The sequence below is a fragment of the Pinus tabuliformis genome, chromosome 3_2, assembly GCF_031772625.1.
Source record: "Pinus tabuliformis cultivar Carrire ecotype Pingquan chromosome 3_2, CPIR1, whole genome shotgun sequence".
In the NCBI taxonomy this organism is placed as follows: domain Eukaryota; kingdom Viridiplantae; phylum Streptophyta; class Pinopsida; order Pinales; family Pinaceae; genus Pinus; species Pinus tabuliformis.
In genome coordinates, this window is record NC_142302.1 from 471,169,358 (window position 1) to 471,313,536 (window position 144,179).

A 144,179-nucleotide genomic window follows, 5' to 3' on the forward strand; every position below is an offset into this window, starting at 1 on the left:
AAATGATAAAGTACTTCACTCTTCATACATGAAAGACTCCATCTTCATCTATTACAGACTTCGCACCACTCATACTTTCCTCCTTTACAAGTATAAAGCCTCAGTTCTTCATATCAAGCCTTGAAAGTAAGAAAAAAGTCCTAAAAGTATTTAAAATTCTGGTTCCACACTTTCTCTTTGCATTACCTGCGGTCCCGCACCTAATGGTCCTATCCTCTGCGCACCTGACCGCTTTGTATCTGTGTTATGGGTGCGGACCCTTGTAAAAGTTAAAAAGGTGCGAGTACATTCTAAAAAACTCACTTTCAGTCATTTCTAGAAGCTTCTGGAAGGAATCTTGAGGTGGCAAGTTCACTCTCTTAAGGTTCATGCACTCCATACCTTAAGGAGCTAACCCCTTGATGTGAGGAGCTTATTCCTTTGAAGGAAGATTCTATCCCTTCATAAATGGACCTATAACCTCCTCCTCTGCACTATAAAATGAAGCATTGGGCTGGTTATTTGAGAGGTTGGACGCTGAATATTTTTGAGGTGAAATGCTGCTGGAACTTAGTCTTCTTTAGTTGAGCTTTTACGAGGAGAGATTACATACCTCTAAAATCTCATTTGGAAGAGTGCAAGGCTTGTCAGAGTAAAGGAAATTCCTGTTTCGGACCGCAGGAAGAGCTTGTTCAACATCAAGGCTGAAAAGGTTGTAAGGTTCTTCTACTTCAAAGTTAATACAAATAAGTTTGTTTTTCTCAATAAGTTGTTCATTTATGGTTTATTTTATGGGTTCCTTGATCACCATAATAGACATGATTTATGATATTTGCTATGCAGGTGCTATTTGATGTTTGCTTGTTTGTGATTGCAGGTCCTTAAAGATAACTCTTTTGAAAGATCGAGGGATGACTACAACGAACAAGTGTTGGATCTAAAGTAGGGTCTTAACACCTTTATAGCATTTATTTGTAAATCGCATGTCTAGAGAAAGATAGGTTTGTTGTTAGATTATCTTGTGATATTAGGGAGATCGGTCTTGTCCGCAAGATTGATTTATCCGGCCAACAAGACTGTGATTTTGTACAGAAGGAACAATTGATATGTCGTTGAATAGATACTTATCAAAGATACTTATTTGATTAGGTTCTCATTATTTTTATTTGTTGCATTATAGTTATAAAAATTGTGCTAGTTTTATAAACTAAATAGTGTAGAACCAGTAACTAAATAGTGTAGAACCAATGAACGGTAAGTATACATTAAATAGTGTAGAACCAATGAATGGTAAGTATACATTGTAATAGTTGATAAGTATACATTGTAATAGTGTAGTTTAAATAATATTGTAATACCATCAATATTCAAACTTGGGAAAATCATTCAAACTCAAAATATATATATATTTCAAACACCTACACCTACAATAGTATAAACCTACACAATTTGTAAGTATTTAGATTCAAAAATACGAAGTGAAGGAAAATAAGTACTTACATTCAAAAATACGAAGTGAAGGAAAATAAGGTACCGTTGTGTTACATAAACAAACCTAAGAAATTTATTATGACAATATATATATATATATATATATATATAAATGTTTGTAAATTTATTATGAAAATATATATATATATATATGAAAGTTTGTAAGTATTTAGATTCAAAAGTACATTTACTACTAAAAATGGCAAAGTGAAGGTAGGATTGTGTTACATAAAGCAAACCTAAGTGTTACATAAGCAAACCTAAGAAATTTATTATGAAACAAAAATTGATTTATTATGAAACAAAAATTGGGAATAATAAGACATGTACCTTTTTCTGGAAAGGTAATTATTAGATGTAAAAATTTAAATGCTTCTATACTATCAAAATTTAACTAAGAAATTTATTATGAAACAAAAATTGGAAATAATAAGACATGTACCTTTTTCTGGAAAGGTAATTACTAGATGTAAAACTTTAACTACTTCTATACTATCAAAATTTAACTACTTCTATACTATCAAATGAAAAATAATTTACCAACACATAGACAAAAGTATATAAATATATAAAATAAAAATATAATCATGTAACTGAAAATCTAAACACAAAATAATTTTATATTATAGGAAATATTTTGTTATAATTGCAGTAAGGTCAAAAAGAACCATAATATATACAGATAACAATTGTTTTGGGTAAAATATACTTATTTTTAAAGTGACAGAAGACCCTAGTATTTTTCCTCGGACACAGAAACAAACACGCACATGTAGAGAAAACAATCCAGGGTTTGGGATCATCCGACGTGGAAGAAGGAATTCGAAAACTCCATGAGGTATGAGAAGGCCTCAAATTACACCATCGAAGGAAAACTTTCAAAATTGACCAGAAAATGTAAATTCCAACGAGCACACACCACACCACGAATGTAGATTATAAATTATATATATAGAGGAAAGTATAAATAAGTTATAAAATATAATACAAAATGTAGAAATATTAAATGGTTTTTAGCTGGAAAAGAGCCCAATATTCAGAACACTCAACCATAACCCTACATTTGCAACAAATTTTATGAGTAGGGTTACCAAAAAAAAATTATAACTATGTTTTAAAACCAAGAAAAAAAACATAGAACTTGTGGATAATCAAACTAAGGATTGGATAAGAATATAAATCTTGTATAAACCTTATCTCGAAACTGAGAAAGAACGAGTATAAATGATACATAAAGCTTTATGTATACATATTCCCATAGGGTTAAAACCCTAAGCGAAAATAGCAGTCTTATACCACATGGAGTCGATGAATAAAGTTGATCAACCTTATAATAAGGACTTCCGTGGAATAATTACAAAGAACTCTAGCAATAAATAAAACAATATGTAATAATATGCTTTGGCGTAAGTTGTTTAAACTGTATGAATCACCCTGGTGTTTATAATAGAAGTGAACCTTCGTGAGCTTATAACTTAGATACACCTAATTCGATAGTGCTAGATCTTGAATTGATATAAGGGGCATCAACCTTTTCAATAAATGAAGAGACATGAGGACCCTGCTAAACCTTTATGATAAGTTTAGAAATATAAAGATTTATAAAAGTAATACATGTTGGAATAATTTGCCACCTTTGTATCGTTCTACTTTGGGTGTAAATTTTTTAGGGTTGTTATAGAATATTTGGACTAAGTAGATCCACCAAAATGGATCACTTCATGTTGGCTCAATCACGGAACCTGACCACTAGAGTGTCAAGATAATTGAACGCGTAACCTCCCAATAGAAAAGGTGCGGGCATCAACCTTTTCAATAAATGAAGAGACATGAGGATCATGCTAAACCTTAATAATAAGTTTAGAAATATAAAGATTTATAAAAGTAATACATGTTGGAATAATTTTCCACCTTTGTATTGTTCTATTTTGGGTGTAAATTTTTTAGGGTTGTTATAGAATATTTGGACCAAGTAGATCCACCAAAAGGGATCACTTCATATTGGCTCAATCATGGAACCTGACCACTAGGGTGTCAAGATAATTGAACGCGTAACCTCCCAATAGAAAAGGTGCTTTAACAATGGGGACTCGACCAATTACGCTAACCTTTAAGACTACTTTTTTCTAATTTCATTAATAACTCATGAACATAAATAAGTATTCATTAATTTTCTTATTACAATCTAATTAAATAGACATTTTTATATTTCCACACTCAAAAGTAAATCCTTGTTAATATTATTATTGACCTTTCTTGAAATTAAAATTCCTTTTTATTTTTAGTTCTAACTCAAAAATCAATTTAAAATTGCTTTAAATTTGGCCTCTATTTTTTTCAATCTTGTATTTTTTTAAGCAAATCTTTGTTACAGTATTAATGACATGATAAAATTATAATATTTCATATTTCTAATTTTAATTTAGAAACATAAATTTAAATTTATTTAAAAATATATTTGTATTTTTTTACTTTAAAGTCTAATTTGTTTTTTTGGTGTAATTATTGTTTGATTATTTTTTAATTTCACATTAAATCTAAGTAAAAATCAATTTATTTATTATTACTTTAAAGTCTAATTTTGTTTTTTGTTTTTAATATAAGTATTATTTGATTCCCTGGATGGTGTGACTATCGAGACAGGCAATGTGGGTCATCATCGTCCCACATGGCCAAAGGACTAGGGGATGTGGCAGCGTGCCTTGTTATAAAATTAATGTTTTGTTCATCCAGCATGTGAAATCACTCCAATTAGCCACATCCTAGAATCTTTGTATTTGAATATGAGTTGTATATCATACATAATGTTTTTTAGTTGGGTTCCCACACATGTGATTCTATTGTGGGGAAGGATTTCACCCATGGATCCAATCTCACAACCTCATTATGAGTTCGATCTTGATGAAATTAGAGAGCAGGGAAACCTAATAATTGAACCTACAAAGGCTATAAATAGTTTCGCATGTTGTTATACACAGCCTTTCTTGTCATCTGTAGGACGAATAAAAAGCTACATTCTAAATTGGGTACTTGCATTCAAGTGATCCGCTCCACTCTCTGGTCTACGACATCGAAACAAAATTGGTAATCTTTGTATCCTTTATAGAATCTTTCTCATTCAGCACTCATTATCCTCCTGCATGTTGGTCAACTCTTCAAATTTTCTTATGCTCAGGCCTTCTCTTATTCAGTTTCTCCCTTCTCACTCTTGGATGCATTCTCCATGTGTAGTCTCTTTGATCTCTGTGTGGGTTATTCTCCCTTTCTTAACCCCCCCCTCCTTTCTCTTCCATTCTCAAACCTCTCAGTGTCCCCTTTATGCTTCCATGCCTTGAATCCTCTATCTGCACCATCACGTTGCATGCCCCTTCACTTGGGGATTGTTAACATGGGCTCTTGCTTTGGGTTCTTCTCTTCTATCGTTTGATATCACTCACCTTCAATTCTCCCTCACTATTCTCATTGATAAATTTGCTTTGACTTTATTAACCATCTTGTTTCATTGCTCAGAAAAGTGATGCTTTCCTTATTTAATCAAAGCATTTGGATCAAAGAGTCACATGTTTCCCTAAGATTATAGAGAGTGTTATGAAAAAATAATTCATAAAAAAATATAATAATTAATTAATTAGCATTAAAAGAAATTAGTTATGTAACAAAAGGTCAAAAGGCATGACCGATCAACCCTCGTGACCAGTAAAGGCCTATTTAGGCACACCACCTGAGGAAATGTAACTCACCATTCAGATTTATCAATAATAAAATTTATGTATTACACATGCTTACAACATTTACATAGAGATACGCTTTCATATTGGCATTATGTTTTCCCTATAGTGGTATTAGAGCCTATGATTTTCTGATCTGGAGATTACGTCCATTTTCTGTAACCTATCCATTGTTGCTTCAATCCTCTTTTTTGTTTCCTTTTACAAATTCCTACACTTTTTTCACTCTCCCCGTCACTAAAATTTTCTTGGTCATGTCTACTTCCCACCGTTTACCCCCACAGTCAACCGACACCTGACTGATGTCCCGATGTTCCCCTACACCTCTCAGCCTCATCCCATTCCTCGTTGTTCGACTTAGTTTTGTCCCTGGATGTCGACCACCTGAACTCACAACTCCTTCAACCTGTCACCGAACCATGTATCCCCATCCATCCCCGTTGCCATAACATGCGTTCATTGTTCCTCCTTGCATTGGTCGCACATCTTCCGACCAAACTCCCGACCACGCCTATGTACGTCGAGAATAAATAATTGTACTCGGCCCGACCGAGCCCTGTCCACTGCCATCAAATTGATCCGCTACCGATAGAGCTCCTTGACCACTACCTTTCCCGACCATCATGAATGTGTCAGTCGTCCTGTCCCCATCGCCCCTCCCTAACCACGTCCATTTTTCGTGGTCAACTGTGCTCCGAGCATCTAGTTATGGCTTATTCCATTACCCTGAAACGCTACCATCAATTAAAGGTGACATACTCATCTTTTCGGCCATTACATAGTTGTGTGCTTTAATATATATATATATATATATATACACACACACACACACATTAAGGTTATTATAAGATTAATTATTATATAACCTTATAATTATATATTTATATTATATAATTTTATAATTTATTATATTATTTTATAATTGTGTAATTAATTTTATTATATATTAAAAAATTAATTAAAAAAAATGGTTCCAACAAGAAAAAAAGGAACAAAATGGTGAGTAATAATGATGGCACAAAAAATTATCAAGAATAAATCAATAACGTACGAAGTCATCTCGATAATGTTGAGAAGAAGTAGGAAGAGTTAGGAGAAGTTCAAAATGGGATAATTGTAACTCAAGAGAAAATGGCAAGCGATATTAGAAAAATAAATAACATTGAGAGAATGTTGTTGGGAATGCAAAACCAATTAATGGGAGTTAACCTAGTTTTTAATCCCTTAATTACTTAAGAACCAACACAAAGTCCCAAGACTCCAAAAGGCGGAGATTTTCAAAATCATGAAATTTCATAAATGTCGCAAATACACTTCTCGGGATGTCAGTACTATACAAAATTTCCAAAAAAAGACTACCAACAAATTAAAAGAGAATTAACTAAGTATGATAGTAAGGATTATAGAGGCACTATTGTTTGGGTCAATAAAATGGACATCATTTTTTAGTCAAACCCACCAATAGGTGAACGAGAAAAAATCATGACCGCATCCAACAATTTGGAAGTTTAAGAATAAGATTGGTTCCTATGGTGGTCCAACAAATGTGAAGCTCATGTATTCCTTTGGAAAGAAAAATGGATTCCTTGCTAAAAAGGTTCCACGACAAAGAAGAAGATGATATCTACGAAAAAATCATTCATCTCAAGCAAAAAGGGTTTGTAAGCGAATACACCCACGAATGGGAAGTATTAGCTACAAGACAAAGAGGATTTATTGATGAAGAATTGTTAAAAATGTATAGATGTGGACTTAAGGAGTATATCCTAGCAGAATTGAAGTTGTATAATCCTAAAAATATTAAAGAAGCCAGACATGCAACAAAAATTATTGAACAAAAATAGAAGTTCAAAATGTCATCGTTTAAGGAAGATGAAGACCAACAACAAAACTCGGGTAAAAAGGAGTTTAACAAATGTATGTATTATGGAGACAAATGTACATCAGGACACAGATGCCTTAACATGAAATTATATACTTATGAAGTTGAGAAAGATTTAGACACTTCAAGTAAAGAGTCAGAAAAAAAACAAGGATAAAAAATAAAAATAACTGCCACGTGTGTGGAGAAAACTAGATGCCAAGACATGAAGATACGTCCTTACGCGACTATAAAATAATAGATGGGAAGCAAGTTGAAGTACAGGAACCTACTAAAGAAATTATTGTCATACACAATGAAGATTCAAATCCTGAGGAACCATCATTAGTTGCAATCTCATGTGTACAAAAAAATTAGGATGAAGAAAGAAAGTCTTCAAAAAGTTAAAAACAACAAGTCACTACAAAATACATTCCACCACACCTTAGGAAGTAGAGAAACCAATGTCCAAGTTGAAATAACATTAATACTACTACTCTACCAACAAACATGACAAGGAGAGTACATCCTACAACCCTGAAGCTTAAAGGGCTCATAAGAGGCAGAAATGTCAAAATACTTGTCGATTCTCGCAATACTCACAATTATATAAACATCGATCTCGCTAAATAACTTGATCTTTGTATATTCCCAATCAAGGACTTGAGCACGACCGTCGCCACTGGGCAAAAGTTCAAAGAGGTAGGAGAATGCCTTAATTCTTCAATTCAGATACAATAACTAGAGTTACAGACATATTTATATGTCTTACCACTCAAGGAAATGGATATAGTGCTAGGTGTCGAATGGTTAATGCAATTATGAATTTATACTACAAACCTTGAAGAATAGTTCATGGAGTTTAACTGGTAAGGACAACATTATAAATTATTTGGTATTAACGCTTCCAACTTCAAGGAAGGTACAAATACACATGATGACTTCACCCGGCACAGACAAGGTCAAAGTAAATATGCCACTCCTTAGCTACGTGTTCAAATAGAGAAATCCCTTCTTGTTATGCTTTGAGGAAAAAGCGTCTCTAAAGGTAGTGGCAATGTTATGAATAAATAATTCATAAATATATATATATATATATAACATTAATAGAAATTAGTTATGTAAAGAAAGGTCAAAAGGCATAACCAATGAACCCTCGTGACCAATCAAGGCCTATTTAGGCAGACCGTTTGAGGAAATGTAACTCACCATTCAGAGTTATCAATAATACAATTTACTTATTACACATACTTACAACATCTACATACAATTACACTTGCATATTGGCGTTATGTTTTCCCTACAGAGAGAATCGTGGTTTAGGTTGTTTCCATTTATTTTGGATGATCTCCATCAACTTTCTAAAGAGTTTCCTTAATTATTTACACATTGCATAGAAATGAATAAAATGAGACTTTTCCTCCACATAATAGACAACTTAGATGGATTTCATTGTATGGAAAGAAAGAATTATATCTTCTTATAAATTTACACAACTCATATGTTTAATTATAGTGATGTATGTTGGAAATAATACTGAGAGCGGGGGGTGAATCAGTATTATCAAATCAATATAACTTTTTCATTTCCATAGTCTGAGTCATATATGTTGCTTCAGTTAAGAATACCCACATATATTCAGATTCAGTTAATTGATCTTCAATGAGTGCATTAGAACATTATCAACCATATTAAGAGTAAACAGGTGCAGTAAAATAGAACATATCATCACACATAAGCCACACACATGAACACCATGATATAAGGTGGAAACCCAATGTGGGAGAAAACCACCTGCTGCAATTCATCTCAAACTTCTTCTTAATAAGAAAATCCTTTTACAATATTTATGTACTGGTGCAGTCTTGTACCAGTACGCAGGCTTCTACCTGCAGAGAGCTACGACCCTCTCTCATTTTCCAGTCTCTCCTGGAAGGGAGCTACAACCCCCATAGTTCTTGTACTAGCCGATCCATTTACTAGTACGCAGGTTGCTACCTGCTACAATGCTCCAATGTTTTCCATTGCTACTGAAAGGGAGCTGCCACCCCCTTAGCTCTTGTACTAGCTAAGATACTAGTACGTAGGCACCGGCCTACAATCTTCTCTCCTCCGGGTACCACGTTTCATACATTTTCAGATTGGATACACCTGAAGCACAACACATAATCTGAAAGGCCACGTTTCATCCAATTTTTATACTGGACCCACAAATATCATTAAAGCACATAATCAATCAATCTTCTGAATCACCCAATCACCAGATCAATACATATACAAGGATAATATGTGTGTTAGCAATCAGATCTAGTCCATCAGATCATATAAGGATAAGTCATTATGAACATAATCAATCAATCAATCACTTCTCAGAATGTTGTTATCAGAACATAGTACCAGTACCCAGACATCACTTCAGATCCCAGAATACTGCAATAATAAATAGGAGCAGCTAAATAGATTTCATGAAAAATCCACAACTTCACCAATAGAAAACCTGTGTACATCCGCACCTTCTCCTGCTGCTTGCCTGCGCACCTCCGCACCTGCAGCACTTCTGGGCCTGCGAACCTCCACACCTGTGGTGCTTCTGGGCCTGCGAACCTCTGCATCTGCTGCTGCAAACCGCCTGCGGTCCTCCGCACTTGATCTGTGCCTGGACTACGGTTCTCCGCACCTGCAGCCGTGTCGCACCTGTGGTCCTGCAGGTATAGATCAATTTTTCAGACTTTACTCATACCCCAGACTATCAGATCTATAGATCTGATCATGCGCCAAGGATATCTCGACCCATCAGTGGATCCGCCTTATAAAGCTCAGGTTCCTTCTTTATTCAGATCTAGATCTGTACCATAACCCAATCACCGTATTCCAGATCTAGCACTTTATCAGATATTCAATTAATCAGAAGATGCCTTCCTAAATGATCTCCTTCCTCTTTTATAGCCTTAGGCCTTTCACAATGCCACAGACCAAAAACCATAACAATTCAATACCATGGACCCAATACTTGGGATCAACACTTTTGGATGCAATACCGCGGACCAAAAACCATAACAATTCAATACCATGGACCCAATACTTGGGATCAACACTTTTGGATGCAATACCACGGACCAAAACCATAGGATCAAAAACTGTCGGACTAATACCATGAACCAACCATGAAAGTGCGTGAACTTTTCTCTGCATGAAAGTGCGTGAACTTTTCTCTTCATGAAAGGAACTTTTCTCTGCATGAAAGTGCGTGAACTTTTCTCTACATGAAAGAAACTTTTCTCTGCATGAAAGTGCGTGAACTTTTCTCTACATGAAAGAAACTTTTCTCTGCATGAAAGTGTGTGAACTTTTCTCTACATGAAAGAAACTTTTCTCTGCATGAAAGTGCGTGAACTTGAAAATAACTTTGCTGCACTATAATTTATCATCTGTGTGATTTGCCATCAAGGACAACACTTGTCTCATAATGCCAATAATCTCCCCCTTTCGACTTGATGGCAAAGCTAACTTGTCATACTGAGAACTATCATCTGATTCCTTTGAGTTGTCCGGCATCCCATGCATTCTGTCACATCTGATATCTCTTCCGTAGATTCATCTAGATATATATAAGTGAGTTGATCTTCTACGAGTTGGTTGCCATCAAGTATAACACATGCATCACAATGCCAACAATCTCCCCCTTTGGACTTGATGGCAACAATACCAAATCACTCTCCCCCTTTGACATCAAGCGCAAAGGGCGGACCAAGATATTCTCTTCTTTTGCTGTCCATACTCCCCCTAAGTGCCTGCTAAAATTTCTGAATGAGCTCCCCCTTTGTATATGCCAAGGTGTACCAATCTGTCCATGCTCCCCCTGAGTACATGCTGAGTCTCTGCACTACTGAAGTGTGATGTTCATGCTTCCCCTGTCTGTAAGCAAGGTCTGAAAAAAGATGTTATACAAGAACATGACTCTATACATCATAAGTGACCTTCCTAGCACCAAAAACTCATACATACATCCATCTCCCAACCTAGTGGGGATCATCCACCCAACCAAGTGGGGATACAAGAGTATAACATCATTCATCCCAGGCATAGTGGGGAAACCAACATAGGCCGTTACATGACCTTGATAGGACTGAAATATTTCATCATCCTTCTTATGCATAGAGGAGTTACAAATTACATCATGTGACCAGAAGAGATTTCATCAAATGACTACAATAGATAGAGACACACTATTACATCATGAGTCTTGATATGACCTTTACATGAGACCAAACATCTACATAAGACCATGATAGACATCATACACAATGTATGATCTGCTCTATAAGCATCTATCAACAACATCTAGACCATCAATCATGTTCTCCCTCTGCCTTTGTTCCACCTGAAACCAACAATAGTTGTGAACTAGAACCAAAAAGCTTCTAAGATAATGCCAACAATGCATCATTAGAAGTTTATCTACTCCCCCTAAACCAGTGTCGGATGGTCTCTGTCAGACCCATATCAGAATATCTTCAACCAGAGCCTGTCCCTACTGATATCCATCAAACCTCCATATACGCGACTGTCTCTGCACAAACCTGCGTATATACGCGGATCCTCCTCAGGAAACACGCGTACAACCATTTCCAGATCAGCAACCTGTAAATGTCCTATGACAAGATATGTCTGCATATAGATATCAACTCATCATCATAAAAACATTCACATTATATCATATGTGTAAAACACCATATCCATCTTATCAACACGATCATCCATGTATCATCACTTGGGAATATCTGCATCAATCAACATATGTAAGTATCAACCTATCAACATATAGGTAAGAACTCATCATCATCATGTCTCCAACAATGCAACTTTGAGTAATCATTCATGTATCCAGCACTATGTATCTTGAGCTCAAGATCATTTGTCAAGACTTCTTGATATCATCAACAGCAACAATCCTCATCCATATGAGCGCCAAGAACTATAGGAATCCTGCATCATAACTGTATTATATGATCTTTATGCATATGATGACAGCAGCATATGAGTAACTCATCATCAAGTAAAGAAGATGTGTATTCAAGCTTTGTACTTCTCCTTATCCTTATGAAGATCACCATGTAAACACCATATATGCATCATCAGAGAATCAATCCACAAATATGATCTGAACATCAACTTTGTAACCCCAAGAATCATTTAGCCATATAAGCATCATCACCAAGGACTATTAACCATAATGCCAACAATGCATTATTAAAGGCATATGCTCCCCCTCAACCTGTGCCATCTGTTTACTGTTAGATCTGATCATGCATATATCAGCAATAAGCATCAAGACATCAAGTTAGGATCAAAACACTTCTAAACATCTTACAAGTATCAAGACATTTTCACACATCCTCAGCAGACTGTAACTATTAACCAATAGAGAAAATAATGGACTGAATCATATCAAACCCCTTTTCTGAGCCTGTCCCCACTGCTTTTCCTCATACTGACATATACACGACTGTGCAGTGTCTAACTCGCGTATATACGCGACTTCCCTTTATGAAACTTGCGTATGAGATTTAGGACACTAAAGTTTTACACTTTAAGCTCCCCCTAAGTCTATTATGTCTGTGCTATGCTGTGTCTGAGTATATTGTGTTGTGCCACATCTTTCTGACTATACTTCCTTCTTCTTCCATATCTTCAAGTGTGATGATGTTTTCTCCTTTTGGTGTGGTGCCCGAACCTTCTTCCTGCATTCCTTTGCTATATGTCCAAGCTTGTTACATGCATAACATCTCATATGTTTCATATTTCTCCTGTAGCAATCAACAGCTTTGTGACCAAACAAATTGCAAGAAAAACAATATCCCTGAAAGTACCTGGAATGTGATGATCTTTCTGTGTGATGATCTTGAACCATTCTTCTTCTACATCTAGCTGCAACATGTCCAAGATTATGACATACATAACATTCAACATTATGCATTGGAGGAGTAAAAGATTTCCTTTGAAGAATTTCTTTCCTTGGCTATTGATGGGGTTTTCTTCTCATATCTTCGTTTTGCATTTCATATTTCTCATTAGATTTTCTTGCCTTTCCATGTGAGCTAGATTCACTTTCAGTGGATTCATAAAAACCAAGACCAGTTTTGATAGCAGGAGACCTTTGACTACTAAGAATATCATCCAAGATCTTAGTACTATCTTGAAATCGTAAAAGCTTATCCTTATCTTCTAATTTACCTTTCAAGATATTTACCTCAACCTGAAGTTGTTCTTCCTTTTCTAGACATTGCTTCTTCAAAATTTCTTCAGACTTTCTTCCTTCTTCTACTAGTTGTCTTAGTTTGAGAATCTCCTTTTCTTGTTCTTCATTCTGATCCTGCAGCATTTGACGAATTCTGAAGACACATTCCAGCTGAGCTTTTAAACTGATAACTTCGTTTTCCTGTTTTTCAATAGCTTGGAGTAGATCTTTATTCTGCTTCTTTGTTTCTTCAAGTTCTTCCTTTAGCGAGAGGGTCGTAGCTTCAAGACTTTCATAATAACTGGATCTATCTCTGAGTTTCTTGATTGTTGTGTTCTTTTCATTGACTTCATTTCTTAGAGATGTTACTTCATCATGCAACTTTTGATATTTGTCCTTGAATAACTTCCTTACCTTGCTTCCTTCCTCTTGTTGAGCCTTTAGTCTGGTAGCAACTTCTTTGAAGGCACCATCCTTTATGTTCAATAGATCTTCTTGATCTCTAATTTTGTTTGTCAGCCTTTTAAATTCTGCCTCTATTTGATATCCTTCTTGCTCACCCATAAGAGCACATTCAGTTGTTTCGTTATCACTTACATCACCTTCAAATGGATAGATAGTTGGAACATCAAAGGATAACAAATTCATACCTGATAGTTCATCTTCATTCTGAAATGATTCTGAATCTGATTCTGAATCTAAAGTGCTTCTGCATAATCCCCAATTGATTCTCCCACTGTCATAGTTCTTCTGAGATGTCTTCTTCTGCTTAGGCGCTTTCTTCTTAAGCTTCTTTCCCATTGTTCCACGGATCTCCTTCAAGCGATCAAGCTTCTACCAAAGGACCTGCTCTGATACCAATTGTTGGAAATAATACTGAGGGGGGGGTGAATCAGTATTATCAAATCAATATAACTTTTTCATTTCCATAGTCTGAGTCATATATGCTGCTTCAGTTAAGAATACCCACGTATATTCAGATTCAGTTAATTGATCTTCAATGAGTGCATTAGAACATTATCAACCATATTAACAGTAAACAGGTGCGGTAAAATAGAACAGATCATCACACATAAGCCACACACATGAACACCATGATATAAGGTGGAAACACAATGTGGGAGAAAACCACCTGCTGCAAGTCATCTCAATCTTCTTCTTAATAAGAAAATCCTTTTACAATATTTCTGTACTGGTGCAGTCTTGTACCAGTACGCAGGCTTCTACCTGCAGAGAGATACGACCCTCTCTCATTTTCCAGTCTCTCCTGGAAGGGAGCTACAACCCCCATATTTCTTGTACTAGCCGATCCATTTACTAGTACGCAGGCTGCTACCTGCTACAATGCTCCAATGTTTTCCACTGCTACTGAAAGGGAGCTTCCACCCCCTTAGCTCTTGTACTAGCTAAGATACTAGTACGTAGGCGCCGGCCTACAATATTCTCTCCTCCGGGTACCACATTTCATACATTTTCAGACTGGATACACCTGAAGCACAACACATAATCTGAAAGGCCACGTTTCATCCAATTTTCATACTGGACCCACAAATATCATTGAAGCACATAATCAATCAATCTTCTGAATCACCCAATCATCAGATCAATACATATACAAGGATAATATGTGTGTTAGCAATCAGATCTAGTCCATTAGATCATATAAGGATAAGTCATTATGAACATAATTAATCAATCAATCACTTCTCAGAATGCTGTTATCAGAACATAGTACCAGTACCCAGACATCACTTCAAATCCCAGAATAATGCAATAATAAACAGGAGCAGCTAAATAGATTTCATGAAAAATCCGCAACTTCACCAATAGAAAACCTGCGTACATCTGCACCTTCTCCTGCTGCTTGCCTGCGCACCACCGCACCTGAGTCTACGGCTTGCCTGCGCACCTGCAGCACTTCTGGGCCTACGAACCTCCGCACCTGTGGTGCTTCTGGCCCTGCGAACCTCCGCACCTGCTGCTGCAAACCGCCTGCGGTCCTCCGCACCTGATCTGTGCCTGGACTGCGGTTCTCCACACCTGCAGTCGTGTCGCACCTGCGGTCCTGCAGGTATAGATCAATTTTCAAACTTTACTCATAGCCCAGACTATCAGATCTACAGATTTGATCATGCGCCAAGGAGATCTCATCTCATCAGTAGATCCGCCTTATAAAGCTCAGGTTCCTTCTTTATTCAGATCTAGATCTGCACCATAACCCAATCACCGTATGCCAGATCTAGCACTTTATCAGATATTCAATTAATCAGAAGATGCATTGCCAAATGATCTCCTTCCTCTTTTATAGCCTTAGGCCTTTCACAATACCACGGACCAAAAACCATAACAATTCAATACCATGGACCCAATACTTGGGATCAACACTTTTGGATGCAATACCATGGACCAAAACCATAGGATCAAAAACTGTCGGACTAATACCATGAACCAACCATGAAAGTGCGTGAACTTTTCTCTGCATGAAAGTGCGTGAACTTTTCTCTTCATGAAAGGAACTTTTCTATGCATGAAAGTGCGTGAACTTGTCTCTACATCAAAGAAACTTTTCTCTGCATGAAAGTGCGTGAACTTTTCTCTACATGAAAGAAACTTTTCTCTGCATGAAAGTGTGTGAACTTTTCTCTACATGAAAGAAACTTTTCTTTGCATGAAAGTGCGTGAATTTGAAAATAACTTTGCTGCACTATAATTTATCATCTGTGTGATTTTCCATCAAGGACAACACTTGTCTCATAATGCCAACAATGTAAAGGTCAATTTTTTTATTTAAGATAAAGCATCTAGTATATGTAGAGATGTAAATGTCATTATGTCATTTACTGAGATAAAACATCTAATGCATAGAGTTAATTTTATTAAATAAATCATTATATCAATTAAATTTATCGTGATGATATTAGATTAAAAATAATAAAACAATATTTTCGAATAATAAATAATAACAAATTATTTACCTTATAACATGGATCAAAGTTAACTAGAATCAACTAAATTCTAGTACAACAAACAGCAATTAATCATAGATATCTATGATAAATAATAGCTACAATTAACCTATATTTCTTTTAATCATAATTCAAAAAATGAAACGCTGTAAATTTAAACATAATTCATAATGTATCATTTCATATTTTTATTATGTATAAATTTTAGGAATATTTATTATAACACTTGAGAAATTTCATAATGTAACATACTCTTTAATGAAATTCATAATGGGACATACTTCTCAATGAATGTCATAATGCAACATAACCATTGAAGAATATAGAAATTCAACATAAGTCAACAATATGAATGTCATAATGAGATAAAGCAATTGAGGAAAAATGAAATTAAACATAATTCATCTAGAATGATAGTCAATGGCACCAACTGGTTGTTCCTTTTGTTGTGTTTCCCATCCTCCCTATGCTCAAGATATGTAGCATTCTTCCTCATTACGAGCATCGAGGGAATATTCTTCATTCCCTTGAACATCTACATTGGCACATGAAGGACTTATATCTATATATGGAGAGCTTCATCAACATCTCGACATCCCCCCTTCAGTGGGAGGCACTTGCAAAGATAATAAGGAGCCCATCCATGTCGTTTCCATGCACTCTAACCCTTTTTCCTTGTTATATCATGTTTATTCTCTATTGGTCTTGTGTTCCTCTTGATTTTCTACATAGCCACTTGGGCCAAACTCTCATTTTTTGTATGGTATATTTTGTTTCTTCAAGCACTCGATTACCTCTCACCTCTCTACAGAGAGTCAATTTTTGGATTTGGTCTAGTCTCCCCCAATTAGAGATTGTCTTAGACTTTTCAGTTTTATCTTGTAATTTCCATATTTGAAGGCAACATAATTTACCCCACAAAAATAAATTAAGTATTGTTTGATTATTTTTTAATTTAACATTATTTAACACTATGCAACAACTTATCTCCCACACTAGGTTGTAGAGTACCTTTGGAAACAATAAAGGGGAACCTTGAAATGAAAACACTAAGTTGAAAAAAACAAATAAATACACAATTTGCAATCGAAAATAATATATCAATACACCTATAAAAGAACAAGGTATAATCATATATATATACCAAGAAATTAGATGACATTGTGCCATATCTTTAACATTGTTACACTAAAATTGTGCATGGATCAACACAAATATCACCATCTAAAATTTGTTTGAGATATCTTCTTCAATGCCCTCAACTTCTCAGTTAATGTTGATTCATAAGCACGAGGAATATGTAAACTATTGAATTTATTAAGAATATATAAACGATTAATGATTTTCTCAAGGAAGTATTGTTTTTGGGTTGTGTTAAACTTGGTAAAATTGCAAAGGTAAAATTTGATGTTCTTGGGAATAATATTTGATAATGGTGTTGTCTAAAGAGTAGATAAGCCTTACTGAATGCAATTGTTTAAATGTTAATTTTTCCTTTGCAAACCTTATTGAATACACTTATTGAAATGTCATCCTTTCCCTTTGCTTCAAAGAGGTGATTGAACTATCTTTGCTCTTGAAGAATAAAGGAAGAATTACAAGCACCGTCACATTTCATTATTTATTGAGAATTAGGGATATTGTAAATTTATCCCATTTCAATGATGTTGCCTAAAGAGTAGATAAGCCTTATTGAATACACTTGTTTAAATGTCAATTTTCTCTTTGTAAGCCTTATTGAATACAATTTTTGAAATGTCATTTTCCCCTTTGCTTCAATGAAGTGATTGAACTATGTTTACCTTGAAGAATAAAGGAATGTTTACAAGCACTATCACATTTCATTATTTATTGAAAATTAGGGATATTGTAGATTTATCCCATTTAAATTGTGGTGGAACACTTTAAAAATATTGATGATACTACCATAAATTATGTCAAGGATTCTAAGGAAGATTTGCATGTCCTTATTTTGATAAAATCCATGAGTAGCTTGATGGCACTAAATATACATCCACCATAGCTTGGAGTGTGGTGGGATGGTCCTATTTGGATTCTAAGATTCTCATATCCTTAATGTGAGAAATTCCATGAGTAGCTTGATGGCACTTATTCTAAATCTACCATAGCTTGGGGTGTTGTGGGATGGTCCCATTTCCCTTTGGGAAGCTTTTGAGAGCCCTACTAGAGTCAAATTTTAGGACCACTTAGAGGATGACACCTAGTGACAAATGGGGCCCACAATGGACCATACACTTCGAAGATGACTCAACTAACATTAGGCATGGAGAAGGTGACCTAAAAAGTATGATATTGCAGTGGTAAAATAGCGTGGATATAAAATATGTGCATTGCATATGAGATACAAGGGTGACATAGCATGGGCTTTTCACCCAATACAAAGAAAAGTAATTTTGAATATAAATACTAAAAGTTACATTTTCATGGTGGTATAAATAGATAAATATCCAAATACAACAATCAAGAAAAAAAATTGCAGCAATAATCACAGTGGTAGCATGGCATTGTAAAGGCATAACTTTGCCTATGAGCATCCAAATTAGAGGAATTTGGAAGCTCATTAAACATTACAAGGGAAAAGCATCGAATGAAAAGGTCTTTTTCTATTTCAAATGGAATCCAAAGTCCTTATACTATTTGTCAATAAGAATACATGAAAAGGAGGACAATGTTTGAATGATGAATGAAAAATTAGGTTTGATTATGATTTCTCATTGCTTGTTTTGTACTTTATTCAAAATGCACATCCAAAGAGCATAAGTGTTAAATATAGATTGTTGAGCACCCTAATAAACATGTAACAACAAGAATTAAGAACAACAAAGGGGGGATTTTTGAAGCGTGGCCAACAATAATGAAAAGGTGTTAGTTTTAAGGTAGAATTGGACTTCCTCAATAGTTCACCCCCATAATTGCTGGAAAATCAAAAAGGCAGAAAATTTTTCTTTGTGTTGATAATTACTTGTGATATTCTTATGTTCTTATTAACTTTCTTGTGTTCTTCTTTTATCTTAGTTCATCAAGAAATTACCAAAACCATAACAAGAAGATCAAAGACACTATATGTAGGTGGACAGTCAGGGAAAAACCCCTATCTAGGGGAAAAGCCAGTTGACAACACTTCCTTCAATAGTTTCATGAGATGATCCAAGACTCTTTGACCTAGACACAGAATTCCTCCAATAACCAATTCAGCCATTCCCTTCTTCTGTAGATGAAAACCTTCCAGCAACAACTTCAACCTAGATGCAGCAACAGATTTTCGACCTTGATGCAGTAAAAATTTGATCTTGAAGTAGAAACACTTCAACCTAGAAGCAGCAATAGAACTTAGACCTAGAGACACCAGGAATTTTGACCTAGTAGCAGCAGCAAAAACTTTGACTTATCCAATAGCAGAAATTCGACCTCTCCAGTAGTGGATCTTCAACCCCAGTTGTAGCCCAGTAACTTTGTATGAATGAGAAAGAGGGATATCCCAAAACTTCGATTTTTTCCTTCTCCTGTGATTCTCCTCCTCCTCTTGGAACTTCGCACGTTCCTGTTTATTTTGCTTGTATATCGAACTTGTATGATTTTTCTTCAAATGAATCGAAATGCTCTTTATTTATAGCCTCTTTTGTGGATCGAATTACCCTAATGTACGTTGACTTGATCAGGTAAAGGTCGACTTGGTGTGGAGGTGACAAATGACTTATTTGACTCAATAAAAAGTATTTTTACATGTTTCAAAATCCCAAGAAGGTCTCATAAAAAGGACAGTGACTCTAATGACTCAATATAAAACCTATAAGTCCTCAATGGGGACTTTGACCTATAAAATAATGACCCGGGCATGAAACCCATGCTCTAATAAGTCATAATAATAATAATAATAATAATAATAATAATAATTTCTTTTTATTTCTGTTGATAAATACATTTCATTATGACTCAAATACAATTTCTGAAGACCGAACCTAGTTACATTCTTCAACACTCCCTCTTAACTAGGGAGGTATTCATAATTACACATATATATACAAGTAGATGGAAGATCTCAAAACACATGAATCATGAAGAGTTTAGGCACTATGGACTAGATTCATGAACAGGGCAATCTATCCGGGTGGGACTAAGATGGACTAAAGCTTTCAGTCACTCTAGGTACCATCGAGCTTACTTGCTAACCATTAACTCAAGGAATTAGGTGTGTAATGCAAGGTCAAATATCTATGACCAATGCCACACTCCCTTATTTTGGATCTAGACATCAACACACAGGTCAGTCAGATGTCCTCCCATGCATACACAATGCCTCAACACATCAAATCTCTCTTGATCAAACAAATTGGTAACATTAAGCTTGCTTCCAAAACTTCGAGAGAATTATCTGTACAAACACAACCCCAATCAGTAACAACCTTTCAAATATACATAAGTAAACACAAACCTTTAGGGCCTTCAATCATCCTGATGTTGCTTCACAATTTATCACAGTAGGACTTAGAGGCCTCCCAAACAAATATTGATAGAATTTTCCTCAACCATATAGTTTCCTTCCTACTTCACATGTAGCAACATATTCTACAATCGGATCCTTCTTTCCTTATTTCAGCAACACCCCAATATACATTCTCCAATTTCTTCTTCAAGGTATCTAGCATGACTATAATATTCTCTCCCTATTAACTTAGGGGATCTCTTCTATCCAATCTCCCTCTTAACTTAGGGAGATCAAATTATTTCCATGACATCGAAAAATATTTGCTTCAGTCCTTCTTGTCAGAGTCATCTTGATTCATATAACTTCCTTTATCATGCTTATCAATCAAATCAACTTTACTTACAAATATATTCAACATCTTGAAGATTATGTACCTTCACAACTTAAACAAAAAGTACGACCAAATACATATATAGAATCATCAAATTAACTATATCTAAATCATACATTAGACTTTAGACATCAAATACCTAAACTTAGTTAGGTTCATAATCAGCGAGAGACTATACTTTTATACTTCAACTTCTTGCTCAGGTTTTTGTTACAAACCCTAGATCACATCATCAAGATATCAGCCTTATTATATCTAGGGCCTCAATATTTCCTTCAGAGATATGATAGACTCTTTTATGACATATTGCAAACCCTAGAAGCAATTCAAACAAGTGCAGTTCTACAATGCATCTAACAACTTTAGAATTTGTATGTTAGACTTCTACTAGGATTTAATGCAAACCCTCGATTCCATTTTGAGACACTAAGCCTTGGATGTCAACGAATAAAATAAATCATAACACAATCTAATATGATCAACTTCTACTAGGGTTTGTTGTAAACCTTAGATTTTATCATCATAATGGAAACAATATCACTATATCCTAGAATATCAAACTTCTACTAGGGCTTAGTTACAAACCCTACACACTATGAGCGTCAACAATTAGGTTAACACATACATATCTAGGATTTCATAATCATTCACAAGCATATAAATATCCATTAGGTAAGCTTAAGACACGAATATCAATACATTTAAGGTCAGATATATAACAATCTTGATTAAGCTAGGGTTTTGATCAGACGGACAAACATACACCTAGGGTTTCATTCCTATGAGCTTACTTGATATTCTAAGGGTTTTGTTCATAAACCCTAATTTACCAAAGCCTCAAGGTCTAGGAATATATTACCATTCAACCCTAAATGACTATGGTTTCCATAATAATACTAAAACTCCAAACATGACATTACCATCAAAACCCCAAACATCAGTAACCCTAAGTACACTAGGGTTTTCACATTGACATACCCTTAGGTTATGATTTTATAGAGAACCTTTTATGAGTCCACAACCATGATGTTTTTAATGAGGGTAGATTTAATCTAATGATTAACCACCCGAATAATAATATTTTATGATTCAAAGGTCCTAGACATAACTATGTTAGTAAAGTAAGGCAGATTTATTGAAATGAATGAATATACCTTTATCACGAAGAGAACAAATCTTATGTTCTAAGACATACCTTTGAGTTGTTTTATAGACAAACCTTATAGGACATCAATTCCAATAGAACTTCTATTGTGATTTGTCTTGTGAGGTCTTCTCCATAGCCCTTGAGTATTTAGCAAGCCTTTCCTAAACAAGAAAAATATGAAAATAAATGTTATTAGCATCTAGTACAAACTCATCTAGATAAGAGAAGGAATATGAAAGGATAATACAAGGAATAAGATACTTATATTTGAAAAATGGTGAGGGTTCCCTCTCAATCCAATCTCAAGGGATACCTATAACTTTATCAAAACAATTCAAAAATATTTTTCCAAAGCATGTTAAACATACAAGTACTAGAAATCAAAGCATAAAGAAAAATAATTAGAAACTTTAAAGTAGAGGACTTAGTAGTGTAAGTCCCTTATTTCCAATTCTTTGGTCTTGTTCTTCTTTGGAGATCCTTCTTCAGCAACATTTGCTTGATCCCTGTTTCTCATTTTATTCCTTGGATTTTCAGGACAATCATTTCTATAGTGACCCATCTTGTGACAATTGTAGCATTCTATCTTGGATAGGTCTACCTTCCTTCTTGGTCCTTTAGACTTCTTGAAGGTTCCTTTGTTCTTGTAATGGGCGGAACAGGCATTTGAAATATTCTTCTCTTCATTCTCTTTGTTGCTTACTAATGAAATTTTGACTTTTTCTTAACTACATGCATTCCATAGTTGTTCAAATGTAGGATTTTCCTTCCAACTGTTGATACCTGATGGAAAGGCACTCCAAGATGTTGGTAATCCTAAGTGTGCAATGATTACAAGCTCCTTTTCAAGTACTATCTCATCTATTCCCTGGAGTTCATCTATGATTCTAGTTATTCTTACAAAGAAGGATGCCATAGTGTCATCCTTTGTCATCTTCATAGTTCTTAGTTCATTCTTAAGACTTGCAATTTGACCAAGATTCTTGATTGTGAATAATTTGGATAAGGCCTCATACATCTCTTGAACGGAATCTATGTTGTATATATAAGGGATGAGGTTGTCTTTTATTCCATCCACCATTAAGGTCATGGAAAATATCTCTATCTCTTTGAACTTTGCCTTTTCTTCATCACTTGATTCATTTGTGGGTTTCTTTACTTTTCCTTTGACTAGATCCAAGACCTTATTCTTCTCAAGGATGAGATCTATCCTCTTTTTCCATGCCCTGTAATTGGATGCTACTTCTAAGTTATTTGTTTTCTCCCTTCAATGAGTTAGACATGGTTCTTGAAGATAGTATGCTTGACTCCTTAAATGATCCTTTTCCTTAATGACCCTTATTCAAACTTCTTAAAATTCCTTATTATCCTTTCAATAGATCTTCAGGCTACATTTTTCCTTCTTCTTCACAGCTCTGATACCCTGTTGGAAAATCAGAAAGGCAGAAATATTTTCTTTATGTTGATAATTACTTGTGATATTCTTATGTTCTTATTAACTTTCTTGTGTTCTTCTTTTATCTTAGTTCATCAAGCATGATCCAGGAGGATCTCATTAGATCAATTGCACAGGTGTTCAAGTGTCGTTGTCAGTGTTCAGTATCGTCGTCAAGTCAATTTGGTCTCGTTAGTTTCGATAGTATTGGTTATGGATCAGGTTGTGCAGGTAATGTTATGGTTTCATGGCGTTCAGTTGATATGGGTTTGTACCTGGTTGTCGACTTATGTTCATCGACAGTTCCGCTAGGATTGGTCGACGACATGTGTTTTGGCATTATCTCACAAGATGATCATCGACATGGGTGTCATCTGTGGCAGAGGTTCGATATGTCATCACGGTTGTCTTCGCAACTGTAGATTGCGTCAATAATATGTATTTGGTTCACATTATGACAATATGTTGTACATGGGTTTTTACAAACAAAATGTAAACCCTAATCCTAATCTACCAAATGCACTATCAAATCTATCACCTAAGTTACAACCCTAACCATCTACAGTACATTACAATATGTATTAAAAAAAACCTATGCTAAAAACCTAATCTAATTCGAAATCAAAATACATTGCATATGTAATAGACGTAACTCCTAAAGCTAAACCTATCGCAATGATATATTATAAAACATTACAAATATAACCCTCGGCCTAAATGTATTACATTGCAAACATTGTAAAACAATTAAAAACACGGCTAACCGTGTCGGAGACCCACGTGACCGGGGTTGATAAACTGTCGGAGTTCACCGCAACACTGAATTCGCATCGGAAATCCTAAACCGCCAGTCAGATGACCATCGGCGAACGGAAGACATGTGAACAGTCATAATCAAAGGTTACGCTAACCACAACGTCCTAACCGCAGGTGTGTGAACACACGACAAAAGACCGCGCAGTCACTGGCAGTTACCCAAACCGACGAAGCCCTAAATGTGAGGTTAACCCACCTGTGCACATGCGCTATCAGCGCCTCCGCCCGGCTAGCTGCCAGCTAGCGGTTTCGAGTAGTCCAAAGTCGAAAGTGGGTTTTATTTTGGTATTAATTAATTATTTACAAACAACTTTTGTAAAGTCACTATGTGACACACCTAAAACTCATCCTAAAACCCTAAATTGTACCTTCAAGTCAGCTGATGCATCACAAATTCAGCAACAGTGGTTATGATGAATCTAACCACTGTATAAATGAGAATTTGCAGACTTGTGAAGGGTGAGTGAGGATTTTGAGTGTTTTTGGAACTTGTCATTCAGAGGATGAGACGGAGAGGCGGTCGGTGTTTTGATCATATCTTGGGCATCCGGAGTCGAATTTGGAATCCGTAAGCGGCATTGGAAAGTTGGTTCAGAGAGCTTCTTCGTTACAGAGGTCAAAATTACCTGTGTGCAAGTTTAGTCTAACAGAATCATTGTGTAATAAACTCCTTTTTATTCCTAATAAAAACGGTCGCCCATCTTGAAAGCGAACCCAGAGACGTAGTCCATCAGGGACGAGCTCCGTCATCAATCTCCCTGTCTGGTATAACTGTGTTTTTACATTATATTGCTTCATTTCTTATGCATCCTAATTGTGTTTAATCAATTGTCGTAAAGTCTTTCTTTCAAGCATTTTTCCTCAATTTTCGTGCTTTGATCTAACATTCAATTCATTAATGGTTAATCGATTCTACATCAGTTTAAATCTATGATCACATTCAGATCATATAATTTGGTATCAGAGCAGGTTGCGTTTGTAGAATTTTCCATTAAATGTTAACGAGGTCAAAGTTGCAACAAGGAGAAGGAATCCTTGAGCAGATCGATCCAGAGATTGGAAAGCGACAATTCATTCATAAATAGACCATGTCAGGACCTGATGTAGGTGAAAATAATGAAACTAAGATGAGTGAAGAACAGTTTCAGCAAGCATTTTTTACTATGCAGCAGATGTTGGGAGAATTGTACGAAGACAAGAAGGTGAGAGATGCAACTTCTTCTTCAAAGGCATCGAAGAAGGAAAAAGGTAAAGGCAAGGCTGATAAACCACCTTCACCTCCATCATCTCCATCATCTTCTTCTTTTTATTCTTCTTCCAATGCAGAATCTAAAACAGAAAAGAAACCTAAGAAAACAACCCTTTTGAAACTTGATGTGAAATTTGAGTTATCTATATATGATGGCGAAATGAATCCTGAAAAGTTAGATAACTGGATTAAGCAGTTAGAAGTGTATTGTCGCATTCAGAACATTTCTAGCGATAAAACTAAAATTCAGTTAGCTACACTTAGAATGGGGGGAACAACTTTAATCTGGTGGGAAAGTAAAACTCAGATAGATGTAAAGCGTAAAGGAAAAGTCATCTCTTCATGGTCTAAGTTTTTAAAATCTCTTAGGAAACAGTTCTATCCTTTAGGATACATGCAGCAAGTTGTTATTGATTGGCAACATCTGAGGCAAGGTAAAGGGCAGAGTGTTCAGGAGTTTACTCAGGAGTTCAGAAAGAAAGCATTGGCACTTGGTATTTCATTGGATACACGTGAAACTTTGTTAAAATACATCGGCAGTTTACATTCATATTTGCAGCATACATTATTGATGTTTAATCCTGATGATTTTGATGAGGTGTGTGTTCAGGCCATACATATTGAATTAGGTGGCAGACCATTCAAGTTTTCATCGCAGTCATCCAAAGAGTTGGAAACCAAAGATTCCAGTGACAGTAAGGGGAAGAACATTTCGAAGAGAAAGAAATCAGCAATAGCTCAGAAGGAAAGACCTACTTTTTCTCATTGCCAGAGAATCGGTCATGATGAATCAAAGTGCTGGAAACTTCATCCATAACTTAAGCCCAAAAATTTCCTTAAGGAGAAGGATGAAAAGAAGGCCATTGCAGCAGTCCAACAAGATCTAGGTTCAGATTCAGGTGATGAAAGGAGGATAACCACCATGGTTACAACAGGTAAAACTTCTGGCACTGATTCAAGTTCAAAAACTATTGCATCTTCTTCAAACATAAATCCTTCACATGAGGATAAAAGAGTTGAATTGTTTAACATAAGGATAACCTCTAAGCATACAAAGATAGATACAATGTTTGACAGTGGATCACAGGCGAATTTAATCTCTGAATATTTAGTTAAAAGTTTGGGTTTGGAAACATGGAATCATCCAAGACCTTACCCATTAGGATGGCTAAATAAATCAACTCAAATAGAAGTCACCAAACAATGTCGATTAAGATTTTCCATTACAGCGAATTACATTGATGAAGTGGAATTAGATGTGGTTCCAATAGACATATGTGGAGTTGTCTTAGGAAGTCCTTATCTTTATGATCGTGATGCAGTATTTTACAGGAGAGAACATAAATATCACCTTAAGAAAGATGGGGTTGAATTTATTGTCAGAGCACATCAAAGTAAAAATCACTTGAATCCAGTTAATGTTAATCAGATGAAGCGATTAATAAGTTCAAACAAGAGATTTATAATCATGTGTATGAAAAGACAACATAATAATCGACATGATGGTTGTTTAAGTTATGAGACTCAGCTTAAAGATGGTTTGATTAAAGAGATAGAAACTATTCCAGTTCTATGTAAAACCAAACATCTTATTCATAAGTAGGGATTACAACATGAATTACAATGTGTGCCTAAAACTCCTCTTCCTAATGTCAGAATGAATCAATTCAGTTTAAGTTTGGAACTTAACAGTTGCAGGGATACAGGTCAGTATTGGGGAAAGTCAGTGTTCAATTTCTCTTGTATTGTGTTGCCATGTCATGTTTCAAACAGTTTGGAAACCTCTTTTCAAGTGGAGAGGAAATCTATTTGTTTTCATATCAAAGCCTTTTCTAAAGCAGTGTCAAAGTGTCTAATGGGAACTTATGCATCAGAGGAAAGTGTTAATCAATGGAAACATCATTTAAATGAAGGAAAAGTGATTCAAACAAATCAACAACTAAATCAATACTTTCAAATACAAACTAAGTTGCAACAGACTTCACCTTACAACTTGATGGGTTCATTATAGCAAGTTCACTTAGTAATCAGGAAGCAGGAAAGTATGTTAAATCAAGTAGCTGGTTTGATGTCCAAAGTATCTTTGATTGTCTCTCTCATTCTGCAAAATAGATTGTTTATACATGTTGATGGTATTAAACAACATCTAGTAGAGACTGTTTTCAAAGATTATGAATCACTAACTCATGGTTCTTCATGGAAAGAAATCAATTGCCATGTTCATAACAGGTTGTTTTCCCATCGTCGCAAGTTGTTCATACTGCAGATGGATGAAACAGGTCACCGACTCAAAAAGTGCCATGGTCAGCATCATCAGGGTCATCACTTGCAGGTGATTGATCGAATGTATTGGTACATCATCAGGTCAAGGTGGAAAGAGAGGGAGTTCTACCCTCATTGACTATTTGTTTAGTCAAAATTTTGTGGTCCAAAAGCTTTCAAGTGGAGAGGAATGATCCAGGAGGATTTCATCGGATCAATTGCACAGGTGTTCAAGTGTCATCGTCAGTGTTCAGTATCGTCGTCAATTCAGTTCGGTGTCGTCAGTTTCGACAGTATTGGTTATGGATCAGGTTGTTTAGGTAATGTTATGGTTTCATGGTGTTCAGTTGATATGGGTTTGTACCTGGCTGTCGACTTATGTTCATCGATAGTTCCGCCAGGATTGGTCAACGACATGTGTTTTGGCATTATCTCGCAAGATGATCATCGACATGGGTGTTGTCCATGGCAGAGGTTCGATATGTCGTCAGGGTTGTTTTCGCAACTGTAGATTGTGTCAATAATATGTATTTGGTTTCATCACATTATGACAATATGTTGTACATGGGTTTTTACAAACAAAATGTAAACCCTAATCCTAATCTACCAAATGCACTACCAAATCTATCACCTAAGTTGCAACCCTAACCATCTATAATACATTGCAATATGTATTAAAAAACAACCTATGCTAAAAACCTAATCTAAGTCGACATCAAAATACATTGCATATGTAATAGACCTAACACCTAAACCTAAACCTATCACAATGATATATTATAAAACATTACAAATATAACCTTCGGCCTAAATGTATTACATTGCAAACATTGTGAAACAATTAAAAACATAGCTGACCGCGCGGGCAACCTAACCACGTCGGAGAGCCATGTGACTGGGGTTGATAAACTGTCAGATTTCACCGCAACACTGAATTCGCATCGGAAATCCTAAACCACTAGTCAGCTAACCGTCGGAGAATGGCGGACATGTGAACAGTCATAGTCGGAGGTTACGCTAACTGCAGCGTCCTAACCGTGGGCGTGTGAACACACGACAGAAGACCGCGCAGTCACCAGCAGTTACCCGAACCGACGGAGCCCTAACCGCGAGGTTAACCCACCTGTGCACATGCGCTGTCAGTGCCTCCGCCCGGCGAACTGCCAGCGAGCGGTTTCAGGTAGACCAAAGTCGAAAGTGGGTTTTATTTTGGTTTTAATTAATTATTTACAAACAACTTTTGTAAAGTTACTGTGTGACACACCTAAAACTCATCCTAAAACCCTAAATTGTACCTTCAAGTCAGCTGATGCATCCCAAACTGAGCAACAGTGGTTATGAATCATCTAACCACTGTATAAATGATCATTTGCAGACTTGTGAAGAGTGAGTGAGGGTTTTGAGTGTTTTTGGAACTTGTCATTCAGAGGCTGAGACAGAGAGGCGGTCGGTGTTTTGATCATATCTTGGGCATCCGGAGTCGGATTTGGAATCCGTAAGCAGCGTTGGAAAGCTGGTTCAGAGAGATTCATGGTTACAGAGGTCAGAATTGCCTGTGTGCAAGTTCAGTCTGAAAAAATCACTGTGTAATCAACTCCTTCTTTTCATTCCTAATAAAAACAGTCGCCCATCTTGAAAGCAGACCCGGAGACGTAGTCCATCAGGGACGAACTCCATCATCAATCTCGTTGTTTGGTATAACTGTGTTTTTACAATATATTGCTTCATTTCTTATGCATCCTAATTGTGTTTAATCAGTTGTTGTAACGTCTTCCTTTCAAGCAATTTTCCTCGATTTTCGTGCTTTGAGCTAACATTCAATTCATTAATGGTTAATCAATTCTACATCAGTTTAAATCTATGATCACATTCAGATCAAAGAAATTACCAAAACCATAAAAATAAGATAAAAGACACCAGATGTAGGCGGACAGCCAGGGAAAAACCCCTATCTAGGGGAAAACCCAGTCAACAACTCTTCCTTCAATAGTTTCACGAGATGATCCAAGACTCCTTGACCTAGACACAAATTTCCTCCAACCACCAAGTCAACCCTTCCCTTCTTCTGTAGATGACAACCTTCCAACAACAACTTTGACCTGGATGCAGCAGCATATTTTCGACCTAGATGCAGCAACATATTTTTGACCTTGATACAATAAAACTTCAATCTTGAAGCAGCAACACTTCGACCTAGAAGCAGGGACAGAGCTTTGACCTAAAGAAAGAAGGAATTTTGACCTAGTAGTAGTAGCAAAAGCTCCAACTTCTCCAGTAGCAAAACTTCGACCTCTCCAGCCGCAGATCTTCGACCCTAGTAGTAGCCCAGTAACTTGGACTTTTTCCTTCTCCTGCAATTCTCCTCCTCCTCTTGGAACTTCACATTTTTCTGCTTCTTCTGCTTGTATATCAAACTTGTATGATTTTTCTTCAAATGAATCGAACTAATCTTTATTTATAGACTCTTATTTGAGTCGAATTACCCTAATGTAGGCCGACTTGACCAAGTAAGGGTTGACTTGGTCTGGAGGTAACAAATAACTTATTTGACTCAATAAAAATTCTTTTTACATGTTTCAAAAGCCCAAGAAGGGTCTCATAAAAAAAAACAATGACTCTAATGACTCAATATAAAACCTAGAAGTCCTCAATGGGGACCTTGACATATTAAATGATGACCCAAGCATGAAACCCATGCTTTAATAAGTCATAATAATAATTTGTTTTTCTTTCTTTTGATAAATACATTTCATTATGACTCATACAAGTTATGAAGACCGAACCTAGTTACATTCTTAAAAAATAATGAAGAACTTTTGGGTTAATGTGTTTTGTTGTGGCCGATGGAAAATTAATGTTAGTATTTGTAATAAAAATTACCCTCTTTGATATAGTAAAAAACAATCAATATTTCTCTTGTCTATTTAAACAAGGAAGATGGCCAAAGGGTTTGTTCATAATAATTTGAACCCCAAGTGTCAATGTACATGATTGTTGGTTAACAATGGTGATAATGTAATAGAGACCTCATGTATCCTTATTCCATAAACCATATGTGTATCTTCCTTGTAAGCTCTAAATGATTAATGAGCATTATTAGTGTTGCTACCTCTTTCTTAATGATAGCTTATTGTACTTATATGATTCATTGATTATTTGCGATTGTTTGAATATTTACTTGTGTGCATCTCTTCATTATGTTTTAGTTTAACATTTCAATCATTTAAATAGAAATATATATTCTTTAGATTACCTTGATATGTTCTCCAGCATTTCACTCAAGCCTTGATTCACAAGACTCAACCCCATAGCACAAGTTCATTGTTAGAAATTAAATAACTGAGCAATGGAACACATAAAATATTGCAGAAACACAGACACAGAAAATCATAAAACAAGAGAGACAGATATACGTGGTTCACCCAATTTGGGCCACATCCACGGAGAAACAATCAGTCCTTCATTTTATATTATCCAACAAATTGAAGGGATACAACCTACAGAAAATCCATTGTAACTTCATCTTCGCTCTAACACAATCTCCTTTTTTTGTCTCACACAGAATAATACACAATTGCAATACAATTTCCTCATATAAACCGAATGTTGCCTTCTAGGGCAAAAATCCCTAAATTAACATAACTTCTACCGTCAAATCTTCCGCCTAATGACAGATATACGTGGTTCACCCAATTTGGGCCACGTCCACAGAGAAACAATCAGTCCTTCATTTTATATTATCCAGCGAACTGAATGGATACAACCTACAGCAAATCCATTGTAACTTCATCTTCGCTCTCACACAATCTCCTTTTTTCCTCTCACACAGAATAATACACAATTGCAATACAATTTCCTCATATAAATCGAATATTGTCTTCTAGGGAAAAAAACCCTAAATTAACATAACTTCTACCGTCAAATCTTCCGCCTAATGAACAGCGCAAATTCACTACGAAATTACAATGATTTATAAGGCAATTTTCTCTCTAAATTTTGCTTTCGAGGGCGCTGCCACCGAACCCCTACCAATGTGGTCACCCCCCCCCCCCTCCCGACCTCCCCCCACTTGGCGGCACTAATGGGGGGACAAGCCCCCATCAAGGATTGGGATCCAAATATGGTTGAAACAATATCTCCAAATCAAGAAGATAATCAAGCTCCATACCCAACATTCACCATGTTGAAACTGTGAGTTTTACAAATTTGTTACACCTATAGATTTTTTTGAAATAGTCAATCAATGGTGTAACAATCCACTATGAGATCAAAAAAGTGGTCGACTAGGTAGTCCACTTAGTAGTCAATTAGGAGACCAACTAAATGGTTCACTGAGCATTCAATTAGCTAAGAAATTAGAATAAAACAATGAACTACTTCACAAAACAAAGAAAAAATTGAGGCATTCATTATGCATCCTCACCAATCTCTGTGGACCTCATCTTCCTCACTTCAAGAGAGTTGGTTATATTTTGTGTTATATATGATGGCTTTACAAGTTGATCAAAAAATAGCATGAATGTGTTGTATATGAAAATATGTTCATTTCTTTGTATATGCTCAATCGTGTTTAAATTTTGTAATAATGTCTTTAAACATTACCTCTCTTGAAATACTAGTGTTTTCATTTATCTAAAGCCCTTGATTCTCCAACACAACATTGTCGAATCTACCTTTATATTTCGAAGAAAAGAATCACAAACAACCATTGCATTCTAACATGACATTTCCTATCATCTTAGTTTACTAATCAAATAGTCGCAACAAGGATTATCTCTATGGTGAAAATTACACCCACTATGAAGATAGAGACTAGTGTTGTGGTGACATTGGTTACCATCTCTAAGAGTGGCATCAACCATGCCCTAATTTACTCCATGGTGAACATAAACCAATGAAGTTTAAACCAGTGTAGATCCATCTTAACCACAGAACTAACAAGAGCTAGGAGAGATCAAATCTCTGAATTGCACCACCAAAGATTGATTGTTAAGATGGCTCTCTCTCTCTCTCTCTCTCTCTCTCTATATATATATATATATATATATATATTGCACTATTGAATGCATAAATGGATTCAACCCCTTGAAAATCACTTGAATATATGGAGCAAAATAACTTAAACATGCATTTCAACAAATATTTGCTCCATTCAAAATTACCCTTTAATAAAATATATAATATATTTTTATAAAGTACATATATATTTATAAATTACATTGTCTACATTAAAAAATATTAATATATTTTTAAATACATTTCAATATTATTTAATTAGATATCATTTTTGGGATTCAACTGCGTTAAGTAAGTCATTCAAACGTATGACCATTTCCATGAGAGGTAGTCGTAACTGACTAATTTCTCATGATTTTTGAATAGTTCACTTAGCACTCATTGCATCGGGTGATGCTCACAGGGGTGAAGAAGTGGGATTGAAACTAGTGAAATGTGGAGAACGAATCACATAGCATCAATCATCACTTCCGGGGCTTGCACCCGGTAACCAGGACTTCCTAGGAGGTCACCCATCCCAGAACTCCTCTGGCTCAAGCGCGCTTAACTGTGGAGGTTTTCCCCACAATCAAGCCCACTTAGCTTGCTACCCCATTTGCAAAACCTTAGCAAGTATTGTGCCTCATGAACCATTCAAGTAGAGATCCCTTGACCCTTTTTGAATTTAAGTATGGGGGATTTACGCAGTGCATTATATTAGATATCATTTTTGGGATTCAACTGCGTTAAGTAAGTCATTCAAACGTATGACCATTTCCATGAGAGGTAGTCGTAACTGACTAATTTCTCATGATTTTTGAATAGTTCACTTAGCACTCATTGCATCGGGTGATGCTCACAGGGGTGAAGAAGTGGGATTGAAACTAGTGAAATGTGGAGAACGAATCACATAGCATCAATCAAGCCCCGGAAGTGATGATTGATGCTATGTGATTCGTTCTCCACATTTCACTAGTTTCAATCCCACTTCTTCACCCCTGTGAGCATCCCCCGATGCAATGAGTGCTAAGTGAACTATTCAAAAATCATGAGAAATTAGTTAGTTACGACTACCTCTCATGGAAATGGTCATACGTTTGAATGACTTACTTAACGCAGTTGAATCCCAAAAATGATATCTAATATAATGCACTGCGTAAATCCCCCATACTAAAATATTATTTAATTTTATATATAGAAATATTTTATTTATCAATTACTATTAATATTTTTTAAATGTCACATAATAATAACCATGTTGAAATTTGGTACCAGAGGACAGGTGGTTCCATAAGGCTTTGACCTTTGGCCTAGGGAAAAGTGTCCAAAATAATTTAATTTTTCTGCTAAAGTGACTTTGTAATTTTTTTATAAAGTTAAATCTAATTTAAAAGTGACTTTAAGTGATAAAGTTACTAAGTCTAATTTTAAAGTGACTTTTATAAAGTCAATGAAAAATTAGAAAGGAAAAGTGACTTTGGAAATAAATGACTAAGTGGGTCTTTATTCAAGTGGGGTGAATTAAAAAATAAAAAGTGAGATTTAAATGAGCATTTAATCTCAGCCTTAGATCTCAATCTATTTCAGCCATTGGATTTAGGGATCACCCAAAAGTCACTTGGGGTTAGATTAAAAGAGGAAAAGGTCACTCATTCTTTCATGAGCAAATTGGGAGAAAAAGAGCAAGAGAGATTTCTGAGCAGGGAGGAGAAGGAGACAGCAGCTTGGCACACATTCCAAGGCAGCGGTTGAACAGATTTGTACAGCTGGTTCAGCACACAGTGAAAGGCAGATTTTGGCACGATTTTCGAGGAGTGGTTTGCACAAAAATCGAGGAGCAGTTTGCTAATTTTTCTGCACGCAAAACGAAGGCCGTACAGCGCATTTAATGTTGAAAGTGGGCACGAAAATCGAGGAGGTCGTACAGCATTTATTGATGTCATGTTTGCTGTAATTTCCAGTTTGCTGTGAGGCATGGGAAAAGATATAAGTTGTAAATTTGCTTGCTGATTTTTTTGCTGAATATTTCTCACTGTGAAAAAGACATTTTCAGAAATAAAGAAGAGCTCTCGAACTGGTTTTCCCCAAGAATTGTAGGGGGTTTTTCCAGGGTCACATTGACCAAAAATCTCAGTGTTTAAATGTGTTTTAATGGCTGTTTATTACTGCTGATTTTTATTTCTGCAATTTCCAGCATTCTATAAAATTTCCAGAATTTGTGTTTTCAGCAAATTTATTTTTTCCAGCTTGTTAAATGTATGGTTATGGGAAAGGGAATTTAACTATATGGGAGAAATAAGGAGAAACTGAAAACCAGAGTGGGAAAACAGAAATTTCTACATGGTATCGGAGCTTGAGTGCTGAAGGACAATTTGGAACAGCAAAAGGAAAAATTACAGCTGTTGATTTTTCACTCAGAAAATTCCAGCAAGCTGATTTTTTTCATAAACAGCGATTTTATCTTTACTACAGCAGTGCTATTTTTCAGTTTTAGGACAGCAGGATGTCATTGGGATTGAGGGTGGAGGATAGGCTGGATGGGCTTACAAATTACAGCGTTTGGAAGGAGAGAATGCAGAGTATCTTTGAGGACGCAGAACTCTGGGATATCATGGTGCATACCACACAAAACCCTGTTGTTGTGCCTACTGATGCTACTCGGTTGACAGCTTATAATAAAAAGAACAACAAGGGTAAGAGGCTGATTTTAGACGGAATCAAAGACCATTGCATTCCTCATGTGAGAGGAAAGAGCAATGCCCACGAGATGTGGACAGCATTGTCCAATCTCTACCAGAGTACCAATGAGAACCGGAAGATGGTCCTGAAGGAGAAGCTGAAGAACATTAAGATGGGTAATGATAGTGCAGCTGGATATCTCACAAAGATTACTAATGTGAGAGATGATTTGGCAGCGATTGGAGAGGCCATTCCACCCACTGAGTTGGTGCGGATTGCAGTGAATGGCCTCCCCCGTTCATGGTTGAACTTTGCTGATGGGGTTTGTGCACGTGAGACCCTTCCCACATGGGAGAGGTTTTGGGATGATTGCATTCAGACAGAGATCAAGAAAGGTCAGCTTGGGGCAGCCAAGCCAGTGAAGCAGGATGAGGATGTAGCACTGGTGGCAGGAGGTAAGAAAGGCAAAGGGAAGAAGCAGGCTTCCACAAGCAGTGGTGGGGGAAAAGGCAAAGGTAAAGGTAAACAAGGTAACACACAGGACTATTCCAAGGTGAAGTGTTGGAATTGTCAAAAGATGGGACACTATGCAGTTGTGTGTCCGGAGAAGAAGAAGAAGGAGGGGAAGAACCAAGACGTGGCAGCTTCAGCAGAGATTGAGGACTTTGCAGGTCGTTTTGACCGGGAGTTTGCGTTCACTACATGTGAGTCCTCTAGTGCAGGATCATCTGCCACACAGGTTCAGAGGGAGCATGCTTTTCCCTCGGTTAGTGGAGCATCTTCAGGTATCTGGTATGTGGACAGTGGGGCTTCACGTCACATGACAGGAGTCCATGAGTACTTCTCAGAGCTTTCAGAGAGTGGCACTGATATAGAGGTAGTACTCGGTGATGACAGAGTTGTTAGAGCAGTCGGGGTGGGGAGACTGACATTTCAGAGGGAGTCCAAACCTCCCTTGAAAGTGTCAGAGGTTCTTTATGTGCCAGGGATGAGGAAGAACCTCATATCCGTCTCAGCTTTGGAGGACAGAGGATATGAGGTACTGTTCAGGGGAGGACAGGTGTTGATGTATCACAGGGGCACTCCAGCTGATTCAGCTAAAGTGATAGGTGTACGCCATGCAAAGGTGTACAAGTTTACATTCCAGCCCCTTTTGGCATTGAGCAGTAGTACCGACAGCAGAGCTAGCAGTTCTGAGCTGTGTGAGATTTGGCACCGCAGGATGGGACATATGTATCATGGAGCCTTGAGGACATTGCGGGAGATCACTACAGGTGTGCCAGATTTCAGTACTGATCACTTTGATACTTGCAGAGGTTGTGCGATGAGAAAGTTTGCCAAATCCCCTTTTCCCAGCAATGACAGCAGAGCGACTACGATACTTGATTTGATTCATTCTGATGTGAGCGGTCGGATGTCTCATGTTTCCTTGAGTGGATATGAGTACTATGTTTTATTCATTGATGATCACTCCAGGAGGACCTGGATTTATTTCTTGAAGACCAAGAGTGAGGTCTTCAAGCGGTTTCAGGAGTTCAGAGCTCTTGTGGAGACACAGACAGGTCGCAAGATCAAGTCCCTGAGGTCGGACAATGGAGGAGAGTACACCCTTGGAGATTTTGTTGACTATTGTGCGGAGGCAAGCATTAGGAGGGAGTTCACTGTTCCTTGCAACTCCCAGCAGAACGGGGTTGCAAAGAGGAAGAACAGATCCATCATAGGGGCTGCCAAAGCCATGTTACATGATCAGGGGTTGCCATTGTTCTTGTGGGCAGAGGCCTGCAACACAGCTGTTTACTTGCAGAACAGGAGTCCGCATCGTGCCTTGGGGCACATGACTCCGGAGGAGGCTTTCTCTGGGAAGAAGCCTGATATTGATCATTTTCATATCTTTGGATGCATTACATACTCCTATATACCCAAGGAGAAGAGGACCAAACTAGAGCCCACCGCAGAGAAGGGTATCTTTGTGGGCTACAGTGAGACCTCAAAGGCCTTTCGGATTTACATTCCTGCACAAAGGAGAGTTGTTGTCAGATGGGATGTGAAGTTCGAGGAGGACAGGGCCTTCAGGAGGTCACGGGAGTTAGAGTATCTGGATCAGCCAGACCCTCAGCAACAATGGAGTCAGTCGCAGGGATCCAGTGGGCAGGGATCAGGAGGATCATGAGGTACATCTATGAGGATGTCAAGTCCGTCAGTGAGCAGTGGCTCATCGAGCCAGAACGGTGGTGCTCCGGGCAGCATGCAGCGCAGTTCACAGAGCAATTCACTAGGGAGTCCACTGATGGACAGTTCACACGGTACCTCAACTTCTACAGGTTCAGGTGCAGGCAGGAGGACAGCGGACAGACAATCAGGAGTTCAGGCTCCTGATGATGATGAGAAGGAGTTTCATTATCCGGTGGGAGAAGTGTGCTCAGGGAAGAGGAAGCCCAAGTGGCTTCAGGACACCTTGAGAGATGCCACATCTGTTGCTGAGCCGAAGAGGTCGGTCAGAGAGAGTAGACCACCTGAGAGGTTTTGTAGCTATATGGCGATGGTTACCAGCGTCCTTGACTCTGAGCCTTCTAGCTATGAGGAGGCAGCTAGCCAGCAAGTCTGGAGAGAGGCCATGTAGGAGGAGTATTCTTCTATCATGAAGAATGATGTTTGGGAGGTGGCGATGAGGCCTGAGGGCAAATCCGTGGTTACTTCCAGATGGCTTTACAAGGTAAAGCATGCTGCAGATGGCAGCGTTGAGAAATTCAAAGCAAGGTTTGTGGCTAGAAGGTTCTCCCAGGTAGAGGGAGTTGATTATGAGGAGACCTTCGCTCCCGTGACTCGATATACTTTGATCCGCTCCATTATATCGATAGCAGCAGAGATGGGTTGGAAGATCCACCAGATGGATGTGAAGACTGCATTTCTCAATGACTTCATACAGGAGGAGGTGTACATTGAGCAGCCACAGGGCTTTGAGGTGCATGGGAAGGAGTCCCATGTGTGCAGACTGAAGAAGACCCTTTATGGCCTGAAGCAAGCTCCCAGAGCTTGGTACTCCAGGATAGATACATATTTGCAAGGGATGGGTTTCACAAAGAGTGAGGCAGATCCGAACCTTTACTTTATTGTGATTGGTGATGAGCCTCTCATTCTGGTGTTGTATGTGGATGACTTGGTCATTACAGGTGCAGAGAGACTCAGAGCACTGCAAGAGAGATCTTGCGACGGAGTTTGAGATGAAGGACATCGGCTTGATGCATTACTTTTTGGGCTTGGAGGTGTGGCAGGAGGAGGGGCATTTCTTCCTGGGGCAGGGGAAGTATATTGTAGACATCCTTAGCAGATTCCACATGGAAGATTGTAGACCCATGTCGACACCGATGATCACCAACTGGGAGAAGCTTCATGCTTCGGATTCCGAGTTGGTGGATCCCACATTGTACAGGGAGCTGATTGGTTCCTTGATGTATTTGGTCAACACTACACTAGATATCTGTTTTGCAGTCAACACGATGAGTCAGTTTATGTGTGAGCCTAGGAAGGTTCACTAGGGGGCTGCAAAACACATTTTGCAGTACTTGCAGGGGACAGTGGATTATGGTCTAGACTATAGGCAGGGAGATGGAGTGAGATTGGCACGATACACTGATTTTGATTGGGCAAGTTGTGCTTCTGATAGGAAGAGCACTTCAGGGTGTTGTTTTGGGTTGGGTTCAGTAGTAGTGTCATGGTTCAGCCGGAAGTAGCAGTCAGTAGCACTGAGTTCAGCGGAAGCAGAGTATATGGCAGTCAGTCTAGCTAGTTGTGAAGCCATCTGGCTTCGCAAGATGATGTTTGGCTTATTTGGTCAGCCGTTGAGACCTTCAGTGATTTACTGTGATAATCAGAGTTGCATTAAACTCACGAAGAATCTCATATTTCATGACAGGTCAAAGCATATCGGGATCAGATATCATTTCATCAGAGACTATGTCCAGAAGGGAGCTGTGAAGCTTGAGTATATTTCCACTGATGAGCAGGTTGCAGATATTCTTACCAAAGCCTTACCACGGGGCAAGCATGTCTACTTCATAGACAAGATGGGTGTGGTGAGGAACACCTTCCTCGGTAAAAGGGAGTGTTGAAATTTGGTACCAGAGTACAGGTGGTTCCCTAAGGCTTTGATCTTTGGCCTAGGGAAAAGTGTTCAAAAGAATTTAATTTTTCTCCTAAAGTGACTTTGTAATTTTTTTTATAAAGTTAAATCTAATTTAAAAATGACTTTAAGTGATAAAGTTACTAAGTCTAATTTTAAAGTGACTTTTATAAAGTCAATGAAAAATTAGAAAGGAAAAGTGACTTTGGAAATAAATGACTAAGTGGATCTTTATTAAAGTGGGGTGAATTAAAAAATAAAAAAGTGAGATTTAAATGAGCGTTTAATTTCAGCCTCAGATCTCAATCTATTTCAGCCATTGGATTTAGGGATCACACAAAAGTCACTTGGATCACCCAAAAGTCATTTGGAGTTAGATTAAAGGAGGAAAAGGTCATTCGTTCTTTCATGAGCAGATTGGGAGAAGGAGAGCAAGAGAGATTTCTGAGCAGAGAGGAGAAGGAGACAGCAGCTTGGCACACATTCCAAGGCAGCAGTTGAACAGATTAGTACAGCTAGTTCAGCACACAGTGAAAGGCAGATTTTGGCACGATTTTCGAGGAGTGGTTTGCACAAAAATTGAGGAGCAGTTTGCTGATTTTTCTGCATGCAAAACTAGGGACGTACAGCGCATTTATTGCAGTCTGTACAGCGTATTTAATGATGGCCGTACAGCAGCATTTAATGCTGAAAGTGGACACGAAAATCGAAAAGGCCGTACAACATTTATTGTTGTCTTGTTCGCTGTAATTTCCATGTAAGGCATGGGAAAAGAGATAAGTTGTAAATTTGCTTGCTGATTTTTTTGTTGAATATTTCTCATTGTGAAAAAGGTATTTTCAGAAATAAAAAAGAGCTCTCAAACTGGTTTTCCCCAAAAGTTGTAGAGGGTTTTTCCAGGGTCATATTGACCAAAAATCTCAGTGTTTAAATGTATTTTAATGGCTGTTTATTACTGCTGATTTTTATTTCTGCAATTTCCAGCATTCCGTAAAATTTCCAGAATGTGTTTTCAGCAAATTTATTTTTTACAGCTTGTTAAATGTATGGTTATGAGAAAGGGCATTTAACTATATGGGAGAAATAAGGAGAAACTAAAAACCGAGATGGGAAAACAGAAATTTCTACGAACGAAGTGAAAGTGAAATATTTTTCTCATATATCCTTTGTATTGGGTTTTAATATCAACGACCAATAAAACAAACACAACTAGAGTGGGACTACATTTTATAATACTTTTAAGTAAAATTAACCAAAAATGTATATTTGTTTTTTATTTCTATTATAGCCAAGATTATTTTTTAATTTAAAAAATATTTTATTTTTATTTTAAAAAAGACACATGTCGACTCCGGGTTGAGCACAAATGGAATCACATATCGCCTTCCTACTAGAATGAGTCTCTCAACTCAATCAAGTTGTCTTTATGTATTCAATCAAGTTGTCTTTATTACATAAAGAGCCTAATGAGAAAGCCTCCTTCCAAAAACACATATATATTAAATCAATATGTTGTTTGCAAAATATGATCCATGTCACAAAGGAAGGCCAAATTTATCCATGAAGTTGACACAAAATTGGTTCGGAAAAAATAACTTTGACAAACAATTAGGTGGAATATCCAATATTTCCTTCACACGCTTGGAAGTTCATCGGGGTCATCAACCTCAAAGACGAGAGTTCTAATCTAAGTCAAATTTTCAGGTTGATTCCAAGGACATGAAACATGTAATGAAGAGGGGTAATCATAAACAAAAAGAGGTATAAGTATGATGTCAATACAAGTCGAAAAAACTGACACAGGTATAACACTAAGTATGATGTCAATACAGGTTGAAAAAACAGAGTTTGTGATAACTTGAAAGGATGGTAATGACATTGTTGTAATGTTCCAAACGACGTTTAATCACACAACAACACAATTAGTAACTCTCTATTACGAAGCTAGCCGATCCGTATTGTACAGGCTCGATTTATAGCACAAGGGAAGAAAAGGCAACACATAATTGGGTGACGCAAGTTGAAACGAAGCAGAATATCTTAACAACGGTCATATTTCAACAAAGATCAGTGATTGAAAATGAATTCAATAGCCTCCCCATATAGGATTTCTAAAACAAAAAACAAAAAACATTATGAAAGTGAGCACAGCCCCACACTTCAAGAGACATTGTTAATGCAATCTTCTTTACTGGAAGGAATGGTATTTAATTACAATGGAAGAATTTATCTAATACAATGTGGAAATATGTTTGATGTATAACATCATGTATATGTGTTGAAATTACTTCACACAAGTTAAGATAAATCATCATCAATTGGGTCAATTGGGTTTATTCTGGGTGTTAGAAGGAATGATTAGGATTCCCACCCAGGTTCAATTCTCAGAAGTGACATATTAAACTTTGATGTAATGGAACAAAATCATATGGAATATATAGATATTACCAGCCACTAAATTTTAAAAAATTAGGCTAAATCATCATGTAGCCATTGAACTTGCAGGCATACCTTTTGTAAAATACGCATACAAATGCCCACTGACTTTATTTTGAAAATATGTTGTCTTTGATTCTAAACAGATAGCAAAATCAAAACTTTCAGTTGTGAAGCACATTGCCACAAACTGAACCACCCGAATGCAATTGTGGTGATTGTTGGACCTCCTGATGCAATCAACTCAATTTGGTAATTAAAGCAAACATCGAATATAACCCTTCAAAATTAAGGACACTCCCACCTAAACTTGGTATTAAAGCAATTAAGACTCTAAATACTTAGCAGTAATAATATCCAACTTGATCCTTTGCCGGCATTACCATAAAGATACAAGCCTATAGATCACTAATCACTCTTGTATCTGGTTCTAGATACTCTACCCTTCCTGATCCAATTATTTGTCTTAAGCTCAAACAAATTGTGTATACGATCCAAACATTAAAATCAATCATTTGTATCAGTTCATTTGATACTTAAAATTCTTAACAAGACACTAAGATACAATCCCTACAAAATCAGTCCTTTGTATAGGATCATTTAATACTTAAAATTCTTAACAAGACACTAAGATACAATCCCTACTATTACTAGTCCCTTGTTTGATTCTAGATAATCTGCCACCTTTTATGATCCCATTATTGGCTTGGCTCAAATAACTGGTCTACTACATATCCTATACACCTAAATCTTCTGCTTCTGATTACCCTTCTTCTGCTTCTGATGTATGATAAACTTTCGATATTAACTGTATGATAAAAATAACAGACTGACAATAAGACAAATTTTGGTGACCTTCGTATATTGGACAATTTAGGTATACAAGATTATTACAACTACGAGATTTTTATTATAGTTGACAAGGGTAGGGACATTGTTTGAATGATATTTTAACCACCTTCTAACTTCCAGAGATTATAGTTGATAAGGAAAGGGGCATCATTTGAATGATATTTTAACCACCTTTAACTTCCATACATGTCATGAAGCTTGATCACAAAAGATAAACCATTCCCCATGCGTTCTACTAAAAATATACGAGTCTTCATTAGCTTCACTGTGTTAAGCCATTTAGTATAAGTTTTTTGAAATAATCAATGTAGTCCTTTAGTACTGAAGCATTGTTCATAATTTGTTGCTATATTTGATGGTATCGAGATGAGTGACTAATTTGATTTTGTTACCACCTTTTTCTTGAAACTGTACACCATTTAGAAATTTATGGCAGTAAGGGAATCACCAACTTTATATTGTAACAGCATCCACTAAAGTTGGATGATTCTTCATTAACTTAATTGAAGATAAAAGCTTAAGTAGACAGGCTTAAGCATGAAACCTCAAAACCCATAATCCTGGAACCCTTGGCAAACCCATGTTGAACACATTCCAATAGCCATAATTCTTTATTGCCAACAAAATGTTCATTCAACTTCATATTTTACACACATTTTGGGTATCAGCAAGAGCAAATGAGAAAAACAATTAACTAAATTTTGTGACAGACAATGGCAGATGATCTACAAGACCACATCTTTTCATGTCCAGAATAATCAAAAAGTAAATAAACCCAAAAGTACTGAAGCAATAGCCGTCTTAACAGCAGGAAGCATTCACAATTCTACAATATGGCAATCTAACATGCAAATCATGCATTATATGGTTGTTGTAAACCAATTCTACTCAGCATCAAAAAGACAGGAAAGGGTGTGCTAATAAAAAGAAAACATCTTCCCAGTCTTATTTAGAATAGATGTTGCATAAAATGATAAAACTGGAATGGCATCTTTTCGAACTTGTACAGTGTTGTGAAGAAATTAAATGAGCACCAAGGAACAGTATACTTGTAAGAAACAAAACCCTGGATCTATAATTAACCAACAGGATTAAAAATTAAAAAGAACCTAAATAATTCACGCTCTATAGGCAGAATTTGAGAGCATGCAACTTGACATTCCTTGCCATAGGATACTTACATCAAATACACCTGTAAAATTCATGTCGTGAAAAATTGAATAGATCGAATAACAAATGTAGGTGGCTAAAAGACCTGGCGAAATAAAAGCCACCCAGATTTCAAGAAAACTTGAAATCTACAGTGCTACAACAGGTAAAACCCCATGTACTGCTACCTTGGAATGAACCCACACAGGAAAACTCGGGTCTAATAATCTTGACAGAAGTGTTTGTGCTAGAACTAACAGGTAGCAGATTCACTCGCATGCTTAGGGTTATCTAAAGAAATCACAATCCCAAAAATTCATCTAGTATCTATACACAGAACTGCCCGGCGGTGGTGGTGGCAATCTATTTGGAGTCCGTCTACTAGAATTTATATCTCCATTCTGTCCTGGGTCACTAAGCCGTCGACTGTGGCCATTATTACTTGAGGAACTTATCCTTGGTGAATCCGCAACAGAATTTGAATAGTCAGAAGGTCCATTTGCAGCAGAATCGAATGCTACTCTCCAATCCTCATGTGTTGAAACTGGCATGCTCAATGCACTTCCAGACCCTGTATACAGACACATTATATAAAAATATTAAATTAATGATTCTACGTGAATGGATAGAGGGACATGCAAACAGGTAGGTTGTGGTCCTTTACCTCCATTCGCAGACCAATTATCACTTGATGCTCGAGTATCATGGACACTTAATTGCCTGGTAAGTTTCGACAGCAAAGATGCCTGTTTTTGGTAGCGCTCACGTCTCCGTTTTGCATTCTGATCTTCTTGGAGAAGTTCTTCAATCCTTGGTGTACTATGAGCACTGATTTCAAGTGAAAATCAAAATCAGTCTGGCAAAATACAGAAATGGGAAAATAATCGAAGTAATTATTGACGTACCTTAGCCACATTTTGTCATTAAACCTTACCTGACTGAGCTATAAAGTTGGGTCAGCATTTCATCCTTGGCTTTCTCAACTTGACAAAGCACCACAGCCTGCAAATCATCAAATCATCAATTCAAGTATCATGGACTGAATAAACACTGAGATTCTGTATGGTTGTATTGTGTGCTCATCCACATGGATGTCTTACTTTGGGAACATTTGCAGCAAGACTATTCAGAACAGCTTCCACATAACCACGGACTTCTTGAGCCATCATTCTGAGCTCCTCCTCCGGATCTACAGGCCTTCTTACCATGGTTTCCTGGATTATAAACAAGAAAATCAAACTGAGGTTGAATATTAAGTTGGGAAATAATTTTTCTATTCTCATCGTTGTGTATGGTCATGGTCTCCTAAGGTGTATTGATTCTTAAATTATTTAATAGCAAACATTTTGATTATGTACATGTGCAACTTACGATGGAACTTTATGTGCTTCATTGCCTATATGCAAGTGTTTCAATACAAGCTATAGTTGTTCACGATTATACTTTGGGTTACATAAAGTAGTCTTGGCCTCTGGCCAGCTAAATATTGCCTACCCTCTACCTTATATCTATTTAAGTTTTAACAGTGGAAATAGTTTGTCTTGAAGATCGAAGAAAACTCAAAGGATGTTAGTCCTAGCTGAAAGCAAAGACTAGCAATCTATTTTCATTTTCTGCTAAATAGTTCTCTACCAGAGAAACCAAATTTTTTGGTTACCTGTAATTATTCATAAGTTGAACAATTGTCCAGCAGCACAATGCCTACTTATCTGCAATATAATTGTCCAGCAGAAAATAATGTGACTAGCATGCATTTGAATGCAGTTTACTAATTTTTTAACCTTAAACAGACATGTGAGTACTCGATAGTAAATCAAGACAATTCCATATAACATAATGTAATTCAGTTAATGAAGGCTTCTCACCAGATCATGCCATCATTATGTCAGTGGTTATAATATATACAATGTACAGTTGAGGAGGAACTTCTATTTATGGATATATAACAGTGAACTCAACTCACTTTGCATTTTATTTGTCTCAAACAACCTATGAAAGGCTTTTTGTAGTATAAAGGGTGCATCTTTATCCAATGCTTTAATTGTCTTTGCAGGTTGACATTGTAATGGGCCAAAGGTTAATGACTCTATCTTCCAGCAAGAATTGGCAAGCAAATGAATTTCACCAATGGCTCCAACATAGAACCAAATTTCAGGAATGGCAGACTAGTGCCTTTCTTGCTGGGAATATCCTAAGAATGGTCCCTTCATGTAGGGGATGTCCCAGCGACATCCAATGAGCCGTTCCCACAAAACTGGAGATGCATCAAATGATATTTGAGGCATTCCTGTTCTCATCCCCATTCCATAGAAAACAGGTAAAAAAACATAGGAGAACAGGGATGCCTCAAATATCATTTGAGAATCAAAGTTTATAGAAGGATGTCTCTAGAGGGGCTCAGCACTCTGTTACATTGTTACATTCCAAGCATATGTATTTATTCTGCTTCAGCTTCAGAAGGCTTACTGTAGTGTATTTGCCAGGTAATTTGTCAGAATTACAGTCGATCAAAGGAATTTCAAACGCAAATTGCGGTATGTCTACATGTGACTCGTACTCGTTATAAATCTCTATTCACCATCAAAACGCACATAAAAAGTGAGATTGCACGGAGATATAAACTTTAGTATCATATAAATTAAAAAGTGATATTGCATGAAGATCTAAATTTTAGTATCATAAAAATTACCTTCTATATTTACAGTTAAAAGTGCACCAGCACGAGAATCCAAAATAAAAATTTAGTGAAATTTTTAAGTCAAAAGAGTTATGAGCATTAACCGATTGGATGCTCAATCCCGATTAAGAAGAAATTTATTTGTAACTCCATCCATTCTATTTGTTCCTGGAGATGCACATTAAAAAATATTTTCGTTTATTCATTAGATCCACTCAAACTGTAAACTGGTTGACATGAGTAAAGCTGACACACATACATAAATACATATTTCGTAAGTATATTATTATAATATTAATAATATATGCACAGTTCGGATTTTCAAAAATAATTTGATAAAACAAAATCTTCAAATATTAAAAGATTACTAAATTACTTTCCAAAGTCTACTGGATGACTATAAACACACAGGCATCATAGGTTAATAACCAGTAAGGTTTGGTATAACATGTCTGCCATATTTTGTTGAAGGTGAATTAATTCAACCAACAATAAATATGAAAATAATAATGCACGAGACTCAATAAAACCAAATAATATATAAAGAGAATAACTGTTATAAATGCCTTCAACCTATCTCAAGCATTTCAAAATAATCGTAACTTACAAGTGATCCGTCTGAAAGACTTGAACGCATTGGTGCACCAGTGTCTGAGGATGATGGACCCTTTGTTGGTGCTCCCTTTGAAGGCTGAATAATATTACTGAGTTTACCAACCCATTCTGTTTTATCTACCATGTTTTCTGCCTTCAGTAGGATTGAACTGTGTGCTGCAATAAGGAAACCATGAATTCAGTATCAATGATCATTTGAATGAGAACAGTACGAAGAATCATACAAAGGACATCCGTAAGACTAAGAGATCAGAGAGACAGTCTGGTATGGTCACCAAATAAGAGAGGAGGCACATAAAAAGGGATGCACAGTGGTAATATCTAGTCAAGAAATTGGAAATTGAAATGAAAAGACATAGAAACTGCTGGCTCCTTTAAAAACAAGAATATTCCCAAGGCTCATCCTATGCAACAAAGTACTCACACAGGACAATCTCCAAAAGAAGAAATGGCAAATGCCCACTTGTATTTTGTCTAAAGAATGTTCGAGAGCATCCACCACTTATTTCTCGCATGTCACTTTTCTATGGAAGTCTGGTCAGTGAACAAGAGCACACTGGAGGCAAGAGCAAGTGGGACAGCAGCTCTGTGGAGAAGGCTCTGGAAGTTTGCCTGGATGTCAACTACGCAAGGAAAGACCATTACTCCCTACCATTTTTGTGCTTTGGGCCATTTGACTTTACCAGGACTTCTGGGATCTTTCCGTAAAGACAAGGCAGAAACTCCTATGTTAACCATTTACAGACTGAAATGAGCCTACAATATTTAAGATATATTTAGAAGAAAATAAAAATAAAAAATAAAAAGTTAAAATTAAATTAAGATTTCAAAAAAATAACCAAACAAAAAAAAATGCAGAAGCCTGTGATAGTCCCTCAAAAATAGTTCCTTTCTTTGTGGGTTCTTTGATGGAGCTGCACATCAAAATTCCATAGTTAATGGTGCAGGAGGCATTCTTCATATTTCGTAATGCCATACAATTTCTTTAGAGTCTGGGCTGGGTCCAAGCTCAAACAAACAAGAAGAGATCAAGGCAGCTTGGATTCTGAGGTCCTTAGCCTCAAAGAAAAGGATCAGAGTCATAAATATATATATGGAGAACCAAAATAGGTGGTGCAATGGATGACGGGATCAAAGAAACAAAGAAGCATAGGGATTCATGAAAGCTTAAGATGAGCAACATATTTGAAATCCATCTTTCAGTTTATACATTTTCATAATAAATGCAGGAAACACTGACAGGCTCCCCTAGAAGACACATAGCAGAATTCTAGTTTCTTATTTAGTTTCATCCTCTCAGGATGGGGTTGAGGAAATCCAACCTCCAAGAAAGATTAATATGTAAAAGAGAGTAGGAATAAATATATGCTGTTATGTAGGCTGCCTCATTTATGTTATTCCATTAAAGGGAATGATGGTCGACACTTTAGGAAGTGACACAGCCATGTAATAAGGATCCTTTGGAGCCTCCTTGGAAATACATGCATCACTTTTATTTTAAATTGCAGAAAAAGTTCCAGAGATTTTTCTTGGAAAAAATAATTATCCCAGAATTCCACAAACTAAAAAGTGCACACCTTTTACAACAGTTTTATATGGAACCTTGCTGCTGAGTTTAAAAGCAAGGCTTGTCGATGTCTTTGAAGCATCTGGGCCATTTGATTTTTTTGAGCCTTTAGATGGTTTGACAGGCTCATCACTGGTTCCATCCTCAGAGACCTCCTCCATAATGCACTCCTGTGATAATAGAATGCAAGTCAACAAGTACAGATTAATCATGGGCTCATCGTAAGTATGACATCCTAAAGAACTCAGGATACGCCCACTGAAAGCTAAGAAAGACTGAATCAAAATGTACATTTCAGAAATTAAATCAAGTTGTTGACCAAATTAACTATTAACCTGGCCTAACCACAAATAAACTAATACTAGAGACACAAATATCTTACAAGGAAAGCATGGAAAGGAGAACAGGATTAACAAATTAATACCATTTAGCAAATAAATAGAACGTTAAGAAGGGGTGAACCAGTGCCTAGTCTGATACACTATAATGCCAGATTGACAGATATTCTAAGCCTCACCTAATTCATATGGCTATCTCGATATGGCTTAGGAGATTCTAATTATAGAACAGGGTTTTTGCAAACACAGGAAGAATTGCCAAACAAGACCCAATTAAAATTTACATTTAATTGCCCCATGCCAATTGTTTAAACTACCAAAGAAAATAAAGCATTCAGACTTGGATGCTAACACAGATGTAATGGATATTTAATCCATTGAAAATTTTGATGCAATGAATATTTAATCCATTGAAAAATTTGATGTACTGAATATTTAATCGATTAAAAAATTTGGAATCTTTAACTTGCTGTAGATTGATAAAAGGGCGAAGTGCAACACTACCAACAAAATTCAAATCAATTAATTTCAATGTGAATACATTGAAAAGATAGTAACCAACAAGTTTCCTTCTTGACAACTCAATTCAAATACATTTGACCCTTAAAAGCGACGAAATAGCATTCATATCTCTTTTTCAAAAGGTATGGGTGTGCGTGTGTGTAAAGCACAAAAAACCTATGCTCCTAATGAGTATATCTTTGTAATGGCTTTGAGCCTTGTTGTTTGAGAGTCCCTCAAGGAGGGAAACATGTATATTCCTCATATGGAATATAAAGATATTTCTTTAAGGGGGAGAAAAAAACGCACAAGAAACCTATAGAGTTAGCGCAACTGATTATAACTTATCACCAATGTTGCTGGGCATCTAGCTAGTTCCATGCCAGCAGGTGCCCTGTTTGAAATTTTAATACCCTAGTGTTAAGTGCACTGGACTATGCCAATAGGTTTAAATCAACAAATGAGGAAACCATGCATTGGGTTTCTCCACGAGGCTTTCCTTGGAAAAAAATATCAGCCACTTGTTGAGCAAATTTCCTAAAACAAAGGCTAGTTGAAAACCATGGAATGATTTTGAGACTATCTTTGGAAATTATACTGGAGTGGAAAGCTAAAATGTTAGTTTCATTAAACTTCCAGGGTATTTTAATGTTTTCAAATGAAAAAGAACTGTAATCTTTGGCAAGTGAAATCTATACATTCAGTAGTGCTACACAACTATCACTACTTTTCTTGCACAATCTTGCATACAGTTTCTCCACGAGACTTTCCTTGGAAAAAAACAAAAATATCAGCCACACGTTGAGAACAATTCCTAAAACAAAGGTTAGTCGGAAACCCCAGCATGAGTTTGAAACTTTGGGAATTATACTGGAGTGGAAAGCTAAAATGCTAGTTTCATTAAACTTCCATGGCATTTTATTGTTTTCAAACACAAAAGCAATGTCTTCTCGCAAGTGCAATGGATACCTTCAGTACTTTTATGCAACTAGTACTAGTTTTCTTGCACAATCTTGGATAGTAAAGCACCTTATTGCAAGTGACTAGATTAAAACCCGGAAATGCATTCAGAACTTAAAAATGGTCATAGAATGAAATTGATGAAGGCTTGAGAAAATGTCAAAGACAATCCACTTTGAAAGTTATGCATGGAATAATCATACCTCCAAAGTAATGACTCCTCGAAAATGCCTTTCTTCTGGCTTTCTGGTGTAACCAAGCTGCAAATCCAATACTTTGTAAAACAAAACAATTCATCTTAATGCAAAAGAAATAACTGCTTTTCAAATTACTGCAAGCCTTACCGATATACTGAATGTAACTTACCTTTCCAGTCTTCTCATTCAGGACAAACCACCGTCTACTCCAACCATTGGTCTTGTTACTTTTCTTCAGCAAAAACCCTGAAACCATCCTCTTTAATCAATATTCTTAACCACAAATTTACAAGGAAGATGTGCAGATGACAAATTTACACTGGTCCTAATGGGAAATTATGAAGAACTTCCTGTTTGATTCGTACAGTTGTCTCATTATACTTAATTCTATGGGAGACATACAATGGACAAATACCAGATCTGATGCAACAAACCTAGTTCACTAAGAAAATAAAAATCCATAAAAATTAGTTATACAACTGTAAAAAGTCTTACATCTAGAGAGAAGTTTCCCATTGTATCTTTAGACTTATAAAGGATAGCCCATGTCAGAACTGACTGATGAAATTATCAGAATTAGGCCTATAGTATTGGGAAGAAAACTCATCCAAGTATATATGCAAATTCTCATACCTGCTGTGAGCTCTCCACCAGGCCCAGCATTCTGCAGCACTGATGCTTCCTTACCATCCTTATCTACCTGATTAGATTTTTCTTTCATTGATTTTAAGGTTCCACCAGTCTGCTGGCTACCAGGTAGAGGACTCGTTGCCTAAAGCAACACAATAATTAGTTCTGAATAGTGTGCTGTATACTGTCATATAATTGCATTCAATAGACACCTTCAAATTACATTTTACATCTGCCAGCTATTAAATGCAATCAATAATTCCCAAAGTGAGTACTAACCCTATTAAGCAAAGACTGTTCTGCATCATGACCTTTTTTGGAAGCTCGATTCTTCATTTCTTCTTCTCTACGTTGTCTATCCAACCTAGAAAACAATAAACAAGTAAATGAATTTAGCAGCATTCTGGTAATAAGGCCAAACAATGCTAGACATATTGCTAAGTTATGGAACAAAAAAACAGAGCCATCTTGCACAAGATTTATTATTTACAAACACTAGTACGTATCCATCACATGTAATAATAGCCTGTTATTTATAATCTTCAATGGTGAAATATCTTGAGCATGTTATAGAGAATGTGCATGCCATCACTGGGGGCATGACTGGTTGGTCAATCGGGGATTGTGATCTCTCCCACTGCCAAGGTCCAATTCTCCCCAATGCTAGACATAACGCTGAGTTAGGGAACAAAAAACCCGAGCCATTTTGCACAAGATTTCTTATTTACAAACAATCTTACTCATATCAATAGCTCAAGAGTCATGCCAAGCAGGTCAACTATTAAATGTTCATATTTACACAAGTACACAAACTAGTACGTATCCATCACATGTAATAATAGTCTTTTATTTATAATCTTCAATGGTGAAATATCTTGAGCATGTTATAAAGAAGGGATGCCATCACTGGGGGCACGACTGGTTGGTCAACCGAGGATTGTGATCTCTCCCACTGCCAGGGTCCAATACTCCCTAAAGCTTGTGAATTGTTTGGCCCCTTTAGAAAAACAGGGGGACACATGACCACCTACTGGCCGGGTGTGTGCAATGGACAAATTTCCTAGCCCCTAGCTATGGGTTCAAGTGCCCATAAACTTAGATCAATTTGATTCAATCCCGATAGAAAGCATCTAAAAGTTTCCATACAGAATGCATGTAATTATGCAGACATTACAGTAAACCTAGTTAGTCATCATTTTTCTTGTCGATTCTTCATAGTCTCTTGTACTTGCAAATGGATCTATCTGAACTTATCAATAAATTTGTCAACCTTCAATGTTTTTTTTGTTTTATCTTCCTCAATCCTCCTTGTTGTCCATAACATCTATGGGCAAAGGTAGCAAGTTCCAAAAGAGAACTAACTAATGGAAGTATGCACACTCTGTTATTCAACACTGAATATCAATCAAATTTTTATCCCAAGTCCTTGCATGCTTTTGATTGCAATCCGTCAAAAGCACACCAACAAGAAAAGTTATAGATCTCTTCAACTTGTTGTCCACCTTCTCCCAATGTGTAGTCCAAAAGACACTAAGAAATTAGGTATCTCTATCTTGAGATGATGCTCCTTATTATCCCAAACAGCACCTAAACCTTTCAAAGAGCAAAATCATTGCATCTTGATGGTCATTTTACAAGGCATGAGAATGCACATCTTACTATACATGTCCACTATCACAATAGATAGGCATCTCTCCAACTACTTCTTGGCATACCACCCATGAAATCCATGGAGATGTTCCCCCATGGTCAGTAGGTAAACATAAGATATGGTATAGACCTTGCTTCCTATTTTTAGGTTTGTTGGTATGGAAAAATATGCATCCTTCGATAAACTAAGCTACAACTTCTTGCATTCTAGGCCAGTACACATAAGTCTTTAAGTTGGCCATTGTTTTCCTAATACCAAAATGCCCCGCAAATTTGGAGATGTGAGACTCTGATAAGTTGTGCTCTTTCTCCTTTAAGAACACAGACCTTATCCATTTTGTAGAGCAACCAATCTTGGAGATGGTAATGTGTGAAATTTTATCTATTGCAGCTACTGGAAGTTATTCTTCTCACTCAAAAATTAATTATGCGGTTTATTTGCTACTGCAAATAACGAATAAAATCACAGCTGCAATTTTCACCATAAAAATACTGCGGAAAATAAAATACCAGAAACTGAGAAATTCTAGCACACACACAATAAATTTGACAATTGTTTTTGGACAATTGTCTCCAGAAAAAACCCCAACTTGGGAAAACTGGTGCAACAGATGAGGGTTTTATTATAAATGTTCAACAACAATCGAAGTACAATAACATAGATGCCCAGTTGGCAATCTAATCTGAAGAATATACTGGCAAAAATATTGTGAGAATTTTCTCTCACCCGACAGTGAATTTTTGCCTCTGAAATAGCTTCCCCGACCTCTGTGTTGAGGTGCCTGTGTCACCCTCTATGCAGAGCCTACGCTGGCCCTCTGAAGATTTCGGCCTTCCTTCCTTTGTCTGTTCCAGGAACTGAAAAACTTCCTCCTAGAATGCTACGGCTCTCCTCTTCCACCTGCTACTCACCCTCTAGCTCTATCTTCTCTGCTCAGCTGCTGCTACTGAGAAAAGCGAACTGCCTGGGCAGCTAAGTATCTGCACTGGATGATCTCCATCATCACATCGACTTTCTTTTATAATCCATTGTTGTATCCCCAACGACCTAGATTAAAAATTAATCAATGGCTATGATCATCTTTGGGTCGTTCTTGTTGAAGGAAGTGTAACTAGGTTCGGTCTTCATAAATGTAAGTTTGACTTTTGTATTTATTCATGAAAGGATAAATTATTTTTATGATATATGTCAATGAGTTTCTTGCTCATTGAAATAGGTCTAGCACAGATTAAAGTGATATAGGTGAGTCAAATAGTCTAAAGAAAATGTTGAAGACCTTAAGGGCATGTTACACCATGTATGTTTATGTATTAGAGTCAAGAGAATACCTCCAAGCAAAGTCAACAAGTCTCCTCCATGCAACGACACCTACAAAGAAGCAATCCGAATTAAATAAGTCAAGTCGGCCTGCAAACTTCAAGTCGGCCTAAAGGAGGGACAAACCTCTATATATAGAGGTTGTCCACTCCCTCAAAAGACAACGCAATCCTCTCTGAAATCAGCGAAGTAAAGGGACTAGAAGAAGGTGGAAAAGAGCGAAGGAAAAGGGTCTCCAAGTGCAGCGAGGAAGAAGGGTACATAACCGAGTTTAAGGGGACCGTTTCTAGGGCAGCTGCAGTCACACGTGCGAGGAAAGGGAAGGTTGCCTGCGGTCATAACAACAGTATTATATCAGCACCACCTCTCACATTGTTTGGTCTAGAAATATAGGCCTAAAGGGCCTCCCACTCAAGTGAAGGACCAAGGAAGAAAAGCGAAGGTAATAAGGTGGTTCTAGAATCTAAATCCTATTACAGTCACATGTGCGAGGAGAAGGAGGTTGTCTCTGATATTATGACAGTCATAACAAGTTCGTTGGTTGGTGAAGAGAAGGAAGGGATCATCATAAGGGAAGGGTCTCATCAAAGGAATGTCTTCTAGAGCAAGTATAACAAGACTTATCAAGCAGTTGAAAGAAGAACAAAGTGCCAGAAGAAGGAAGACAAAGTGTCGTGGAATGAAGTGCCGGAAGAAGGAAGTGTCAGGAAATAAAGTGCATAAAGGAGGACGGACTTGACTTGTGCTTGGAGGATATTCTTGTCAAGGGTCTAGGGTTTGGCCTTGATCAATAAGAAGCTTCAATAAGAGAAATTTACTAAAGGGTTTTCCTCTCAAGAGGAGAGTTTTTGGCCTTGGTAGAGAGCCAACATCTTGTGTTTTTGTTCTTATGTTTTTGGTAGCAGATTGATGAAGTGCACACACATGCATTAATAAGAAGAAGAAGAAGATTAAGCTAACAAGAAAAAGGAAAAAGACTCCACAAATTGTTATCAAGTCAAGAAGAATCACTCTGCACCTAATTGCCCTAGATTCTTCAACAGATATGTGTGAGTTTCTAGATGATTCACGCCTTATCTCAGTTAATACTGATTAATTAACCATATTCCCTAAGTTTAGACTTAGGAAATATTTAAAAATCAGTTAATAATCTAATTAAGGCACTTTTAGGCGAAATTTCTAGAAACGATTTCTGGGTTTTGGAGATCTCATGTATTCTAGCCTCTCCACAAAATTTCGTGGATATGATGCTACAAAAACTAACACTCTCCCTTAGCGAGGAATGTGTTCTAGCGTTGTTGCTAGCAACACTATGTCTCTGCATCATTTCTTACTACGTTGTTGATATTTAGCTGTTGTCACCTTCCAACTACTGCGCAACTCTGATATACATTGCATCTGTGTTGTTGTTGACCATGCCATACTGCTGCCACACTTCATCTGCACTGCAACTCCCTCTCATCTGTTGTTGTTGCAACTGCAACATCCAAAACATCCAAAATAGCTTGTCCCTGCTACTAAAACGAGTTCTCCACCATACCCATTTGTTCTCTGAAATAGACCAACTTAGCTCTCCCTAGAGATTTCGTGAGTATATCTGCAACTTGCTCTTCTATGGGAACATACTACAGCTGGACTGCTCCTCGATGTACGCAATCTCTGATGAAGTGACATCGAATATCGATGTGCTTCGACCTGTCATGAAACACTAGATTCTCATAGAGCTTTATGCGACTTTGATTATCACAATAAACATTGGTCATCTCCATCCTTTGCCTGAACAATCATACTAGTAGCTTCCGAAGCCATATAGCTTTGCACATAGTTGTGTTGGTTGCCATATACTTTGTTTCTGCAGAGCTCATTGCTACTGACTTCTACTTCCTGCTACACCAAGAAGCCATCCCTGATCCAACACTGAAGTAGTACCCTAAGGTACTTTTCTTGTCCATTGAACTGCCTGCCTAATCTGCATCTGTGTACCCACAAAGTTTGACATCATCCTCTCCAGTATATTTCAACACATACTCGACTGTGCCGCAAATGTACCTTAGAATATGGCTCGTTGTTGCCCAATGTACCCTTTTCGGTTCCACCAGGAACTGACCAAGGGTATTGACTGTAAAGCAAATATCTGGCCAAGTGTTGACCAGATACATGAGAGACCCAATGAGTTGTCTATACAAGGTGGGGTCGACATCCTTGTCATCTGATGCATCTATCTTCTTCAAGTTGGTAATCATGGGTGTAGACATTGGTTTGCAATCTTGCATTTTGAAACTCTTCAAAATATCTATAACGTATCTTCCTTGCCCAAGGAAGATCTCTCCATCCTTCTGCCACACCTCCAATCCTAGGAAATAGTGCATCATCCCCAAACCCCTCATGTCAAATTTTGTTGCCAGGTTCCTCTTGCAATCCTCTATGAGCCCTGATGATCCTTTCAAAAATAGATCATCCACATACAAAACTAGAATGAGGAGCTCATCCTCTACCATCAAATAGTAAAGGTTGGGATCTGTATCACTCTTGACGAACCCCATCTATTGCAAGTAGGTGTCAATTCTACCATAGCATGCCATAGGAGCCTACTTGAGCCCGTATAGAGCCTTCTTTAATTTGCACACATGTGTGCGCCTCTATTGAGTCTCGAAGCCCTCCAGTTTTCTATGCACACTTCCTCCTCTATTACTCCATTCAAGAAGATTGTCTTGACATCCATCTGGTGAATCTGCCATCCCATTTGAGCTACTAGAGATATAACTAACCGGATAGAAGTGTATCTGCCAACTGGGGCAAAGGTTTCCTCATAATCTATCCATTTCTTTTATGCATACCCCTTTGCCACGAACCTAGCCTTGTACTTTTCCACACTGTTGTCTGCCGCATATTTGACTTTATAGATCCACCTCGAACCTACAACTGAATTGTCTTCTAGCCTGGGCACTACCTCCCAAACATCATTCGTCATAATAGAGCTATACTCTTCTACGATGGCATCTATGCACACCTAATTGTTGTGTGGCTTCCTAAAAGCTGGAAGGTTCTGCAACTTGAGCTACCAATGCTTGTTACCTCTCAGGTTGTCTGCATTATCTCTTGCTCGTCCTAGGAGTTCCGATAAACTCCTCTGCATCTCTTAATGTCTGACGAACCTCTCTGTTGGCTCGACCACTAGTCGTGGGAGGTTCTGCTAGCACCTCGTCATCCTATCTCTGCTGCTCTATCTGCTGAGAACTCCCTGAATTTCTTGCACCTAAGGAAATACTAGTACTAGTCACAGTACTTGAACCTTTTGATTGCCCCCCTGCTTGTCCCACTTGTTGCCCCTGCTGTTGGACTAAATGAGCTTATGCTGATTGATTCTAATCACCTACAGGCATCTCACGAGATCTCCTAAAAGCTCAGTCCTCCATGAATTTCACATCTTGCCTTACTAGTATCTTCCTACTGCTAGGAATGTAGATTCTGAATGCCTTTGAGTTTTTGTTGTACCCAATGAAAAACCGCTTCTCTGCAGTCTGCTCCAGTTTGGTCCTTTTATCATCTAGCTCATGACAATAAGCAACACTGCCAAAAAATTTGAGGTGGTTGACTTCTGGCTTCTTCCCTGTGAAGACTCCTTCTGGCGTTTCTTCCCCAATGCTCTATGAGTAGTCCTATTTTGAATATACACTATCGTGTTACATGCTTCTACCCACAGAAATCTAGGTAGATCCTAGTCATATAACATAGTCTTTGCAGCTCCAACAATGGTTCTGTTTTTTCGCTCCACTACACCATTCTATTGCAGATTATATGGAGTTATCCATTCTCTCTTGATGCCTTCCTTCGCACAGAAATTTGTGAAGTCTTTATCAATATATTCTCCAACATTATCTTAGCGAAACACCTTGATCTTCTTCCCTATCGCATTCTCCACAAGAGCTTCAAACTCTCTAAAATGATCGAAGACCTCATCCTTGGTCTTCAAGAAGTAGATCCATGTTTTCCTGGAATGATCATCAATAAAGGTGACGAAATATTCGACACCGCTAACAGCTCTAGTGAACATCAAGCCACAAATATCTGAGTGTATAAGTCCTAACATACCATCAGTTATGTTGTCACTTCTTCGAAATGTCGCCTTAGCATACTTTCCAGGTACGCATCCTCTGCACATATTATCGTGTTCAATTCCAAGTTCAAGAACCCCTGTTATGGTTTCTTTGAGCATCCTAAGTGCTCCATGGTGTAGATGTCCCATTCTCCTGTGCCATAATTCATTCAGCTCCTTCCCACAACTATTGTTACTGCCTATCAGTGCCATTGGAGAATTGATTTGTAACCGGTACAACCTGTTACTTCGAACTCCAATATTTCTTACCTTTTTACAGCTCGGGTGTTTGACATACACTTTCTTCTCCACAAAGTGAATATTATACCCCTTATCATGTAACTGGGATACTGAAATCGGGTTCTGGCACATGCAATACATCTGAAGCGCTGGAGCTTGCTCCTGACTCCCCCTGAAAATATATGGTACCTCTCCCTACTAGAGTACATTTCGTTTTGTTTCCCATAGTAATATGGAGATCCATCTGCGCCTCTTTGTAGCTAAAGAAATATTCTCTAACCCCTATCATGTGAGTTGAAGCTCCACTGTCTATATACCACACTCCTGTGAAGCTGATCCTGCTAAGCAAGCAAATTTGTCTTCCAATCTGGAAGATAAATCTGAAGTCTCATGACTGTTACATTTGTCCATGGCTATACTTGAACAAATTTAGTGTGTTATTCCTCTTTTTCTCCCGACGCGGATTCTTCTCTACAACTTGCATCAAAAACTCTCTACATCCAACCAGGCTTCTGCTCAGTGAAAATCTAAGCTACAACTACTCCCTCTGACTGTTGGAATCACTAATCTGGGCAATTTGATTTTCCTGCTTCCTTTCAACTGAAAAATCAAACTGCTGCCCTAGCAACTCGAACTGCCTATTCTAAGCTCTGCGCAGTTTCTCTGGAAATTTCGATCTGTTTCTCCCTCTAAACAACGAAATTCCTTTCTCTGCTTCTAAGCTTCCCAGCTGATCAATTAAGCTCTAATACCATGTGAAATTTTATTTATTGCAGCGACTGGAAGTTATTCTTCTAACTCAAAAATTAATTATGCAGTTTATTTGCTACGGCAAATAACGAATAAAATCACAACTACAATTTTCACCATAAAAATACTGCAGAAAATAAGATATTAGAAACTGAGAAATTCTAGTGCACACAATAAATTTGACACAATTATTTTTGGACAATTGTTCCTAGAAAAACCCAACTTGTGAAAATCAGTGCAACAAATGAGGGTTTTATTATTAATGTTTAGCAACAATACTAAGTACAATAATTTAGATGCCCAGCTGGCAATCTAATATGAAGAAAATACTAGCAAAAATATTGTGAGAATTTTCTCTCACCCCACAACTATTTTTTGCCTCTAAAATAGCTTCCCCTGCCTCTACGCTGAGCTACCTGCGTCACCCTCTACGCAGAGCCTACGCTGGCCCTCTAAAAATTTCGGCCTTCCTTCCTTCGTCTCTTCCGAGAGCTAAAAACTTCTTCCCAGAATGCTACTGCTCTCCTCTTCCACCTGCTACTCACCCTCTGGCTCTATCTTCTTTGTTGAGTCGTTGCTACTGAGAAAATCGAACTCCTTGGGCAACTAAGTATCTGCATTGGATGATCTCCATCATCACATCGACTTTCTTTTATAATCCATTGTTGGATCACCAACGACCAAGATTAAAACTTAATCAATGGCTAGGAACATTTTTGGGTCAATCAATGTGAGTTTCTAGATGATTTATGCCTCATCTCAATTAATATTGATTACTTAACCATATTCCCTAAGTTTAGACTTAGGAAATAGACTTGGGAAATATTTAGAAATCAGTTAATAATCTAATTGAAACACTTCTAGGCGGAATTTCCAGAAACGATTTCTAGGTTTTAGAGATCTCATGTATTCTACCCTCTCCACAAAATTTTGTGGCTAGAACACATCTGATGCTACAAAAACTAACACATAATGAACCTTGCAATCACCTTCTTCTACACAAACTTGGCCTTGTAGCTACTGCAATGCCTCCGTGAAGTCCTCATCTTCTGTGTATTCCTCTTGATATGCATTATGGGTGAAAGGCTCCATGTGCATAAAAGTATTGATCCATACCTTAAATTGTTGTTGTGCTCATCAACCATGGATAGGGTTTTGAAACTTCTTTTTTAAGCCAACTAATGGATCCTAAAATAACCCACAAAAACCCAAAAGAAAGTTGCACCATTACAAATATGATCACTAGAGTGTTGTGGACATTCCACTCAAACAATTCATCGCAATAGATCTTAAAAGTTTTTGGAAACCTTTGATATGTATTGCTTTACTTAAGAATGTGTTTTAGTACTATTACCTTAACACACAAATATTGAATAACCAAATACTAAAATAAAATAAGTTAAAACAAATACCACCAACGTCCACATAATGATCACAAGATGTATCCTAAGAAACCTAATACACGAAAACCCAACCAGAAGTTGAGGAATATGCCTCTCTTTTCTTCTTAGATTTGAAATGAAAATAGAAGGAGAGGTGAACTCTCCATGGAGTTGCCATGGACATTGTAGCCTATATGGTTGCTACATGATCTTCTAGTTCCTTTGTCACTCCCTTGCTCGTGAAACAGTGATCAATGCAACAAGAATGGAACCCCTTCCCTCCCTTGCAACCCAATGTTTAATATGTCCTAATAGTCATCTAGGATTATGGCTAGGGTTTTCACATGCCTCAACTCCCTATTACTATTTAGTATTACGGTCTTGTACCATCTAGAGTCCACATGTGATTAGCTCCATATGTATCAGTAAAGGTAGCTATCATGGCATCCTCGTCATCCACTCGACATAAAGGCATAACTTTCCTATATCAACTCCAATGGAGATATCTTTGCATCATTGAAAAGCTCTCAATGTGTAGAACAACATTGAGATGTTACTAATTTCATCTGCAAAGCTTTCACCCCAAAAATGATCATTTAATGCCTCGAGAGTCAAAGGAGCTCCAAAAGTTTCAAAACCTCAAATCACCTAAACAAAGGCATGCCCCTAAAATGGGTCCTACAAGCCTTTAGATCCAATTTTTCCACCAAAAAATGTACCAAATTAGATGGCAAATTATATAGTGATCCATTTTAGATCATTGTGGGACTATCTACTTCCACTACCTCAAGAGAAATAGTACTTGTTAAATGTGAGCCCAATCAATGCGTTGTAAGCTACTTCCACTATCTACTATCTAGGCCAACTAAGCATTAGTGTAGTTACAAATCACTGTGAGGTAGGCTATTAGGGCAACTACATAAAAGGGATACAAAACATTAAAGAAGACAAATTTTGGCCAAACATATAGAAGACAAATTCTGGGATGAAACAATAATAACCAAAACTGTACCCATGTAATGTTTTCCTTAAGTTCTCACTATGTAGGAAAAGCAACAATTTCCTTATATTCTATTCTTTGTGTATAACATACACACTTTCAGCGTTAGTTCTAGATTCAAGTATGATCCATTTCAATTGCACTCTTTCAGCATTAGTTCTAGATTCAAGTATGATCCATTTCAATTGCAACCTCTTTGTTTGATCCCATAAGTTATCTTAATCATTTGCACACAAAGAAGATAATATTATTAAATGCTCCTTCAAACAAGAAAAACTAATGCCATTGTTAACAACCCAGGATATTATTAAAAACATTGACCTGGCAAGAATATAAAATGGCCTTCTCAAACATAAAGAAGTATTGAAGATGTCATCGAAAGTCTACGCAAGTCAACTAACCCTAGCTAACCATAGGAACTAAATTTCAAGAGAAATCTATTAACCAAGCCACCAAAGTTTATTACAGTTATAATGTTATCTGAACCAGATCCTAAAACAGTGGAGGATCAAACTGAATCCAAACTGGATCCAGTTGAAGGTCAAACCAACAATGGATGGACATTGGCGGAAAACCACGCTGAAGAACCAGCAGAACGAGGGTCAGGTGAGGGGCAGCCCAACCCAGAACTGGCCAAAAGTAGTGGATAACCCAAACGTTCTAGTTCAGAAACCCGTTCTGACAGACAGGCTATCAGATGCACAACTCTACAAAGCCTATCAGATGCCTTCAACAATAAACTCTTTGCATTGCTACCCCTTTTCCTTGCCTTGAAGATTGTGGAATTGCAAGGAAATTCCACACATAACAAGAAAAGAGACAATGCCATGCGAAAATTAACTAAAAAATGGATTTAATAAACTACTATTTAGACAAGCAGGAATGCAAATTAAGAAAAATATAGAGGAAATAGAAAAAGAAAAATTGTCCTCCCTTTCTTATGATGTGTGAAGTTACATTCCAATGCACTATACTATCTATTACATTTCCATTCAGTTGATCAATTACCTCCTTTGGACAAGGCGAATGAAGTGTTGGGGGGGCACAAAGGCCCGTTCCATGTCAACAAGGGCAACCACCATTTTTTTAGCCTCAACTCTAAAATTATCCAAAGCAGAGGAGGCAATTGCAACAATCTGTTTCAAAAAAACAATATCCACAGATCATCAAAGATAAAAATAAACTGCATAACTAGAGCTTGATCAAAAACAAAAACTAATTTTCAAGTTTAAAAAATGCATACATCAATAGCTTCTTGACATTTAAATGCTCTTGATTCATGGTTAAAAGAAAAAGAAAAAAGAAAAAAAAGAGGAGGAAAGATCTAGATACCAATTTTTCCTACTTCAGCAAATAAAAGAAATACATCTCTATTCACTGTTGTTTCCAAAACTTCGACAAAATATAAATGAAGTAGGATGTGACCCAAGAGGCAAGCAGTAACTATTTGAGAAACTGGAGTCAAAGCCAAGATGAGAAGAAATTGAAAGCGCAACCAAGAAAATCAATGGAACAAATTAAAATTTTCACAAAAGGATCCATTTTTCTTGGGATTTTCAAAGTGAGTGCATTTTACAAATTGACAAACTTTTCAAACAATGTTCCCGTGATTCTGTTAGGCAAACCTCTCATGTAAAAAATGTAGGCATGCTTACACTGAAAGCAACAATGTCAATATGTTAATACAAGATCCAATTGCAATTGTTTCAAACATGTTTTACTTACCTCTCTTTTGAATGGAGGATATCTTCCAAGGCCTGGCGTAGAAGATGCAGCAGTGGATACGATATCAATGAGTACACGGTGCACCTATTCCACAAGCAACTCCAAGGGTCCATATTAAAACTTTGCCCAAAAAGACTATGTAATGCCAAATTTGCTATAAAAACTAACAAAAAATTCCAAAGATGTGATCAAGCCTTGAACATTCCTCTGAATTTTAACACACTCCCTGTAGTTGATTTATTGGGTGCAAAAAAACAACCACAATCAACAGCATAGCAAAAGAATCCTCAAATGCACCTGAATAGGGCTTTTCAAGCCTCATTTACAGTTTTTTTTGAGCTTGTGAATAGTAGGAATCTTGTAAAAAACTGACCAGTATTTGACAGCTACGATGGTGAATAGTAGGAATCTTCTAAAGAATATTATCTCTTTAATAAATTTCAGTTTAGTTTCCATATAATCATTATTTCTCTGCCGATGTGATGCAGAAATGAAATTTAATGAAAAATTAAAATCAAATTGTGTATTGGTGGATTCAAACAAGAGTTGGAGATTACCTCGTCAACACAAAGACGTGCAGGTTCTTTTGCTAACTCCAGAACTCCTTTTATTAGGGCCCTTAATCCCTTCTCTGGGGATATAAGATATGGCTGATAGCCATCTGCTTCTAACACAATCTACATACCAAAAAAACCAGAAAGTCAACTTTTCTCTAGATTTTCCAGCAATATCATATATAATGCTTATAGCTCAAAAAAATGATAACAAAAAACACGTAGATAGTTGTAACCCTATAATGCATTACCCTCTTCACATTGTTGATATCAAAATGTCTATCTAAAGGAAGCTGTTTAATCCTGTTAGGAAAACTTCCCTCGAAGCTTGCTACCACTTTCCAACCACCACCCTGTAGAACAAAGATAAGAAAATGAGCATCCACGTGGCATATTTTTAAGTGGAATGCATTAAACCTGTTATTTGTCAGAGAAGGAAATTTCAAAAGACATATTTAGTAGACCAAACAAAAATCGGTTACATCTTACAAACTAGAAATGAATAAACTATGTCTCACTCCCTCACAATTTGAGAAGAAATCCCCCAACAAATTACACCTATGCCCAGAAGCTAAAAGTGCATCTCATTTTCCAGCCCCTGAAATGATATCAAACACTCAAGTGATGGAAAATATTTAAGGAAAGAGATGAGATTAACTTAAATGCTTGTCCCACTAAGAAGAAGATTCCACAACAAAACCAAACTATGCAGAATGTTGAAACTGCTAGGAAATAGTTACACAAATGGCATGTAACTCATCGACATGTTTAAATGTTTGCACGAGATTTACCACATAGCATTCAACTAATCAGCAACTCCAACAGAATACTAGGACTATCAAGCAGAGTAGAGTCTTGAGCACCCAACCATTACATCCATCCCAAAAGCTAAAAATGTATTTCTATTCTGGCCTCTGAAATAATAGGATATGCTTAATCAATTAACAAAATATTCAAGGAAAGAGTTGAGATTCATTTGCATGCTTATCCACCGGGAAGAAGGTTCCACACCAAAACCAAATTATGCAGAAAATACTACAAAATAGTTATACAGATGTTGTGTCACCAATCAACATGTTCTGTACCAGATTTACCAGATAGCATTCAAGCTATCAGCAACCATAAAACAGAAAACTAGGTCAGTTAGGCAGCACAGTCTCAAGATTACCCTACCAGTGGGAGGCAGGAATATGATCACCAAATTCTTCTTGGCCTATGTTATGAGAGTCAATGTTCTATAGCATTTTTGGTTTATAGCTGCTAAATCACAGTTCACTGCCATTCAGTTCCTCTGTCATTTTGTTCTTCTAGGTTTCCTATTTTTTTATTGGATCTCTTGAAGCCCCCTATTTTTCTCTCCTGCTCTCATCCAAATTTTCCGGTAGTTGTTTTGGCACACATCCCATTCCTTATATACTCTTTTATTCTTGTTCTTCACGAGTTCTCCAGGCAATACTTTAATACTACCAATGGTTCACTCATCTTTATACTTTTTATAGTCCTATCGGCCAACTTTTGCGACTAGTGGGCATTAATACTTGAACAGAACTTTAAATTTGAAATATATGGGCATTGCCTGTGGAGCTTCAATTTCCATCACATACTAATTATTTAGACAGCATTCACAAAAATAATCAAGAACATGTATCTTGAACCAAAAGTTAAAATCCAATATTCAGAAAAACTGAAATCATCAATCCCTTATGTTTATTATCAACATTTTAACATTTAAAATCCATATTATAACACCTAGCTTTCCCGCATTTCTAGCATTACCTTAAAGAATGTCTTAACAACTTATATCTACCTATATAATTAGATTTGCCCCCAAAAAGAACTTATTTTTATTTATCTATAAGGAGGCCTTTCATAGACAATGGAACCTTGGTCTAATTACCCATGGCTTTTAGACTAATTTCTTTCAATAGCATTGATAGAACCACATCATCAAGATTTAATGTAGTTGCATTACTCCCATGAGCTACAGCCAAAATATCCCATGAATTTGGAAAAGAACATAATAGACTAACGCACTTATCTTCCTCAAAAACTTTAATATTTGTTACTTTTAGGGATGTTCTATGCTTAGAGCAATTTATTTCAATTTTCACAGTTAGCTCAATATCTTTTCCAGATTAGCAATCACAACAGCATTAAAGTAAACCGCAGATAGAACATAAACATAAATCGCTAAAGACAAGCCAAGACAAGAGGACACAAGATGTGGCGCTAGCCAGGGACAAACCCCAATGTGGGGAAACCCTTGATCAATTCTTCTTATATGTTCTTCAATAGTTCAGCAGAGATAGTGCATTTACAACAGAAGTCAACACTTTGACTTATCTAGATAAGGGCATAGATCATCTCTAAGAAGATGATACATGAGATCAGTTGAAGACATGCTACTTCAACTGATTCTCCAAGGTGACTCCTTCACCTATCATTGTGCTGCATCTTGTCATCATGCTGCACCTCATCGCGCTGCACCATGCTGCACCCTATGCTGCACTGTTGTCCTATGTGCCATTGTTGAACCACGTTGTCATACAACATGTCTCATGTGCTTGCCACAGCTATCCATGTTGTCCATGCTTGCCATGTTGCACCATGCTTGCCATGCTATCCATGCTTGCCATGTTGCACCATGTTGTCCATGCTTGCTGTCCCATTGTGCCACTGCTGCACAATGTCGTGGTTGTCCCATTGTGCCACTGTTGCACAATGTCATTGTGGTACGATTGTGCCACTGCTGCACAATGGCATGGCTGTCCCATTGTGCCACTGCTGCACAATGTCATTGATGTCCCATTGTACCATTGCCTCATCATTGTGCTGTCAATTGAACATTGTGGCACAATATCATTGCTGCTAGTACTGTTGTCCCATCACGGCTTGTTATCCCAGCAATCCAACATTGTTGTTGTCCCAACATACTTATTTGCTCTAAATATGTATGTATCATTGCCTAGCTGTCCTAGTTTTACTACTGTAACAGCTGTACCTAACAGTCATGCCCAAAACACTGCTGTTCGGGGCATATGGCAGCCTTAACACTTTCTTCGGCTCACAGTTCTAGGGTCCTTGACTGCAGCAATCTTGGATTGGTTAGGGTACTTCTAACAACCCTTCAATCTGCCAGAAGTGCCCTCCTTTACTGCGGCTGCCCTTCTAAGAGAGGAAGACACCCTATACTGCATTTTCTGGGCAGTCTATCCCATTGTGCCACTGCTGCACAATGTCATTGATGTCCCATTGTACCATTGCCTCATCATTGTGCTGTCAATTGAACATTGTGGCACAATATCATTGCTGCTAGTACTGTTGTCCCATCACGGCTTGTTATCCCAGCAATCCAACACTGTTGTTGTCCCAACATACTTATTTGTTCTAAATATGTATGTATCATTGCCTAGCTGTCCTAGTTTTACTGCTGTAACAGCTGTACCTAACAGTCATGCCCAAAACACTGCTGTTCTGGGCATATGGCAGCCTTAACACTTTCTTCAGCTCACAGTTCTAGGGTCCTTGACTGCAGCAATCTTGGATTGGTTAGGGTACTTCCAACAACCCTTCAATCTGCCCAGAAGTGCCCTCCTTTACTGCGGCTGCCCTTCTAAGAGAGGAGGAGACCCTATACTGCATTTTCTGGGCAGTCTATCCCTCATCAACAACTTCGGCCTTCCTCTGTTTGTTGCGGCTTGCTATTTCAAGTCTCCTCTTCACTGCAGCAGCCCAGCACTCTTCCAAATGATCCTAAAACAGTCCTTATTGCTGCAGCACAAGGCCTGCTGTTAGGGCACACCTGGACAGTGACTAGGGCACAAACTGAACTGTGGATTTAGCCTCATACATCAGCGTTTAGGGCATGTCTTCCACGTATAATTAGGCCTCATCCTTGGCTGCGGCTAGGGCACGTTTAGGTCTCCTTTATACATCACTCATCTGCATCTATAGTGCTGTGTTAGTCCTTCTATTCTCTGCGGCTAGGGCACAACATGACCCTCCTTTCTCTATTGTTAGATGTCTTTTCCTCAGACAGTGTTTAGGGCTTTTAAGGACAGCTGCTTAGGGTCTCTTCTAGACCTGTGTTTAGGGCAGTTAGAACTTCTCCTTGCTGCACTATAGAAGTCTCCTCCATGACTGCGTTAAGGCTTCTTCATTGACTGCATTAGGGCTTCGTCATTAGGGCAACGTCTAGCCTAGGGCACGCCCTCTAGATCTCTCCTTCATCAAAACCCAAAACAGAATGAAGAGGGAGATCACAAGAGTGTGTGTGTGTCAAAATGACTTGAAGGCCACCTCTATTTATACTAAAACGTTGAGCACAAGTGGGGGTAGTTTCGTCGTTGGCCGACCTTGACAAATCGTCTTATAACACAATTAAATTCATAACTCCATGAATGCTTATCGGAATCGGATGATCTTTAGATCAATCCTACACCTCTCGATGAGAGGAATCCAAGAAAAATATCAGCTGCCATAAATAAGATGACCCACATGAAGTTTGGCCCTAGTTGCCAATTCTAACACTCCCTCTCAACTACGAAGAACTCCATCCGCTGATCCATATGTCTGATTGTACTATCTCTGTCATCACTGCCCTGCACTGCTCTACTCTGCTCTACTCTGCTCTACTGAACCATGAAGAAGAAGAATTGATCGAGAATGTCTCATACCATTCTCTATTGACCTGAAGTCAGTTCCATATGAAGAGAATGTGTCATACCACTCTTATTGACCCGAAGTCAGTTTCATTGATCCCAAATCAATATCACAAAAGAGTGTCTCAAACCACTCATATTGATCGCAGATCAGTTTCATTGATCCCAGATCAATGGAGGTCATCCTAGAATAGGGAGTACGGTAGATACAACGATGCATCCATCGATAGTACTACTATGGTCCCTAACCCCATTTCCCTGCTCATTGGCCAAATGAGAGGTACTTCCCATGAGTCCCAGACTGCATGGGTAGGATGCCTCGACAGGAGAACCATTCATCATGTCCCTAAGTCGCCTCGGGGTATCACAGGGGAAGGTTGAGCCATTCACCCTGTACACAGCGCACCATTAGGGGAGGGTGAGTCACCCTATGGTCGTGTGTTGCTCCAGTAAGTACCCCAAGCGCCCCGGAGCTCCCAGAGCTCAATGCATGCAACATGCAGGACCCTTATAAGAATGTCTCTTAGAGACTCCAAGTCATTTGAGAAAATCACAAATTTGACCTTTCCACGGGGCTTAAACAGAATGTTTGCAACCTGTACATCAGTCTCAATGTGATGGAGCCTCCTCGCTCATCGATGTACCATATCCCAGATAAGGTAGTATTTGATGTCTATATGTTGGAGCAATTATAGAATACGGGATTCCTCAACAATCGAATCCCCCCTTGGTTGACACAGAAGATCACGGTGCTATCCATCATGTGTACAAACAAACTCACTGAAGAGCTCCCGCAACCAGGCAGCTTCGCACGAGGTCATACTCGTAGCTATGTATTCAGTCTCAGCGATGCTCAAAGCAACCGTCTTCTGCTTCCTACTCATCCAGGATATTAAGCAGAACCCAAAGAGAATCAGCACTCAGAAGTGCTCTTGAGATCCTCCACATTGCCTGCCTAGTCAGCATTCGAACAATCATGCAGCTTCATATTTCCGACAGTGTATCTCAATCCATGAGAGATTGTGTCCATGGAATGATTGTTATCTTCATCAAGACATGTGTCCCGTCCATATGGACACTCCTTCGCATAGTGGTCGAACTTATTACAAACAAGGCATCTATCTTTCATTCCACCCTTAGATCTGTATTTCCTAATGAAGTGGTCTTTAGGTAGGCCATCAGAAGCTTCTGTTGCGCCATTCTAATAATGTTATCTGCTTCGACTTCACCCTTGGCAAATTTGAAGAGGGATGAGGAATCCACTGATCCCTTTGTTCTTTCCCAACTGTCTTCGATGGTTGCTCTTTCATTCTTGCTTGGGTATTGTCTTCACCTCACCTCTGATGCCATGTTAACTTTTAAGGATGTTCTATGCTTAGAGCAATTTATTTCAATTTTCACAGTTAGCTCAATATCTTTTCCAGATTAGCAATCACATCAACATTAAATTAAACTGCAGATAGAACATAAACATAAATCGTTGAAGATGAGCCAAGACAAGAGGACACAAAATGTGGCGCTAACCAGGGACAAACCCCAATGTGGGGAAACCCTTGATCAATTCTTCTTATATGTTCTTCAATAGTTCAGCACAGAGAGAGAGAGAGAGAGAGATAGTACATTTACAACAAAAGTCAACACTTTGACTTATCTAGATAAGAGCATAGATCATCTCTGAGAAGATGATACATGAGATCAGTTGAAGACATGCTGCTTCAACTGATTCTCCAAGGTGACTCCTTCACCTATCATTGTGTTGCATCTCGTCATCATGTTGCACCTCATCGTGTTGCACTATGCTGCACCTTATGTTGCACTATGTCCTATGTGCCATTGTTGAACCATGTTGTCATACAACATGTCTCATGTGCTTGCCACAGCTATCCATGGTGTCCATGCTTTCCATGTTGCACCATGATATCCATGCTTGCCATGTTGTCCATGCTTGTTGTCCCATTGTGCCACTGCTACACAATATCATGGCTAACCTATTGTGCCATTGCAACACAATGTCATTATTGTCCCATTGTGCCACTGTTGCACAATGTCATAGTTGTCCCATTGTGCCACTGCTGCACAATGTCATTGTTGTCCCATTGTGCCACTGCCTCATCATTGTGTTGTCCCATTGAACATTGTGGCACAATATCATTGTTGCTAGTACTGTTGTCCCATCACGGCTTGTTATCCCAGCAATCCAACATTGTTGATGTCCCAACATACTTATGTTGCTCTAAATATGTATGTACCATTGCCTAGTTGTCCTAGTTTTACTGTTGTAACAGTTGTACCTAACAGTCATGCCCAAAACACTATTGTTTTGGGCATATGGCAGCCTTAACACTTTCTTCAGCTCACAGTTCTAGGGTCCTTGACTGCAGCAATCTTGGACTGGTTAGGGTACTTCCAACAACCCTTCAATCTGCCCAGAAGTGCCCTCCTTTACTGCGGCTGCCCTTCAAAGAAAGGAGGAGGCCCTATATTGCATTTTTTGGGCAGTCTATCCCTCATCAACAACTTCGGGCTTCCTCTGTTTGCTACGGCTTGCCATATCAAGTCTCCTCTTCACTGCGGCAGCCCAGCACTCTTCCAAATGATCCTAAAACAGTCGTTATTACTGTGGCATAAGGCCTGCGGTTAGGGCACACCTGGACAGTGACTAGGGCACAAATTGAACTGTGGATTTAGCCTCATACATCAGTATTTAGGGCCTGTCTTCCACGTATAATTAGGCATCATCCTTGGTTGTGGCTAGGGCACGTTGAGGCCTCCTTTATACATCATTCATTTGTGTCTATAGTGCTGCGTTATTCCTTTTATTCTCTGCGGCTAGGGCACAACATGACCCTCCTTTCTTTGCGGTTAGATGTCTTTTCCTAGGACAGCATTTACGGCTTTTAAGGAGCTGCTTAGGGCCTCTTCTAGACCTGTGTTTAGGGCAGTTAGAACTTATCCTTCCTGCGCTATAGAAGTCTCCTCCATGACTGCGTTAAGGCTTCTTCATTGACTGCGTTAGGGCTTCTTCATTAGGGCAACGTTTAGCCTAGGGCACTCCCTCTAGATCTCTCCTTCATCAAAACCCAAAACAGAATGAAGAGGGAGATCACAAGAGTGTGTGTGTGTCAAAATGACTTGAAGGCCACCTCTATTTATACTAAAACGTTGAGCACAAGTGGGGGCAATTTCGTTGTTGGCCGACCTTCACGAATTGTCTTATAACACAATTAAATTCATAACTCCATGAATACTTATTGGAATCGGATGATCTTTAGATCAATCCTACACCTCTCAATGAGAGGGATCCAAGAAAAATATCAGCTGCCATAAATAAGATGACCCACATGATGTTTGGCCCTAGTTGCCAATTTTAACAATATTAACAAACAACAATTAACCATAGTTCTAAAGGCAATGAGATGTTGTATCTCAAAATCACTATCATTCATTCTCAGGGGGTATAAATTATTTCGAAGGAAAAGTTTGTTATCAAAGACTTAGACTAGTAGAAAGTCCATAACTTATATAATAACATTGCGGTTGTGGCTTCACCAAAGACATTTAGTAATACGAACTCTAAAAGACATACTTGGATTGTACTCTTTGCCTTCCTATCTAATTTCATCCAATCTATCACCACCATACTCGCAGGTGCAACTACCAACTGGTGCACAACTACCCACTAGTCTTTGTCTACAAGACGGTTTTCCATCTTAACTTCCATAGCTCAAAGTTTTGACCATAAAAATTCTCAATCTCTATTCTAGAACTACTCGACATTCTATTTCACACAAGAATCAGCAATGCAAAGCTCCCATTGAAACCAAGCTTATCACAAACTTACGATAAATTTGCTCTATCAATAACAAGCTAAGCCATGAGCAACAAAGGCTTCCCCTAAAACCAATAACCTTACTCTAGTATCAACTATTAGATTTAAGCCACTTCTAATGAAACAAGGCATAGAGATCTTAAGCAAACAAAACTTAGACAATGACACACAAACGCCACACAAAGATTTATAAAGAAAACCAACAAGACTTATAACCACATCTCTCTCTTCTTCATTCTACTAACTTCACCATTCACAACACTATTTAAGTCTTCCACAGTATCCTAGACCATAATCTATTAACCTAGTCTAGACTACAAACCCAGCCCCTTCAATAAAATTAGATTACAATAGGATGAAACCACAGGTCGAAATAGCACATAACTAAGCAAAAGAATTTCCTTAGGGAATCTAGCCTCCATTCGTCGAATGGGGCTCCAAATTAGGCCCCATATCCCCTAATCAGGTGGTGGGGTGTGCCCCTTGAACTCCCATTGGGATGTGACTAAGTCTACCTCCATATAACTTTTGATACAATGCCTAGATTGAAGCTAGACAAACACCAATTAAAAGAGTGCTTGCAGGACTACTACAATTTGACATATTATATGATATATTCTCAACAATGCCCACTATGTTACAATTTTTGCAATTTTTTGACCATTTTCAATGTCAAAACCCCAACAAAAATAGGAAATCATAATTGGGTTTGTATGAAACCCTCACATAACATATTCAAGAAAACAATGTAGCTATTTTCATATATATGTGATAGATTTTATTGTTTTCCATTATATAAATAGAAAAATAGAGAGTAAGAAGTTGATGAATGTGTAGGATTTAGAATAGGCCTATGATGAATCCCATGCAGGGATTTTTCAATTGTGCATATACAATTACTTAAGCCTATCTTTCTCAAACCCACACTTTTATGATGAATCTCCATACAAAGTGGATTTAGAAAAGGTAAACATGATATCCCAACTTCCTTTCCATGATGCTTGTCCTCTCTATGATGCATCTTTTTGTGAACAAAATGTAATGGATGAGTAGGAATCCATTGAAGGCAATCATGAAAAGATGGTGAAAAGAGTCTTTCATTTGACTCTTCCTTGGAGGTAATGTTATCTCTAACCTCACAACCATCATTTGATATTTACAAGGATGAATTTTATAACTGTGTCATCTTCATTATGTTGCTTGAAATTTACTTCGACTCAAAATCCTCCAAAGCAGTTTCAACAAAAGAAAACGAATTTTTATTCAATTCTTCAAGGAAGATCAATTTCCAAGATTCCCTCCAATTACACAGGTACATTTGATTGTCCTCGAGCAAAAGGAAAACAATGCGAGAAAAAAGAAATCACATGGTCAAGCTACCCTTTGTTCCTCAAGCTTTGGGGGCAAAACTTCCCATAGCGAGGGGCATATTGTATCCCTAAACATTATTTTTGTATGCAAATAAATATATGTTTATAAGTTATTTTGCATTCAAGCTCATAATTTTGTAATGATTTTGTACAAGGACATTTATGTTAAATAAGGTCGCTTATTAATAATTATGCAAGTATTGAATAAGTGATAAGTAATAGGATTAGATATAGCTTTGGGAACAAAGCTTATATAGGGGGGAGGGGGGCATGTTGTGTGCCTAAACAACATATAAGCTCATTAATGACCCATCACTAAGTTTTGATTACTCATATTAATTAACGAGATATCACTAAGTGGAATGCATTAATGACACCACTATCTTAGTAGAGAAGTGTTACCATGATACTTCTACTAAATGGGGTCTCCCCCCTCACTTATAATCAATGAATTCTACAACCAGTACACACATTGATAAGGAGTCTAGTTTATAGCTTTTAACATATGTATTTCTCATTATTATTTTCGGTAGGAGAGTATTATTTCAGTTTTGAGTGACAAAGCATTTTGGTTTCCTATGCTCAGGTAGTTGATATCCTATCTCTCTCTATCTCTATTATTGTGCTTAGTTGCTAACTTTTTGGATCTTGTAGAGATTTTCCCTCTTAGTTAGAGTGGTTGGTTTTCTTGATGCAAAGCCATAAAATCTTATGCTTGCTTAGTGGAAAAGAAGCTAGATATTGTTTTTCACATTTTGGTGTTGAACTCTAATCATGAGTGGGATTTCCCACATCACTAGTATCGGAGCCTTATGATTTTGCTCAAGATTTAGGTCATGATCTTTTCCAGTCTCTTTGGTTCAAATATGTATATCCTATTTCATTATTCTTGCAATCTTGCTTTGCTTATGTAGTCAGTTTTTCCATATATGCATAGCGATCACAAATTCACAAGTTTTATTATTTGAAAGGAGATAGTGTTTGGGTATTCTAGGGCTTCATCATACCATTTAATCTTAATCCACATACTTGTGGAATTTTTCCGACTGCTCCTCAATTTCACATCTGGAGTTGAAAGCCCAAATGCATCAAACCACGTATTTGAAAGAACCTAGCATATGCTCAAAACCATAGGAAGTTGTGTAGAAATTGAACGTAGAGAAGAATACTCTATGAGGTAGAAGAATCTTCCAAGCTAAAAGCAAAAAAACATCAATAGTCCCCAGCCCTCTATCAATGTAATCTCCATTGAAGATGAAAAAGAAATGGAAGCTCTATACTCTGTAGCAAAATAAGAACCTTGTGCAACTAGTCTTGGATAGCATCCACCACCCCAATGCTACAGTCGTCATCAGCATCCGATTTATTGGCAATTGAGCTCTTTGTTGAGGATGCCAGGACAGGCATTTGGTAGCTCCAGATATTCTAATTTTTTATTAAGAAAAATATTAATATATACACATATGAGAGAGACCCTTGGGATTCATCTTCCAAGGTATCTTCATTTTCTTATTTTGTATTTACATATTTACAACATATTTGCCCAATCCCGGAGGAATAGGTGTCAACATTCCCACCCCCCCTTTAATTTGAAGGGGTTTTTGTAAGTCCAAGCATCATTCTGAATTTTTCAAACTTTTCTCTTCCAAGGGCTTTAGTGAAGATGTCTACAATCTGCTCATTTGTGGAACAATGGCATACATGAATAGTCTTGGCCTCAACATGATGTCGAATCAAATGATACTTTGTATTGATATGGTTGGTTCAATCATGGAATTTTGGATTCTTGGCCAATTTTATTGCAAAAGTATTGTCAACTAAAAGGGGAGTAGAGGGCACTTGTTTCTCCTGCAAATCTTCAAGAATTTTCCTTGGCCACACAATCTCCTTGGTTGCTTCTGCAGCTGCCAAATATTTTGCATCTATTGGAACTAATTAGTTGTGTGACCTCCAAGAGAAAGCTCTTGATCCAAGACTCATAACATAACCTGAAGTAGATACTCCATTTTCCTTATTTCCATCAAAGTTTGAATCAGACTATCCAATCACGCTAAAGTCATCCACTTGTGTATATTTGAGTCCTAAGCCTTGAATTCCCTTCAAGTACCTTAGAACTCTTTTTGTAGCAAACCAATGACCCTCGCGAGGTTTTTGCATAAACCTAAAAGGATTCCAACAACAAATGAAATGTCTCATCTAGTAGTAGTGAGGTAGTTAAGACTTCCTACAAGTTGTTTGTACTTAGTTGCATCCTCAAATTCATTTCCTTCTTTTGATGTGAGCTTTAAGTTTTGTTCCCATTGGAGTGAACAAGGGATCGCATTTTAATGCCAAATTTGTTCAACAAATCTCCAATGTTCTTTTGAGAGAGGAATATAAATTTCTGATGTTGGGTTACTTCAATACCCAAATAGTAGTGAACATATCCCAAATCTGTCATCTCAAATCCTTTCCTCAATTCTTTCTTTATGGATGCAATATAATTTTCATTGTTTCGTGTCATTAGTAGATCATCTAAATACACCACAAGATAGACAACACTTTTGCCAAATTTCTTGAAATTTAGATCAAAGTTGCATCATCAAGATCAAAGTGGTTGAAATTTAGATTCAAAAGATGCTCAGTTAATTTTTCATACCAGGCTCACAGTTCTTGTTTGAGGCCATACAAGGATTTGATAAGCTTACATACTTTGTGCTCTTGTCCCTTCATAAATCCTTCTTGTTGAGACAAAAACATTTTCTTTCAAATCTCCATTCAAGAAAGCAGATTTTACATCCATTTGATGGACTTTCCATCCACTCTGAGCTGTCAACGCAAAGGAATCCAAATGGTAGCCCATTTTGTTATGGGGGCAAAAGTCTACTCATAAATAACCCCTTCTTTCTGTGCAAATCCTTCTGCCACAAGCCTTGCTTTGTGCTTGTCCAATGAGCCATCTGATTTATACTTATTCTTGATGACCCACTTGCAGCCAATCTGTTTGGTTCCAAATGGAGTGCCCACCAGCTTGCAGGTTCCATTCTTTATAAGAGCATCATACTCTTTTTGCATTGCTTCTTTCCATTCATCATGGGACGTGGCTTCTTTAAAGGAAGTTGGTTCAAAATTAGTAGAAAAATTTAATTCACAATCATAAGAAACATCCATATCAACAGTTGCATTAGAATCAGCTACATCACCTCCATTTTGCCGAGTAGAAGTCGTCCCTGTCTTTCCAACCTCATCAAGATGAACACTTCCAAGTGTCTTAGTGAGCCATTTTGGAGGACCTTTCTGAGATGGCGCGGGTTGTTCTGTTGACTAAGATGGTGCTGAATCAAGATTTAGCTTTCGAATCCTCTCAATCACATCACTCAAATTGTCTTCTTGATCTGAAGAAGTGGTTGGAGCTTCATGAGGGGGAGAGAGTGCTTCAAAAGGAGAATCCACAGATTGATCCAGGATAGGGACCCCCCCCCCTTTATGATGTGGAATCTCATTATCAAATTCTTGAAAAGATTTTGCATTCATGAATATGTCCAAACGATCATGTTGTCGCTCAACAACATTGTCAGTCTTGGAATATTCAAGAAAAATCACATCTCTAGACAGTATAAACTTCTTATTTACTTCATTGTAGAGACAATATGCTTTGGAGGTATCAGAGTACCCCAAGAAGATACACTTTGACTCCTAGCACGAAGTTTGTTTCTTTGTTCCTTAGGAATCAAGACATAACAAGTGGAACCAAAAACCCTAAGATGCCTTACAAAAGGAATGTGACCATACCATATTTCATAAATCGCCTTGTTGAGCATGAGATGGACATTTGTTTTTAATATACACTGCAAAAAGAACTACATCATCCCAGAACATCCACTTTACATTTTTTTAAAACATCATTAAACAAACCATATTTAAGATTGTCTTGTTCATTCTTTCAGCTACACCATTCTGTAGAGGATTATAAGGCACAGTTGTTTGATGTTGAATTCCATGTTGGCAAAGATAGTTTTCAAAATCATTTGAAGTATATTATTTTCCATTATCAACAAGAATGGAGCCAATATGAGATTGTGCATCATTTTCAATCCATGCATGAAAGATTGAAAGTTTCAAAGGCTTCAGATTTATTCTTCAACAAATATACCCAACACATTCTAGTGTAGTAATCAATAAAAGTCATCATGTATTTATTTCCATTTGCAGAAGGAATAGGCATAGGGACACACAAGTCAGAATGAATCAGTTCAAGCTTTCTACGTGCTTTGGGAAGGAATCATGAAATGGTTGTACAAGCATCACATTGCTTCAATTTCCTAAAAATGGTTGGCAAACCAGTAACACCATTTCTCTTTAATAAACAAAGACTATCAAAGTTCAGATGTCCAAATCTAGCATGCCATAAGAGACTAGAAGGCAATGTACCTCCATTATACTGAGAACTATATGCAATGTGCATAGTGCTGTGTACGAGAAAACGTTCCTTGCAGCTTCAAGAGTCTTTCTTCTCTTATTCTCGTCATGACGAGTGAGTTGTCTGATGCTTTTCTCACTTCAACTTTGCCATCAAACATGTGAACAACGGATGTGAACCAAGGCCAGCAAGTTTCTCCATAGCTATTGGAGGTAGAGAACATCATGCAGAAGAAAGTCAACGAGCCCAAGCAGTTTGAGCTTGATGGTGCCAATTCTGAATTGCTTGAGTTTTGACTTGTCTGCAAAGTAGATTGTTCCATCTACATTGTCACTAAAATCTTCAAAAAAATATTTTCGAAAGGTCATGTGGCAGGTTACACTTGTGTCAAGAAACCATGCATCTTTCTATGAAGCAAATGAAGTATTAAACAAGTTTTCAATTACTCCAATATTGCAATGTGCCACAATATAATAAGCAGATTCAGGTGCTTTACCTTTCCCCAAATCTAATGTTTTACCTTTCTCTTCATTTCTTTCTTTCTTGATTATGTCCCAAAAGAGCTTGCATGTGGATGCATCATGTCCATTTTTGTCGCACAAATACAATGGAGATCAAGTCTTCCTCCTTGGCAATGTTTGCCCCCCTGCCTCTTTTATTCTTCCTTCCACGTCCTCCTTTTCCACCTCTTCCTCTAGAAGAATCTTGTGCCTGATTATTCTCTTTCAATGCAAAGCACGCAGCTTCTCCAAATCACTGAGTAGGTGTCTTCCTCTTCCCAAAATCTTTCTCTCTTTCTGTAAACTTCTCGACGAGAGTGTCAAAAGTAATCTCTTTAAATTGGACACTAGCTTGTAATTATTCAATATAAGTGAGAATATGTGGGATATAGTGCCTTGACAAAGGTTGCGAGAGGAACATCCACTATAACTCTGATGGCTTCTACATCATGCATAATTGCTTTGATTTCAAAGGTAGGGCAAGGGAATCATCATCTTTCAATTCTAGATTGAAGAGTTTGATCATTAGCTAGACTACCTCAAGCCTTGAGTGTGAGTCATATAAGTCTTTCAACTTCTTTAAAGCATTAAAGCCATTGGTAATTGGTGCAATGTGACAACTCACCTCTTCAATTACTGAAGCAGTGATCAAGGCATAGGCCTTGTTGTTCTTGTTCTCCCCTATGGCGAGCTCTTTGCCAGATGTGAGCCTTGCAAGCGGATTGTCACCTTCTCCTTCACATACACCTTTCCATAATTCATTGAAAATGAGGGTATGCTTTATCTTTTTGGACCATTCATGGTAGTTCTCTTTGCCAGTGAGAACTACTCCAACTATTGAGATGAGAGAATGCATTATTAAATAAAATTCTAAGTTGGGCCCTAAATATTCAAAATACTTGCAGCAATAATCTTCGATAAAAATCTCTCTATAATCAACAAAGACCCATCATATAGGGTTATCTTTAAAAAATAATCAAAATAACCCAAAAAACAATGTTGGAATTATTATGTTTGGCTTCAATCTCTCTATCTCGAACAACTACTTTAATATAAAGCAACACTCATATAACATATAATCCACACTCTGTATCTACAATCCAACTCATATATAATCCACTCTATACATAAACCAACTCATATGCCAACACATAAATGAATGGTATATATGAAGAACCAAAACCAATGCATATGTTATTTAAAGAACCATGTAACCAATGCATATACGAATGGTTCAACACATATATGAATGGTTCAACGCATATGAATAGAACGACCCTCAAAACAAATGCAGATGCAACATATACCAAAGTTCAAACAACCATATAAATCAACGTAGATATGATTCCATGGAGCATAATATATCAAACAACCATACATCGAATTTTCTACCTCCAATAGTTGTGTTGATAGCACGTCTATTCATCCTCAACGTTGCATATAAATAGAAGGTGACTTAGCCTCATTTGGACACACTCATCTTCACACTTCTCTCTCTCTCTCTCTCTCTCTCTCTCTCTCTCTCTCTCATTGATTGGGTACGGAATTCTAGGCCTCTCTCTCTCCACACATCCGAAATTTCAAGAGGCAAAAATTTCAGGAGAGCGAAATTTCAAGAGGCCAAAATTTCAATAGAGCGAAATTTCAAGAGGCCAAAATTTCAAGAGAGCAAAATTTCAGGAGGCCGAAATTTCAGGAGACCAAATTTCTGGACAGTTTGACCAAGCGTTGACCAACATGTGTTGACCTCCTTTGATTGTACTTTTTGTGAGGGCTATCTCTTTTTGGGCAAGCTGCATTTCTGTGCACAAAAATCGAGGCTAAGCGTTGATTGTTGACCAGCGTTGACTGCAACTAGGGCTGACCGCAGGTGGGCTGTTTGACTAGACTTTGACTAGGCTGAATTTGACTGTTTTGAGAGTTGTTTTATCTTGCTGTTTGGAGGCCGAAGTTGACTGAAGTTGATTGATTTGCTAAGGGTCAAATCTACCCTGTTTGACCAACGTTGACTTTGCTGGTTAGGGATTTTCGTACTATCTCTCTATATTGAACTATTGAAGACTAAAAGAAGATTTGATTAAGGGTTTCCCCACATTGGGGTTTGTCCCTGGTTGGTGCCACATCTTGTGTCCTCTTGTCTTGGCTTGTCTTCTATTGTTTATGTTTATGTTCTATATGCATTTTACAATCATGCTAATGTGATTGCTAAACTGGATATTGATATTGGGCTAATAAATAAATTGAAGTAAATTGCTCCTAAGCATAAAACATACCAAAAACTAACAGCAAGATTATTCAACACTGACATTGGAAGGGTAATATTAAAGTCTCATTCTCTCCTCCTAGCACCTTGAAAAAAATGTTAGATCACGTGAAGGATGCCATAAACCCGAGGTTAAAAACATGAGTATAATCCATCTGCTACTCCTATGGTAAGTAATACATTGGTGAAAGGGGTGGAAGGAGGGGCAAGGATTCTTTTGGGTCCCAATGGAAAACAAGAAGTGCACTATGTTGGAAAATGTAACTAGTTTATCTTGATAATTGTCATTGTACTCATGTCATTATGTATATCTTATGTTACAAGCAAAAGAAGAAAGAACAAACAAAACAAAAGAAATTAAGCATGGGTTTCATGCTTCATTTTGTTGGTCAACTAAGTGAAGCATGCATTTCATGCTCCTAGGGTTTGTCAAGTCAAAAGAATATTTATCATTTGCCTAAGACCCTATTAGGCAATTTGTAACATGTAAAATATATTATATTTGAGTCTAGAAAGTTAATAGTGACCTCCAAGACCAAGTCAGACCTACTAGAAGAAGTCAACCTAGCTTGAGGCTATTCGACCTCCACAGAAGCATATATATAGAAGTTGCTCGACCTCATTTGTACACACACTTTTGTAATTCAATCTCAAGCAAGAAAGAAGAAGGAAAAAGGAGTGAAGGTATAGAAGAGGAAGCATCTCAAGAAGAAACCGAAAACTTGAGTTTCGTAATCATTCTCTCTCACACGTGCAAAGATTCTAGGGTTTCTACAATTGTTGCAAGGCCGAAAGGTGCAGGTCGAAGTTACAAACTTGGATAGAGGGTCAAGACTCTAATTTGGTCAAGCTTGAATTTCGTTGACTTGGAAGACCTTGAATTGTTGGAGGGAAGATTTCTTGGAAGGTTGACACATGCAAGAAAGTTAGGGTTTCTATTGTTCCTAGAGGCCAAATTTGCAAGTTTGAAGTAGAAGGCTGAAATTCTGAAGTGAAGCAGATTGAAAGAGGTTTGACCTTTGTGGACTTGGCCAATCTTTGATTAGTTTGAAAGTGATTCTTGGAGGGTTGATTTGGTGCTTGGAGGTGGTCTTGGGATCTTGGATTTCTAATTTGAACTAATTCTATAAGAAGAGAAGGATTATTTCTGGGTTTTCACCTTTGAGGGGTTTTGCCCTAGCTTGGAGCCTACTTCTTGTGTCTATTATCTTTTTTGTTTATGCTCTTGATAATTGTTTGATGAAAATATCTAACAAAAAAACATCGAGAATATAACTAAAGTTCACAAGCAATTATTAAGGATAAGGAAAATTGTTTAAATAGTTTCCCTACTAGATTTCAAACACAGCACGCATGGGGGTTAGGCAAAGGTCAAATAAACTGGCAAAAATGTATGGGCTTTATCTCAACCTCCAATTAGCTCAAGAAAGGAATGTATCTAAAATTGTGATCATTGGTGACTCCCTCATCATTATTCAGCATTTATTAAAGGTTTTTCTCCTAAACACAATCATCTAAGCCTCCTTCTAGACAAAATCACAAGTATTCTTAACTCATTTTCTCATAAGGCTTATTTTCATATCTTGTGAAGCTAGAATAAAGCAACGTATGCACAAGCAAATTACGCTTGTCTCCTAGAAGCAGGGCAATTTTTTATTAATGGTGTGCCAGGTTTGAAAGTTATCCCGTGAATACTCCCTTCATCGCAATAGAATGTTGGTAAAATTCGTGCAGCAAGAAAACAATATTAAGTCGATGACCCAATCCAAGATTTTTGTCCCATCGCATAATGCCAGGCAACTTTATTTCCAGTGGCGTCATGGTATTGACATCAAGGTTGAGCTAGCGTGTACACATGTTGGACATGCGCTCTCCTCCATGCTTGTGGATCAATCTATGGAAGGCTCGATCTTTGTTCAATATCTTGTCCACGTTTTAGCCTCCCGGTGGGTTGCAAAGTGGAGAAACTTATTTCAATTTAAGGTTGATTTGAACTTGTGTGTGGCAAATTCCAGCCCTCAAAAGCTTTTAGCCATGAACACACATCAATCGAAGCAATTTCAGGAGAGTTGCCTTTGTTTCTAGTTGACGGAGCGAGGTAGTTTTTTGGGTGGATGGTGGATTCATCTTGCCTATGTTGCTCTAAGAGGTGAAAGGAATCTGGTCGACTTCCTGCATTTCCTCCTTTGTGCTAAGAGGAACGTCCTCCTCATAACTCAAAGAATTCAATCACTTTCAGTCTTGGTTTTCTTCGATCAATCGACATTTCAAAGGGAATGTTTCCAATTAGGATACTTCGCGACTATTAAGAAGACTAAAGCGAATTTGCTCTCAATTTCAACATCTTTCACCTGTGGTATGGTCTCCCCCGGTGCCCTTTACTTATTCAAAGTTTTCTTCATGCAATGGAGTGGCTTTGGCGTTGGAATCTTAGTTGAGAGTGAAGCAGTAGGTACTTATCAAATTTCAATACTCCAAGTTGTCCTCTCTCCCCTGCATCATTGTAATCCTCTATTGGCACGTTGTATCTTCCTACTTTGATCGAATTTCTAGTTTGTTTCTTGTCCCATGTCTTCCCTAGATAGCTCTCTATTCCGTGGATAGAGCTTTTCATCCTCTAGTTTGCCTCAAACAACCCTCCCTCCCCCTCTCTCAGGTTGCCAAGTCTTCCCTCCTCCCCACTTGTTTTTGCAGTCCCTCTCCCCCTCCCTTTCGCAATCCAGGCTTCTCAAATTGGTGCTCCTCATTTTGCTCTTTGAGTACCATGGAATATTTCGGCTCCGACTAATGCCTACAGTTCTTCTCCCCACCCTCTTGTTGACCGTCATGCAGAAAAAAGTGATCTCCATCAGCAACTTCAGCGACACTCAAATTCAATCCTCCTCCTCCTGGAAGAAGTGCAACTTCTCAAAGCCTGTGCAAACCATCTTGAAGATGACAATGAGGCAATGCGCAAACAAATTGCAGATCTTTGATTTCAAACTTTTATGATTCATAATGATTTTGAAATGTCTTTCGAATTAATCACATCATTAGTTGTTGGTTGACGTTTTAAACCATCTAATGTGGTTTATCCTTAGGACAAAGATTGAAAATCTTCAAGCCCAGAGGAATAAAGATGATCAACGCAACTCTAGCACTAGTAGCTTTGATGGCTCATCGAACAAGATGTCGATAGATCCTCCCGCTTGATACATGGTTGCCTACTGTAAAGTTGTTCTCTTGTTGGGGTAATTTTATCAAATTTATAGTTGCAATATAGTTTCCAAAATGTATGCTAACAGTAGGTTATTAGAAGATACTCATATCGTTGTCCATTCCTTCTCTTTAAGTGTCTGAAGCAATGAACAAAATGTAATCTCCTCGGTTTTTTTTGCAACGAACCAACGCAGACTTAATGCCAATCTGATCACTTTTGTCAAAAAAAAAAAGTAATACATTAGTGAAACTAGAAAATCATTTCAACTAAGGTTGAATTGACACTTTATCGACATGAGATTAATTGAATAAAAAGATCAACTTTAGCCAAACACTCTCAAGATGCAATCCACCACATACACATCGAGGACACTAAAATAATCACTAAACCAAAACATCATGGATAAAGGAAGATATGGGAGGGGCCTAGATAATGTGAATAAGTTGAAGTTTTAAATACCAACGAAGCCTGGAAGCCTGTCTTGCACAATCTTAAGATTAATAATAATAATCCCAATAATTAATGTAAAAGCTCAACTACAATGCTTGATCTTCAGTATAAGTTAGATTACTATGTAGTTATCAAAACATAATCTATTAAGCTTTGGGCTTTAGCAAACACGTGAGGATGATCCCAACTTTGGGATTAAAAGCTTGGGTTTCATAATTAAATTACTGCAAATTCCTTTTAATTTTTTAATAATGGTGCTTGTTGAAAGGGTTGCAAAATTGGTTAGTATCAATTAAACGAAAATGTTAATAACATTTTCATCAACAAACCATCTCCTAGAAATGCAAAGTGCCCCTTTGTAACAGATTCCACAATCCAAAAGTGTTGGACTCTTTTCATGGACACTTGGTTCAATTAAACTTTGATCCTTGATGATAACAAGGCTCTACCCACCAAGTTGAAGAACACAAAGCTTGACAAGCTCTTAGTCGTTGGCAAGTCAAAACCACACTTGGACTAGGCTTGTCAAAGACCTTAGTCTTGCTTTCTCCTTCTAGCTACAAGCAAGATATGATCATCAAGTGCCTTCAACTGTGTCGAGGATTCAACATTCCTATGCAAGAATACATCGACGTGTTCAATCAATTGTAAATTCTTATCAACTTTATTGATCCAATTGACAAATTTGTCCTCGAGTTTAAAAATAAATTACAACAACATTTGCATTAAGATTTGAAGTATGTGGACATCACCACTCTTGATGTCGCCTAGAATCAAGCAAAGTTAGTTGAAATTTTTTAGATCAACATGGAATTTAATAGCATTCATCCTCCACCAATGGTTTTAGATCAGCACCTTCAAACACTGCTCCTACTATTATAAGGTCAACATCCTTTTCACAATCTTCTTCTTCTTCTTCTCCTCCTAAGTTTTGTCAATATTGTAAGAAACAAGGATATGACAAGTCCAAATGTTTCAAATTGACAAGGAAAGCTTTAATTCTACAGTCTCCTAATGCAAAAGATGACACTCCCACTAAGTTCTCTAGTGAAGATACAATTTATGAAGAGTTAAGAGGACTTAATAAAGTCGCCTTACAACAATGCTCCACTCCTAGAAGGCCCAAGATATTTTGTGTATCACATGTGTGCATCGTTCCCATGATTTCTCCACTACTTGCATCTTCAACAATGGCTCAAAAGAGAATTTGATTGTCAAATCTATCATCAATACACCAACATTATAGTGGGTCTTCATCCTCATCCTCATGCACTTGGATGTAAGGTTCCTCTTCTCAAATCACTTACACATACACTGTCTCAATTACTTTTACTCATAAATTTGTGGAAAAAGTCACTCGTGATGCCACCAATATGAATTGTTGGGATTTAATGCTTGGCCAACCTTATCAATATGATTGAAAGGCCTAATATGATGCATTAAACAACACTTACCTATTGCATAAGCATAACATCAAGTACAGGTTGATCCTAAAGCTTAAAAGCATTCTTTCACTTTTATCCAACAGCTCTATCCACAACATCATTATGTTCTACAATGGCAAACTGGTGTTCGATCAACAATTTTAAAGGATTATTGTAAGCCTCCTCCATCATTTGCTTTGTATCACTCTCAGTTGCCACAAGACACCATCTTAGAGGACATTCTACAAACTTCATAGCTTCTCGCCGTTCTCTCCTTACTTGAAAGTCTAGATTTGATGGCCTCTTCTCATTGGTTCACAAGTTACAACCCAGTTCAACATCGTTCATCACCCTAAGCTTCCCTTCAAGATAACAATGCTTTCCATTAGGACCTTTCTGTTTTAATCAAATGAGCATCCATAATGTCATCACATGTCATGAATCAACATTGGACACAAAAATCCTAATCAATGATCCCATCAATATTGTTCTAGATTTTTAGGTTCCACTAGTTGTAGATGAGGATCATTGGATTTCCCAACACCAAATGCAGCAGCATTTCCCCTCTCCTAAAAGCATTAGATACCACAGCTTTTATTGTTGATAGAAATGAAATAGATTCTAATTCTTAGATTTTAGCATATGTATTTCTCATTATTATTTTGGTGGGATAGTATTATTGTTGATTGATGCAACAAAGCCTTTTGGTTTCCTATTTTCATGGACTAGTTGAGATCTTATATCTAAGTTATCTAACTATCTCTATTATTGTGCTTAATTGCTAGTTTTTAGGATCTTGTTGAGATTTTCTCTCCTAGTTTGTTGAGTTAGTTTTCTTAATGTAAAGCTATAAAAACTTAATTGCTTGATAAAAAAGCAATCAGAGATTGTGTTTCATACTTTAGTGTTAAACTTTGCTGACAAGTGGGATTTCCCACATCTAACATGTTACTAATTTGAGTATTAATACACGGAGATGTCTTCCTCCATCTATTAAGAATTGTGGATGCATTCCAACACTAGATGTGCAAGTGCCCCCAACCATATGTTCTTCATTGTTGTTATTTCTCTTCTTATTAATACTTGGTCTAGTGTATTCATTTTGGTTACAAGAGCATTGCAATTGTAGGAACATCTTTTTGTACAAATAAACTGTACCAAAACAAAGTAGACACTTATATATTGCATAGCCTTCAATTCAATATATGCATTAAATGATTAAACTAAGGTAAAACATAAGCTACTCGTTAAGACTTTATGTGAACATGGTAATAAGATAAGATAATTTTATTGATGTCCAATGAATGACAACAAAGTTGATCAATGGGACTCAAAAGTAAAGCTAGTGTAAATTATACAAAAGCAGCTAAAATCCTGAAATATGCAGGATGCAACAAGAAGATTTGGGATTTTTAACAAGAAGTCAAATAGTGTGCCATTAAAAGGAAGCAATTTGCCTTTGACTAGATGAAGCATAAACCAGGATTGAGCATTTAATTTATTTCAAAAAATGCAAAACAATTAACAAATTCATTTATCTGAAACCATTTTCCATTTTAAATTAAAGGTATGTGGCATACCTCTCCTGAGGCAATATGCTGGAGAAATTTATCTTCAAATTCTCGACAAAGTTCCAGTGCAATAGCACGGGTTCCTTCAGAAGTCTGCACCAATTGCTGACCTAGCCTCACTAACTCACCTTCAACAACTTGTGATCTACCCTCCAACCTGATATTTAAAAAGCAAATTTTAATAATAAGGAAACACGTACCCATTATTCATGAGTATGACTACTAGCAACCATTTAGTTTCAAACATGTTGAATTCTAATTGAAATTACGGACCATATTTCTGTATGTCAAAATTTCATATCAACTGCAATTTTTATATTTTTGAAGTTAGATGTATATGCAAAAATTACTGTAAATAAACTCCTCGTTTCATATTTTTAAAATACAATACCTGTCTACTTTGCTTTCTAACAGCTATGAAGAGAGATAACATTTATATGCTGCCAAACTGCTGTTCGTAAGAAAATCATTTTGATTGACCCAAATTCGATTTTGGGAAAGGCAACTTATTATGACATCTATATGGATATTTCATTATATAGAATAACTGCATTTATCTAAGTAGTCATCAGAACCAACAATATATTGCATAGTCAATTGATATGGATGCCCTTCTCTGTATAAATTCTTCACATAAGTTCCTTTTAAAACATAAAGGGATAACAATGATCAAAAATTTAAGACATTTTTATGTTCCAGTTGGCTATTTCAAATTTAGTAGCATATGTAAACAAAAAGAAGAGAATGATTCAAGGAGGGGCAACCATAATGGGGAGATAGGTCTCACAGCTCATCCAAAAAGGGATTACCCTTGCAAATATAATAACCAGTTAACATGAACATAACAATTATTTGCCAAGGGCATTCACTAAGTTTATTTTCCTTTTTTGTGTGAAAAACCCTCTACCTTTCTACTTATATGCATTTTTGCACATGTTAGAAATAACTACAACAAGCATCAAAATAGTATTTTAGTTATATAGCATTTTAAATGCAGAAATATCATCCTGCTGGTCAACCACCCTTCAACCCACATATTCACCCTATCGAAAGATAAATGTTATGACTATACTAGTCAGAAAATGGTATAATATTAAATAATATCAAAGGCAAAATGTAAAGCTGCATGCAAAATAGTTGGTGGGGCACAGATTCTGTTCATAGACTTGATATCAAAATAAGTACCAGTAAATATATATTTTGTGGCAGTTACAATCCACAGATACGCACACTGTCCTTGTGAAAACTTTTGGTCAGAGCTGCTAGGCTGTATGGAAAATTAGCTATCAGAACAGCTCAGCTAAGGTAGGAACTTGAAGTGGATCATACAAGAGTATATGTATACGTGTGAAAACTCGTGGTAAAAGATGCCTAATCTGGTTGTGAGCTTGAAATGAAATATTGACAGACTCGGTTAAAAAAAATACATCTGAACACAAAAACCTATGAACAACCACAAATAAACACATATAAACATGTCAGTTGCCTCAGATGAACATACCCTGAGAGGATGCTAGGTAGTCTCAATTTCATTCTCTTTCGAATCTGTCGAGCAAGTGTATCCACCAAGGCTATCCTGCCAAGCTTCTTTTGTGGAGCACCAGTCAAAATTGACTTCAAACTCTCACTCTCTGCCCTCCACGCTGTTTCTAATGAGCTTTCTGCCCCTACAGATCCTGATTGTGTTGAAGCAATAGATACAGACTGACCAGTCAAAGCAACCCAGGGAATATCTTGGGTCATGCGTGGTCCCTGGCCCAATAAAAGTGCTTGAACAGCAGCAAGGCTTTTCTGGTCAGTAGCTGCTTGATCTATCTTACTGATAACACCAATTGTTCTTGTACCTGAAAGTTTATGAGATAAAATGGGTAACAACTTATAATAGCTAAACAATAATAAAAATACACCCAATCTGACAACTTGGACTCTCCTATGGAAAAAAAAAATGATCATGTACAGTAACATCTTCCATTTGTCCATGCTCAGTATAAAAGTTTCTTAATACACACCATCAGGATCAAATTCAAGGGCCAGTTTAAGAGCTCGTGATGAAGAAATTTCTGGTGCCTGTGATGCAGGCACTACCACCAATAGAATTGCATCACTGTGTTCCGCATAGTCACTGGTCTGTATTTATAGCATTCATTTTCAGAGCATCAATATGGCAACATATCCATAAAACTAATACACGATATCAAGAATTAAAAAGGTAATCACATTTGGTAGAAACTATAAAAACAAAAGGAAAATTAGGAAAAAGTATCTTCAAGGATTTCATAACTTCCTAACACATAATAACATAGGAAGACTAAAATGAAAGAAACTGTAATGAAATTATATTAATGTCCATCAATGACCAAACTAGGTCAATGGACATAAGAACAGCAATTAACAACAGCAATAAGGAGTTCCTAAAACACCCACAAAAAAAGACAAGAAAATCTATTATTACTGACCATTGAATCATCTACAATTCGTTGATCAAGTCCCGGCAAATCAATCAGTGTCAATGGTGGAGCTGCAAGGTACAAACCAAAATACAGATCAATGAAGTAAACCTAGATTAGACAGTTCCCTCAAGAGTTCAACAGACATGAAATAAACATATCGGCAAATCAATCAGTGTCAATGGTGGAGCTGCAAGGTACAAACCAAAATACAGATCAATGAAGTAAACCTAGATTAGACAGTTATCTCAAGAGTTCAACGGATATGAAATAAACATATGCATTGAAACCTTCATACCGTTTGAAATAAAAGTACTTTTGTGTAATGTCAAATGCTAACACCACACTTTCAACACACCAGTTTTTAAACTAGAATTTGGCTCAAAAATTATGATAAAACTTCCCAAAACGTTTTATAGTCAAGACTGAAATATCTGAATCAAAGTTCAAGATACGCATACACTACCCTTGGGTACACAACTGTGTAGTGGTATGCATACCCTACACCCAGTTCGGGAGCAGCTACACACCATTTAGAAACCACCCTGTCAACATATGACTAGGTACCTCCCGCCCAAAAGAACAAAAAATATACTCATATGGAGACAGGAACCTTAAGATTTGGGTGTGACATTTGCATGTCAAAATGTTTTTATGAGAAAAACAAAGCAAATGACAGGAACCTCCTCCTCAAAAAAAAAAGTACATTCCTTGATTTACATACGAACACTGAAATCAGGTACTCTTAAAGGCAAATTCTGCATGCCGATTAAATAAAAAAATTAAGTAAAACAAAAACAAAAATTTTAAAAACAAAGATGTGCCCTCCTCCAAAACTCTAATCCATCACTTCCCAAACACACTTATGAACTCAAAAGAACAAAAAGACACTTCAGTTTTATCCTTTCATTATCAGATTGAAGGATGAAACGATACAAAAGTGAAGAAGAAGATGGGGATTTCAGTGCCATTTTTCTTGCAACAAATTCATGGACAGCAATAGATAGTGAAGAGGTGAAGTGAACAGCTGTTTTTGATGTTCAAATCTTCCATTGTGGGAATATTTTATCAATGTTTTGAGCAATTTCCGATGGTGAGAATTCATTTTAAAAAAAATATATCTTGAAATCTTCATTCAAATTTCTCCACAATGGCTTTCTCAAATTCCCTGTATCTGCTGCGGGAATATGTAGAAAGGACAAGGGGGGCCACGGATGCTGGGGCAGCAACATTTGTCCTCCACATTGGATGTGTAGTTGTACTGGAGTTAAAGCTTATTTTATGCATCTTCCCAAAAATGGTGTTTAGTTTTTCTCGGCAACTCTGAAGACCCTAAGAAACTCCCTAAAGCACAAAGGGAGAAGGAAAGGGTTGATGATTTGGCACCCAAGAAGGCAATCTAACTAGCACACCCTAATGTCAATGATAAATGAAAAGAAAGAGATGACATCTGATGATGAAGTTTGTGTTGCTGAAAATGTGTCACCAAAATCACCAATAACATTCCAATTACATCATGTAAGACAGCTAAAATGGGTGCCATTTATGATATGTTTGTGAAGCACAAGGACAGTGTGATCTTGTAATAGTGGATTTTTTCTTGCATGTGGCATAACTTTTCAATGCATCCTATTCACCCTATTTTGAACAAATGGTTTGTGTCATTAATGATGGACCAGCAAAGCAGATGGAAATGGGTGGAATTTATGATATGTATGTGAAGAGAAAGACAGTATGATCTTATAATAGAATATTTTTCCTTGCATGTGGCATAGCTTTCAATGCATCCCACTCACCCTAATTTGAACAAATGGTACGTGTCATTAAAGATGGACCAGTAAGGCACATAGTTATGAGGAGCTCCAAACTGTTTGGGTTGATAAGGAGAAAGCATTCCTTGTGAAGGCAATGCCACCATTAAAAGTGTCTTGAAGTGTGGATGTATGTCCCGTTGTTATGGATGGTTGGACAGATTGTGGGAATTATCCACAGATAAACATCATTGTCTTCTCCATATCATATCCATGGTTTCTAAAGGTCATCCACTATTCCAATCAAGAGAAGAACATTTTGTTCTTTATGGACCAATTATCTGAAACCATTGCAAAGGTGGGGCCATCCAATGCCTGCCCAAATTGTCATTGATGCAGCCTAATTTGCAAAGCAGCACGATTAAGTCTAAAAAGAGTACAAATTAGTGTCCATGCTTTACATTATTGCTAATTTACATTTACTTTCAGTTTTATTTTTTCCATAGATCTATTTTCCTATACTTTAAAATTTAAGATTTGTGTGCACCTGATGTACACCTAGACACATCGTTTAGACACCATGCACAATGCAATCCTCAGAGAGTGCACTAAAATACATAGATACTTGAGTGGATTCATATACCAATTGAACATGGCTGCAACATTCAGACCTTTATATGCAACCACCACCATTTCCAAGCCATTTACCACAGCATGCCAAAATGGAGCTTCTTAATCCTATGATTACCATATTTGCAACTTGGTCATCACATTTTGCTTAGGTGTAGCATTTACTTTTGGATTATCATTATTGGGTGGACATTAAATTTGTTGTCAATTTGTAGAGCCAATATGTAATATGCCCCATTATGTGGATATAAAGAGCCTGTGTTTAGGTAAGATTTACGAGTATATGGACTATAAGTGTGAGAACTTAATCCAATTACAAATGGAAGAGATCCCTTCTTATGGCTACAGTTGAAAACATCTATACATGGGTGCTGGAATAAATTGAACACCCCACTTCATATGGCAACCTATGACATATGACCGGAAAGAGGCCTCCTTCCCAGCATGGAAAAAAGTTGAATGGGTTTATGAATGTTGCTAGAACAATTAATCGCTCTACAAAAGAGACATTCAACATACTTTCTTTGATTGCCAAATTTTAACATGGACGAAATGCGTTTATTTCACCTGCTGCTTTTGAGAGATGGGCATAGTAAAAAAGTATCCACTTAATTGGCAATGGCTTCATGTTGTTGTTGCTCCTATGTCACAGGAATTTTCTATACAATTTCTCTCTCAAGTAGCCAATTTCTCTTCTTGTGAGACGAATTGGAGCACTTACTCATTCTTCCATTCAAGAAGAGAAAACAATTGGGCTCTAAGAACACCAAGAACTTAGCCTATGTTCATAGCACACTTTCCAAAAAACCCAAAAAAAAACACAAGGTACAAGGAAGCTCCTATCCAAATATGGGGTCAATCCATAAAAGATGTCATATGTGTGGACAAGGAGCAACAACCACGTAGAATTATCAAGATACCTCCAATTACCATCGCAAAAGAGGAGCCTATGCTTGAGAACAATGATTACTTTTGGAAAGGCCATTGACAGAGGACCTTAGTGATGCCAATGATGATCAAGAGGCAGTAGAACAAGAAGATTTGCTTTGAAAAATCAGCTATGTTATTTTTCTTTGTTTCTTTTTTTGGATATGCCATTAGGCGATGTTTGAAAGTACTTGGTTTAAAACTCGTGATCTATTAATGAGAATGATCAAGATTACTGATTTTCTAACAATTGCATGGTTGTCCAATGCTGAATGAGAATTTTGATTCACTGTTGAGAATTTTAAACTGTGGATTCAATGTTTTTCAATGTGTAGCAGCACATGTACTTCATTTGTTAATTGATCTAAGAGACTAAAACACGGACCTAATAGAATTTCATGTTATCCTACTTTGGATAAAATCTGAAGAAATTCTGAATCAATCAAGATTTCAATTAATGTATAGCCACGTTGCAACAAACGTCCACCCAGAGAGCATTCCGGTACTGAAAATGCCTTGAAACACTGGAACGGGTACTGAGCACCTCGGAAACACCGCTGGCTGTAAGATACAACATTTCTAAATCTGGAAACACTAATGGTACAGCTGGAAGCATTTCCAAGGTATTTCGGCAATCTCCAATAACGTTTTGGGTGGCTTTTTGGAAGTTTCCAGGCCCACCGATGTGTTCATGAGGGGGTTGGGAACCATAGGAAAATATCGACCTGTCAGCACCAATTTCTATCCTTACTTTCTTGCTCATTTTCTTGGATGATAATGTGTATTTCATAAATATCAAAAAGAAAAATAAATAAATAAAGAACTACCTATATATATAGAGAGAGAGAGATTATTTTTTATATACTATGTTACCCCCATGTACCCATTTTGGAGGGGTCAGTTTCCTAGCATTCCAATTTTTGAAACTTGTACACATTTCCATGTTTCGTATGACTTACATGAATAGGCCTTTATGTTTCATGTGAATCAGCCCATGGAATTTCTTGCATATGGGATGAAATAAAGTTAAGTCTAGGCATGATGGTTTTCAAGTGTTGTAGCCCTGTATTTTGTCATTAGTAATCAAATACAGTAGTAGAGTAGGTATTATGAGCTCCAAATCAAGTATTTCGAAGAGTGTTGAATTGAGAGGTCAGGCATTCATCCAGACCCTCGGGACCTGTATTTTGTGTTAATAATTTTGGCCATCTAGGCTCAAGTTAATATAAACTTTCTTTATCACAAAAAATTATGCGACGTTAATATATTAAATTCTATTTTCAATATTAATAAGTAGATTTCAAAGTGGAGATCAGGATAAGGAGCGCTAGGGTTTTTGCATGCATTGCATCTCCTGTCGCCTCTGTCAAGTTACAGCACACCTCTGATGCTCCTGGAGACCATGTTTCTGGGGAGCCATTGTTTCGGCGTGAATCCAGACTCCAATCATGGTAATGGTTGCACTGGATTTCTCTTCAAGTGGTTTCAGCCTCTTTCAAGATCTCTGATGCCCAAAGTCTATTTAGTCTTTTCTGACATAGTAAGGGTGGCAATTTGTTTGCAGATGAGAAAGGAATGGCGGTCTGAACCTTTCTGTGCAGACCCGAGCGTGGTTCAGATTACGAGTGTGCTATGGAATGTGTAGCTGGGGTCTTATGCCTACTCTACCTGCGCAGCCATGGTCACTGAGATTTTGCTCATTGTGGAGAAAGCGACGAAGATAGAAGGTGTCGTGCGGGATTCTTACCTTGTGGAGCTACAAAGGCAAAGATCCACTCAATTGATCTGGCTTTTGTTGAATGAAGCCCTCCTAGTTGTAGATCTGTTTTATATCCCCACAGATCTGGTAGAGAAACACTCTAAAACTACAAATCTGGAGGAATATTTTCGAATCTCCTTCCAAACTTTTGCAAAAACCCAAATGGACAATTGCATCTCTAAGAGGTTCGAGCCTCGAATCTAGTAAGAGATCTGAAAAACAAATGCAAAATTCCAAAGGGTATATCAGAAAATCTTCAGAGAGCTTGATTTATGAAGGCAAATTTTTACAAGATGACATCCAGTTACAGGGCTATGACATCGAACGTAACTCCACCATCATCATAAACTTGAGGTTGCAGGGAGGAAGTCCATGAATGAGTAGCCACAATGCTCCAAACCCTAGAAACCCTCCAGGCTCTATTTCCCTCAAGGATGCATTGAAGGGAAAGCCTGTCGCTTCAGCTAATCAGGTCCAAAATCTTCCAGGTCCCTACATCATCGAGCAAATGGACAAGGTACCGGCTTTAGAAGTAAAAGCCCCAGAGGTAAAATCATATTTTGATGAACAATAAACTATGGCTTTGGTCTATCGTTTTAATGGATTCTGGCCAAAAACTGAAGATTTATATCAGTGAGTATACTCCTCTTGGACTGCAAATTGTGACATATACTTATGCTCTATAGGCTTCTTCGTCGTTCAATTTTTCTCACATCAGGATGTTGGTAAAGTTCTCAACGAAGGGCCATGGTTTTGGGGCAGAGTTGGGCTCTTTGTCACCCCTTGGTTTCCAAAGTTTGATGCTAGTAGCCAAACCTACCTCTACCTTTTTGGCACCACAAGGTTATGGAGTACATCAAAAATACTTTGGGAAAATTCAAAAAGATAGATTTGGAAAGAACCACAAAAGGTATTTTTACCTTTGCAAGGATATGCGTAGAGATCGATCTTAGCAAGGGTCTTCCAGATCGTCTTCTCTTAAAACATGAAAATTTTCAATTAACACAGGTATTAGATTATGAGAATACGAGATTCAGATGTCAATATTGTTGTCAAACAGAACATTTGCATAATACATGTCCACAAGCTTAACAGACCCCAAAAAAGAAAGAGGCAAGCTTCAAAGCCAAGGAGATGGGAGTTCCCTGACACCTCTGAAGAGGAAGGAGAAGAACCTGAGGAACAGACTCAAAACACAGAAGCACACACTCAACCTGGCAACCAAAATATTGGAGATGGAGGGGATCAGTCAGAAACTGTGGAAACTAGTCAAAAGGGCCCTGAATCAACAGAGATCATAGTCGCTGAGCAGCAGAAAAAGCAGACATCCACAAAAACTAAAACAGGAGTCATAAAGAGACCCCATGTATCTGAGAGCTCAGACTCTGACAAGGAAATCACCTCGCAGTCAAATGGCAATAGTAACACCAACTCCCAAGCAAGGTGTTTGACAAAAGGTGGAGAAAAAGAAGGGCAAAAGGGGGAAACTAGGTGATTATTATCACAATTAGTCCCGACAATCTACGTAATTTTTTATATTTTTTGCTATTTTGGTGCATCAGCCATCAGGCTTATATGATTGAATGCTTCCAAGCATCTGCAAATATGTAATTTTGTTCTTTGAATAAAATTGTGATTTTTCTTTGGAAAATAAATCACAAAAATCATGCAAAATACTCCCAGTTAATTTGAGTCATTGTGCAAGATGTGTTCTTAAATCATCTAGAGGATTTAAAAAGGTTGACTTGGGTGTAATATGTTGTCTAAGATGCATGAGCAATTACTGAAATTGTCACAAGCCACTTATTTAACTGAAGTAACTATCCTCCATATGCATTAAGTGCTTTGATAACATTCATCTAGTGGACACCTGCCTTGCAACTACTTTAACAACATATCAAGAAGTTATTAGGGGGATGATGCTTCGAGTGGAGTAATTATCAAAATCAAAGAAAGATTGTGATTTTGAAACCCAAATTTTGGGAAAGGGCAAGGAACCAAAGCTCTTTGTACCTTTATGGTAGTACTTCATATAATTCATAGTGACACTCTTGTCTCTTATCATGTGCCAAATATATGAATGTATAAATCAAACAAAGGAGGATCAAGTTATCATCCATCGTGACTTTTATTGAATTTATTAGAACATTTTGATTTCTAATTTATCAAATTTGATTTAATTCATTTTAAGTTTGACCCATAGATATAAAAATCTCTTTTTATTTTATTTTAAATTTTATTTTCATTGTTAGTTGTTGACTTTATCTTGTTAAAATATTTTAGAAATTAATCTAACAGTCATATTTCTAATATTTTTAAAATCTAGTTGTTAGATTCTAACCGTTATACTATTGTTCTCTACATTGTGCTCTCTCTATTTAAACGTATGCCATATCTGCTTCTCCATCTTATCCTGACGATGAACCACACTTGATGGTTCGAAACGCGTATAGACCAAAAAAGTCTTCTGTGGTTTTTTCTGAAAAAATCTTTCTTTTATACACATTATAGATCAAAAAAGCCTCAATTCAGAGATAAATCAAAGAATTTTGCCAAAACTTGGGTAGAGGAAACCAGCTACAATTTTTTTTCCAGCAGAGTTGATTTGGAGTATCACTCGACAAGAAATACTGGAAACCTATCTGGTTTTTTTCATTTCTACCTTTTTCCAATCAAGCATAGCATTTAAATTTCCATGGCATTATAAATAATCCCTCGTAGCTTCAACTAGTGTGGATGAGTCATTTGAAAAGTTGTATAATTGGCTCACTTTGGGTGATAAATGTGGTTATCTACATTCAAACAGAGCCACATAAGAGCTGTGCAGAGAAACCCTAGTGGCGGGTTGGACATTTGCGAGCCATTGTTGCTGCTTTTAGGCATTTCCTTTCGCCACTTCTGTACCGATCTTCTATAACAGGTTTTTTCCCTTCGTGCAGGTGGTTTTTTGCATGGAGTGGGAAGCGAGGCAGTTGGATCCCTAGCTGCCATCGCCCCATGGTCCATGCTTCACAATTTTCTGGAGTCAGCGTTTAAGCATATTTCTCTGGCGGGCATTTCAGTATTTGCAGGTTTTATAAGCGGTTTGGATGCTGGCTCTGGGATCGATTTGGGGTTTTGGCTCGTGGGTGTCCACATTCACACTTTGTTTTTGGTCTTGCATTGCGGATTTGCTTGGCCAGACATCTGCATCTGTGGCCAGTTTCCATGTATAGGGCCCTGCGGCCTCTTCTTTTGCTGTCGGGGGTCTACATTTTGGGGTTTGTGATGAGAGTATTCTTCATCCTCAGTGGCATCTCTCTCCATGCCCAACGGTTTGTCTTTGGATTCATGGTTGCCATGGGTTTCTCTTGGACTTAGTGGCACTTTTTATTTTTTGCTTTTTATTTATGCCTGGGGCCTTCACTCTGGTCCTGGCGCTCGCCGACCGGTTCTTTGAAGTTGCTTCTTTTTCTTTACAGCCTGGCTCTGCTCCTATTGGGGTTTCTGCTGCTGCTGTTATCAGCCTATATCTGTGGGATTTGCGCCATTCTTGATGGGTTTTGTAGATAGGTTTTCGAATGTATCGACTGCCTATTTCTGGGCTTTACATGGTTTTTTTCTTTGGATTATTCTGAGGGCCGGTGTGCCCTGTATCTTGTATTTTGTATCGAACAGTTTTAGGAACAGATTCGCATATACACATGGTGTCTACAGAATGTTATTTTTATTTTCATTAATGAAAATTACAGTTTTTTTCTATGGGAGGGAGATTAAAAAAAAAAAAAAAAATAATAATAATAAATAAATAAATAAAAAAGAAAACAGAGCCACATAATTATAATCACTGCAGAGGTGGCACATGAAATGAGATTTGTCTGTAGATCATCCCAACAACTTTACAGTGACTGTTTTAGACTCACAGATTAATTCAGAGTTCTCACAATGCCATTTGCAGCATTATGAATGGGCCGGTGCCTCTAAACCAGTGTTATCTTTTCAGCAATTCATTTTTAAAGGTATCTGAAAAGCATCAGATTCAAGCAAATGCCACATCCAATAAATAATGCAGTCATCACAAAAAAGAGAGGAGAAATAAATAAGTTAATAACATACAAGTGCTTGTGCGAAGCTTCAGGTATATTTCATCCACACGACCTCTTCCTGACCCTTTACTTAGCCTATCTTGGAGGGAATGACGAAGTGCACCTGAAACAAGAAATAGTTGAAGTCAGTGGTGGTTGCACTTTTCTGTCAATGAGCAATCTCAGTAGCAGGGGCATGAAGTTTTCTACTTTATGAAAAGACATGAGCTAAGAGCATATAAGACAAACATTCATTAACAAAGAAATCAAAAATGAAAAAATGTTTAACAAAATGTTTCAAGCAAGAAAATCCAATTATTTTGTGTTTTTTGAGGAAAAGATGAAACACAAGCTTGACAAAAGTAGAAATTTAATTGAAAACCAAATCAAAACATTACTTGTTACAATCTCTGGGAAGATTGAATAAGTTCACATTAGCTATACAGAGGGCATAGAAGTCCTTCTAGAGAGAGGTACAAGCCTCACACTACTGTAAATATATTAAAATAAGTGATGGGTGATGCAGGTGTCCAAAACAAATAGGGTATATATCATATGCTCCAACAAAGCAAAAGAATAATCTTAAATCACATTAATGAAGGTAATGTACTCACTGGCAGAAACTTTCTGAGACTTGTTTTCAATTTGGAGAATTATTGCCTTGCTGCTAACTGAATTGTCTCATTGCAAATCAATTAAAATTGGTGCACGAGTTGCTCCATTTTCTCCTGTAGGCTGCACATCAGAGACAAATGAGTAGGTCAGATGAGGCAAGGCCGGAAAACCCCCATTGAAGTGGGGGGGAGGGAGGGAGAGGGTAGACTACAATACTTTTACATCGGTAATTATTCTAAACTTGAGATAAATGAAAAAAACACAATTATATGTATACCAGCACAGGATGACCAATCAGACTATTTAGTACAGCTGACTTTCCAGCACCCTGCATATAACCATAGATCAAATAAATTAGAATGATTCTATATCATGTCAACGAAATAAATATGGAATACAAAAAAATTATTAAATGGTCTAAAATCCTTGGATAACCAGAAGATATCAAAAGGACTAGCATTCATGATTTCATCCTAGAATCAACATTACAGATATGACTGATTTAAGTCCAAACAAGATTTTATAGTGATGCAATAAAGTTGACAATATTAAGCAAGAAGTAACTCATGGCGTCAGACATTGATCTCACAATAAGATTTTCTGGCCTGTTTGTTGAAACTAGAGAATTAGGATGGTATAACCCAAGAACCAAAATATGACAACTTCAGAAGGGAATTGGCCCAAGCATCACAGAAACGTCTACTCTTAGCAAAGAAGCCTACATGATGCTATGCACAACAATCCAACTTAAAGCGAACCATTGCAAGTCAATCTGCCGATATCATAGGTGCCCACAATCCCTGAAATAGGCGCATGTCCATGTCCAATAAGACACGCATTGTATTGAATTTCAGCAGGGCATCCAGTTTGAGGGAACTTTGCAGAATGACTAAACAAAAACAGAATTCGTTTGATTTAACAAGTAATTCCATGCCATTGGGACTAAACGCATAAGATTATAGCTCACATTAAGAAGTTCAAGGTCTCCAAAACCATTAAAAAAAATTCAATCGTTCTATAAATTTATGACTCTGGAACACAAATATATGCTACTCACATGCGTTCCGGGTTCAGACTTAAACCTGGGTTCAAATTTTGATCAAAAAGATTGCAGAATTGCACAGAAGATAGATTGAAATCTTCACTCGCAGTGTAGTGTTAGATCACGCAATTAAAGGAAATAAAGCTATGGTAAATGCAGTCATCTTGGCAATTACAACAAGCCCCACTTGAAACCGTTTCCAGCCTGTGATATTGAACCCTGTATGGTATTTTCAGAGGTACATAGCATATGGAACGATCCATAGAAAGCCAATTTCCTCTGGTGATTGAGTCCCAATAAAAGAAGATCCACTACCCAGCATATAGGATGTGTTCTGTGGGAGAGATGTGCATTGAAAATAAATCATGGTAAAACTTTTTCGCTGACTGAGGCCCATATAAGGAACATCCAATCCCCAAAATATATATGGGTTCTATAGGAGTGATGCACCTTGGAAAGAAATCATGGTAAAACAAGCTCACCGTGTGATTTAAGCCAGAGTTGATTTTACTTCCAAATTTGTCATAATGCTCTACGTGATAGCACATGTCAAGATTATTCTTGCAGATTTCAACATTTGAAATGAACAGACCGAAACAAGCTGATAACGCCGAATCGAACAACAATACATATAATCCCAAAATTGACATGTGGAACTACCGCCGATCATAATTGCCAGAAACTAAACACAGATCAATTACCGACCATACAAGATCATGCAATAGAAATAGCAAAAGGCCACAGGATCTTCCAATTACAGACCCGATGTCCGACATTCGAAATGATCAGATAACATCACACATAAATAAAGCAAATAAAGCAGAGGCCACGATGTCTTACAACATTGCCGAGGGGCACAACGTTGAGGAAAGTAGAATTCCTCGTCGACGACTCCTCTACTTCTTCGTCTGCCAGCAGGGCAGCGGCCTGCTGCATAGATTCTGAAAGCTGAACCAAATTCTCCATGGCTTCCATTGAATTCAACGAGTTTTCCACTTTGACGGATCTGCGACGGATCGAACCCTAGCCTTCTCGAATTTTCCCTATCAGCTCCAGCCCAAACAAGATCCCAACCTTTGTTTTAACAAAAAAATGAAAGCTATCACAAACAATACAGGCTGGTTCGTTATCAGATCCCGATCCGGATCCTTTCCCTCTCAACTCCGGCTTTTGGCATACCGCGAAACCGCCACAGCAGCTGCTTCCAGGGACGAGATTTTAAAAAATATAACCTAATCCTGCCTGGAAAAACAATAAACCCTACCTGCGCCTGAACGATTTTCCAAAATATCGACAGCAAAATCGCCGATCCGCAGCTCATTCCATAGTCGATTCGTTACTACTTGTCTGTGGAGATAATCGTAGTCGTTAGATGAAGGGGGTGGATGAGGATCAAAGCCCCTTACCAGGCCTGGAACGCCAGCCAAACCCTCACACGATCCCTCCTTTCGAAGGAAATGTTGTTGGTCTTCTTCAGCTTTTGAATACATACAAAAAGATTGAAATGAAATGAAATAATGGAGGAAGAAAAAGTGAGTGGAGCTTGCAGGGGTGAATTAAAAATAAAAATAAAAATATTGGAAAATTAAATTGATTGAAAAACATGGGGAATTTCTTTTTCATCAAATAATATTACAACTTGTAGCAAGAAATTGCCAATATTTTTTTATTTTTTTAAGCGTGTGGAAATCAACCATCAGGGGACACAATGACCGCTTTTACGGAATGAGGCGCCAATTTTATCGACTAAATTGACCGGGATGTTTCAAAATTCCATAGACAAGTTGTGCCGACCTCTAAGTATAGTGAGAACTCTACTATTTTGATAATTGTGCGGTTATTTTCAGGAAAAAATTGTTTGTGTAGTTTAAATGTTTTATGGTTTTTTATTCTTTCTTTAATTAGTGTAGTTTAAATGTTTTATATTTATTTTTTCTAATGGATTTTATTTAAAATTTGATTTAATATTTTTTAATTAGCGTAGTTTAAATGTTTTATATTTAGGTTTTTCCTAATGGATTTTATTTAAAATTTGATTTAATATTTTTTAATTAGTGTAGTTTAAATGTTTTATATTTATTTTTTTCTCATGGATTTTATTTAGAATTTGATTTAATATTATTGGAATGGTATGAATTGTTAATTTGGATGGATTGAATGTTTTTGAGTTTGCTATGTTTTAAATTTATTTGTGTATTTAAAATAATAAAAATGGTCAAGAATGTATAATTAAATTATGGTAAAAAAGACCAGAATTTAACATTAGATTTCATTGTTGCATTAATATTAATTTTCAATAATCTATTTAAGGAAAAAGGTTAAAGTCTTTGTTCAATTAGGTAATATAATGGTAAAATTATTACAATTAGCTCATGTATAATCTTGAATTTATTTGTGTTTTAGAATTCTCAAATTGACCTACCTAAAAAGTTTTATATTTGCAGAGAAAAATAAGGTGGCTCTTGTTAAAAAATTATGTGGTTACTTTGCTTAATAGACTTGGGCCCACTAGTGGTGAGTGAGGAGTTTCACATCCTTACCTATGATTCAAATGTTATGGATTTCCCTCATTATGTGGACCACGTTCTATTTCTATGGGCCACTCCAAAAACTTAGGGTAGCCATGGTGTACCAAAAAAATGCAAGGATTGAAATTATGGCATCAAAAAGTCATGTCTTGCATATATATATTGCAAACTAAAACCTAATCTCATGTTCTCTTTAAGGCATGTCATTCTTTGCAAGTGATATGGCATCGATGTTAGTTTTTGTGTTGTAATAAACGAAGAAATCAATAAGATTGTTGAAGAAACGGAACACAATTCATTCGTTTCCTAGTTAGGATTTTCCCTAGTTGCCATGGTAGCATGTTGTCACTTTATGATTCCACCCCCTTCCCTATATAGTTAACTGACATTAATGATGGTAGCCCTTGCATTCAAAGTTGTGTGCATTCTTCATATAAGTTAATTAATGTTATGTCTATCTCAAAAGGACACTTGTTCTACTTGTTAATTTTGTGGGTGGGTTTATTTTTCCCAATTAACATCTTCTCTATTTGTATTAATCTCAAAATTCTCCCCCCCCCCCCCCCAAGTGAAGTAACCCATAACAAGGAAATTTCCTTCATGGATTTTATCTTGCTCCCATAAAAGACTTCCATTCCATCTTTCTACTTTAATGACACTATGTTAACTACAATAGTGAATTAGAAGATTATTTTATGGAATACATAGTGATTTATAGATTTACTTATCTTTTAACCAATGCTAACAAAATTTTAGTATTAGATGTGATTTTTCTACTCATTCTGGAAGGATCCCTCATGTCTGAAAGTATTTTTCATCCCATAATTTCTCTTTCCATGAACTAGAGCATTCATTAGACATAGTGGATTTTGTTTATGAGAAAAATTGATCTCTTTTATGAAGATGTGGAATCCATGTTTCACATATTGAATCATTATCCTCAATTCCAATTTGGGTGATAATGTCCAATCTGCCTCTTGACTCCAAACATTGTAAATCCCTTAAGGCCATTGGTAGTACTATTGTTAAGTATAATAATATGACACCCACTAAAGATGTGAGACTTAACAATGTTTTTCGTTACTCAAATTTACTTTTATGTTGATTTGAAAGGATATTTCTAAAATATCAGTGTTAGAGTGTGAAAAATATCATTACATGCAAGTAATGGATTACAAGTATAATGTTTCCTATTACAAGTCTTATTTTGAGCATAATTATTGGTAACACATTAGTCAAAGGTAAAACTTCTCATGTAAAAGACTGGAAAAATCACAAACCCATTTGGTAGAACGATTATGTGTTTAGCACCATTAGCTATAACCACCAAAGATCAAGAGGGTTTTAAGCCCTTTTAAAAACCTCACTCCACTCCCCATGGAGAGTGTGGATACCTCAATGTACACATTACTCTTTGCTAAGAAGGCACCTCTTTTGCAAGGAAGAATGTTTCCTCTTACTATTCCCTAGGGGAGGACTAAAAAAAATAAAAGATGGATCATTTCGACATTTCTTATTCTTTTGTAAATATATAGACAAAATTCTATTGATAGTTGTAATAATTGCATGCGTTATGAGCATAGGAGCTTTTCCAAAATTCCAGCGTTCCTATCTTTTACTAATTACATCTTTTTGAATCCACACATGTCAAAAACCAGCTGGCAAAACTGAACTATAGAGTCATAAGGTGACCTTCGGAATACATGGCAGTTAAGGCCACTGTTGACTGAACTTCTCCATTCTCAACATGCAACATATCCACAAGAGACTTGTATAAAAAAAAAATAACAAACTAAATATGTAGCACTAAGTATACCAATATAAATTTATAGGAAACACATAACTAGATATACATATATGAACCAAAGTTAGTCAAGGATGATGATTGGCGAACTAGGAGACTCTGCAACTTGAGAATTGTTATGAGTTGATCCTAGGTTGGCCAGAATTACATTGAGAAGCACAACATTGACAATTGCCTCCTCATCATTTGGGGCATTAGAATCAGTGCCTGAATTAGAGACTATAAAACGCTCCACACGGGTTAACCTGATGACAATATCATCTAGGTTGTATCTGATATCCCGTAGTATAGTTTTAATTCCTCATGTTCTGCAAAGAGCTTATAGTTTTCCACCTTTTTGTCTTTAATTACCATGTTGAGCAGTGTCTCCATTTGACGATGATGAGTGAGGGAGTGTAAGAGGTGAATTCTTCTTTTTTCGAAATTTATCAGGGTTGGGTACCCATTTCATAGAACTTCCAGCAATCTCTCAATCGAAGAAGCATTTCCTGTCGTCGAATTCCTTTGCTTCTAGATTTAGTGTTTCTTACTTGACTTAAAGGGGCGCGATGTAAAAAAAAAATGTGATAAATTCGCACGCAAAAAGTTGCTTATGCCTTGAGGAAGATGAAGTCGATGCACCACCCCATCACGTTGGAAGTCAACGTCTCGGAGCCATTGTGTACCTATAATGCAAACAATTTCCTACAAAGACTACAAGGTGAAGCCCCACCTAATCTTGGTACTTGGGGGAGAAAATGTTGACTCATATGTAAATATAAGGATGATAATTACCAGACGAACCTAGAAAGTAAAACACTTCCAACTTGTGAAACCTATAAGAGGGATTATTGCTTCTACCAGAAATGAAGAAGCTTGGAACACGATTAGATAAGTAAAATTCGTGGTAAGGGAGGTATAGATGGACAACCTGAGAACCTCGAGGAGGAAGAGAGATAATAGTGACAATTTTATCTGTAAACCCAATTTCAGAGCCATATAGAAAAAGAACTTGAATACCAACCCCACATACAAGAACTGGATAGTCAAAAGGCACTCATGATGACTTCGACGCTTGTAAGGAGTTTGGGATAAGACCACCACAAGTTCGAAGGATGGCCCAGACCCTGTATTATGTAAAAACAACACAAAAAATATTGGTGATGAACCCACTGCCAAAAGACAAGGTTAAAGGAAATAAAACAACAATAATAGTTATCGCAAAAAGACGGGGGAAAGGAAGGTTGTAAATGCCTGAACTTTACCCAAAAATAATGGAAGAGTTGTGAGGCGACCCTGCCCAAGCTAGAAGGGCGCCTCTAGAGATCGACCAGGTTGCTCTCCACTATGAATCATACAAACAACATTTCGCCACCCTGCCAACTTTCGATGGAATATAAATAACTTTGCATGGTTGTATAACATGATTCCATAGAACGAGATTAAACCTTGAATCCTACGAATTGCTACCCAAGTGTTATAGTCGAACCTGAGCTTAGCAAACCCGAGACAAAACCACATGAAGAAGTCATAAATGAGCATAAAGCCTCTCTCAGAGTGATTAAACTAGAGAGCCAATTTGCCATTGCCAAGGTTTGCCATATCTATGCCAACAGAAAGAATGATCGTGTTTGAGATCATGTGACATGCAATTCCTTTGTTCTGTGAGCGAGGGCATTTAATCTCCCTCGCCCTTACCCTATAGCACGGTGTATGAGCCCTCTTCGTTGCCACACACTTCTCATGCAAGGGTAATGTTTCTCGATCTAAAGGACCGCCAAACTTCAACTTGTTTGTATTGCACGCATGTCTGACCATGTTTGATCATGTTGACGTTTCAAATCAGGAGAGTGGCCTAACCTTATTAATGAAACTCAATTAGAGTTAACAAAGACCCCTACTTTCTTAAAGTAGGGTAAGATTGCTGAGAAATGTTAAATTGAAATGATAATGAAAATGAAAATGTAAATGAAGGTAAGTCTTTGTATCATATGACCCTTCAATTGATTAATTAGAAAAGCTTAATCTCCATTTAACCTAGTATTTTAGCCAAGGCAATAATAGAAGAAGAATATTATAACCTAGTAGTTTAGCCAAGACAATAATATAAGAAGTATATTATATTTTAACCTAGTATTTTAGCCAAGACTAAAATAAAAGAAGTATATTTTTCCTAACACTTCCAAAGACATTGTAAGAAGACATTAGTTAGGTCCTACCCCTCTAGTTTTTATACATGTGACCTTTTACAAAGAAACACACACTGTTAACCATTAGGTCCACTCAAATTATATACAATAAACTCATATTTTAAATATAACTCAATATTTATGCATGGATATTTTTACAATAAAGTAACCATCCAAGAATATTAATGACCAATATATTTTTCATATAAAATACATATTTTTTTTAATTTAAATTGGAAAAAAATATAAATCACTTCAACACCATTATATCTTTCATAAAAAATATGATTTGAAATATCCCCTCGAAAATTGAAACTAAAATAAACATAATTAAAAAATAATTACATGACAAAAATTTATCTTATGTGATTTCTACCAAAAGACTTTTCTTAATTCATTATAGATCTCAAAACCTAATTCAAAAATAACAAAAAAAAATTAAATCATTGTAAAAATATCAATTTATAATAAACTTATAATTTAATTATAAATCAATATTGTTGCATGCATCATCCAATGAAATATTATGTAAAAATCGCCCTACTTGCACATACTATCTACAATTTCCTTTTTTTTAACACCATATTTTTATATTTACAATTCTATTAAAAATAACGAGAAATCACCAAAACACCCCTCTATCCAAAACACCACACCGCCTCCCTAGTGGAATACTAAAGGTATTCGAAAAGGACAGAACACCTTCATTAATTCACCTTTGAGTCCCTTAAAGCAAAAAGACCCTCCGAATTTTCGGAACACTAAACTTAAATTCGAAAATCAAAACGGTGAGAGGCTTCGTAGCGCTGTTAGCATAGAGAAAGAAGCGAATCGACGAATTTGAATATTTTGGTTTCCCCGTGGACGGCCTTAACGTGAAATTGCGAATTGATGGACTCGCACCATCCACTATATGTCACGCTTTTTTGGTGGGGAGCATCAATGTTTTGAATTCGGTTTAAAAGTTGCGATGTTGCTGTAGTTGTTAGCCAATTGGCGGTGGTTAGAAGGTCACTCAAGTTTTCCACTTCGCGGAGGGTGGTACGCTATTCTTGCAAGAGTTGTATATTGTATGAATTTCCAATGATGAGGATTCCATAGTGGTGTTTTATTTTATTAATAATAAATATGGTAGTTAGGTTGAAGGTGTTTTTTTATTGTGAGATTTTATGAGATAATATTTTAGAGAATTGTAGGTTGATATTGTAGAGTTTTGCAAGTCGATATTGTAGAGATTTTTCATGTGGCGATTTTAAAAGTCAATTTTCTATTCATTTAACATAGTCGCCTTTCTTTTCGTTTAACGTCGTCAATGTTCCTTTGCACCGTAATATGCAAATACTAGTTATACAATATTGAATATTGATTTTAGATTTTTGTGATTCATATTAATTTTGAAATTATCTTTCACATTAATCATATCATTAATTAATATTTCGAACCATTAATATAATGTATTCTTAATACAAAACATTCATCCTCAAAACAAAATTATTATAAATAACATATAAATTTAAATTTATTATTTATTTAAATTACATATAGTTAAATGGCATATAGATTCAAATTTATTATTCATTTAAATTACATATAGTTAAATGACATAAATTTATTATTTATTTAGCGTCTAACCATTTATCAACTCTACACTATGCAATACTACCTAAGTAAATAAATAATATTTACACTTCCTAAACTTTACCATGTTGGAGAACCCCACAATGTTCAATACTACGGAACCACGCATATGCTTGGAGATGATGTGAACGACCTTGAACATCCAATTAAAACAGTTAAAAAATTAATTTAAAATAGTCGGTTTAAATTTTCCTATTTGTCTATAGCGTTTGTTTGTGTCACTCGGTACCTTGAAATAGAAAGAAACTTCGATCATAAGGAAACTCTTTTCCTTTGATTCAAAGGGTCAGATCATACTCATGAAAAAGTATTATATTGACTTTCTTTTATATTCAAGAATAAAAGGGGTATAAGTGTTTGGTAGGTCCCACATAAGTTTATTTTAGACTTTCACAGTTAACCACTGCCTGAGTTTGTACCGTGATAATTCTTTGAAGTTACTACTATTTCTAAGGCATTATTAAGGTCCTGTAAGGTGATGCGGATAAGATATTATTAATGTCGGTATATTATTTTAAGTGATGTAGATAAGATATTATTTAGTTTAAGTATTGAATTTTATAATTGTTAGATGATTGTGTAATAATGTAAATTAGGTAGTCATTTAATATGATTTTTGTATAAACACAAAAATTTCATGAAAAAATAGTTGATTATTATAAATCTAAAGTATGTATTTAAATTTATTTTTTTCCAACTCTTTATTTAAAACAGAGTTATAATAATCAATTTAAGATAAATGTGTGATTCATATTTTTTTAGGTTATAATTATATGATAAATTATTAATTTCTGTCATGAATTATTTATTTACTTGAATCATATTTATCTTTTCTCTCCATTTCATTTTTTTTTTTTTTTTTTTTTGGGGGAAGGGCATCCCCAATGAAGAAGCAACATATTACTTTATATACAATATCTGTACATCTGAATCCATACATCTATTGCGTCACACTTGACAGCAACCCAGCATGAGACAAACATCTGTTGCGCGCAGGCAACTCAACAAATACCAGCGGAGTGGCGAGACGAAATGGATACATTATGCTGCGAAGCAGCGCTTCATGCAATGTGGGTCGAACCTGGGTGGGGAGGCCATAAGCCGGCCGTCCCAACCACTCGGGATTCCCTCCATGTTTACTCGACTTTGATTTAACCAACCACCAAAATTGGGGATTTTTGTTTTTTTGTTTTGTTTTTTGTTTTGTTTTTTTGTTTTTTTTGTTTTTTTTCTCAGTCATAACTAAGGATTTATATTAGATTAAATATGTGTTTGGATTGTAGAGGAAATTCCAGATTTACAACAAAATTCCTAGTGGTTCAGTTTATCGGTATGGGATAGAGGCTTACTTTTTATGTAACGCAACTACAAAAGGATTCCAGAGTTATGTTCCTTACACTATTTACAAAAAAAGAAAGTACCAAAATTATATCAGTGTTTTCCCACATTTATCTAATAAGGAGAGAGAGTATTATCCTCATTGATTAGGCAGACATTGGGAGGTTCTATATTCAAGTTAGGAAGAGATGGACTTGAAGAGTTGATAGATATAGCAGAAGAGGAAGTTGATGGAGATCCTTGCTAACCTAGGCTTTTCACTTCTTCAATATGGCTCCTTAAGGTGCTAATTTCATCCCCCATACCTTGCAATTGTTGCCTTTGAGCAACCAAAATGTCCATAGTAGAAGTCCACTATGTTCCCAATTGACCCCGCTGGAGCTAGAGCTCAACAACCTCATTCTGCATGTCCATAACTTCCTTAGAATTACTGCATTGTTGTCCCTTTCCTTTGCAAGCTAAATGCCCAACAATTTTTGGTTGGGGCTACATTGTCGACTTCCCACATAAATAGTCTTGCATTAAAAAATAGGGGAGAGACAGATAGGTACAAATATACTCAATGAAAGAAAAAACAAGATTACGATATAAATGATCGCAAAAATGAGAGAGGATATCAATTCAAAATGAACCATAAGGGAAGGTGAATGAGACAACAATGGACCTTCTAAGGTTTCCAAACATTCGTAAAGCTATGAACCTAAACAAACAATTGAGAAAATTGGCAAGAGGACCTAAGAGATAGGGAGAAGGCTAAAGAGATAAAGGGGAAAGAGAAACAATCCCTCTATCTACAGGAAAATCCACATGGAGCAGGGCACTCATGCAAGAGGAGGTTGTGATAAGGTAAGTGAATGCCATGTTAAGTGAAGATCTAACTTTGAATCCGGAGGAAGCTAGTGTCATCTAGATTTGGCATAAGGAGTATAGTCACACAAAAGGGCAAGAGGGAATGCCCATTATTGATATAATCTAACCAACTCATATAGTGATAGTTGTTGATGAGGATTGCCACCATGTACAAGAGTGGGACTTGTGGGAGGGAGGTCCTATTATGGGATTGGGAAATATTGTTCTTTACCATGGATATTAAGGTTACAAATATCATTCGAACTGGCTAGGTTGGCTAGTGCATCGACCCTTTTATTATTGTGCCTCAGAAATTGTAGAACTCGATGTGGCATTGGAAAGAGGACGTAGAAGGCTACTACAGATCACAATTTCAGAACTGGATGATCTGAAATTACAGAGACACATCAGATTCAATATCAGGCTTCTACAAAGTGAAAAAAGGTGTGTAGTTTTTTTGTTAAATTTTTGCGTAAGCTTGGTTTAACGGAATTCAAAGGGCATAGTAAAGCATTATTATCGGTAACTGATGCCCTGAGGAAAGAAAATGCAAACACCTAGTAAGGAACCTGAAAGCTCTAGCATGACTCATGAAGAAGAGGAAGAAATGCTACATGATATATCAAAATTACAAGAACAAGTGCAACAAATGTCACGCTCACAAAAGCTAACAGAAGCTAAGATAAATGGTGTGGAATCTAAGATAAATGGCGTGGAATCTAAGATAAAGGGCATGGAAGCTAAGATGGATGATTCGAAGACAGATTTGAAGAGAGACATGGCAGATTTGAAGACAGATTTGACAAATTTTCTACAAGAAATACTTACTAATGGTGAAAAGGTTGTAAAGGAAACTCATGATGTGAACAAAAGTAATGTTAATCATGATTCCATAGACTCTAATGTTGGATCGAAGACCCACCATATTCCAAAAATCGATATGAGGAAGTTTGATGGCAAGGATCCCGCCACATGGATATTATAGATGGAGCAGTTCCTTGATCTCAATAATGTGCAAAACACACAAAAGGTACGTATGGCAACTGTATATTTGGAACCAAATCAGTTTGTATGGTATCAATGGCTTTGCTCTCGTACAAAAATTATCACTTGGGCAATTTTTACGGAAGAATTGATAGCACATTATGAAGATACAAAAAGCAACACTTTTTTTAGCCAATTGATAAGTCTCAAACAAAAGGGTTCAGTAATGGAGCACATTGAGGAGTTCCAAAAATTGAACATAAGGGTAAAAGATATTCCAGAGGAGCATAGGATTGATGTGTTCATAGGGTCTTTAAAGGATAATATCCAACATGATGTTTGCCTTTGGGAACCTGATTCATTAGAGAAGGCATTCAGGTTAGCAAGAAAAATGGAAAGCAAAATTATGGCAACCAGGAAGCATACCACTCACAACTATAAAGATGGAATTGTTGTTGCCCCTAGTCTTCCACAACCTATAAGGTTGACACTACAACAATTGGAAGAAAAAAGAGCAAAAGGGCTTTGTTATAGTTGTGATAGCAAATACACTAAAGGTCATAAGTGTGTTGAGAAGAAATTATTCTACATAGGTTATGAAAAGGAAGAAGAAAAGGAGCAAGAAAGGTCAAAAGAAGAAGATATACTCCAAGAACGAAGCCTAGATGAAGAACAAATAAATCTGACCATATCTTGTAATGCATTGGTGGGAATTACCACTCCTCAAACCATCAAGATAGAAGGACAGATCAAGAAGAAAAAGGTAATAGTGTTGATTGATTCAGGAAGCACCCACAATTTTGTTCATTGTAGGGTAGCAAAAGAATTGAATTGCTTCCTATATCCAGCACCAGAGTGTCAAGTGATGATTGCAAATGGAGGAACAATAAATTGCTCTGGAAGGTGCCATAATATCAAGCTATCCATGGGAGAATATGTATTGACTAGCCCAATGCTTTCCATTCCAATGGGAGGTGTTGATGTTGTACTAGGAGTCCAATGGCTACAATCCTTGGGTACAATAGCTTTTAATTTTCAATAACTTTTCATCAAATTTTCTACGGAAGGAAAGGAAGTTGAATTAAGGGGTATTGCAGGGAAACCAGGAAATATAATCAGCTCTAATGGTATGACAAAGCTTCTAAAAAAGGAGCAAAGAGGTGTAATTGCACAATTATGTTCGCTAGATGTTTCCACATTGGAATCATCTATTTCTCCAGATCTCCAAAAAGTCCTGGACAATCATTCCAAGGTATTTGAGACTCCCAAAGGTCTCCAACCTATGCGTGATCATGATCATGCTATTCATCTGATTCTAGGAAGTGTTCCTCCAAACATCAGGCCGTATAGATATCCCTATGTCCAAAAAAGTGAAATTGAACGTATGGTTGCAGAAATGTTAGAGGCTAGTATAATTCAACCAAGTCAAAGTTCTTTCTCTGCTCCAGTAGTATTGGTGCATAAGAAGGATGGATCATGGTGCATGTGTCCGGATTATAGGGAGCTCAACAAGCTCACTATTAAAGATAAGTTCCCCATTCCTGTCATTGATGAATTACTGGATGAATTGCATGGATCAATTTACTTCACCAAGTTGGATCTTCGTTCGGGATATCATCAAATTAGAATGAAGATTGAAGACATTCCGAAAACGGCATTTAGAACTCATGAGGGTCATTATGAATTTTTGGTCATGCCTTTTGGCCTTACCAATGCACCTTCAACATTTCAAGGTTTGATGAATTCAATTTTCAAACCATTCCTTAGAAAATTTGTGTTAGTATTTTTTTATGATATACTAATCTACAGCAAGTGTTGGAAGGATCATGTTGAACATGTTGACAAGGTGCTACAACTATTGGAGGAGAAACAATTATATGCAGAAAGATCCAAATGTTTCTTTGGAGTCCAAGAGGTGGAATATTTGGGTCATATTGTATCTCATGAAGGAGTTAAGGTAGACCCTAGCAAAATTAAAGCCATTAAGGAATGGAAAATCCCCACATCCATAAAGCATTTGCGAGGATTTCTTGGGTTGACAGGGTATTATCGCAAATTTGTTAAGAATTATGGGAGAATAGCAACACCTCTAACAACATTATTGAAGAAAGATGCATTTTCATGGACTCCAGAAGCAACAAAGGCCTTTGAACATCTTAAAGAGGCAATGTGCCAAGCACCGGACTTCACAAAAACCTTTATTGTGGAATGTGATGCTTCAGGAAATGGAATTGGTGCTGTTCTAATGCAAGATGAAAGACCCATTGGTTTTGAAAGTCGTCCAATCAAGGGAAAGTTTTTAAGCAAAGCTATTTATGAGAAGGAAATGTTGGCAATACTCCATGCACTTAAGGAATGGCGACCCTACCTAATGGGAAGACACTTCAAGGTAAAAACGGATCATGATAGCCTTAAATACTTTTTAGAACAAAGATTATCCTCTGAAGAGCAACAAAAGTGGGTCACAAAGATGTTGGGTTATGACTTTGAAATCATCTACAAAAAAGGGAAGCAAAATGTGGTGGCAGATGCACTCTCAAGAAAGGATGAGGATGTGGAAGCATTGTTGTGTGCCATTTCTATTATCCAACCAGATTGGATAAACGAAGCAAGAGAGCAATGGAAGAATGATGAAGAAGTGTGGGCACTTATTCGAAAGCTACAACAAGATTCCAGTACGTCTGATACATTTAGCTGGCAAAATGATTCATTATGGTACAAAGATCGCTTATACCTCTGTAAGAATTCCCAGCTAAAACAAAAGATTCTTATGGAATTGCACACTTCTCCCTTAGGAGGGCACTCAAGATTTTTAAAAACTTACCATAGGGTTAAGAAGGAATTTTTTTGGGATGGCCTTCAATCAGATATTCACAAGTTTGTGGCAAAATGTTTGGTTTGCCAACAAAATAAAGTTGAAACAATTAAGACACCGGGTCTATTACAACCTTTATCCATTCCAAGCCAACGTTGGGAGGAGGTTTCAATCATGGTGGTAGTTGACAGACTTACCAAGTATGCACACTTTTGTGCATTATCACATCCATTATCACACTTTTGTTTTTTTGTTTTTTTTCTCAGTCATAACTAAGGATTTATATTAGATTAAATATGTGTTTGGATTGTAGAGGAAATTCCAGATTTACAACAAAATTCCTAGTGGTTCAGTTTATCGGTATGGGATAGAGGCTTACTTTTTATGTAACGCAACTACAAAAGGATTCCAGAGTTATGTTCCTTACACTATTTACAAAAAAAGAAAGTACCAAAATTATATCAGTGTTTTCCCACATTTATCTAATAAGGAGAGAGAGTATTATCCTCATTGATTAGGCAGACATTGGGAGGTTCTATATTCAAGTTAGGAAGAGATGGACTTGAAGAGTTGATAGATATAGCAGAAGAGGAAGTTGATGGAGATCCTTGCTAACCTAGGCTTTTCACTTCTTCAATATGGCTTCTTAAGGCGCTAATTTCATCCCCCATTCCTTGCAATTGTTGCCTTTGAGCAACCAGAATGTCCATAGTAGAAGTCCACTATGTTCCCAATTGACCCCTATGGAGCTAGAGCTCAACAACCTCATTCTGCATGTCCATAACTTCCTTAGAATTACTGCATTGTTGTCCTTTTCCTTTGCAAGCTAAATGCCCCACAATTTTTGGTTGGGGCTACATTGTTGACTTCCCGCATAGATAGTCATGCATTAAAAAACCAGGGGAGAGACATATAGGTACAAATATACCTAATGAAAGAGAAAACAAGATTACGATGTAAATGATCGAAAAAATGAGAGAGGATATCATTTCAAAATTAGCCAAAAGGGAAGGTGAATGAGACAACAATGGGCCTTCTAGGGTTTCCAAACATTTGTAGAGCTATGAACTTGAACAAACAATTGAGAAAATTAGCAAGAGAGCCTAGGATATAGGGAGAAGGCTGAAGAGATAAAGGGGAAAGAGAAACAATCCCTCTATCTACAGGAAAATCCACATGGAGCAGGGCACTCGTGCAAGAGGAGGTTGTGATAAGGTAAGTGAATGCCATGTTAAGTGGAAGATCTAACTTTGAATCCGGAGGAAGCTAGTGTCATCTAGATTTGGCATAAGGAGTATAGTCACACAAAAGGGCGAGAGGGAATGCCCATTATTGATATAGTCTAACCAACTCATATAGTGATAGTTGTTGATGAGGATTGCCACCATGTACAAGAGTGGGACTTGTGGGAGGGAGATCCTATTATGGGATTGGGAAATATTGTTCTTTACCATGGATATTAAGGTTACAATTATCATTCGAACTGGCTAGGTTGGCTAGTGCATCGACTCTTTTATTATTGTGCCTCAAAAATTGTAGAACTCGATGATCTTTGATTAAAGGCAATGCTAGATGAATCTTCTTGAAGATGGAGAGATGTCCATAATCAAAGGGGAGAGAATTGAAGTAGAGATGCCTTGTTGTTATATATGAGTCTCCTATTATGATTAAATTGTCGAAGCTTCTAATAGAGGCTAGTTTGATACCTTGATAAGCTATGCAGTGTACAATTTGATTATTAGAAGCTTTTCTTATACTCTAGGAGTAGGCTAGTTCTTCTTGTCCTCCTGGGAGAAATAACACCCCCCCCCACCCCATAACACTTGCTATCCCTAATTATTAAAAGATTTTTAATAATGATTATCATGCTTCATTAAATGTAGTCAAAGCATTGTGTCCTTGCCCTTATTTGATTACTCTAATTTATGCAGTTCTTTGCTTAGGTTGAAATAATGTTTGACTTGAGATAAATATGTAATTCATCACTTTTAGTGTTACACTTATAGGAGAAATTGTCAATTTCACTATCATATGTCACTGTTTGACTTAACTCACTCATTTTTATCCTTTTCTCCCTTGTGTTTAGTTGAATTCCATCTAACCAATCATCAAATCAGGGATTATGAAGATTTGTCAACAATGATTATTGTGCTTCACTCAATGGAACCAAAGGAACTGTGTCATTGTCATTATATGAATATTACAATTCCTGCATCCACTTCCTCTTCCTAGTGGATTCCTCTTGCAATGAAATCAATGGAAAAGAAGTTTCTCCAAAATCAGGACTATATTAATGCCTTTATGACACCATGTTAGGGAAGAAATAAAAACATTTATCAAAGTTGTAAATATAAGTTTCACTAGGTTCCACCAAATGGTGATTCATCTTCAAATCTTTTTTATCAAAAATATTTTTTTTTCCTTAATAATTTAAATAAGTTTTATTTTCAAACATAAATTATTATAAATCTGTGGTTAAAAACAATTTACAACAAAATTTATTATATCTATATCTAAATTATTTTTATGGTAAATAAAAATTAATTATAATTATCATTTACCATACTAAAACAAATTAACTCCAAAATTAATTTAAAAAAATAAATAAATTTTTAAAACGTGTGCTTTCACCTTTCACACTTCAAGATTCCGTGGAAGTTAATCATCATATATATTTTCATCAAAATATAAATAAATTATGTATTAGGGAAAATAATATATTTTTTTAATTGATTTATTCTATTTTTTTTAATAAATATGGTTGTTTATATATATATATAATATATAAAGAAAAAATGTGCTATATTCAATATTTTTAGATTGTAAAGTTTTTATTTTATCTATTAAAAAAAATCACATGTAAAATTGTTTATATGTACTAATTATAATCTTTCAAAAGTTTAGATTTCAAAATCATATCTTAAAAATATATGTATTAAATGTAAATACACATTAAATACACCAATAACAAAATTACAAAATGGCCATTACTAAACTATCATAATTTTCAATACTAACGGATTTTCTTTCTCAAACTTATTGATCTGCATTATAAAGGTTGAATCTTTTCTAGAAGTTTTAAAGCCTCTTTCAAGAACTTGTCTACTTTCTCATCTAAATCTTTATAAGTGTGACTAAAATGAACTTTAAATAACTTGTTTCTAAACTTAGTTACTTTGTTTACCATGGAGCATAGCATTAGATTCTTACTTATTATTTTCCATGGCTTTATCTATAATAAATTTCGGCCTAAGAACTTACAAGTAACATATGGACCAATTGTCTCTTTACAAAATGTAAAAGGTCACATTATAAGCTATACATACCTATACTAATATAAATAATTTTTATCCACAATATCATATAAAATATTTTTCATCTCAAAATTGGGTTTTGGGTTTTGGAGAGCGGTGATGGCAAAGGAGGGCTTGGTGTTACAGGTGGTTTTTCTTGTGATTTGTCCTCTAAAATATTCTCGGTGGTAGCTCTGATTTTACTGCTTGATTTAGGCTCCTGATATGGTTTATTCAGAAGGTGGTTACGAAATGAGGTTTCGTCTTATAGGTAAATAGCGAGAGGTTGGTGCGATTATGTTGGAACACTACCCTGACTTCTCTGACATGAGTTGTTGTTACCTTTTGGCCTTTTATGAATGGACCCTGAAGAGCTGGTGGACAATGGGCCGGAACTGTCTCCTTGTGGGTGAACATTTGTTAGATTTTTGGATAGGGTTTTGATGGCTAGAGTTTGGAGATCCTTGGTTCACTTTAGGGTTCAGGGGTGCCCAAACCTATTTCCCTCAATGATCTCACCCTCATTGTTCCTCTCTTGGGTGGTCAAGGTCCAATTACAACTATAGATTTACTGGAAGGTGTTGGAACTAGTAGCGGCCCTTTGTTATCAGGCAATTTCCACGGCTCTATTATGGTACCAAACTTTAACCCTCTACAATTCTTGAATACCCAAGGTCCTACAAGCCATAACTGAGATGAGAATGTCGGTGGCATTCCTATTATAAAATGGTCGAATCTACCCCAAGTGTAAAAAGGTTAGCTCCAGGGGGCCGGGGGGGGGGGGGAATCTCAACAAGAATTTAGGTTTGAATAGGCCAAACTTCCATTAGAAGGATCATTGCATATGACAAGCTAAGAGGGTTAAGCTCTCCATGGTTTTGGATGGAGACGCCAAAATGTTCAATGTCATTGATCTTGCAACTAAATCCCTGGTGGGAAGGGTTCAAGGACATTGTTTCTCTATTCAAACTCTAAAAGAGTGGACCTCAAAGGATATATCCCCCTTAGTGTTGACAATTCTTAAGATTGAATAGCTCACTAAGGGATGGTTTCATCTGACATTCGAAGTGGTCGAGGATGCAAAAATGATAGAACAACAGGTATGGCATATTAATGCCTCTTAGATTATTTTTAAGTTTTTGATGTCGCTCTTTGATGCCCATAGAGAGAGGTCATATTTGGTGCCATTATGGGTGTTGGACATTCAATAAACCAACGCTCCCCATGTGTTTCGTAATATGGACTAACTGTCTCTTGTGGATCCTTACCTTAGCGATGTGATCATTGACTAACACCTGTGGGTTTTGGTCCAATGGCAATCGTGATTCCCAACAAATGGTATCAGAGTGTAGGTCACGAGTTCGATACACACCCGGCTCGCATTGGGGGGGAGATTGTTGGACATTGGATAAACCAACACCCCTCGTGTGTTTCGTGACATGGACTAACTGCCTCGAATGGATCCTTATCTTTAGCAATGTGATCGTTAACTAATGCCTACATGTTTTGGTCTAACAACAATCGTGATTCCCAACAATGGGTACGTCTGTTAGGCATTCCCTACACCTTTTATGTGGATGAAATCTTTCGAGACTTTGGAAACTTGATTGGTACCTATTGGGTGCTTGATTCCTCGTATCTCACCACAAGGAAACACACTACGACAAGAATTTTGGTAAAAGTTAAATCGAGGGAAGGCCTTCTTGGCGAGATGGACCTTAGTGGGGAGGAAGGTTTCATCCAAGCCCTCAACTATGAAGGTGTCCCATTAAAATGCCGTTGTTACAGCAAATATGGACATCTTCTCATGCACTGTGTAGTCCATCTTTCTTCAAGGGATGAGGAGGACGACATCGGTCAAATGGTCTCCATTCATCATCATAGGGTTCAGTCTTCTTGCAGGAAACAAACATTCTACAGACACATTTAGAGCAAATGTTCTTGATGGTCGTTGCTCCTTCCATAGATCTTGTGCATCTGGATGGCATGCCTTTGAAATCCCTAAAACACCCGATTCCAAGGAGCACAATTAGGAGGTAGATAAGCTTTCAAAAGAAACATTCAAAAATGTTTTAAACACTCATAAATGATAGACAATAGATAAGATAATCATGAGATACATTATATTAACAAGATTTACATATTAATACAATGCCTTATGACCCTTAGTTTTCATATTCCAAGTGGTATCTTGGACTCTAATGACTCTTCGTATTCCACACCATAACCCTTAGCGAATCAGGTGTCCAATTGATCAGGCGCTCAATATTTAGCTCAAAAATCAAATTTCTCAAAATGGCTCGAAACCTGAACGACCGCGTTTGTCTTGAAAAAACAATCCTAACGCAACTTGTTTCACTGAAAATCGAGTTCGTATAAGGAAGTTATTGAGTTCAGTTCGCTTTGCCAAACAGAAGAAATTTTGCAAAAAAAATGCCCAGTCACTACACAGTCAACAGTTCGTACTACTAACGTGCCAGGGGACTGGGCAGGGTCAACAGACGGTCAATGTCCAGTAAGGTTGTGACAAGTGTCACATTGTGGTTGGTTATTAGGTTTGGTACGTGGTGTGTTTTCATAAGTTGAAGGTGGTCCAATGAGGAGAGGACAAGTGGCAAGCACGGAGACCACCACGTGTCCCTCCCCAAAGGACCAAGCTCAATGCATTGGAACAAAATTTTATGGAGGCACCGGGGTTCGACCCCGCGACCTCCTCTCCATAGATCAAAGCACCTAACCGTCTCTATTATACGTTGGTTCTTAACATGTATAACACATAATGCATATTTGAAATGTATTAAAGTTTAGTTTTGCGGTTAGGAGGGCCAACCCTTCCCATGTGAACGCGCCAACGGTGACATCAAACAGTTAACATCCGACAACTCCACAAACCTTAACCCTCATGATTATGCAACATGTGAACGTGCAACAGTGATAACAATGGTTTAAGCGCAGTCAGTTAGTTTCAGTGAACAACACGAGCCAACCAACCCTAACATTTAATATAATCATGTGACCGCTCTGAAAACCGCGATAAATAGTTAGTTAACCGCGCGGTAATTACGCACTAATTCGTAGTTTATTAATAATTAAACTCCACTTATCATTAATTAAACTCGAGATTAGGTTGGTGGCATGTTTAGCAGATCCGATAAATTCGGAGGTTCCACCAATTTTAGCGGGCTTAACTGGAGTTCCTCTAGTTTTGGAGGAGCTTTTATAGGGAAAATTTGTTTGAGTCATAACTGGAGCATTTTTTGACCAAATGGAGCTCAAGAAAAGGTGTTCCTAGCTAATTTCGACATTTTGAACACATTGGAATAGGTTTCAGGAGCAGTAGAGCTTTGTAAACAACATTTTTTCCATATTGAGCTAATACAAAGGCCCAAGCCATGGAAGCTGGACCAAGGAGATGTAGCCCAAGAGGGGTGAACTCCTTCATCAAAACACTGTGTTAAGTGTTCAAATTGATGGTTTGTTGTACTTTGAATGCTGATGTTCAACACTTGTTTTTTATGCTATTTTGTTCATGTATTTCACTTAAAACTTGATAAAAATTTACTTGTTTACAATCACAAACACCATAAGAGAACCATGCACAGGAAGCAATGGACAAGCATTTGTTTATAAATCTGTAATTGAAATTAGCACAGCAAAACTAACATTCAATAACAGATCAAGTTGGTATCAGAGCAAAGGTTTATTGCTTGATTTCTTGAGTTTTGTGCGAGTAGGGTTTTAATGGTTTCAAAATTGTGATTCTTACAAGGTTAAAGTTGCAGAGAGGAGAAGGGAAACTGTTGGTTGCAACTCCTGAGGTAATTCCCAAAAGAAGGAGAGCTACAAGGCCACAATATCCATCCAAAGTTCCAATTCCAACTGCACTTGAAACACCTCAAGTTTTGCCTTCAATTGAGATTGAAGAGGTACAAGCAACACCAGAAACTGAGCCTGAATCCATAGCCATCATGTGAGGAGCAAGAGAGACTGAAGGTCTTTCAAAAGAGGAAGCATTCAAGAAATATTTCTATGACTTGACTAATATGGTTAGAGTCCTCTATGAAGAGAGGAACACTAGAATGGTTGGAGAGAGTTCTAAGCCTCCACATGGAGAAGGAAGCTCAGGAGATAAAAAAGATGATAAGAAGGATTCAAAGGGTAATGGAGGAAAGCCTCCTCCATCTCCACCATCTTCATCTTCCTCATCATCTTCATCATCCTCAACATCTCAAACAACAACATCTTCCACTTCCACCACCAAAACTGTCCATACTCATTCCCAAACCCCAAAAAGAAAAACTCCCTTACTCAACTTGGACATTAAGTTTGAACTTCCCATGTATAATGGTGAGGTGAATGCAAAAAAGTTAGACAAGTGGGTTCGACAATTGGAGGTATACTGCAGGATTCAGAACCTTCAAGAATATGACATAAAGATTCAGTTGGCTTCATTGAGGCTAGAAGGAGCAGCATTAGTATGGTGGGAAGCAAAGACTCAAGAGGAAATGTGAATTCATGGTAAGATATCCATTTCTTGGGTTGAATTTGTTTCTGCAATTAAAAGACAATTTTACCATTTAACCTATATGAAAAAGGCCATTTTGAGTTGGCAGAATTTTAGGCAGCTTAAAGGTCAAAAAATCCAGGACTATACCCAGGAGTTTAGAAAGAGGGCTTTGTTGTTAAGAATAAACTTGAATTCCCAAGATACACTGTTGAAATATATTGGGGGTTTACATTCCTATTTGAAACATACTATCCTTATGTTCAATCCAAGCAATTTGGATGAGGTATGTGTGTAAGCCACGCACCTTGAAGCAAGGGGAAAGAACATTTAGGAAGAGGGTAGTAAGAAGAAGCCTTTCAAGGGTAAGGAGAAAGAGAAGGGGGGAATGGAAGGGAAAGAAGAATGCAAGTGTGAAGAAAGAAGGGGAGAAAACCATATGCCAACATTGTTCCAAAGTTGGGCATGATGAAGCCCATTGTTGGAAATTAAATCTCGAACCAAGGCCTAAGAAACAAAACAACAAGGGAAAGCAAAAGACGATTGCTACCACACAACATGACCTTGGATCAGATTCTGGTGATGAGACCAAGATTTCAGCCACGGTTACAAAAGGAAAAGAAGTTATTGCAAGCACTAGTTCCTCACACAGTCAAAACAACACTCCAAATGAAGAATCAAGAATATGTTGGCATTATGATACAGGTGTTGTCCTTGATGGCAACTCACTTAGATGACAGATCACAGTGCAGGAGGTCAATAGCAAAGAATTAATGAAGAAAGAGAGGTATACGCGGGTTCACCTTGACAAAGGAACATATACACGCGGTTAACAGACCAAAAGGAGCGTATAACGTACACACGCACTTTCACAGAAAGAAAAGCATGTATATCTTGGAAAACTAAGTTTTGGTCCAAGGTATTTGGTCCATGGTATTTTGATCCATGGTATTGGTCCAAGGTATCTGGTCCGAGGTATTGACCCTAGGTATTTGGTTCAAGGTATTGGTCCTAAGTGGTTTTGGTCCATGGTATTGAGAAAGGCCTAAAACTATATAAGGAGGAGAAAATCATTAGGCCATGGGTGCAAGTATTGAATATCTGATGAAGTGTGAGATCTAGTATACAGGTAATGGGTTTGTGATGCTAAGGATGCACCTATGTGGCAAATGAAGGTTGATGGACTGGGATCATGAAGACTAAAATGCATCATAATTATATGGTATGATTATGAATAGTTCAGATCTGAATACTGACGCATGTTTTATACTTTATATATGATGATTTGGGTATGTATGAAGTAGAAAATTGTAGCGAAGGTATAAGTAATTATTTTCAGATCTGTACGCTGGTTCGCTTTGGTAAAAGGGCGTATACCCGCCGGTTCGACACAGCCAAGTAGCGTATAGCTTATGAACTTGATGGTTGAAGTATCCGTTGCTTCTGATTGTTGTTACAGAGATCTGGGTTCTGCTCTGTGTTCTGGTGCCTATGTTTTTTTTTACTGTGTTCTGAAAGTTCAGTTGTGGGTGATTCCGAGTCTCAGTGATTGGTAGATGCAGATGTATCTGATGATTGTATTGCAGTTATGATTTATGAGCTTCAATGTTGTTGATGGGTCCAATATGAAAATTGGATGAAACATGGCCTTCAGATTACGGTGTTGTGCTCCAGGAGTATCCAGTCTGAAAATTTATGAAACGTGGTCCCTGGAGGAAGAAAGAAGGTCATAGCCTTCTGTAGGCCGCATCTACGTACTAGTAAACATATTGGCTAGTACAAGAGCTAAGAGGTTGGAGCCCCCTTCCAGTAGCAGCTGGAAAACGAGTGAAGGTTGTAGCCTTCAGTAGGCCGGCGCCTACGTAGTAGTAAACATATTGGCTAGTACAAGAGCTAGGGGGTTGTGGCTCCCTTCTAGTAGAAGCTGGAGAACGAGAGAAGGTTGTAGCCTTCTGCAGGTGGGTGCCTGCGTACTGGTATGAGTCTGCACCAGTACAAGATTGTAAACAAGTTTTTCTTATATTAAAAGAAGACAGCAGTAGGTGGTCTTTGTCCTGCATTGGTTTTCCACCGTAAACCTTGGTGTTCATCTGTGTTTCTTATGTGTGATGGTCTGTTATGTTTTTACTGTACCTGGTTACTGTTTATATGGTTAATGAAGCACTGATGCACTGATTAAAGATCAACATATGATGAATTAACTGAATCATAAGTTTGCTGGATATACGCTAGTTGCATTAAATACAGTTCTGTGTACACGCGAGTTCCCTTAACTGAAGTAGCATATATGAATCTGATTATGGAAATGAAAAATTTATTGATTTGTTAATACTAATCCCCCCCCTTCTCAGTATTATTTTCAACAATTGGTATCAGAGCAGGTCCTTTGATAGAAGCTTGATCGCTTGAAGGAGATCCATAGAAATAATGGGAAAGAAGCTAAAGAAGAAAGCACCTCAGAAGAAGAACACAGCTCAAAGGAACAACGACAGTAGGAGAGACAATTGGCCGTTAGATGGAAGCAAGGATTCAGATTCCAAATCACCTCAAGATGAACAAGCAAATGAAGCATAAGATAAAATCATAGATCAACAAGATCTATTTAACAAAAGGGAGTGTGCCCTCAAAGAAGAAGTTACCAAATTAAAAGCTCAGCTGGAGTGTGCCTTCAAAGTACGTCAAATGCTGCAGGATGAAGTGATATCATTAAAAAATAAGCAGAATGAAGAACTACCTCAAGCAGATAAAGAACAAGAAAATGAGATTCTCAAATTAAGGCAACAAGTGGAAGAAGGAAGAAAGGCTGAAGAAATCTTGAAGAAGCAATATTTGGAAAAGGAAGAACAACATTAGGTTGAGGTAAATATCTTAAAAGGTAAATTAGAAGAAAAGGATAAACTGTTACGATTTCAAGACAGTACTAAGATTTTGGATAATATTCTTAGTAGTCAAAGGTCTCCTACTATCAAAACTGGTCTTGGTTTTTATGAATCTGTTGAAGGTGAATCTAGCTCACAGGGTGAGGCAAGGAACTCTAATGCAAAACCTAAAATGCTCAACAAGGAGATAAGAGGTCAACCCCATCAACAACCAAGGAAAGAAATCCTTCAAAGAAAATCTTTTACTCCAAACTATGGAAGTGATAGTCAGTTATTTTCTCAGATGAATAATGTTGAATGTTATGTATGTCATAATCTTGGACATGTTGCAGCGAGATGCAGAAGTAGAATGGTTCAAGACCGTCGCATAGAAAGATCATCACGTTCCAGGTACTTTAAGGGATATTGTTTTTCTTGCAATATGTTTGGTCACAAAGCCATTGACTGCTACAGAAGGAATATGAAACATGTAAGATGTTATGCATGTAACAAGCTTGGACATATAGCAAAGGAATGCAGGAGAAGATTTTGGGCACCATACCAAAAGAAGAAAACATCATCACACTCAAACATATGGAAGAAAAAGGAAGTATAGTCAGAAAGATGTGGCATAGCAGAGTATACAGACATGACAAACTCAGAGGGAGCTGGAAGTGTGAAACTTCAGTGTTCTAAATCTCATACGCAAGTTTCATGAAGACAAGTTGTGTATATACATGAGTTCGAAGCCACACAGTCGCGTATATATTGGTTTGAGGAAAAGTAGTGGGACAAACTCAGGAAAAATGTCTGATATGGTTCAGTCAATTATTTGCTCTGTTTGATGATGGTTACAATCTGTTGATGATGTGTGGAAATGTGTTGGTACTCATAAGATATTATTTAGAAGTGCTTTTGATCCTCACAAGTTAACTTGATGTATATCTGATTGATGATGATGCCTTGATACTTCTTGCTGATATATGCATGATTAGATCTGACAGTGAACAGATGGAACAAGTTCAGGGGGAGCATATGCTTCGAATAATGCATTATTGGCATTATGGTTAAAAGTCCTTGGTGATGATGCTTATTATGATACTTGGGGTCACATTGTTGGTATTCAGATCAGATTCATGGATGATCACTTAAGTGGCATATTATTGTTGGTTGGCCAAGAGAATGGTATTGCAGGTTATAGGTCTGGATGCTGTTGACAGATGCACAGATCATATATGGTGTATGATAGTTGCTGATGACTATCATGGTCTTGTTTAGATTGCCGGTATTTGTTATGAAAGTAATGTATATCATTTGATGTAAAGATCATGCAAAGACCTAATTTGTAACCCCACTTTGCATGGGAAGGATGATGTAATAATTTATTTTTCAATCATGTATAAACATTTGGTATATCCCCACTTGGTTGGGAGATTGATGTATGTATGAGTCATTGGTGATAGGAAAGTCGCAGTCACTTAGTTGAGTTGTAGAGTCATGTTTTTTTTTTTTTTGAAAAATATTTTTGCAGACTCTGCATGTGCTTAGGGGGAGCATGGATGGATTGGTACATCTTAGTATGTACAAAGGGGGAGCTCAATCAGAGATTTTAGCATGTACTCAGGGGGAGTATGGACAGCATAATGTATATCAAAGGGAGAGAATATCTAGGTCCGCCCTTTGCCCTTGATGTCAAAGGGGGAGAGTGACTTGGTGTGGTTGTTTCCATCAAGTTCAAAGGGGGAGATTGGTGGCATTATGATACAGGTGTTGTCCTTGATGGCAACTCACTCAGATGACAGATCACAGCGCAGCAGGTCAATATCAAAGAATTAATGAAGCAAGAGATCTATACGCGGGTTCACCTTGACAAAGGAACACATACACGCAGGTTAACAGACCAAAAGGAGCGTATAACGTACACATGCACTTTCACAGAAGGAAAAGTGCGTATATCTTGGAAAACTAAGTTTTGGTCCAAGGTATTTGGTCCATGGTATTTTGATCCATGGTATTGGTCTAAGGTATCTGATTCGAGGTATTGAGCCTAGGTATTTGGTCCAAGGTATTGGTATTAAGTGGTTTTGGTCCATAGTATTGAGAAAGGCCTAAAACTATATAAGGAGAAGAAAATCATTAGGCCATGGGTGCAAGTATTGAATATCTGATGAAGTGTGAGATCTAGTATACAGGTAATGGGTTTGTGATGCTAAGGATGCACCTATGTGGCGAATGAAGGTTGATGGACCAGGATCATGAAGACAAAAATGCATTATCATTATATGGTATGATTATGAATAGTTCAGATCTGAATACTGACGCATATTTTATCCTTTATATATGATGATCTGGGCATGTCTGAAGTAGAAAATTGCAGTGAAGGTATAAGTAATTATTTTCAGATTTGTACGTCGGTTCCCTTTGGTAAAAGGGCATATACACGCTGGTTCAACACAGCCAAGTAGCGTATACCTTATGAACTTGATGGTTGAAGTATCAGTTGCTTCTGATTACTGTTACAGAGATTTGGGTTCTACTCTGTGTTCTGGTGACTGTGTTTTGTTGACTGTGTTCTGAAAGTTCAGTTGTGGGTGGTTCGAAGTCTCAGTGATTCGTAGATGTAGATGTATTTGATGATTTTATTGCAGTTATGATTTATGAGCTTCAATGTTGTTAATGGGTCCAGTATGAAAATTGGATGAAACATGGCCTTCAGATTATGGTGTTGTGTTCCAGGAGTATCCAGTCTGAAAATTTATGAAACGTGGTCCTTGGAGGAAGAAAGAAGGTCGTAGCCTTCTGTAGGTCGGTGCCTAAGTACTGGTAAACATATCGACCAGTGCAAGAGCCAGGGGGTTGGAGCTCCCTTCCAGTAGCGGTTGGAAAATGAGTGAAGGTTGTAGCCTTCAGTAGGTCGGCACGTACGTAATAGTAAACATATCGGCTAGTACAAGAGCTAGGGGGTTGTAGCTCCCTTCCAGTAGAAGCTGGAGAACGAGAGAAGGTTGTAGCCTTCTACAGGTGGGTGCCTGCGTACTGGTATGAGTCTACACCAGTACAAGATTGTAAACAGGTTTTTCTTATATTAAAAGAATATAGCAACAAGTGGTCTTTGTCCCGCGTTGGGTTTCCACCTTAAACCTTGTTGTTCATGTGCGTTTCTTATGTGTGATGGTCTGTTATGTTTTTACTGTACCTAGTTACTGTTTGTATGGTTAATGAAGCACTGATGCACTGATTAAAGATCAACATATGATGAACTAACTGAATCATAAGTTTGCTGGATATACGCTAGTTGCATTAAATACAGTTGCGTGTACACGCGAGTTCCCTTAACTGAAGTAGCTTATATGAATCTGATTATGGAAATGAAAAAGTTATTGATTTGTTAATACTGATTCAACCCCCCGCCACCCCCCAATATTATTTTCAACAGAATATAGTTGTTTCATGTAAGAGTTATTTCAAATCATACAAAGATTGATGCATTATTTGATAGTGGGTCACAATAAAACTTAATTTTAGAAGACTTGGTCAAAAATCTTAACCTTGAAACTGTACCTCATCATAAGCCATATCCATTGGGTTGGATAGTCAATAATGCAAATTTACAGGTTACAAGGAAGTGTTTATTCAAGTTCGCCATTACTGAAAAGTTCATTGATGAAGTTGAGTTAGATGTAGTTCCACTTGACATATCAGGAATCATTTTGGGTAGTCCTTATTTGTATGATAGGAAAGCAATATTTTATCACCATGAAAACAAATACTTATTGCTCAAGAATGGGGTGGAGTACATTGTGAGAGCCCATCGCAAAAAGTTGAACATTTCTTTGGTTAATGCAGGGTAGATGAAGAGACTAGTAAATGCAAGTAAAAAAATTGTGCTTCTCATGATCAAGAAAAAGAATGATATTGATTATGAATCTTTTGAAGGTTGTGATGACAAATTGAAATCTGATTTGTTTGATGTGGTAAGAAATCATGGTGAGATGTTTCAGGAACCAAAGGGGTTACCTCCCAAGAGGGGAATTCAGCATGAGATACAGTTGCAACAGGATGTTCCACTTCCAAACATTGGCATGTATCGCATGTCAATTATGGAGAGCATGGAAATCAAGAAGCAAATTCAATAATTTCTGAACAAAGGTATTATACGCCCATCTACTTTTCCATGTGGTTCACCCATTGTCTTGGTGCCAAAGAAAGACGGGACTTGGCGCAGGTGTGTGGATTTCTGTGCACTGAATAAAATCACAGTAAAGAATCATTATCCACTCCTAAGAATTGATGATTTGCTTGATCAGTTGAGGTATGCAAAGTATTTCACTATGTTAGATTTACGAAGTGGTTATCATCAAGTTAGAATCGCTGAAGAGGACATTTGGAAAACCACATTTAAAACTAAACAAGGATTGTTTGAATGGCTTGTTATGCCTTTCGGTCTTACAAATGCTCTAGCTACTTTCATGAGAGTTATGAATGATGTATTCATACCATTTCTAGATGACTTTGTCATTGTGTACTTAGATGATATACTCATATTCAACAAATCCAGAGATGAACATGTCATGCATGTAAACAAAGTACTTGATGTCTTGAGAAAATAAGAGTTGTTTTTAAAGATGTCGAAGTGTGAATTTGGCAAGACTTCTTTAGTGTATTTGCAACACATTGTTGGAGGAGGTGAGTTGAAGATCTACCCCTCTAAGGTTGAGGTCATTCTGAATTGGCCCAAGCCTAATACAGTTACAGAGGTAAGAAGCTTTTTAGGGCAGCATAATATTGGAGGAAATTTATTGCTAATTTTTCTTCCATTGCAGCTCCATTACCTACATTGACAAGTGTCAAGAAAGTCTTGCATTGGGGAGATGCACAACATAAAACATTTAATGCTTTGAAGCAAAAGATCAGTTCAGCATTGGTATTGGCTCTTCCGGATCTTAGATAGCCATTTGAGATTCAAACGGATGCTAGTGATTATGCTATGGGAGTAATTATTATGCAGCATGGTAAGCCCATTTCATTTCATTCAGAAATTTTTAATGGAACTGTAACTAACTATACTACTCATGACAAAGAACTTTACGCATTGGTACAAAGTGTCGACAAATGGAAACACTACTTGATGGTAAAGGAGACCATTATCCATATCGACCATCAATCATTCCAGTACTTACAATCACAGTCAAAGTTGCAACAGTCATGACACTTCAGATGGATGGGTTTTCTACAATAGTTTCATTTGGTTATCAATTATAAAAAGGGAATCTACAATAAGGTAGTTGATATGCTTTCAAGGCCTATTGTAAATTCATCTATTATTCTATTTTACATGAAAGTTACATTGAGCAATATGCATATGATAATGACTTTCGAGATGTGTATGAAAGCTTGAGTCAAGGAAACCAAATTGAAGAGTTGGATTATCATGTACATAATAGTTTGTTGTATCACTTGGGCAAGATATGTATTCCACGATGAGAAAGAAACAATATCACAAGGGAGATGCACACTTCATTGATTGCTGGACACTTTGGCGTAGGCAAGACAATAGCGAATCTTCAAAGGTATTTTTATTGGCCACATATGTTTGATAATGTATCTCGTTTCATTAGAGGATCTTCTTTGTGTGCAAGTAAGCCTAGTAATAGGAAACTTGGATTGTACACTCCACTTCCGGTACCTTCACCTCCATGGAAGAGTATCTCAATGGATTTTGTAGGAGGTCTTCCATTGTGAAGGAAAGGTCATGATTACTTGTATGTAGTTGTAGACAGGTTTAGCAAAATGTCTATACTAACACCATGTAAAAAGCAAATTACAACTAAATAAACAGCTCATCTTTTCTTCCAAAACATTTGGGTTCATTTTGGTCTTCCAACTTCCATTGTAAGTGATCGAGATTCTCGATTTGTTGGGAATTTTTGGTCAAATTTGTGGGACATGATAGACACAAAGTTGAAGAAGAGTACAACCTTTCATCCACAAACAGATGGACAAACCGAGGTGGTCAATAGAACAATCATTCATCTTCTTAGAGGATATTGTAGCAAACATCCCAAGTTGTGGGATGAAGAGTTACATTACATACAACATGCATATAATAGGGCAAAGCATTCTTCCACAAACACATCGCCATTTGAGGCATGATTTGGGTACCTGCTAAGATCGCCATTAGACTTCATCTTTGAGAAAGATGTCTCTATCGATGGTCGCAATGACATCGATAAGGCAAGGAAGTTCATAGAGCAAATTCAGTTGATACATCACACAGTGCAGGAACAACTTGAGAAAAGTCAAAGCAGTTACAAAGCAAGGCATGACAAACACAACATTGATCACAAATTTCAAGTTGGAGATGAAGTTTGGTTATATATTAGCAAAGAGATACTTCAAGGGGAAGGTAAAAATCTTAATCCAATCTGTTATGGTACTTTTAAAATTCTGGAAAAGATTGGTAACAATGCATTTAAGCTTGATTTGCCTCCTTAGATGCAAATATACTTTGTTGTTAATGTTGAGAATTTGAGATTGTTTGAGCCTCCTTTGATTGATGATCAAGGAGAGCATGTTCATATGCCATCAATAGATGATTTCTCGCTAGAATACCTTGATGAACTTTAACAGGATTTCATACTTGACAGAAGAACCAGGACTTCGAAGAGAGGGAATGGCGAATACCTTAGAGTGGGACTCAAGGGACAAAAGCCTTCTAAAGCCAAATGGTTGCAAATCGAGAAGGTGAGGGAGTTGTACCCTCACATGTTGAATAATTGATAGTATCTTTTGGGGTCCAAAAGGCTTCTAGTGGGGAGGAATGATTAGGGGCTCAATATTTATCTCAAAAATCAAAGTTCTCATAATGGCTCGAAACTTAAACGACCACGTCTGTCTTAGAAAAACAATCCTAACGCAACTCATTTCATTGAAAACTGAGTTCGTATGAGGAATTTATTGAGTTCTATCCACTTTTCCAAACAGAGGAAATTTTGCAAAAAAAATGCCCAATCACTGCACAGTTAGCAATCCATACTGCTGACGTGGTAGGTGACTGGGTAGGGTCAATGGACAGTCAACGTCTAGTGAGGTTGTGACAAGTGTCGTGTTGTGTTTGGTTATTAGGTTTGGTATGTGGCATGTTTTCATAGGTTGAAGGTGGTCCAATGAGGAGGGGACAAGTGGCAAGCCCAGAGGCCGCCACGTGTCCCTCCCCAAAGGACCAGGCTCGACGCAGTGGACCAAAATTTTATGGAGGCACCGGGGTTCGACCCTGCGACCTCCTCTCCACAGATCAAAGCACCTAACCGTCTCTACTATCCGTTGGTTCTTAACATGTATAACACACAATGCATATTTGAAATGTATTAAAGTTTGGGTTGGCGGTTAGGAGGGCCAACCCTCCCCATGTGAACGCGCCAATAGTGACATCAAACGGTTAACATCCGACGGCTCCACAAACCTTAACCCTCACGGTTATGCAACATGTGAACGCGCAATGGTGATAGAAAACGGTTAAAGCACGGTCAGTTAGTTTCAATGGATAACATGACCCAACCAACCCTAACATTTAATATAAGCATGTGACCGCTCCGAAAACCGTGGATAAACAGTTAGTTAACCGCGCGATAATTGCGCACTAATCCAAAGTTTATTAATAATTAAACTCCACTTATCATTAATTAAACTCGAGATTAGGTTGGCGACATGTTTAGTGGATTCGATAAATTCGTAGGTTCCACCAAATTTAGCAGGCTTAAATGGAGTTCCTAACTGTTTGTCATAACTGGAGCATTTTTCGACCAAATGGAGCTCAGGAAAATGTATTCCTAGCTAATTTCGACATTCTAAACACATTGGAACAGGTTTCGGGAGCAATAGAGCTTGGTAAACAACATTTTTTCCATATTGAGCTAATACAGAGGCGCAAGCCATGGAAGCTTGGCTAAGGAGATGTAGCCCAGGAGGGGTGAAATCCTTCATGAAAAGATTGTGTTAAGTGTTCAAATTGATGGTTTGAATGGTTATTGTTCAACACTTGTTTTTGATGCTATTTTGTTCATTTATTTCACTTAAAACTTGATAAAAAAATTACCTGCTTATAATCACAAACACCATAAAAGAACCATGCACAGGAAGCAATGGACACGCATTTGTTTATATATCTGTAATTGAAATTAGCACAACAAAACTAATATTCAATAACAGATCACCAACATTACCCTCCCCTTAATGTAACACGCTCCTCCTACATCCACCCAAGTAACCATGCCAACCAGGGTAAACATGAGACGAGAGCCTACTATGATCAAATTCGACCTCCTATGTGACCTTAAGGAAGTGGAATCGACGAAACATCACACACAGTCATCCAACATCATCAACAAAACCCTCAGGAGACAAGTCATCCACTCAAACAGCCTGTCCCTGGTTCCCACTGCTATTCTAGATCTCTTAGGCCATAGTCGCTCTCATGCTATGGGCAAGGGAGTGACCAACAACCCAAAGTCACTCTCACAAGCTTGCCTGTCAGTGATTAGAGACTAAAATTTATAGTTCTGTGCCAGCAACCCCTGGATTTAAGCCATTTTTTCAGGCCCAGATCCCAAGCCACTGCCCATAATGGAGTGATAGATTGAAATTAGTAAAAGTATAGGAAAACAATGATGCAAAAGCAATAAGATGAATAAGACCATAACCAAACCCCTACTAGCCATGACAGGCATTTTCGTCAAACATATCATCAACATGTAACCTATAGGTGTAAACAACAAAATTAAGTATAGGGATCTCATACTTATCTAAGAATCGCTATGAACCATTGTTCCCTCATGTCATTTTCTGCATTATCATCTATTAGGCCATAGAAACACTATCCATTCATTTATAAGTAAAAACATGCTAAGAGCCATGCATAATTATAATTATATATATATATATATATATATATATATATATATATATATATATATATATATATATATATATATATATATATAACCAACATAGGAACAAAATTACCATAAACATATCAGCCATCAAAATCCACATATACATCAATACATTTGCACATGGAAATCAAGGGAATGAATTTCTCATTAATGAATGCAATAAACCAACCGGAGATGGGACTACCACATTCCACCGGACCATAGAATGGCTGAGCCAAATCTCTCTTCAACCATTCAACCTCGTGCCATATTCCAAGCATGAATGTGTGACTCAAACCAAAAAAACCAACTAGGGCATACTGAGGCTAAACCACCTCACCCTCAGCAACAGAAACCAGGCTTTACCATAATCCACCTGTTGATGCCTCGAAAATCGCTGCAACAATAATGGGGAATAACCACCCGGTCCGGACCTTAAAGCAACTCCTTTTCCGTTTGGTGTGGTGGCTCCGACTGGTTTAACTAGGTCCAGTTACCTTTTCCCTATCACTATTGGATTATGATGTATCTTTAACTACCAATAGACAGGGATATCAGATCACTTCTTCTTGCTGATCAGGCAAGAGAATGACCCTTAAGCTGATTTGGGTTCAGCCAAGCCACAACTAAAATTTTGCCTCTTTGAAGAGAGGACTTAAGAGAATGTAGAATTTACTCTAAATACAAGCTTATTCTATGATGCAAGCAAAATAAACTAATCTAAATCCTATCTTAATTAGGCAGATATAGATCTAACCCAACCAAGAGCAAGATAATTAAAGTATTGGGATTTAAATATGTTTTGTTTATAATGAATATCAAGTTAATGAAGTAGTTCAATTAACTGATATTATGGTTACCAAAACACATCCTATTGAGACCTCTTAACTGAAATAATAAACCAACAACATTCAGGAAGTAGTTCACAAAAATGATATTAATTATCAAATCAGTAAATCCAATAATTGAATAATGACATGTGGAAATAGTTCACAACACATTACCATTCAATAAATCAGTTTTATAAGACAGATTTCTGAGTAAATAGTTACTCAGAAATCAGATTTTAATTCATAAGAACAGAGATACCTAATAACAATATTGAGACAAATTACCCATGTTGACAATAGTGCACAAACATGAATAAAATGAGACATTCATGTTACCATAAAAATGAAACTGATATTTGAAACAGTAGTATTAGAAATACCAATTTATTGCATCCATTTCTCTGTCCTTGGTCTCCAACAGCTCTTTACATTGCTTGAACTTCTACTTTCAAAGCTAAAGCCACAATAGTGCAAGCTTTGCCCTTCATGCATAATTCAAGATACAAAAGGAAAATCCTCAATAATCCCCAGATCTGAGATTTTCTCTCCTCCCTCCTACAATTCTAAATTTCAATTACAATAGTGCTTTTAGAAGTCTAAAATTGCAGAGGAGAGCTGCCTAATTACATTATGTAATCTGTTATTTATAATATTTGTGAAGGAATTCTTGAGAGAAGAGTTTGTTGAAGAGAAATCTGCTAAATCCAATTTTACTTGCTCAAAATTCTGATCTTCAATTGCTGGAGCATTCTCATTGACTGAGATCCTTTTCTCCATATTTCTTCCCCTGTTTTCCTGTAAGAAGAAATAAAAATAAATTAAAATGCAACAATAAAATCAAAATGTTATTGCTGGCATTTAAAACAAATCCAATTAAATAAATAATTGAAAATAAAGTGTAAGCTTTCTATTGATACTTGGGATGGTTTGATTGGCGAAGGATATCATTGACGAATGGATCTGCAATTACAAGAGGCTTGGACAAATGAAAATGCAGAAAATAACTCAGAAAATTGATTTTGTTTTAGAAATTCGGAGCTTGATCTTCTGCATGATTTTCGACCCAATAAATGACCAAATCTGTTAGTGAAACCTCCTCAGAAATATTCTCCTTGATTTTATCTTTCCAATGAGCCGTCGTGGGCCTCATTTGGCCAAGTAAAACTCAATCTATGAGCTTCTAAAATTGATGGATCAAATCTGGCATAAATCTGGAAATTCTGTAACTAGGCTAAAAATCAGAATTTGAAATAAAAAATTTAATTCTAAATTAGAATTTTAATTTAATTATTAATTATGAACTAAACTAATTAATTAATAAACTATGTATTAATTAATATCTAATTAACTAAAATATTAACTATTTATGAACTAATTAATATAAATAATATTTTAATTTTAATTTAATTTAATTAATTAATTCTTATATATTAATTAAATTAATTAATTTAAAATTTATTATTTAAATATTAAATTTTTAAAATAATAAATAAAAAATTTAAATAAAAACAAACTACCTTATACTACCTTTATTCACTCTATACCTATTCCATATTACTCATGAGTAAATTTATTAAACTATACTAACCCAAAACAAGTTAATGCCTCATGCCTTTTTCACAGTCGGCATATTGGCGTCGAGAGGGCTTATCGGAGTCTTAAGAAATGTGCTCATTTAAAGGTTCTGATGCGATAAACAATTTATTCCCGATGTGATATAAAAAACTTTTGTTTAATCGGTGATCGGCATCGGGAGGGGGAGGTGTCGGGGGTTCATTAAACTTGTCACATATGAAACCTCTGATGCGATCAAAGCCTCCAATGCGATTTAAAATCTCCGATGCAATCGAATTTTTTTTTATTATATATATATATATATATATATATATATATATATATTTTTTTTTTTTTTTTTTATATTTTTTATGTATTAAATTTTATTTTAATTAAATTAATTATATATTAATTAATTTAAAATTTAACATTAAATATCAATTCTAATTTTGGTTTTATTTTATGAATTTTAGTTTCTAAACTACAACCACTTGGAAAATAAATAAAAAAAATGAAAAAATAAACTACAGCCACTTGGATATTATGGGTTTTTTAAGATTAGTAATTGATTTGGAAATTGGAGTAAATTTCTTAAAATCCCGATAATTCATGATTTGGCTGTATAAGTAAAAATGGAAAAATGTTAGTAAAAACTCGCTATGGATTAATATTTAAAATGAATGCGTTATTGAACTAATTTATTTACAAAATGCAATATTGTACATTTTATGCATTTTTAACCCACCCTACGTAAATAATCAGACTTTCAAAGGAGTGCCATTTTCAAACCAGTTGACCAAATGAGACGAAACAAGCGTCAATGGAAAGCTTATAAGAAATCGATTATAACAAAGCAATCAAAACAAGAATCCAAAGAAAATAAAAAATTAACAAAAGTGTAGGGCAATCAACTAAATAAAAATCCAAAAAGGTGTTTAGCCAAAATTTTATAGAAAGGGTCCCCATTATTTAAGTTAAGCAAGTCAATAATGGGGGGGTTGTGTTTTCACCACAACACCACCCTAGATCACTAAGCCAACACAATGAACACATCATAACAGGCTTTACCGTGATCTCAACTCGATCACTAGGCCAAACAAGCATGGATGCCACCGGATTTCTCCACCTACATCATGAGGAATTTTCCTTTCTCCTAGTCTCTCAGGATTTACCACAATCCAAACTCGAATCACTAGGCCCTAAACTGAGACCCACTCTCCAAGCTTTACCGCATATCTAAACCCGGGATTACTGGGTCCAATGAAGAGCAAACCACGTCTTGGATTTACTGTGTATCCTACCATTCACCGACAAGGATTCCTAGGCCCACTGTGGCAACACAATCCTGGCTTTACCGCAACCCATAGTTTGGCTCAGGGGTCACTAGGTCAGTGGCTTTACCGTGATCCATAGTATGGTTCAGGGACCACCAGGCCATGTGCCTTATCATTCAGAGATCCACCCCACTCATCTTTGAATCCATCCAGCAATCCAACTCAACTAAAACATGAGAACTCCATCACACCATGGCTATTCGAAAATGGCAAGGCTAAGCTGAAAACATTGTTACACCTGGCAAAACCCATACCATGATAGAAAAGAACCACATGTAATGTCATGCATGACAAATGTAGCAAGTAAAATACACATGCAAGTCAATATCTACAATGAATCCTGTTGTAGCTGCTTGATCATGCCTTTCTCTGCTTGATCTTTACTTCCTCTCGCCGTCTTTGCATTTCTTTCTCCAAGAAACTCTAAGTGTCCAAGAGTATTAGCGAGAGAGAGAGAGAGAGAGAGAGAGATAGAGAGAATAATGAGAGAGCTCCAAAAATCAACTGACAAAAGGTTACCAAATGATCCTCATAAGCCTTTTTATGAATGAGGCCTCTATTTTCTTCATTTTCCATTATTTTCCTTCATTTTCCTCCTCACATGCAACTTGCGACCTTTCACCTTCCTTTTCTCCCAATTTCCATTATTTTCATAAATAAATGTGCTAAAAATGCCATTTTGCCTTTCCAAAGCCCTAGCCACTGCCTTTTCCAATTTCGTTGGCCATAAACAACCAAATCAACACCCCCCTAGGATGTCTTGCCCAACATTCAGTCTGGAATAAGTGTTCCATCAACCATGGTTATTGTTTTTAACTTTTATTACATATAATTTTCACCAGGGTTATTACATTAATTCAAAGTGGTATATATAAGTCCAAGAAGAGAGCTGAAATACAAAAATGCAAAAATGCATGGCAACAATTGTTGAAAATGTAGCAAGAAAATCTCACTTTGACTTTGCCTTGGTCATTCTAGAGAAAATTCGAATTTTTATTTCAGCATAAATCTTAGAGGTAGTAACTGAGGTGACATGGCACTTGTCACTAAGTTAACTTAGTTAATTCGAGTTAGGGAAGCTTGAGTTCAGTTCAGTATGATTGATTGCTAATTTGTAGCAATCTATTTCAGTTAATTTGAGTTATTGTCAGTTAAAATAGTTCTAATTATCAGAAGAACTAATGGAGGCCAAGTTGTGGAAGTGGAACTTCAACCACACTTAGTGATCAACCAGTTAACTGATCAATATGCCCAAAATAATTGTTGCATGCATGGAATTCGAGTTACCCAATTGAGATGGAGATTCAAAGGAAGTGTACTATCAGTTGTAGCATATTCCAATGTGTACAGGTGGTGCATGCAGTCAGAGGAAGGACCTAGAGGAATTATGCAATTCAATAGTGGGAAATTCCTAAATAATAGGGGCCAATTTCCTAGAGGAACAATGCAAGGAAATAAGAGCTTGGAGGGCTTGGAAATTGGCTAAGTGTTGGCCAGGGTCAATAAATTCAGACAAAGGGATAAACTATACACTTGTAGGGTGTGTTAAGGCTTGAGCAAGCATATGTATTTCATCTCTATTCTCTGATTAATGCAATACATATAGGAATGGGTTTTGAGTAGTTGTTTTCCCCTAGATAAATCTCTGTGCATGTGTGATGTTTCCTTTTGCATGTCTATGATTTGTGTTCTATATGGTGAACTACCTTCCATAGATCAGTAGAGTAGCTTCGAGTCTCGTGATTTAGTAAATTTCATGAGTAGTTTCGAATATACACATTAATTTCTACAACAATTTGTTGTTTGTGCTCTCTGAAAATGATGGTATAAGGTGGGACAACTCGAGGTCTCACGGGTGGTGGTTTAAGGCTAACCACCAACACCAAAATTCTTAGTGCAGTTCCTGGAACAATTCCAAATATGGCTAGAAGTTGAAGTCTTATGCTAGAGGAAGTGCTCCCTAATGTTGTTAAAAGGGAGACCATTGAGGTCTCAACCTAGAACGCTTGATGTAGTTCCTGGAACAATTCCAAATTTGGCTAGAAGTTAAAGTCTTATGCTAGAGGAAGTGTTCCGAAAAGGGATACCATTAAGGTCTCAACCTGTGGTGGTTTAAGGAAGGATACCAACCAAAGGCATGCTCATGGGACATTGCTATGTCTTTGGCTACAACTTAGAATCTAGGTATGCCTGATTTTGGCTCTAGGCTCAGGTTGTGGCTCGGGTTCACTTGATGTATCGTTGAAGCTTATAGATTACCATCAATTCCCCCCTGTGAGATACAAGGTGATAATGAAGAAATCTCAACTAAAAGACATGTCAATACTCGATAACAAATTTTGTGGTATGACTGAAATATCTTCTTGGTTGTTGAAGCCCATTGCCAAGAAGCGATCCATCCAAAGTGAAACTTCATTCTTGTAGGAGGCTTGTTTCTGAAGCATCTATTTGAATGATGATTATTTCTACCGCAATGCTTACATGAGTTAAGATCAAAACATTGATCTTTCACATGTCCAACTCTATCGCAATGTTGGCATTTTGACAATATGTGTTTGTGGATGAGGAGTAGTAGTTGAAATTGAGATGCCTTGAAGAAACCCAACACTTTGAAACTGGATGGGATTAGAATAGTCTTGAATATGAAAGGACACATCCTCGTCATATCTAAGACCAGTTATATGCTTGTTACTGGAAATCTCTGACGATGGGCTTGTGAAGTGCAGGCTGAATTTCTGCATCTGCATGCAAATTTGTTACTGAGATGGGCTCACTGATCTGACCAATTTCTAGTTGTTGATGGGAGTCTGTCTCAATCTCGAATAGAGGATTGTTTAGAATAAAAACCAGTTCAGAATAATGTCTACGTTGTTGTAGTTGTGATTCAAGTTGCAAAAAATCAATGTTTTATTGCGCATGCTGTAGACAAAATTTAATATTAGCAAGAGTGATTTTGTTGATTTTTAGTGTCATTAGTAGTAGATAGTATCAGATTATTCAATAACTCTAATACGCCATTAAGTCTAGCCATTTTTCAAACAACTCAAGCTCAACAAATGGAGAGGTGTTAGCTTCTCAAGAGTGCATATATTGAGCACAATTCTTTATGTTGTGATATCACTAATGCTAATAAACCTAATGTTGGTCAATGAACTAGCTCAAACTAGTTAAAACATAACCTTCCTCTAATAATTCCAAAGTTACCTTTTCATTTAAACCAACTTTCAATAACAAAGTCAAAATTCCTACGATCCAATCCTAATATCACTTCGAATAAGACCACTCATGCAAGAGGCCCAATATAAAACACAATTATAAATATGTTTAATGCAAAATAGTTCAACAATGCCAAATCTCATACGTTGAGCCACTCTGAAGAGACATACATTGCTCAACAAAGCTCACACACTATGGTTGTTGCATCGAAATTATGGGTTTCAACCTATGCAATTTAGCTACAATTTCACAATGACATCATAGGGCAATGCAACCGATTTCAACTTGGAAGATAGAAAGCACGTTACACATCTCGCAAAACCAACAGGTCCAAGGAAGCTTTGTGTTCTCTAAAGCTTAATTAAAACACCTAATATGTATATTAAAAGACATCTTAAGCATATTTTAATGGATCGTATATCAGTCTTACACATCTAACAATATAGTGAAATATATTTGCAACTATGGCATGTTGTATCAACTTCCCACGCATCGTGATAACAAAGAGAATCTTGCGTACATGGATAATTGTAGATAGGTATCGGTCTCCACATTTCACAATATAGTGACGAATAGCCATATTCTAAATATCCATTATTGCAGATAGGTACTAGCCTCACATGTAACAATATCGTAAAGACCAACCTCACATGGTCATTAACATTTAGTTCGTTAAGCAGCTCCCGAGGATGAACATTGTGATGTTATTTCACAAATGTTCTCTCACAGTGACAAGGCATGCTTGTTTCCACCTGTAGTGAACTCAACCTCACCTTTATAATTGCGGTTGTTGCTACATTTTCCAGCCATTCATGGCTCTCACAGTATTAATCCTTCAGTTCCAAAGGATGATAGATTGATAATGACTTCAATGATGATACAAATTCGATGCATATATAGACCAATTTCAACCTTAATTCTTTGTTGGAATAAATTTCACAACTAGAGCAGGTTACTCGAACTTGTTTCTTCGTTTTACAAGTTGATACTAAGAACCATAACACAAGCATCAAACCATTGCACACAACATTCAACATAGCATACAATAAAATTTGACAAATTAAGTTGCATACTAATGCAGCGCAAATATCGATTTCAAAGCAACATCAAATTTATTTTCTCCATACACCAAAATATCGACTCTGTAACAACTTTGGTGAAAATTCCATGTAAAAAATATATAAATACCATGGATGATGGGACACGTATTCCAAGCTGAATGGTGGGTAGGACATCCTAGTGGGTGTTCATTTGGTTGTTTATGGTTAAGGAAATTGGCAAAGGCAATGGCTAAGGCTCTGAAAAGGCATGAGACATTAATTAGCATTTTATTTATGAAAATAATGGAAATTAGGAGAAAAGGTAGGTGAAAGGTCACAGGTTGCATGTGAGGAGGAAATTGAAGGAAAAAAATGGAAAATAGAGGCCTCATTAATAAAAAGGCTTATGAGGATCAGTGGGAAAGACTTGGTCAGTTTAGCTTTGGAACTCTCTCATTATTCTCTCTCTCTCTCATACTCTTGGATACATAGATTTTTCTTGGAGCACTCTTGGAGGGTGTGGCATACTTGGATTCTTGGAGTAAGAAGGCAAAGGAAGAGCAGGAAAGCACAAGAGGGCATCGACATCAACAACTACATCAGATTGCTTGTAGGTACCGAGTTGCATGTATGATTTCTTCACTAGTTTTGGCATGCATGGCACATGCATGTGGTTTCTTGGTTATGATCTGTCATTGGCATGGAGGATTGCCTGGATCGACAATGGATTGCCTAGCCTTGCCATTTCCTGGATAGCCATGGTGATTGTGAGTTTACTTTCATTTCTTTGTTTTTGTTGGTTCTCATGCTTCCTTAGCTTGGGTTGAGTTATTAGTCCTGGAAGCCTTGGTTGAACAAACGCTCTGGAAGCCCTGTAACAGCTTGGGTTGAGTTACTAGTCCTAGAAGCCCTGGTTGGACAAATGCTCTGGAAGCCCTTGGCGGGTTGAGTTACTAGTCCTGGAAGCCTTGGTTGGACAAACGCTCTGGAAGCCTTGTATAAGCTGTGGGTTGAGTTACTAGTTCTGGAAGCCTTGGTTGGACAAACGCTCTAGAAGCCCTGGAAGGCTTGGATGGAGACCAATCTGATGATGGTTTTTGGTGATGTCCAACTGTGAGGTGGAATCACTATTTGATGGGTTGAGGTGGGTGGCC

The 144,179-nt window shown here is 37.1% G+C and overlaps 1 protein-coding gene across 1 annotated transcript; it reads right to left on the minus strand.

Annotated features, from left to right (window-relative positions):
• Positions 1-44,141: 44,141 nt before the first annotated feature.
• Positions 44,142-102,872, minus strand: LOC149181342 (dynamin-2A-like). The gene is given in 23 exon segments (XM_089416578.1): positions 44,142-44,812; positions 44,906-45,069; positions 45,176-45,243; positions 45,342-45,455; positions 47,526-47,689; positions 49,111-49,270; positions 51,103-51,159; positions 51,266-51,342; positions 51,730-51,868; positions 52,006-52,090; positions 63,171-63,298; positions 63,888-63,971; positions 64,445-64,564; positions 64,693-64,794; positions 88,117-88,264; positions 89,609-89,951; positions 90,117-90,234; positions 90,564-90,625; positions 99,717-99,809; positions 100,300-100,420; positions 100,578-100,628; positions 102,183-102,416; positions 102,607-102,872. Coding segments are annotated over 22 exon segments (2,784 nt in total). The 5' UTR covers positions 102,318-102,416; positions 102,607-102,872; the 3' UTR covers positions 44,142-44,561.
• Between the last annotated feature and the right edge of the window lie 41,307 nt (positions 102,873-144,179).